Here is a 140,392-nt window from a genome sequence, read left to right as displayed (position 1 = left end):
TGACAATAACACATAAGTGCTGCAAACAAAGGGCGACATGCAAGAAAGAAATCTCTTCAGTATAAACAATTCCTAAGTCACTGGTCTTGATGTGACTAATCTCTGCTGTAGAAGTGGCCGCGACAAGTTGGGCGTGGCGCTCATGTTCTCTTCCCCTGAAGGCCGCAGCTGTCGCGTTGTGGTCCTAGATAGAGGTCGGTCAGTGTGATATTGGGTGACGTCTTCTTCACAACCCTGTCTGCTCTATCGTTCCCGACTGGGTGCCGGCGCTCGACTTTACGCCATAACAGTCCTCCCCCCAAAACGACGGACCTTCGTCGTATAAGGAGCGCGACAACGGGAGGGAAGGCAGGAGTGTGGAGGCAGCGGTGGACTGGAAACTGTGGCTGCATTGGACGTCAGGCTTCCAGTTGTAGTCCGCCATCTGGTCTGCGCTCAGGTGCAAACGTCCCCCGGAAAACGCACAGAAGGGCAAGCATACAACTCCTGAGACCCATAACCAGATGGAGAAGCCGCAAGCTGCTGCGGCGTTGGCGGGTCCAGCTCCTTGGGTAGGACGAGAGGAGGAGGTGACGCCTCCGTCTCCACAGGGTCGTCCCGCGGTGTCGTGACGACACCCTTTGACAGCTGTTGTGGCCACAGCGTCCTCGGGATCTGTGAATCTGGGCGAAGAGATACACAAGTATCACTGTGCACATTACAGTGGCGAATTTGATCCTGATGTCGGCGCTGCAGTTCGTCTGGACCTGAAATGAGATACACGCAAGCACCAAGTCGACGAACGATCTCGCCTCGCGCCCACCATCTGCGTCCACACTTAGACGCCGGATATTGAGGATGGTGGAGCAGGTGGAGCAGTGTCCGCCAGCGATGGTCCATCTTGTGGATGCGAACGATAGGAGGTGAGAAACCGTTGCTATAAGCGTATACCACAAGCAACCAAAAAGATCCCACAAAATCTACGTGCACACGTTGCCATGGTGATTGCGACTTAGGCCAAGAAGAGAATTTTTATGGTGGAGCGGACCGAATTTCCCCACATGCGTGACCCTGTTCTATTTGGCTGTCCATACCCTCCCGAGTACAGTCTCGACGCGCTATTTCGTAATTATCCCCCAGTGTCAGTCCACTATCATTCTGAACAAGAATCACCCCTCGCTTATTAGCGAGGCTATGCCGACGTGTAAAGTATTGGCGCGCTACGGAGGTCTTAATGCTATACTATGAGCGAGGCAAAATTGTGCGAATGTAGTTTAGCAGAATCTCCAAATCTGAATCAGCTTCCGTGGCCTGTGCAATTTTCCTGCTGTTCAGAGGCAAAGGTTGAAGCAATTCAGAATCCTGACCATCGATGTGACAACAAAATGCTGCAGAAGCGTCAAAGTCTGTATCAGGGTCCATCATAAGACGTGAAAGTACGTCTGCATTACCATGTTGATCTGTCTTAAGATTTACAATCTCGTACTGATATTGAGACAACAACAAAGCCCATCATTGCAATTTTTGGCCAGTAGGTACAACGACTGCAAAGGCTTGTGATACGTTACTAAGTAGAATTTCATGCCATACATATAGTGGTGGAATTTGGTGACACCATGCACAATAGCCGGTGCCCCTCTCTCTATTCGTGAATAATTACACTGAGCTTTGGAAAACACTTTTGATGCGAATGCAACAGGCCTGTCTTTATCACCAAGTCTATGTGAAAGAACTGCACCGAGTCCATAAGAGGAAGCGTCAACTGGCAATACAGTTGATTTGTCAGGATCAAAGTCAACTAAGCATCGATCACTGAGCAACGCATCTTAAAGTTCTCGAAAAGCTACTTGGCACTTATCTGTTCAAACAAAGGGGACATTCTTGCGACGCAAGCGGTCGAATAGTGCTCCAATTTCAGCAGCATTCGGTATTAACCGAGAATAATAGTTCATTTTCCCTAAAACTGACTTCAATTCTGTGACATAGCGAGGAACTGGCAGGTCTCGCATGACTAACAAATGCTACTGAAGAGGATGTAAACCTTGACTGTTTATGACATGACCAACATACTGTAACTCATGTTTAAAAAAGAATCACACTTGTCCAGTCTACACTTTAGTCCTGCATCAGGTAACACACAAAGCACGCAAACTTGCAGTGTGTTCTTCAGGTGTACGACCTGCTACAACAATATCGTCTAAATAGTTTGAACAGTTTGGCACTTGAGCAGTCAGCTGTTCCTAATAACATTGGAAAACATCATGTGTGGAAGCACTGCCACTAGGCAAACGCAAATATTTAAACAAGCACAAATGAGTATTCACTATACACACTTTTCGAGTTCTTCATCGAGCGTTATTTGAAGACGCGCATCACACAAATCAATTTTTGAAGAGTAGCGACCAGCGCCTAATCTATCAAAGAGGTCCTCTGAGCGAGGTAAGGAGTAAGTATGAATCACAGTTTGTGGGTTGACCATGCACTTGAAGTCGAAGCAGAGGCGAATGCGACCTGAAAGTTTGGAAGAAAAACCAATGGGAACAATAGCTCCGGTAGGTTGCAATTCTTTATTTCCAGCGGCTATTTCGTCCAGTAATGCAATAGAAACAATTCTATCCTGGTAAAATTTCGGTTGACCATAGAAATTCATAGTAGACCAATATGTGGAACAAAACTGTTAGCCTTGCCTTAACGTTCAGAAAAGAGTTAAGGGAATTCTTTTAGCAAAATAGCTACACTGTCTTTAGCATTGAATGCATTGAATGCCAGCACATTTTACTGAATTTGAAAGCCAAACAAATCAAATGAGTCAAGGCCAAATAAGTTCTCACAATCGCATGATTGTAGCACACTGAAAGTTAAAGTTCGCGAATGTGAGCGATACATGACAGGCAAAGTACATTTACTGAGAACAGGAATGTCTTGTCTGTTGTAAGCCATCAGGTACATGCTAGGTGTATACAGTATGAAACGTCCCCTTTTGAACAATTATACAAGACTGTACTTATCCTGACACACAATATTTTTAGCGCAACGCAATCTGACTTTCAATAATCCCTACAAAAGAATGGCCCTGACATACAATATGCTATACCTTTCACAAATCACTTACCTCACAAAAATCTTCGTTACTCGAACTACTGCAATACAGTGAGCGCCACTACTGCCAGCTAAATAAAAAATTCAAACTACTGAAGGCACTAACTACAGATAGACATAGTTAGCAAATGAAAGATTTTGTTAGAGAACAAACAATGTATTTACCTTAATAGTGTTCAAAGGTCATAATATATATAGCAGTTCATGACATCCAGTCTTACAAATGTATTGTCTCTGTCCAGATCATCCGCTCTCAAAAATCTGCCATCTCACTTCCCCACATCCACCACTGCTGGCGGCTCACCTCCAACTGCGCAACGCTACGCGCTGTTAACATCCAGCTGCCCAACACTACAATGGCGAGTATTCCAACAATTCCAACCAGCCACAGACTTCACACAGCACAGCCAGTGATTTTCATACAGAGCGCTACGTGGCGTTACCAATAAGAAAACCTAAACAACCTACTTACAACAGGCGTGGGGAACCTAAAGGTTACGATTCAGCGATGTTACTGAGACACTTGTGTACAACTGAAATTTCACATGTTTTCTACTAATGTGCAAATGAACAATAAGTTTTCCCACAAACTTTTTGTGCCCACTGAAGAAACTGCACTGAAGAAACTGTTCGCTTGCTAGTTATGCTGATGCCTCCAGCAGGCTTTGACTAGACTGCATTGATTACATGGGCCTTGTGACTACAATTTCGTTTGTGTTTGTTCTGTTGCATACATACGGATTGTACACGACCTTTCTTTCCCAAGCATAACACTGTGCTTGTCTAGACAGGCAGTCTTGGCGTGTGTGAGTAGCACCAAGGGCATGACTTAACTCTGTTTACAGCATTTCTTCATTATAAATGGACATGTTACATCGCCAGGATTCAAAAAATCGGCAGGCAAGGTAGAGTTCGCGTTATTGTGGCTATCAATTGTCTGATAACTCGCCAGACGTCCTTCGGTGAAGCGCACACAATCGTGTCTTCCTCTATGTCTATCAGGTCGCAATTCTTGCGTGTTGGCGAATTTCTCAGATGGATTTCATGTTTTGCTGTGGTTGCTACTTTCCTGTTTACCGCCCTGTGCTAGTAGTTTGCACAGTTGTTGGTACGGGAGGGCTGCTGATATTTATCCAAAAGACCTTCTGGCTGTAGTGCAGCTCTTTTGAACAGTCACATTTCTGCTTTTGCTTCCCAATAAATTCCACATATATGTTCCTAACTTCTACCATATTCGATGGGTGAACTCTGTTTCGAGTATACCTGAGTTCAAATGAAAATTGTGCACAATGATAAAAGCCATTGGGGATGTGCTCTACATCTAGGGTTGGATTCAAGACAGTTGGAGTAATTTCGTCTGGTAAGTGGGACGTGAGGATCGTGGGTGTCTTCTTCCATAGCATCGGTGAGATTTTATCCCCCAGGTTTCCAGCGGAAATAGTCAACATGTCAAACTTTACCTTGAAAATGTTACCAAGAGTTACAAAATGACCCAAAGCTGTGACAAATATTGCTGCTGTTTCACGTTTTACTGGTAAAACCTGTGCCACACAGTTGACTTCAGAGACCATGTACATATCTGCAGAGTCTGGCTTTTGGATGTCGTCGAGTCTTCTCGTGCTATGTTCTCCGATGCTAGCTGGAACGCTGTGAAGGATTTTCCTAGAGTTTGCTGCAGTAGCACGATTGATATCAAACCTGTAGTCAATATCCTAAATTTTCGTATGGGCAACCACATTGAGGTCTCGTCTGTTTTGCAAAAATATTCCACACCCCACTTTCATGATGCATGATTTTATGTTGATTAGCTTCGCACTTGGTGCAAGTTCAAATTTGCTGATGACCTCCAATACCTTCTCCCAGTCGCTTTCGCCAGTGATCACAAGACCCACATCACCTGCTATGTAAAGGGTACAGAAAATGATGTGGCAGATGCATTGTCTCAATGCTATTGATGAGGTAGCCAAGGAATGCAATGAAGATGGAACTTTACAAAATAATTACGTGAAGGAAGTTTCAGGCAAAAAAGAAAACTGAACAAATTTACAAAAACATGAGATACCACCAAAATGAGAATTGGACTTCTGTGGAAGTAAATTTTGATAACATTCAGTATTCCCAGATTAAGAAACATTCTAAAATTCTTAAAAATATCCTTTATATAAGGAATGAGTTCATTACTGACGAATGGAGGGTGTGTTGGTCTAGCCAATTTGATACAGATGCCCGATTATTTTCGCTTAGTGTTGGACCACAGTGAGCCAATGTACCGTCTAGATAACCTGGCTAATGTTATAGTGATTGCCAATAGTGCGAGTAGAAAGGTCACTGAATGTATTAGGTCTTGTGACATCTGCCAGAGAGCTAAGCTGAGCAGTGCTGCAGTTAACATCTCGCTAACAGCAGCTCATCATTATGGCTAATATTCTTCGAGTTTTGCGGCCAGGGGAGGTTAAGAGGGTTATTTATGGGCCTTGGGTGCTGTATTTGGTGATACTAACATCATGGCTTGCTTTTTGGACCTGTAAAAATAAAATTCCGACGCCAAGGTCTGCAGCAGAGTGAGGCCAACAGTACTGCTATGACTACACCGCCGCCATGTTAACAGCCGCTGCAAATTATGCCACCAGTGCCACCTGCCTACGACCAAATTGTTATATTTGGCAGTCTGTAAATGGGCCAAGTATTTGTGAAATTTGGTTGATTCTAACAATAATCATGGTGCGGCTAAAAGCTCCACCTCACATCCATGATTATCCCAAATTAAAAACCAATTGGGTGTGTCCTAACTTATTACAGAGACTTATTTGGCAGCTGTAATAATAGTTGTGATTGCTTTCTAATTTGTGGAGTTATAGTGTTGATAGTTCAGTTTTTTTTATTTTGAGAAATATTCCATTTCCAGTGCATTTTTAAATCTATCTGCTGTCATTTCCTTAAATAATTCCCCTTTCTGACCATCTGCCCGAAAATATTAAAGTTGTTAGTTAAAAGATAAATAATATGGCTTTGAAGTCAAAAAAGATTATTAATTGTTGCATTTATGCACTTTGATCAGAATTACGAAGTTTTATCACTGTTCATTTCACGAGACAGTGTCTGAGCTTGGTTTTAATGTTGTGTTGGCATTTACACAGCCAAATATATTTTGAGTATGTTAAAAGACTGCTTATCAAAGCACATTTGTTATTTAGAGAGCTACGTTTTTGTTGTGCTTCACTTAATAAATATTGATGAGAATACTTACCATTTCCCATACATACATGTGAAGTTTTGTTAATAAGCATGGTCCTTCAAACCACAAAAGTTTAAGGGCCCTCATGTTGTAGGCTAATTAGTTAATGAAGCAAAGTAAAGGCTCCTTCAGAGCCAATGCAGTTTGATTTGCATTCTGTTCAATTGCTTCAGGCTGAGCTTAAGAAATAAATACTTCCTGTGTTAACTGTTCTAATCAAGTTGGTTAATGCACAGGCATATAGAGCCTGTACTAAGCAATGATATTATAGATTATGACTTTAAGACCCCTTCATCTAAATCAGAATCATTTAGTACTGCTATTAGTTTCATGTGTGTTGGTGATTGATTCTATGAACTGCTGCATCTAGTTCATTTAAGGTACATGTTGTTGAGAGGCATGTGTTACTGTTTGCTATCTTATTAGCCATTTGTTTGTCTGACTTCCAAGTTATTACTACATTTATCTGCAAGGTTTTGGTTACTGTGTTGCACTGTGAACAGATATAAAGAAAGAATTTGTGTGTGTGTGTGTGTGTGTGTGTGTGTGTGTGTGTGTGTGTGTGTGTGTGTGTGTCAAGGAAGGTTGGGTTAGCCTTAGTAACAGCCTTCTGCTTTATTATATTGTTTGATAGAAGAATGCCTAATTAGGCTGGTGACCAATATTAATACATAATGTTACTGCTTGCTTTTGTGCTGGGAGGACGTCTGTTCCTGACCCCACCTGTTTACTGTTGGTTATACTCTACTGGTGTGTTTCTGAAAAGAATCCCAGCCTGATTGTTCTGTTCTCACTAGGTTACCTCACAGCCACAACTTTCTCAAAAATTCCTCACAGATGTTTAACGTTAGCATCGCTCGCCATTTAAGGTCGTCGGTGTTACTGTTACAAGCGCTCCCTGTGGAGGAGCCCTCCTGCATCATTCCACCACATGTTCTCGATGGTGGACTTGCTGTAAGGCTATACCTTGTATTCTGTGACATTAGCATGACTGCTTCTGTGTCTCAGCGTTTTCGGCTCTTAGGGAGGGAGGCGGAGGTATAGCTGGTAAAGACGTTTCTAGCTGGAGTACATCACAACCAGACACACCTTCCGAAATCAGGTATTGAATTGTAAAGTGTACCAAGGAACCGATTTGCAGTCAGATCAAAATTTAGTTATGATGAGGAGTGAAGTGAATTTTAAGAGAATTGTCATGAGGAATCAATGTGTAAATAAATGGATACTGAAGTGCTGAGTAATGGAATGGAAATTTGAATTTCTATGAAGTTCTAGATAATGCGATAATGAATGCCATAGCTGGTAGTTCAGGCATACAGTGGTTGACGTCTCCGAAAATGTCAATAACGAAAGTTTGAGAAATAAATGTAGGTACAAGGAGAGGAACTCTGAAGAAATATTTGTAACAATATAATGAGAAGGAAAGTTGGCAGTCACCATATGGTGGAGATGCTGAGTTGTTGATAGGCACAACAAAAAGACTCTCACAATTGAAGCTTTCGTCCATAGGCCTTCATCAACAATAGATACGCGCATGCGCGCACACACACACACACACACACACACACACACACACACACACACACACTCACACACGGGCACACATGACTGCAGTCTCAGGCAACTGAAATCGTTTGAACTGTTTGACGAAAAGGAAAAGGACAAGGCAGGAATACAGCATTATGGGTTACTAAGAAATGAAGAAGCCGACCTCGGGGAAGATCAGTTTGGATTCCGTAGAAATACTGGAACACGTGAGGCAATACTGACCTTACGACTTATCTTAGAAGAAAGATTAAGGAAAGGCAAACCTACGTTTCTAGCATTTGTAGACTTAGAGAAAGCTTTTGACAATGTTGACTGGAATACTCTCTTTCAAATTCTAAAGGTGGCAGGGGTAAAATACAGGGAGCGAAAGGCTATTTACAATTTGTACAGAAACCAGATGGCAGTTATAAGAGTCGAGGGGCATGAGAGGGAAGCAGTGGTTGGGAAGGGAGTGAGACAGGGTTGCAGCCTCTCCCCAATGTTATTCAATCTGTATATTGAGCAAGCAGTAAAGGAAACAAAAGAAAAATTTGGAGCAGGTATTAAAATCCATGGAGAAGAAATAAAAACTTTGAGGTTCGCCGATGACATTGTAATTCTGTCAGAGACAGCAAAGGACTTGGAAGAGCAGTTGAACGGAATGGATAGTGTCTTGAAGGGAGGACATAAGATGAACATCAACAAAAGCCAAACGAGGATAATGGAATGTGGTCATATTAAGTCGGGGAATGCTGAGGGAATTATAGTAGGAAATGAGACACTTAAAGTAGTAAAGAAGTTTTGCTATTTCGGGAGCAAAATACCTGATGATGGTCGAAGTAGAGAGGATGTAAAATGTAGACTGGCAATGGCAAGGAAAGCGTTTCTGAAGAAGAGAAATTTGTTAACATCGAGTATAGATTTAAGTGTCAGGAAGTCATTTCTGAAAGTATTTGTATGGAGTGTAGCCATGTATGGAAGTGTAACATGGACGGTAAGTAGTTTGGACAAGAAGAGAATAGAAGCTTTTGAAATGTGGTGCTACAGAAGAATGCTGAAGATTAGATGGGTAGATCACATAACTAATGAGGAAGTATTGAATAGGATTGGGGAGAAGAGAAGTTTGTGGCATAACTTGACCAGAAGAAGGGATCGGTTGGTAGGACATGTTCTGAGGCATCAAGGGATCTCAAATTTAGTATTGTAAGGCAGCGTGGAGGGTAAAAATCGTAGGGGGAGACCAAGAGATGAATGCACTAAGCAGATTCAGAAGGATGTAGGTTGCAGTAGGTACTGGGAGATGAAGAAGCTTGCACAGGATAGAGTAGCATGGAGAGCTGCATCAAACCAGTCTCAGGACTGAAGACAACAACATCAACAACAAGAAATGAAATCAGTAGAAATTTGAGGGACGTAAAAGCAGAATGACTGCACGAAGAATTAGAAGAGATGAACGTAGGAAGCACACTTTCGGCACATGAGAAAGTCGGAACAACCTTCAGTGAAACTAAATGCACAAGTGTCAACAAGTGTTCGAAAGGAATTCCTCTGTTAAACGTGCAGGGGAAAACAGATGGCAGAAAACGAAAACTGATGGCAGAAAACGGTACGTTAGAGACCTCTATGAGTGGGAGGAGCTATCTGAAGACATAAGAAAAAATGAAAGCTTCATTGGAAAACGTGGGGGACTGACCGTTAAGTTACATTTTAACACCGCTACAGAAAAGTCGCATACAAACAAGCCAAAATGGCCAGTTAATGTTCCTTCAGAACACATGACCATTGGGGAACATGGCAATCAGATGAGTATTCACAATGGTCTTTATAATCCATGAGACAGAAGTTACAACAACGGACTTGCGGAAAAGGATAATCCAAACATTCTGGAAGCGCGCAAGGCCAAATTACTGACAAGAATGGTAACAACATACAGGAGAATGGAAGACAAAGCTGAGGACCTGTTTGAGTACGCTAAATTTGGAGCAAAGGATCCAGGGCGGCCGAGCTGACCTTCGACTTGATAGAGGAAGAAATGAATAAGAAAAATCAAGAGATCTTTATTGGATTTGTAAATCTTTAAATGACGACCGACAATGTGAAACAGTGAAAATGTACGAATTTTTTCTTTAAAAATAGATATGAGACAAAGGGAGAAGCAGGTAACATAGTATGCACAATAATCAATAAGGACTGGTACTCTGATGAAAGATGGTGAAAGACAGGGATGCAGGTAGTCTCCACAGATGTTCAGACTGAACACTGAAGGATGGATGGTGGAATTGAAGAATCTTCCAGGAATTTAATTTAAATTGAAAGTGAATAGGACTATGTTGGTAAAATTCACTGGTGATGTTTCTTTGTTCACTGGAAGTGAGAATGAGTTTGTGAATGTAATGAACAGTGCAATGAGCACCGAATTAGGATTAATGAACTGAAGAAAGAGGAAAGTATTGGGAAGTGGCATAAATAACATTGGTGGCAAAGTTTACTTCAGAATTAAGAACCACAAAGTAGACGAATTATATTTATTTTAATTCTTCTACCCATGAAGCCATTTCACGCTAAGGGACAAAGCATGGTTGTTGTATGGAGTAAAGTAGCATAGAAAAACAGGAATTTCCTCACAAAACAAAGTTACTAATACCAAAGATGCCTTAATTTGTGGAAGACAAATCTGAATGTACGATTGCAGCACAGTAGTGCATGAAAATGACTCGTGGATTACGGGGAAAACAGGACGGGAATTGGGGAATTCTAAATGCGATGCTATAGGAGGATGTTGAAATTAGGTGAAACTATAAAAGAGGAACTCTGGAACGTCTGTACTGAATAGGTGAGGACGGTGATATGCGGGAAACTGTGACAAGTACAAGCATCTGGGTAATAGGTTACATGTAAAGGCATCAGGGAATAACTGCCATGGTGCTAGAGGTAGCTGGAGAGTGTAGGAGTGTAGGAGACTGTTGGGCAAGACAGAGACAGGAATGTGTACCACAAATGATTGTGGACTTTGACGTAACAGCCAGTCCCAGTAACCACACATATGCAAAGCAAAAGCTCTGCCCGCTGTAGATGATGTTTCTGTCAGTTTGAGCAACAGGTTTAGAGGGCCATGAGCACCAAAATTACAGAGGGGCGATCAAGGTGGTCCACACACTGACAAGTTGAGGCGCTGCTGACGTTTGCTTCTGTTTGGTGCTTGGCGAGTATATTTCTTTTTACTAGCAGAAATGTCATGGCAAATTATTGGGTTATTTCTCCTCTCTCAATCCTGCCAAGCACCCGAAATGGTCTCCTAAATGTATGTTTGCCTGACCCCTACTAGACCATTCCAATACATCTCTTGTGATGCAGCGTGTTTCACATTCAGTGCACTCATACTCTCTCCCTGCGACTAGATTTTCTGTGTACGGCATTGTCTGAATTATTGTTGGCATCGGTTTGCTGATTTTAATCAGATTAATCACTGAACTGTTGACAATAAATCACTATTTCCCCTACCAACCTGTTCTTAATTAACCCCTCTCTCATGATACTACGACCTGATCCTGTGGATACCACCCAATTATTCATCTGACTGTATGTTCTGATTTTATTTCCACTTCACTTTGATGAACCTAACTAAATTTAGACTGAGAATTTACACTTTAATGAGGGAACTCACCCCATGTGAGAGACAGCAATAAGAGACTGGCGGGATGCACCGGCATTAGTGGTGGCGGTGGGCCTACACACACAAACACAAACCCAGAACACACGCTGACAACAAGAGTAGCTGTCCAGATAGTGCAAACGAGTTGCCAGTGACAATCACATCAAGTTGTACCATGCGAGTGAGATGTGCCTATTTGTATGTAACCCACAGAACGTAACTGTCTTGCAGTTCGTCTGCTCCCTTTTCTATATTGTCTTTTACTATACATAATAAACGTCCTAGGATTGGGTGGATACCAATCCATGATGTGTGGCACCTGAAACCAAACAGTATGGAGCAAACAATGTGCTTCAGGTACAGGCATTTGTATGAGATGAGTGTCTATCTTTATAACTGTTATAATAGTAACAGATAGTAAAATGGTAAGGACAAGTGACATTTCGAAACTTCGAAAAGTATCATATTAACACAGCGAGCGACTAAGAAAATTTCTTATTGAACAACAAGTTTTGAAATGTATATGATCTCTGGGACATCAATCCAGGAAAAATTTCAAGACATTTGGCCTAACATGTGCTGTCATTACTGAATTGTCCTCTGTGGGATATGCTCATCAGTACAATGAAAATGGTACGCAGAGCAGCACCTCCATCAGGGAAACGAACTACTGGATGACGCCATAGGAGGAGAAATGAAAGTCGATTTTGCAAACATTAGTCGCTAGGCCCAGAGAATAACAGAGGAATAACAAAGCTGTGGAAGACTAGCATAAAAACCAAGCAGAATGGTTAAATAACATTCCTTTGGAACTTATATGATGCTTGCAGAAGGTTGCAATGAAACGACTGTTCAACTTCATCTGTACCATCTGTGACATTAGAGATAAACCAGCAGCCTTCCCAAAAAATATCATCTGCACACTTGAGATGCGAGGAAAGACCGGTAAATGCAAAAGCTTTTGCACAATGAGCTAGACAGCTAATGAATTCGAATTTCTGGCAAGATTAATATGTAGAAGAACGGAAGGAAAAACTGAGGATCAGTTATAGAACGAAAAGATTGTATTTAACAAAGGTAAAGGCTTCAGAAAGGTAGATCTGATCTTGCATTTGATAAGGGAAGCAAGGCGTAAGGAATATAAATGGACCTTCATTGGATTAGCTCACCTTCAAAAAGATTTACAATGTAAAATAATGTGGCACGTGAAATGCTCAAAAATACAAATTTTATAGAAGACAGGAAGATTATATACGTAACTGAATGTACAATAATCAACAAGGAACAGTAAAAAATTTAAAAAAGTAATATGACTAAAAAGTGGCAATACAGGGATTCAGTTAGTCTCCCCAGTTATTCAAACTTAACATCAAGGAATCGTTTGTGGAACTGAATAAACTTCACAGGAATTAAATTAAAACTTAGGGAGAAGGTATTGCATTAATATAATTCACTGGTGGTATTACCATGTTCACCAAAAGTGAAGAAGAATTACCAGAGCTGTTGAAAGCAGTGAACAATTGGATGAGCACAGAATTGTGATTTAAACAAAGAAAGATGAAAGTATTGCAGTGCAGCGGAACAGCTCAGTGACAAACTTATTAAAATTAGAGACCACAACGTAAAGGAATTTAAGTGATTCTGCTACCTGGGAAGCAAATTTACACAAAAAGGCAAAGCCAGGTTGTTACATGAAGTAAAGTAACACAGGAAAACATCTTTTTAGGAAAAATTGGAGCTTCTGGTACCAAAGATTGGCCTCGATCTAGTGACGAAATATGTAAGAATGTACATTCGGAGCACAGTATTGTATGAAAGTTAATCATGGGTTATGGGAGATACAGGAAGTGAAGAGAACTGGAGCATTCAAAATGGGGATGTTGAGAAGAAGGTGAACTGAATAAAGGAACTGCAGAAGTTCTCTGCAGGATCTATGATACTGGCAGTACATGGAAACCTGTAAAAAGAAGTGACTGCATAATAGGATACATGTGTAGACATCAGGAAATGAATGCCATGAAAGCAGTAGAGAGTAAAACCTGTAGAGGGAGACAAATAACTGAAAACTTTGGATGCAAATACTGCTCTGGGGTAAAGAGGCTGCCCCTGCACCCCTCTTCCCAGCAATAAATGATGTAATCTCAGCACTCTAAATGTGTTGACAGAGAGATATGTGATCTACTGTAGGCTGAGTTTCTGTTTATCATGCCTGTTGTTACTTTTTTTACTATAGTTTTAGGGCACGAAATAGCTAACGTCACAATCGCCCATTCTGTGGCTCAGTGAAGGGTAAAAACAGGAATATAAATCAACAGCAATGGGAGCAAAACTGGAGGAGGGGCATTAAAACGGAAAGAAATCTTAGAAAATTGCTACTGAAGTGGGATTGTTTTCCCCGAAACGAGCTTCAAAAGACGAATCTCATTTCATTAACACTTATAAAGGCAAGGACGCCATCAGCTGAGCGTGCATCATCTTCTAAAAGGGGAGAATATCAGGCGACAGCTGAAAACAGGCATATAGCTGATTAAAATAGGGGCACTCAAGTAAATGGTGTCCCTTAAGAGCAGTGGGGACAGAGCAGGGGAGAGTCGCCACTTAGAAACATGTCGATGGCTAAAAAGACAGTGCTGGAGTCTAATTTTAAAATATTCTCCTCCCGACAACGAGGCCGGGATGATGATGTCCAAGCACAGGGAAGAAGGTTTGTGTCCCGATATTTATCCAGATGTACAGAACAATGTGTGTGTGTGTGTGTGTGTGTGTGTGTGTGTGTGTGTGTGTGTGTGTGTGTGTGCCATAAAAGAGCAACACGATGACATAACACGTTCTGTATATCGGCAAAGGGAACCATGCGAACAGCGGGCCGAGGAAGAGAGACAGCAGCCTTTGCTTCTGTATCGGCTCCCTCGTTTCCACACATACCAACATGCCCTGGGATCCAGAAGAATGCCACAGAGATGCCACCTAAGTGGTGTATGTGTAGGCAGTCCTGAATTCAGTGGACCAGAGGGTGGATGGGATAGAGAGATGGTCGGGAAGCCAAAATCTAATAGGGGTGTTGTCAATAATATAGTCATTCCCAACACCAAAGGTGGTCTTGGAGTCGTCAGTGTAAATAAATGTGGCATCCTCCATTTGTGCAAACAGAGCAGCAAATGCCCAGCAATAAACAGTTGGGGGGTGCTAACCTTGGGAAGGTGAGAAAGGTCACAGAGAAGGCAGGTCCGAGGGAGAAGCCAAGGTGGTGAGTGTAGCAGTTGACAGAAGCAGATTCCCGGTGGTAGTAGAGAGGAAGGGCTGTCAGCATACCCTAAATCCAAGGAGGGGTCGAAAGAAAGGGGATGGGTCATATGAGCAGGCACGGAAGATAGACGACTAGCATAACGACTCAGAAGGACAGCTCACCAACTGAACAGTGGAGTGTCAGCAGTCTAAGCGTAAAGGCTCTCCATGGGGCTAGTGTAAAAAACTCGAGATGTTAAACGTTGTCCACAGTGGTGGACAGAATGTAGACGCTGAAGAAAAGACAGTCATGTAGAGACGTAAACTACGCTTTTATAATCCAATTTCGAGCGCACTAAGGCGCGATCTGGGCAGAGGAGGAACACTGTCTACTCCCCAGTAGATACCACTCAGAACATGGAGCGTGTTGAGGGATCGGAGATAGTGAGCCAAAAGATATGAAACGTCGGAAGAACAGCTCACTCTCAAACATGTCCCAAGAATTTGGCGACGTCAGTGAACGAAAGGTCTACAGAGCCTATGTGTAGGGAACGTACATAAAACTTCGTACGACGCCAAAAATTTACACAGACGATCTTACTGGAAGCCAGTGTAGATGCTTTATGAGTGGAGGTGATCGATATATCCTTGAAGATGAGGTCCGAAAAGGCTGGTCCATTGAGAGCTGTAGTAGACTGCAAAATCATCGACCAAAAGGGAGCCTGAGACATCGGGAAGGAGGCAATCCATAACTGGGTCTATGGCGATGGCAAAAAGTACAACACTTAGCATGGAGCCCTGGGGCACCCTGTGTTCTTGGGAGAAATTACGGAGTAGTGTTCACACGCACCTTAAATGTACGCTCTGTCATAAATTAACGAATGAAAAGGGGTTGCCAACCACGAAAGCCCAAGAGAACGGTGTGCGGATTACGTCTGCCCCCTCCAGATCAAAAAATACAGCTACAATTTGGCGTTTCCTGAGGAAATTGTACATGATATAAGTGGGGAGAGCAACAAGATGATCAACGGCAGAACGATGCTGTCGGAAACCGCATTGGTCAGTTGTTAAAAGGCTTCGGGATTCCAGCCACCACCCTAAATGGCAATTTACCATAGGCTCCAAAACATTACAAACCATACGTGTGAGAGAGATTGGGCGATAGCTGGAGGGGAGATGTTTGTCCTCTCCCGGTTTTGCAACAGGAATGATGATTGCTTCCCGCCATCTTATGGGAAAGTTACTGTTGACCTAAAGTCAGTTACAAAGGCGAAGGAGGTAGCATAACTAGGATATGATAGGTGCATCCAATCCCAGTGGATATCATCCAATCCCAGTGCAGAAGAGCGAGAGGGGAAGAGTGAATATCTGAGTTCCAGCATAGGAAAAACGGCGTTATAGCTTTCACGACTTTGAGAGGAAAAAGCAAGAGGTCGCTCTTCAGCTAATCGTTTCTTCGGCAGAAATGCTGGTGGGTAATTAGAAGAGCTCAAAATCTCAGCAAAGTGTCACCCAATGAGTTATACATTGCGAGTGGGTCCACTAAGGAATCCTGCATTACAGTTAGCCCAGAGGTCAGGGAAAGCTTGATGTGCTGGTTATCAGTCGGATTCGACTCCAAACAAATGATGTGGGAGTGTAGGTATTAAAGGAGCTACTAAAGAAGTCCCAGCTTGCCTTCTTGGTATTGCATATGATGTGGCAACATTGCGCACGTAACTGCTTATGGCAGATACAGTTGGCCAACATAAGGTGATGCAGGAAAACGCGAAGAGCATGTCACTGCTGACGTACTGCGTCACAGCACGCTTCGTTCCACCAAGGAACCGGGGGCTCATGGGCAAAGGGGAGGTATAAGGTACTGAACGTTCCATGGCTGTAAGAATAACTTTCGTAACATGAGTGACCTGATCGTCAATGCTAGGAAATTTATAGTCATCAAATGTTGCTTGAGAGGAGAAAAGTGTCCAATGGGCTTGGGAAAACTTCAAGCGCCTTAGGCACATAGATGGCACTTGTGGCTGTCATCGAAGGACACATGGAAAATGGTCACTCAAGCATGTATCAGCAGCGAACCATTCAAGGTCAAAATGAGAGTAGGTTGACGTGGAGGCAGACAAAAATGTGGGTTCCCCAGTGCGTCAAAATGAGAGTAGGTTGACGTGGAGGCAGACAAAAATGTGGGTTCCCCAGTGCTGAGGCAAACAAGAATCGCTTGGTGGAAGAGGTCAATCAATAGGGAGCATCTCGGATAAGGACACAGAGATCCCCAAGGTGGCTGGTCAGCTCTGAAGTCCCTTACCAGCAAGTAGGGGGGTGGGGGCTGACCAAGGAGATGAAGCAAATCACGTATTGTCACTGCTGTGGACGATGAGATGTATATGGTACAAACAGAGAAGGGAAAGACGTACAGCGCCAGCGCCAGCTTGGAAAGAAGTGTAAGTGAATTGGGTGATCCTGGATAGTATCATAAGTCCCCTGTGTGCAAGAGCAGCAGCAGAGAGGAGATCAAACCACACTGATTGGAAATGAGGGAAGACATATTGCAAAGGATAATTGACATATGGTGGACGAAAAATGGAAAAATCTCACTATGGTAGCTGTAAGCTCAGCGACCACTGAGAGCTGGTGGCCAATGAGATGGAATGGCATTTAGAGGCAGGTCCTGACCCATATATTGTTTGGCAGTAGCTCTTTCCGCCACTAATCAGGTTGTTGATCGGCCGCCAGCTTCGCATCTCTGAGAGCACAGAAGATGGCAGAAGGCGGATACCGCTGGGTGGCGCTGTAGAAGAGACATGCCATGGCAGAGGAACTGTGTTACTTATGAGCCTACTTTGAAGCAGGATTTTGAGATGAAGGAGTATTAGATGATTGTGAGGTCTGGCTACATAAAAAGTCTTCGAGTAGGCTCTTTTTGGAAGTCCAGGCGTCCGATTTTGGGGTCCATGATTTAGCAGGAGCCGATGAAGGTTAAGCTCTGACGACCGTGGCGCTAAAGGTGAGATCGCAAGTCTGCATGGCTACCTCCTTAGTTAGTAGAGGAGAGGTGAGGACAGTGCTATATTTACCCTCGGAGAGCGCAATGGGCTTACTACTGGCGAATAACACCTTTTCCTTCACTCAGGTTTCCCAAATAATTCGTTCATTTTTAAAAATAGGACGGTCTCTAGAAGAAGCAGCGTGGTGGCCCATACAGATGATGCAATGAGGGGATAGTGGTGGACAATCACCCTCATTGGCATCTCTAGCACAGGTAACGCATTTGGCCATATTGGAACATGACTGGCTGGAACGATTAAACCTCTGATACTGACAGAAACGCGCAGGATTGGGGGTGTAAGGGCGAACTGAAATTATCTCATATCCTGCTTCAATGTTCAATGAAAGATGAACTCTGTCAAACGTCAAGAAGAGAGTGTGGGTTGGTACCAATTACTTTTCAATCCATTTCATTACTCAATGTACGGCCGTTACTCCCTGATCATTTGATAATCCATCGAGTGATCTTGTATAAACCACACTGCGGGTTGAGTTTAAAGCATGGTGAGCTTCCACCCAGACAGGGAAGGCCTGCAACAGTGTAGTTCGAAGCAATTTTTTGCCTGTTTCTAAGAACAAGGCGCCATTTCGTAACTGGAACCAAGACTTTACAGGATCTGCAGTTGTGTCGACACCTTTCTGAATAATTAAATTGTTTACTGTTGAGTAGTCTTGACCGTCATACCGAGAAACAACTAGGAACTTCGGCACTGATTGAAGAATTTTCTGTGGCTGAGAGACATCTAGCTTTCTCTTGTGGACAGAAATTGTAGAAGTAGAAGGAACAATTGCGGAAATATCCCCCACGATTACTGGCGTCTCCGATGACGTGCTCCTTCCTAGTGGGGGCCCTCTCTGAGGGCACTTCCGCCGTAATGATTGTCCACACCTCAGTTCACACCTCCCAAGAAACGGACGGAGGGAACAATCGGCAAGTTTGGAAGGTACCAGCTCAAGTAATCACCCGTCCCTGTGTCTGGCCTTTACCAGGTGGTACGTATGTGTCTTACTTGTCTACCTGAGGTGGGGAATTACGCGTTACCCCGCCACTGGCTACGTATGAGAACGTGTGGGTTTGTCTTCAGATGCACAGGGAGGAAAGAAAGAAAAAGGGATGAACAAACATAAGGAAAGAAAGTAAAATTTCTCAAACGCCGCAGCGGAGAAGGTAAAGGGAATCAGCGAAAGAGAAAGATAAAGTAAGGATAGATACTTTACATTATAGAGATGAGAAAAGAGAAACCACTTCATTCTTTCAAAAGTGTCAGTCTCCGGATGTAGGCGCAAAACGTACAACAAGGAGAAGGAGAAGGTGCAGGGAAGAGGCGAGGGGGGGGGGGGGGGGGGGAGGAATGGGGACTGGAAGGGACATGAAAAGGGAAGGTACGCAGACTGGAAAGGAAAGAGAGGTGCACGAGCTCGGGGTCCACTGCTTGCCACGAACGTATCAATAAAAGAGTTGTGGACCCCTGGAGGCGCTGTGGTTGCTTGGACTATCTGTTATACAGTGGTGCAATCAACGTGGTCCAGATCCTGAAGAGGTTAGGCAGTACAGACCTTCTCCTCTGACTATTGATTTTGTTTTGATTCTTGAATAGTTTTTGTTACTAGCACAAATTTAATCAAGAACTCTAGGATTATTTCTCCTTTCAAATTTCTACCAACGACCCTAAATTGTCTCAAACCTACATTTACTCTTCTGCCTGCTACAGCATTCCTACACCCCATAATTTTTAAATGTTTACATCCTTTTAAATACAGAGTTACAGCTCTCATACTCCCTTTGACTCAATTTTCGGTGTTTGACGTTGGCTTACACGTCTGAGTTAATGTTGGTTGCTTTGCTGATGGTGATTGGAGTTAATCACTGAAATGTTCACAACAGATCACTCTTTTTCCCTACGAACGTATTACAATGTTATTTCTCTTATGATACAAGTCCCTGATTCTGTGGATACCATACCATTATTCATCTTCCCTTACGTTTCACCTTACTGATCCTCTTTTTATCTAGAATGAGCCCTTACATTTCATTTTTTTATTTTTGCACCTTTTCCACAATGTAGAGCTAATATGTAAGGGGGGGGGGGGGTTGCTCACCACAGGATGGCAGGGACTGTGGCTTCTTCAGGTGGAGGAGACGTGGGCAGTGCGGCCGCAGCAGGTGTCTGGCGGGGTGCGCCGCCAGTGGTGGCAGTGGTGGTGGTGGTGGTGGTGGCGGCGGTGGCGGTGGGCCTCAGCTGCGTAGCGGCTGGTGCGCTGCAGTACAGAAAGAGGCAGAGTGTGAACTGGCTGGCGTGTCCTCGTGGGGACCTGGGGGTAGCTCACTGTAGCCAGCACTGCTGAGGGACCGTCCACACACTGGCAGACGAGACGCGCCGAACACGGGGATAGCGCTCTACTTAATAAAAATGAATTACCAGTTAGCTAATAACAATCAGTCGCACCATCTGAGCTCCCCACATCAGTCACTCACAGCACCATCCAACAGGTAGTTCAAACCCAGGTGCCGCCAGAAGGTACATACAACAGCCAACACTTGCACAAAACGTAATTACAGAGTTACTGGACAGGTCACTTCAGGTACCATCACCCTCAAAACTGTCCAACCGGACTGAATTCCACTGCATCTAATTTGTAGGCACCTTCATAGTGTTACTGTCTTGCAGTCCCTCTGATCTCTCTTTGGTACAGCCATTTCACTCTACAAAATGGTTACTATAGGCACCACTTGAAAAAACGGATCTGCAACACTGTGAGTCCACAATGAGACTATCACGATAATGTAAATATTACGGGACGTTTTATAATTAGAAGAGTCTTCAGCGCTTATAAACTCTATTTAAATAAATGACATTTTAGAAACTAAGTTTCAACTTTAAATAACATGACGAAAACTTTTGTACTAGTCTAGCATCCACAACTCCAATCTAGAAACTGTTCTCTCTTAACTAAGTACGAAAGCTCTTAAATATTGTATCAGCCACAAGTAAGCCTGTGTGTGCATGTTGAAATGACGTAGCATAAAGTTGTGTGTTCGTTGAGGATTCAACCCAGCGCCTAATAGGACTGTTAACTAAGCACAATAATACGTAATATACCAAATATTTCGCTGGTAGCGAGATGACAATCTGAAATGTTGAGACAAAGAATTTTGTTCCTCTCCTGGGATTTGAATCCAACTCCTATCATTGTTTTCTAGCACTGAATACACGATAAACATCTGCTTAGTTCACCAGTAGCGAGATGTGCACATGTCTGAAGTGGAAATAACGTACGAAAAGTTCTGTGTGGGGTGGGAATCTAAGCCTGCAAGCAGCACCGTTCTTGACTGCACACAAGGAGACGTTGATTAACGAATTATTTTGCCAGTTGCTAGGAGTGACATGTTTTAACCTGAAATGATGGCTTCAAAAGTTTTCTGTGTGACGGAGTATAAAACAACACCAATGGTCGGCCCCGACAAGAGACGCAGAGGCGATAAAAATCACAATTACTTTTCTCCTTTAGTTTGATGTCCACATATTACAATTTGAAATGACACAATGAAAATCTTCGCAGCCAACTACGATTACAACAGATGGTAATTACTATGTACATACCCCAGGGAAGCATTTCTTAGCTCAAAAGACCTTCATTACACCAGATGCGTACTGTTACATTCTCAGGGCTCACATTAGCCTTTAATTTACATTTTTTCTCAGGACCAACATTTTCTTTTTATAAAGCCAAGGCCCAATGGTTCAAATGTCCACCCGGCCATCCTGATTTACGTTTTCCTTTATTTCCTTAAATCGATAAACAGAAATGCTGAGACTTTTCCTTTGAAAGGGCACTATCGATTTCCTTCCCCACTTTTGGGATCTGTAGATTCTGCTTAGTCTCTCAAGGTCTTGCAATCGATGGACGTTTAACCCTAAATTACTTTTTTCTTTCTTCCTCAACATTTCCCATTTAATTCAACTGTCACACGAAAGTTGATCGGTGGCTTGCCAATAATCGATTGGGCTATACTGATAAACCATCACATGAAAACAATCCTATCGAAATGGGAAACCTATTTTCCGATGTGATTTCTTCGACACACTTACCACATACATGCACAAAATAATTCGTGTACCGTTTTCGAATGTGTAAACAACAATCCTTATTACCTTCAAAAATAATTCATCACTTCCAGAATAATGTACAGCTTCAAATAAAAAATTACAATTGATAAATATACTTTTATTCCAACCTGTATGAGAACACATCAAGCAAAATCTCTACGACCTCATGCATGGATCTCCTTGTTTCAGTTAATTATACCTCTTTAGGCTACATGTATCAATGTAGTATACTAAATGAGAAAAAAAATTGTGCACTTTCCTACGCAATTGCATGATACTTTTTTCTAGGCCTCCTTCCACACCCCTACAGCCTTTGGTACATTTTTCCACGTGGAATCTATCCGGAGTGATCATCTGTGATATGTAAACTACATTTACTGAAGACCAGCCTCGTCTTTGCCAAGATCGATGGTGTTAATAATAACAGAAGAAATTATAGTATCGAATGACAGCTTCAAAAAACTATTAGTTTGGATAAACGAAGCTGCTTAGTAGCTTAATACCACCTCACACTGAAAAATAGATTCCTTCTGAAAAGATAAAAAAGGAAAGAGACTACCAGAATAACAATGGACCCATTCTCAGAACACAATAGTGACTGTCTATGATTAACTTCCTTATAAACCAAATTCGTCTCTTCTCTTAGTAAAATTATAAGCCGCTACCAAAAAAATAAAACACTAGAAAATAATTAACTGCCCTAGACACAATTACACACTACTGCAGTTATAAATATGACAACATTATCTGGAGAACGTTCTGAAATTTAATTGACACTTGTTGCCGAGTTTACTTTGTACGATCCAGTACTGGTGTAACCATAAACTCTTATAAAGTCACAGCTGCTCAGATGGGAGACGACACTTCCGCATCTTACGATAATGCCAGTAGTGCAGCTGACCGTTATGTTGTTTTATTTCTGCGATTACAAAATCAAGTCGAAAGCACACACTGAGTAGCTCAGGCAATTAGTGAACATCGATATGGATTAACAAGGAAAAGAATGAACCTCCAGGGAAACAGAATGCTCATCCAATGAGGAGCATCATTTGTTAACTACAGAGCAATGGTACAGCACTGAGAGTAGTTCAGTGGTCTGTTGAAATGACTAGCTTCATACGCACAAGGTCTGCGTTCGAGTCACCGATCAGCCAAACACTTAACACGTACGAACAGGCCCGCCTCAGCTCTGCTAACTTCTCTCATATGACTTAAGGTTGCACTTGTCTTCCTAACCTACAATAAACACGACGTGCCTTCACTACCTACTGGAGGAGAGTCAGTGTAGGTTGGGCCATGACAGAGGCAGAAGTCCAGCAAGTGGAAGCTCACCATTAACCTTCCCTACACCAGAAATTTTATTTCATTACTGAACCATGTAAAGTGACAAGGGACGTATTCCTGAGATGTTGAAAACGTTGGTACTGACCTGGGAGTCCAACTCAGACATCCCTTTGCCATGTCTTACACTTATCGGACGAAACAGTTCCATCGTTCTGTGTTGTTCCCAACATACCAAAGGCATCCAGGTTTCAATTAAAAGCGCAGGTAAGGTTTTAAACAGTGGTCGCGTACAGAAATTTCTATTGGGTGATTTCAGGTTGTAGCATTTGCACTGAAAATCATAGGTGAAAAGCAATTATGTTTTTTAATATTTCTGCATGCAATGTCAACAACAGCGATTGATGCGGGTTTCGACTCTCAATCAGGCGCAGAACTTTTTATCATATCATTTCAGATTTATAAATTACACTCCTAGTTACAGGTGAAAAACTGTTTCACAGTGAACACCTCTTCGTGTGACGTCAGTTCGTTCAAAATGCTTCAAATGGCTCTGAGCACTATGGGACTTAACATCTATGGTCATCAGTCCCCTAGAACTTAGAACTACTTAAACCTAACTAACCTAAGGACATCACACACATCCATGCCTGAGGCAGGATTCGAACCTGCGACCGTAGCCGTCGCGCGGTTCCAGACTGTAGCGCCTAGAACCGCTCAGCCACATCGGCCGGCACGTTAGTTCATGATAGCATGTACAGTGTTAAGTGTCCCAGTCGTCGCAGAATTTTTCCTCGCCTAATTTCTAGGTCAGACAGGAGCATATCTCGCTAGTGGTGAAGTAAACCGACATTGGACGTCTATACGTAGCTAGGAAACAACGATGATATGTGCTGGGTTCGAAATGCAGTAAGGCAACACTTTGTTGTGTAATCATTTCAGTTTCATCATCTGTCTAGTGGCGAAAAATTTCGATTCGTACCATTTTATTGTGCTCCATTCAGAATCCCCGCCCAAAACAAAACTTCATGCAACAAAATGTTTGAACATTCACACACGCTGGTACATGTAGTTAAAATGATTGTCAAGATCTGTCGTGGTTATTTAACAGAGACAATAGTGCCTGGACTGGAGGCCTGGATCCCAGTCCAGTACAAATGCATGTCGTTTGAAGCTGAATCTTGCCTTTTTCTAATGTCATCTATTGTGATCAACTTGAGTTTACAAGCATTGAGGACTGTCACCTCTAGTTACGGATTTCCTGTTATTTACCGTATTGTGGTATTGGTTTTCATATGGATAACAGCCGTGAAGGGCAGTTTTCTCCAGTGGTCTCTTGTAGTACAAATTTTGTATAGTGAAATGACTGTATCGGAAAGAGAGCAGACAAACTGCAAGACAGTTATGTTATGTGGTTGTGTACAAACCAAGTGGAACGCAGTTCAGGTCATTCGGCTGCTCTGAGAATGATAAAACGTCCATATCAATTGGACAGGCACGACACTCTTCTGGTTGTGAAAGAAATTTTAATGTAATTAACGTGACACTTCGATCATCAGACAGCGTTGAAAGCATGTTTTAAAGACTGGAAGATAGTGGAATAGTCGAAAAGATGTTTCACGCTGAGTGTGAGAAGGAATTCAGTACATCAGGCGGTGCAGGAGGGTGAAAATCATGATTTAACGACAGAAAGAGGCTGTGGCAGTGTGAAATTGACCTGTTATAACAGTATTATCACATAAATCTAAATTTCATCCAAGAATTACAGTTGACAGAAAAGTGTTTTTCAAGCGAGCTTCCTCTCTTAGTAGCACACATGAAAACATGAGGCAGTTAAAGGAAGCTGTGTCATTCTCCAGTCACGGAAAAACAAACACCGTAACACCGTATGTGTGTGTGTGTGTGTGTGTGTGTGTGTGTGTGTGTGTGTGTGTGTGTGTGTGTCTGTGTGTGATGATATTGTTGACTGTAAGTGGTGCTGTGGACTTGTTACGGAAATAAAATGAAGTTTGTCCTCAACATACAGTAGACGTCAATGATAAATTCCATTGGTAAACTGACGTCTAGAAGGCCTGCATGGAAACAAGGGGAGGAGGATGAATATGGGATCATGAGACATCCCCCCACGAAAAATAGAAAAGCACTGTATCAATTCACTGGGTGAAGTAAAAATAAGTCTGCTTGTATGCGGTTGGATGCATCTTATTTTAATTGCTATTAAAATCCTAGACCCCTGTGGTGTATACAATTTGAGCGTTTTGGTAAGTATAATTTTTTAGGGAGAGCGGGAGGGGGGGGGAGGGGGGGAGAGGCGAGGAAGGGAATCAGACAGTAAAAGACGGTTGCAGCCCGAAAACTGAACATTGTATGTGTGTCAAACTGACACCCAGTAGTGTGGGAAATATGAGGCAGTGACCTGGATGAAGATCACGAATCACGCCAAGGACCTATATACATCAAGATAATTTGTAAAATCTTCAGAAAGATTACTGTTAGTAAAAAGATTACCATTAATAAAAATTTTCTCAAACTTAAAAGCTCGTGTCATTTCCCACAGCGTGCAGGACAAGTTTGGAGTAATGTAGAGAAGTTCATTCACGTGTGCTGTTTCAAATTTTTTTCAAGAACGTAAACAGCAGTTGTAATATGTTCGTTGTTTCAAACATGATCATATTGATCTTTATTGAGTAAAGGAGAAACACACTAAATGATTTACAATACAGGCTATAAGTTCGTTTAAATTGGTTCGGAGAACGCAGGTTGTGTCACCTCAAACAACCATTCCAGTATGTCAAATAGCGCATAAAATATCACGTAAGTATTAAAATCTCGTTGAAAAATAAATTATGATTTATCAGTGTTGTTGGCTATTAGACTTGTACAGACATATGTAACTGTAAGATGGTGCAGGAAAAAAAGGAGAAATTTTGGTCTCGAAGACTTTTAATGTTCTGACTATCAAAGGTGGAATAGCAACAGCAATAGGTAGGATAGATAATGCCATAGGACGTGCCACAGTAGGACGAAAGTGTATGGTACTCATTGGGTGGCTATAGTGAAACCACAGAGCAATAGAGACAGGCAGACAAGGGTGGGATACCTGTTAATCGAAGACGCAGTAAACCATCTTATTCTGTGTGTCACAGAGGGGAATATATCCAAGTACTGCACGAGCTTTATATAACGGGTGAGCAGAGAGGAGAACGAAATGAGGTGGGAAGACTCAGTTTTACGGGACCAGCCGGAGCCGCCGCGAGTCCTGGTAGTGCAGTCAGGTGGTCTGAGGCTGCGAGAGGTGTGAGCAGCCATACTCTGGAGCACCGATGATTCCTCCACCTGGTTTTCATCTTCCATACAAGCCCAGACAGCGACCCATTACTCTTTCATATAACGTGCCTTTAGAGCAATTCAAAATCTTCCGTGTACTGTTTCGATTTAGTGAGAACAAAGAACTATGTTGAGAAAGTTACTGACATTAGGCTTGCACGTAGAAAAAGAAGTGACACACAAGTATGCAACAGACTGAGGTATGAATAGCGATTACTCTGTCTGCTTTACTACACAAAGAAAATTCTACAGATCAACATGAGCAACTGAAAACTGTGAAGACGTTGCCGCCCTCCTCGAACGGTTCTGCAGTACGCTACCTTGCTCGTGGTGTCCGTCGTAAGTAACTTACTTGGTCGTCGTCTTTATGCAGCGTGACACTATTCAAAGGTGTCTCACTGTCGTTAGCCGCAGAAGCAACTAAACAACTTTAAACGTTACTGTATGTGAACAGGCTCACAGCAACCCGTACAGGCTGCCAGCTGCAGACTACACACACCACTGTGTCTGAGCCTTTGCTGGGCAGTGCAGCTTTGCGTCCACAGCAGACTGGCTCGTGCCGTACTCCTTGTTCTGACACTTAACACCAAAACCTAAAGAACCACTTTTCATATACATGTAGTTTAACAGAGTAATGTCTACAAACTGACCGTCACCACCGAGCAGCCCTTACAGCTAACTATCGATACTTCTACGAGTGAAAGGCAGACCTGTCTCGAGCGACAGTCGATAAATGTGGTCCATCACCTGTCAGTTCCAGCACCGTCATATCCTGGCTGTGTCAGACTGATGACACTGGTGAACAGCTGCGTACCTTAAATAATACCATCTTCAAGAGTTACCTTTTCTTTCAGCACATTTTATTTGCACGGCTAGCTCCAGAAATGGTAGATATCTCATTTCCATAACTTTTTCTACAGCGGGACCTTACTTGGTCTGGAAAGCGCTTGAAATGGACGTATATCAAAATACTAAAAAGGTAGTAAAGAAGAATAGTAGTACTTTATTCGACGAGATATTCTACCTTTTACCCGTTATTCAAGAAAACAACATTGTTTTATGACTGGAATGTGTATCATTCGTCACTTAACAAGCAGTCGCGCATGTAGCCTTGCAGGAGTTGTTTCACACAGGGGATCAACGACCTACTGAAACCCTGAGAGTGTTTCTGGGAAACACTGCATACGGGAAGCAGGCCTACTCAGCCTGTAACTCATTCTCGGCACTTCTCAAATAGTTGAACAGGACAGCACCCAAAAACCAAGCACAGCACAACATGTCAGAGCCAGCCGTTGAGAATATCCTCTCCCTTCAACTAACATGTATACTATCATTTTGTACATGAAGTCACGGTACCTCGGCATTGCAAATGGTACTGATACCAGTAGATAAAGTTCATTGATATAGTTTCACAACTACAAGGTCTAATTTTGGCTGAAGAAGTTCTCAAAATATGATTCAAATGGCTCTAAGCTCTATGGGACAATATCTGAGATCATCAGTCCCCTAGACTTAGAACTGAGTAAACCTAACTAACCTAAGGACATCACACACATCAATGCCCGAGGCAGGATTCGAACCTGCGACCGTAGCAGCCGCGTGGTTCCGGACTGAAGAGCCTAGAACCGCTCGGCCACCGCGGCCGGCTAAGATATTCTCAGTTACTGCTTATTTTGACTGTGTAGACTGTGTGCGTTAGATCCCCTGACTCGTTCTCTGAATCACACGAGAAATCACTATCTGTTTATTGGATTTACTTCGCTTCACTAATAACAGTCGCTGAATAATCCATTTTAAAAACAACAATTCGAAACAGTTCCGTATAAGTCAAGAATTAACATGGGCTAGGTGTGAGCAACGAATGTGAAAGGTTGGCTGTATACTCTTATGTGATATATAAGTGTGTGAGAAAAACTGTCTCTGGATCTTGAAAGAAACATGTTAATTTCCATCCATAGAAAGAATATTGACTTACAAAAGGAAAAGTTACTGAACATTTTAGATAGTTGTCCATCCAGCCTAAATAGTAAATTTATTTCCATAAAAAGGTGAAGCCACATGTTCAGGAACACACTTTGGCGAAAAAAAAAGCGTTCGGGACTGCTGGTGATCACACACACACCACGCTGTCGTCGCACTGCTCCAGCGACAGCCGAGTCCCTCCAGACTGGAGGACAGCTGGCGCCACACATGCAGACAGACGTCGCTACTAGTGGCCACGCCCACAACACAGCCTAAAGTGTCCACACGTGACTGTTCAGACGTCGACGGACGCGTAGAACTGGGGGGGACGAGGTACGACCAAGCCTGGAACACTGCCAGACAAGCGTCACAGACACAGCGAGGCCACACCTGCACCACATCATTAGCTATGAAGCAGATTTGTTGAGTCAGATAAGCAACTGTCAGTTTGAGACGGAATAATAAGTAGCTTATGTTGGTAGTTCTCCAAACTTCAGTAGAGGAACGTTGTAAACGAACATGTGTTAATTTCACCCATGCAATCACACGTCGATCTTGTAACCGCCTCCTACAGCTGCAGACAAAACGGAATCTGAGGAGCAAATGTTAATTAACCTACATCTAAATCTATATCTACATATACATCTACATGGATACTCTGCAAATCACATTTAAGTGCCTGGCAGAGGGTTCATCGAACCACCTTCACCATTCTCAATTATTCCAATCTCGTATAGCGCGCGGAAAGAATGAACACCTATCTTTCCGTGCGAGCTCTGATTTAGCTTATTTTTTCGTGGTGATCGTTCCTCCCTAGGTAGGTCGGTCTCAACAAAATATTTTCGCATTCTGAGGAGTAAGTTGGTGATTCGAATTTCATGAGAAGATTCCGTCGCAACAAAGAAAGCCTTTCTTTTAATGACTTCCAGCACAAGTCCTGTATCATTTCTGTGACACTCTATCCCATAAAAAATGATTCAAATGGCTCTGAGCACTATGGGACTTAACTGCTGAGGTCATCAGTGCCCCAGACTAACCTAAGGACATCACACACATCCATGCCCGAGACAGGATTCGAACCTGCGATCGTAGCTGTCGCGCGGTTCCAGACTGAAGCGTCTAAAACCACTCGGCCACACCGGCCGGCTCTCTCCCATATTTCGCGATAATACAAAACGTGCTGCCTTTCTTTGAACTTTTTCGATGTACTCCGTCAGTCCTATCTGGTAAGTATCCCACACCACGCAGCAGTATTCTAAAAGAGGACGGACAAGCGTAGTGTAGGCAGTCTCCTTAGTAGGTCTGTTACATTTTCTAAGCGTCCTGCCAACAAAACGCAGTCTTTGGTTAGCCTTCCCCACAACATTTTCTTTGTGTTCCTTCCAATTTAAGTTGTTCGTAATTGTAATACCTAGGTATTTAGTTGAATTTGCGGCACTTAGACTGATTTATCGCTTAACCAACGACTTCCTTTTAGCGCTCATGTGGATGACCTCACACTTTTCGTTATTTAGGGTCAACTGCCACTTTTCGCACCATTCAGGTATACTTTCTAAATCGTTTTGCAGTTTGTTTTGACCTTCTGATGACTTTATCAGTCGATAAACGACAGCGTCATTTGCAAACAACCGAAGACGGCTGCTCAGATTGCCTTCAAGATCGTAATCGTTTATATAGATATGGAACAGCAAAGGGCCTATAACTCCACCTTGGTGAACGCCAGAAATCAGTTCTGTTGTACTCGATGACTTTTTGTCAGTTACAACGAACTGTGACCTCTCTGACAGGAAATCACAAATCGAGTCAAATAACTGAGACGATATTCCATAAGCACGCAATTTCACTACGAGCCGCTTGTCTGGTACAATGTCAAAAGCATTCCTGAAATTGAAAGATACTTAGTCGATCTGAAATCCCTTGTTAATAGCACTCAACACTTCATGTCAATAAAGAGCTAGTTGTCTTTCACACGAACCATTTTTTCTAAACCCATGTTGACTGTGTGTCAATAGACAGTTTTCTTCAAGGTAATTCATAATGTTCGAACACAATATATTTTCTAAAATCTAGCTGCATATCGACGGTAACGATATGGGCCTGTAATTTAGTGGATAACTCCTACTACCTACCTTGAATATTGGTGTGGCCTGTGCAACTTTCCATTCTTTGGGTACGGATCTTTCGTGGAGTAAACGGTTGTATATGGTTGTTAAGTATGGAGCTAAGCATACTCTGAAAGGAAACTAATTGGTATAGACTCTGGAGCAGAAGACTTGCTTCTATTAAGTGATTTAAAGTTGCTTCACTACTCCGAGGATGTTTACTTCTACGTTACTCATGTTGGCAGCTGTTCTCGATTCGAATTCTGGAATATTTACTTCGTCTTCTTTTGTGGAGGCATTTCGGAGGTCCGTGTTTAGCAACTCTGTTTTGGAAGCACTGTCTTCGATAGTATCTCCATTGCTATCGCGCAGAGAAGGCATTGATTGTTTCTTGCCGCTAGCATATTTCACATACGACCGGAATCTCTTTGGCAGTTCTGCCAGGTTTCGAGACAATGTTCCGTTGTGGAAATTGCTATAGGCATCTCGCATTGAAGTCCGCGGTAAATTTCGAGCTTCTGTAAATGACCACCAATCTTGGGGACTTTGCGTCTGTTTAAATTTGGCATGTTTGTTTCGTTGTTTCTGCAACTGCGTTCTAACCCGTTTTGGGTACCAAGGAGGAACAGCTCCGTCGTTTGTTAATTTATTTGGTATAAATCTCGAAATTGCTCCTAAGACGTAACAGTCTCCTGAAAACAATAACAGACGAAAATACGAATGGGAAAAGAAGCAGAGGAACATGGCAGCTGAAATACCTCATTGAAGTTATGAAAGATGTCAGCTGCAACTGTACAGCAGAAATGAAGGGACAAGAGACTTGGGGACTGGAGATGCACTACCAAACATGATTGGACTGCACACTAACACACACACACACACACACACACACACACACACACTGTTAGCGTTAAATCAATGTTGCTTTCGTCCTAACAAATTTCACTCCTTGTTTCCCCAATGTGGAGTTCAGGTAACAACAAAAAAATTACACATATACCAAATTTTATCTATCTCAGTGTTAGATCACTCGTTCTGCAACACACTCATACAGAACTTGCAAAGCTGCGACTGATGACAGTTTTCTGACTCAGTTTCTCACAGTTTCCAGTGACGTGTTATGCCTGCTCAGGAACACTACTGCTGTAACGCAGGACTGAGTTCATCGACTGGATGTCAAAATGTTTTGATTCGTACACTGAAGGTAAATTAGCGCGGGACCTTGCCTTATAATGTCTTCTTGCACATATTTATAGTTCCGAATGATTTCTGTCACACAGACAACACATACAAACGAAAGTACTCCTGACAGATGACTAGCAGGTGTTATAGCAGTTTATAACTTTGTAGTCCACGTCGTGTGACTTCCTTCATAGAGCCAAAGTCATGCTGTCTGAGGAGTTTGTTTGTCTTCGACCCTCTCTTTTTTTCTCCACTTGTACAATTAACGCTTCGATTTAGGATAGCGGTTACACCGAGACAAGCTGGTATTTGAAACACTGGAAGGTTTGCAACGGAGTAAACTGACGGACTGTGAGTACTCTTGTCGTTTAGGTCTTACGTTTGTACTGTTCTGCAGTGTGACTCATTCTGCAGTCCAGACCTATTTGGACAACGTGTGTGTAAGGCACAGTACGTAACGCGACACCCACCATCTGGTCTCTGTGCACCTGAGACACGATCCCATACCAACACTCCTGCGCTAACTTTTCCCAACGACAAGAGCGTAATTCGATCCTCTGCTCAAGTGAACCGAAAACCTTATAGCGATAGATTCAACAGATCACATCACAAATAAGGAAGCTATACATCTCCCTAGGTGTTACCTCATGTGTAGCCTACACTTACGACAGATTGTCACACTGACCTCTTTCAGCTGAAGGAAACAGTTTTCCACTTTTGGAAGGTGAGACAGGTGGTCGAACACAGAGCAGACAGAAAGGAATCGCACAGAGGGTACAGGGCAGGGGCCAGCGAGACCGCTGCAGAGCCGTCGCAGGCAGCTAGCTGGCGGGGGCGGTCGCCCCTGCTGTCTGCAGAGCTCAGCTGGCAGGCAGACACACACACACACACACATACACACACACACACACACACACACACACACACACAGAACTCACTGACAGGGGGAGGGACCGCGGCTACCCTTCAACGCCAGCATCTGTGGTATGTGCAGGCGTCCGCCGCAAATGAAAATGAGCGACATAGCAGCTCCATACAGCCAAGCGAACTGCGGCATGCTTCGGTCGCTGCGTGAGCCACTCATGGCAACCTGGTTCCCAGGTGGCGGTTGGGGCAGGGGGAACAGTTTAGAACAATAATCTCAGGATCGTGAGTACGAGTCCCTCTACGGAAACTTATCGATTTTTTTAAATTTATTTCCATTTAACTTTTAAAGTGGAATTGATCTTCCTTAGTATTCTGAAACATTAACACGGAAAGCAGTGATATTCTCGGCATGTTACACATGCTGCAAACGCTGAATTTTTACAGTTACATGCTTGTTTTTAGGATTTCCGAGGAAAACAAACTTGATTTAGACACATAAAAAGTCCTCCCTCAGTGCGTAGCTTGGCAGCAAACCACACGTAACACATCATTTCGCCAAATATTGCCGAAGATAGCTGGTGATGTAGAATGGAATATATTTTGACGCAGTCTTCTTTGGATGTCATTTCCTTTTCTCTCACGATGAGACAAGAATGGTTGTGAAGCTTTTTGATCAAATTCTGTGCCCGACGACGGCGGACTGCATTTCGTGAAGAATCACTTTCAACAGTGCACGACGGCGATCGTTTAGCTTGAAAAATCTCGTCGTATATTTGTGGATTTGTTTGCCTTTCCGTTTTATCAAAATATTAACATTTACCATGTGCTGAGCCTTACTTTGGGTTTTTTGAAATGTAAGTAGCGCAGAGAGTGACAGGAAAGTTATTTATCGAATATTCCGTCGGTTCTTGCACGAACATAAGCATTTATGTACGCATCTGGCACCTCTTGGAATAAAAGAGAGATCATTTTCTGCATTGAAGAGCAACCCAGCAGGCAGATGCAGGAGCTAAGTGACGAACATTTGGATCATCATTTATTTGTCATATTGCTTTTAGTGGCGGCAGTCTCTGAAGAGATGCCTGGCACACGTTTGATGCAGCTCTTTCCATCTGAGCAGAGGGGTGCGTCTTCAAGGGAACTGGATACTGTCAGGAAAGAAAGGCGTCCGGGAGCGACTGGCTGTGTCCTACAGTAAGGGACCAACTTCGGCGTTTGCCTAAACTGAAAATGAGAATCCACTGATAATCATTTTCAGCGTTGGCGGCGGATGGATTCAGACCATCTCGCCTCCCGAATCCAAGGATTGCTAGCTCAGCGATTCAACTCGCAGACCTACCGGAAGTCTGTGGACAATGTAGGAAAACCGGTTGTTGTACACTGCTTTACAATAAAATGAAATGCATCCTGTGCGGCTACTCCCAGAGGAGGTTCGATTCCTCCCTCGGGCATAGGTGTAAGTGTTTGTCCTTAGGATGATTTAGGTTAAGTAGTGTGTAAGCTTAGGTACTGATCACCTTAGCAGTTAAGTCCCATAAGATTTCACACACATTTGAACTTTTTTTTTAAATGCATCGCAACAAACGATGGAATTTATTTTCCTTTACATTGCGTGTTTAGTCATTTGACAGTGCATAAATGAGTGCTTATTTTAACATTTAATTGTGCATGGAATTGCTGGCTTGAGGGGAGAGATGAAGGGCGCTGCCGGCTTGGAGGAATTCAAGCAGCCCGCTTTTGGAAACGAACGAACTACAGAATGTGTTGTCATCCTTCCGCTCTCCAATCCCCCCCCCCCCCCCCAAAAAAAAAAAAAGTTCCACATTGGAACTGATTTTCATAACTGATACTACCCAAGTGACCAGATTCGGTGATAATTTGCCATTTCCTCTACTAATGACAGAATACTCAGCAATTTCTTTTTGAAGTAATACAGCCATCACCATTTAGGCGATATTTTTCTTTATCAGCGCGATTTTTGAGCAACATAGCAGAATCCAAGTGTATTTTTATGCACTGATTTTAATTTAATGTTATTTTCCATAATATTTAGCGCTCCTTAGCCTTGTGAAATACTGAAATATTGCAACCCCAAAGATGTACTTGCCTCCAAATAGCGACTCCATGTTAAACTTGAACTGCTATAGGCAGGTAATTAGGCTATTACGGTAGTGCGTACATACTCTCAACTTACCATAACGCTGGCGGACGAATCAAAATTTGCTTGTCTCTTCTTTCTTGTCAGTAACTTCAGCTGAAATTACCGATTGAATTGGTTAACAAAACTGAACTCAAGCAAGGCCAACAATTGGTTTTGGCTAAGAGATCGATGGGCGGTAGCGGTAGCTACAAATGTGTCGACAACTGAAATCTATCTTTGATCTTACTGACTACTGATAGTGCGAATTCCCCTTTCCGTCATGAGATTTGAAAATCAAAATATATTTCAATATCACTACATGGCAACTACGTGGTTTAGATGATAGCGGAGGGTGGGGGGGGGGGGGGGGGGGGGGTTGCACCATTTCGTGCAGTTAGTTTTGCTGCTGCAGGATGCGTTCCTTCTTTATTTGCTCTTAGTGCTACTGGGAGCGGCTGCCATCTCTCTCTCTCTCTCTCTCTCTCTCTCTCTCTCTCTCTCTCTCTCTCCCTCCCCCCTCTCTCTCTCTCTGTGCGTGCGTGTGTGTGTGTGTGTGTGTGTCTATAAATTACTGTACGCATGGTCTAGGCGTAACGTATTTGACTGATAACCACGACGTCCTTCGTCTTCGGTACCAATCTCGCCACTGATTAAATTTTGAATAAAAACCATCAGCATAGGCGGCCGTAGACTTCCTGCATAGAAAGTCACCCTCGTTCGGCCAGCGGCCTTGTCAGAGAGGGCAGAGGAGGGGGCAGAGGTCCAGGGCGCCCTCTCGCTTCTGAAAGGCCGAAGAATCTGCCACGATCGACGGTATGAGGATGCAGAAGGCAATGGAAACCACTGTGTTGGTACTTAGTAGGTGATAAAACATTTTGTCACTGCAAAAATTTGTAAGAGCAAGTACGGATTTGTCGGAAAAACTTAACTACAATTCTATATCATAAGCATTCTAATCATTGAGAATGACAGAAAAACATTACAAGAAAAGGAAAAGAAAATCGTAACCATCTTTTTTGTTACTCTTTTTTTGCGAAATGGCCTTCTGGCTTGTTCTAGCGAATGTCTGAACTGAGCGGAACTCTTGATTTGTGTGTTAATGTACTCCACACTGCATCAGAGACATCGTACAGTCGAAACCGGTTGTAACGACGTAGAAGGAACCGAGGGTTTACGGTAGTTACATCCGACAGTTGCGCAAACCGGTTTTTGCTTTGGTTTTTAACAAAATTTTCGTGTCTGTAAGTTTTAGGCTGTCATGGAGTTGACTGTTGAAAAAGTAGCACAGATACAGAACACATACAGTACCTAAAAAGCACTATTTGTGGAGAGGGACTGAAGAATATTGTGCAGTATGTTCAGCAATAAAATGCCATCAAAACTCGAAAACCTTCAATAAGTGAAGAAAGAAGGAGCAACAATGTAAACTGTTCACTCACGTCGGACATGGTCTTGGACGGTGAAAGAGATAAAGTGTTGGGCACTTTTAGAACTTGAACTGAGTGCTGTGTGGTAGAGCAGTCAGGAAGGACACCCCTGAGCTTCAGTCACTGTTTCATGAAATTTAACCAAGGGTACCAAGGTGAAGACAGACCACTCTGTACATACGTTACAGGCAGGCCTACACTTCCTCCTAAGTTTCTCTTTAAAATGTTCTACAGGTGTGATGAAGACTACTGAAACACTGGAAATACTTAACACATGTGGCCACAAGACATCAATAACGAATACACTCTTACTCCATCTCTATTCTATGAAAAAATAACACACATTGGTGTTTAATTTTCTAGTTTTCTATGACCACAGCATTGTCAATGTTGTTACTTTTTTCATCAGTTGCCTTAACTTTAAATGCTGTACACTAACGAGTACTACAATATACTTTCCTACTGAAAGTAATCTGTTATAATAGTTTGCTTTTCGCATCTAAGATGTGCGTCCGCATTTTGCATTTGACGATGTATTCGTTGCGACAGCTGATTTGAAGAGAACAGTCTGCAGAAATCGAATGTTGGAAAGAAAGTGCTACGTCCCGAAATACCCAACAAACAAAAACTAAGATTTGACCTTACAGCCGAAGCATTTCTTCGAAAATGGAACAAAAATCTTAATTTTATACCATAAGTCGCAAAAAGAGCTGCCGCACTAAGCGACTTTTTAAATATAGCGTTCACACACGGTTTAGATTTTAGATTTTAGTGTTATAGCGAACAAGTCGTTAAAAGTGACGTCGTTACAAACGGTCTCGACTGAATGTATCCACAGGGACGTGTGGCATGTAACTGAGAAAGAGGCGTGATGATTTCTCCATTGGCAAAAGATTCCGGATTAGTCCGCCATTTCCATCCACGGGAGACGACTATCAGGAGGAGGTGCCTGCAAGAAAAGGTGAAATAACGAACGAAAGGGTTGCGTTGTATGACCTGTGGCAAGAAATGTCGGAAGTTTGATCGTGGTGGGGAAGGTGAAAACTCTGAAATGGCAAATGCTAAGGCTCAGTCTGATAAAATGGGGGTCAGTGAATCGAATCATCGCAAACTGTCGTAGTGCAAACATTGTGAAAGAACGTCAGTACTGACTGTACGTTACACTCCAGTGCGGGACCCACAGTGGCAGAGCGCTTCAAGAGAAGACCTGCAGTGACGTCTCAACCAAGTGTCCTGACCGAGCTAAACTGTAATGGATGGCGGGACTTCAGTATGCCGTGTGCAGAGCGGAAAGTCTCGAGGTTAAAACAGTTGTCCGACAGCCAAACATTAGTTTGAGATTATCCCGAAGTTCTTAACCAAAATGTGCCTCGAGCAGATAGATAGGCTGCTGACGCGTGAGAGCATCAGCGTTCTTAAGTCTGTTATAGCGTCAATTAGTAAAGGTGTTAGGAAAGATAGGATACACTTCGTTTAGCAAGAGTTACAGGAAACAAATTACGAAGGATGGCAGTACTCAACATCAAATATTCAGCTGTGGGAACCGAGATGTGAAGCAGGAATGGAAAACGTCAGAAGTATTGCACAATACGCCACAGTCGAGTATATGCTGAGTAATGTCGTGACGGATGGGGAGAAATCCACTGTGATCCCATAACCATGTCGTCACATTTTCTACGACATCAAAGAGAGCTTCACCTCCGATTTAAGCGAATTCAAAGTGTAGTTGATAAACAACAGCTCAACAAAACCAAAATAAGTGTTAAGATGGCACTGTAGGAAGCGTTCGGTTAGTTCGCATACGAAATATTGCCAACCGATCTGACTACAAACCATAAGAATTGTGGCTCTTACGTTGTCTATGACGGTTTAGACGTCATCTGTTCAGCCACCCAGTGACCAGACTAAGACTGAAACGTGAGATAAAGAAAAACGAAAAACGGAACTCGATCTTCGGAGGTTCTTTCACAGCTCTATATCTTAATACAGTTCCTCCTTTCAGTCATCGCAATAACGCCGAAATGCCCTTGATGGGATAAGTGATAGAATATAAGAATGAACTGAAAGTGCTCGACAGACGAAAGGCATCTGGACCAGGCGACATACTTGTGAGACGCTACAGCGATCGTACAATAGAACGTATTCCACAAACACGAGTGGTTTCTCGTAGGTCACTGGATCACCAATGTGTCCCAAGCTGTTGCGAAATGAAACCGCAACTCATCCACGTTTTCAAGAACGCTCGCTGGACAGCTGTTAATTTCAGCTTTTGGGAGGATTGAGGAAATTCAATCTTCCTTTCAGAAGAAACCGTTCTCATACTGGGAAATCAAAACATTGGTGGAAACTTTGTCTGTAAGTGTATCTTCAAAAAGGAATACATTTTCTGAGTTGTGGAATGAAACGATTTGGAAAGGAGTCGAATGTAACATTCATAAACCAGTTGTGCACAGAAGAAGGAAGATGCCAAAATTGCTACAATGAAGATATTGATTCTCATACTTGTCAAACGCAACAGGAAATGTACAGACGAACATTTTTTTAAATAATTGACGTGGATGTGGATTCGCTAAATCGTAGATTTGACTTAAATGTTTTGGAACTTATAATTTGAAGCTTTTGCCATCGCTCAAATTGGCGCCGATCGAATCGTGCAGTTCTATGGAGCAGACTTTCGATGAAGATAAGCTAACACTGCGTAGGGGGCATGTTTCTAGATTTGTGCAGAATGAAGGAAGACGAAGTGGCCAACTTTCAAACATTAAAAATATCTTAAGTGGGGAAAAGAGTTGTCCCATGCGTGAAATGCTCACAGAATTTGTGATATTTGTTCAGATAATTTTAACTATACCTGTTACTTCTTGTACCTCTGAGCAGTCGTTTTCAGCACTTACACGACTGAAAACGTTTTTTCTGTCAACAATGATAAATAAAGATTGAATTATTGGGCAATTTTCGCACGTTGATAAAGAAATGACTAAAATATTGATAGTACCAATATTGCGAACAAATTCATATATGAAAATGACCTGAGAAGGAAAATGTTGTATACTGAAAGTTAACATGTCATGATTATTATTTGGTATGTAAAAGGAGTTGTTTTGTAGTTCTTTTCACAAATAAATCTTTGCATTTTTTTTTTGTCTGCAATAAATTCAAACTATCTGATTTATAAGGATTTTTTTCATTTTGATTTGTATGAATGTGTTATATTCTTTTAGTAATGTGTTGATAATATTGTTGCCTCTTACAGCCACTGTGTATGTGAGTTCTTTAAAGTTAGCAATGCCTGATACAGATATAAGCGGTATCTCGTCAGTGAAATAAAAGTTGAAAAAAGACAAAAAATTTAACAGAGGAAGAATCGATTAATGTCACAATGACATATTTCGAAAATATTCGTTACAGTAACGTATCCTTATAAGCTAAACCCACTACCACGATAGTCCTCGCAGGCCAGGGTCTGTCACAGAGGCCTTTGTGTGGGCAGACACGTGGTCGGTGGGTCGCTGTTGTCCCAGAGTTGCCCCCCCACGTACTCATTTTAGACTGAGTAGAGTTCGGAAACGCACTGCCTGTGCAGGGCTGTAACATTAGGACCAGCAGTGCGGGCAGGCCTGGTAATTTGGCAGCTCCCAGAAAGTAAAATATTATTGTTATTTCACTAAGAATTAAAAATCAAAATAAAATATTGAAATATATACAGATATCAACACAGAAATGTGTATATGATAAACAGTAAAGTCAACCCCATAGAAATGGTCAGATCAACACTGTTTCATAGAATCAGTCAACGCAAAAGTTTTAGCAGAGAGTACAAAAAAATCCTTGTCTTTGCCGTCTCTCGTAACACTCTGATTGCACCATGTTCCTTGCACCTCACAAAAGTGTGGCACAGATTAGTTATAACAAAACAATGACAACAATCAATATGCATACTAAAATATCTCATTTAGATAAATAATCAGCCATTTTAGATGTTTTGTATACCGGAGACTGTGTAATGCACATGTGTCTGAACATTTAACTTTTGCCATATCTTTATTCGACAACACCATCAATTATCCGGGAAGAAGTAATGATGTAATAACGGCAAGTCCACTCAGTTTAGAACAACGGTTACAGAAATTTGCAGTGTTACAAGTCAGTGGTATTATGAAGACAGAAGTTGTAACAGGAAGTATTAAGGCGAAGAAGAAGACAGTAGCAAAATCGCTATTAATGTAATTAGGCCTGTTAATATGGTGGACTATACAAATGACCGCCCAGATTATGTTATAACTAAAAAGTTATTTGCCTGACAAAATCCTTCAGCTTGGAGGGAAGTGGTTCGAGGTGGGAGGTTGCCCGTCTGGTGGTGTAAGAAGATCACATTTGAGGCCGGTATGTATTCATAACTAACGAAAAGTCAGAACGGGTGAATAGGGGCTTGAGCTCATTGTGAATATGAACGGAATCGAATAACATAGCTTTTCGGGGACAGGGAGAAAACAGGAAAATCCAACAGAGTAAACTGTTTAGGAACCAGCAAATTTCTCGCAAAGTAGAATCCGGTATTACTCGATCTAACATGTAAACGAAAATAGGCCTATACGCAAAAATACCTTAGCCCTTCAATTCAGAATATCCTATCCTGTGCCGTTGAAAAAATTATTTGTGATAATGATGATGCCTTATAATTTTATATTATTACACGAGCAACATATTACACTAAAAAAAGGAGTTAACTCAGATATTTAGATATGTTACAGTGCAAAGCCCTGTGACATGAAGATAAATGAAAGCTTTTTAAGTTTTCGTGAAGATGAAGGTGCATTAGGACCAGAAAAGGATATGCTTAGTCCAATAGATGAAAGGGGACTTTTTAACTAAATGCTGCAGTTAGGGTGCCAAGATGTCAGCCATACGCAAAGTGATCAGAACGAGAATTCAAGAAAGACAAAAGACTGCAAAATATGTGCATTGTGAAGTGCTCACTTTATGTCTAGCAACTTATAACGATGCTACATGTGGAATTCAAGAAGTAAGGTCCTTTTACGACGTAGTAGAAACGTTGAATCTTTCCGTCAATCATACAATTAAAAGATGGAAACTTCTGGTATCTTCTTGTACCTTAAAAAAGCTTCGTCCGACACGTTGGTCCTTGTGAGACCAGTCTGTAAAAGCCATCCGTTATGCTTACGTCTATTAGGCTACTTAAGGCCCAGTAAATAATAATATTGACATCTAAGTAAAGGGAAGCCAACGGTCCTCCCGCAGTGGTAACACCGGTTCCCGTCAGATGACTGAAGTTCAGCTCTGTCGGGCTGTGCTATCACTTGGATGGGTGACCACCCAGTCTGCCGAGTGCAGTTGGCCAGCGGTGTACACTCAGCCCTTGTGAGGCAAACTGAGGAGCTGCTTGGCTGAGAAGTAGCGGCTCCGGTCTCGTAAACTGTCATACGGCCGGGAGAGCGGTGTGCTGAGCACATGCCCCTCCATAACCGCATACAGTGACCCCTTTGAGTGAGGATGACATGGCAGCCGGTCGGTAACCGTTGGGCCTTCCAAGCCCTGTTCGAGTGCAGTTTAGTGCAGCTTTAAGTAAAGAGAAGGAAGAGAACAAGCGGTTGTTTCGGAAAACCAATTAGAGAGATGTAAATTCATTTTTGAGATAGCGCTGCGATAAAATCTCTGCAATTTAGCATCTCAGATATTGCAGTGGGAATATGTAGAGCTTGATAAAGCGTGTTCTCTTGTTCAGATGCAGCTGATAATTTATCTTGCTATCAATAAAATTTTTAAGAAGGAGTGTCATACGCTACAACTTTGAAGAAGAAGTGGGACATTTTAATGGCAAATAAAAGAGCAAATTTCAGGGTATGCATAAAGTTAACTATTTCTTCGAAATTGTTTTCACAAAATTTAGAAATTCTGTTTCCGACGAAGAGACTGCAGTAGTAATTCTTGGAAATGAATGTGAGGAGGATTTATCCAGTAAATTCCCAGACCAAAAAAGCTCAGAAGTAAGAAATAGCCTCATTAACCTGGACAGTTAATTGACAGAACTGTCAGTAACAGAGAATTCAATCTTAGCTATAGCGTTCCAGATTAGTGTATAAAATGTTGCCTGTTTTAACTATTCCTTTTGCTGTTTCTTCAGCTGAATGCTTATTTTTGATACTCGTAAAGAACAGTCTGTGGAGTTTTATGACCCAAGACAGAGTTAGTGAACTCAGCCTCCACAGTATTCAAAATGATCTGTTGATGCCAGTGAAATAATCAATACCTTCCATCACAGAAAGTTCACCCCATGGTCCAGTTTCTCTAGAGGTCAATTTGATTACAATCGGGTTTTATACGTACAAAGCAATCAAACAATAGATAGATACTTTGAATATAATAAACGAATGACCTCTTTGTTTATATTACATGGGATTTTACAACACACTCCAATTTCTATTTTTAACCGCTGTAATAAAAGTTACATTAATTAATGATAAGTTGTACATTTTATGTTAGGGGGTCAAGATTTTTATTTTTGTAGGCGGATCCATATTGTATACATTGCGCCTTTGAGTCTGTAGGTTCGTCCAAATACATTTGAACGCGAGTTTGATGTCATTTCTGTTGCATTTAAGTCAGCTGCCTTACCGATTGAGCTAGCGCAGTCTCAACACACTCTAATAGTACTGGTACACTTTACTTTATCACAATACAGATCTTTGACACAGGCAGTGTTCATAGAAGATTATAAAGGAAAGAGAAGCATTTTAAAATCTATCAAGACTCCCCAGAAAACATATACTACATTCCGCCATTGATAGACACCCACCTATGTTTTCGAAAGTCGACGCCCTTGAATAGATATGCTAGAATGATTAGTGTTCGCTTCATGTTTGTCATGGGCAATGCTATACAGTTCGCTTGCTACTTCTGCAACCAGTTGTATGAAGGAAGCATTTATCCTTGGGTTGAGACAGTAAATAACCTCAGATCGAGCTTGACCTGAAAACAGGATCCCGCTTGACGCGGAAATCGGCGCTCCAAACTCAGGTTCACTTGTAGAGAGGTCCCATGCCTTCTTTTGCATTTCGCCTCTCATTTTCACGCATTTGATTAATGTTTTGTATCATTTCACGGTGGGAGCCGGCCGAATAAGATCATTCTGATGAGAGTATTTGTACTGATATCTCAAATTACTTTTCACTTGACTGCTATGCATGTTGGGAACTGTGTGTGGTCTTGCTTTTAGTTTTCTCTGCTATTTCTCTGGGTGATTTGTGGCAAGGCGAGCACCGGAGGACGCGACACACTGCATTTTTGTTGGGGGGGGGGGGGGGGGCTGTACTTCGGCAAATACGGAGAGGGTCGTACACCAATGGGCTTGAGCATCTGGCGGGGCAACTGACCTCGATCGAGTTTCGCCTGTTGTATGAGCGGCGAAACGACCTACGAGCTGTCTGAGTGTCGCCCCAGTTTGTGTGTTTACCGTCCCGGTGCGTCTGGAACGAAGGTTGTTGGCGCTGACTGACTGTACTGTCTTCATGATTCTGAGAATTCTTGTGGTCGGTGCACTGGTGGGAGAGACTGTCTGGCGCCAGATGGCCGGTGGTCTTGCCAGGTTGTTTTCTGTAGGCGGTAAAACGGCAAGTTCATTGCCCCCAGCTAAATAGCAGAGGCATGGTTGTTCAACTTAAACTGAGGCCAGTTGACGTCACAAAGACCTGCTCAAAATTGGAGGGAACGGACGCTAACGGCGCGAATGATGTTCTGACATAGTGTGGAGGAATTCTGGAATCAATATTGAATGCAGATTCGCGGCTTTTCGAGGGTAGTGGTGAGCTGAGTCACGTTGGATTCGCTCTTGCGTTGCACGGGCGCATGGCATTCGGGATCTGATGTTCATGAGAATCGGACGGTCTTGCGACTTAGTCTCACTCTTTCGGAATCGTTGTGGAGCATGACTTCGGTCATACTCCAGTTTCGTTCTGCGACCTAAGACGCAGATTCTTTCTCCGCGTTTTCGCACCTGTACCGACAGGGCGGGTTTAGGCGGATTTGCTGTGCCTCTTCCTGGAGATACATCCTTGTGCATCCACGAGTTTCCCTGCTTCGCGAACAGAACAGAATTCTCGGACAGCATTCGAGGCCACGGGTTGAAACAGAGTTGCTGCACGGCAGTAGTCGGCGCCTACATCATCAGAGCGCTGCCTTCCGACCACGTGCTGCGGGTTTCAGGTCTGGTACAGTATTCTGCGGCTCCAGCACTGCAGGACCTGTCGTTTCTGCACAGAAGTCCTCGGCAGCACGAGGGCTCGCTTTGCTACAAGTCCACCTTGTTTGTTTCCCCATGTGTTCCCATTTCAGCTCTCGCTACTAATCGCGATACTGCATTATAATCGGTGGTGGTGGTGGTGGTTAGTGTTTAACGTCCTGTCGACAACGAGGTCATTAGAGACGGAGCGCAAGCTCGGATTAGGGAAGGATTGGGAAGGAAATCGGCCGCGCCCTTTCAAAGGAACCATCCCGGCATTTGCCTGAAACGATTTAGGGAAATCATGGAAAACCTAAATCAGAAAGGCCGGAGACGGGATTGAACCGTCGTCCTTCCGAATGCGAGTCCAGTGTGCTAACCACTGCGCCACCTCGCTCGGTGCATTATAGTCGGGGGAGTAATATTTGATTAATTAGAACCTACAGTCATTATCGTCAGTCTATTGCCTCACAGACAGTAGGAGCCCCTTGTTCTCGAGCCAACTCTTATTCTCACAATAGTTCAGTATACCCTATCTTTTAGCCAACTGTTTGTATCGACAGCAAAGTACCTTTCTGTTCTGATTCATAATAAATCTCACTGTAATGTTTAATCAGCAAAGCGTTTCGCAGATAAACGCAGAATCCCATTTCCTGTCTTTAATCTGTAGATTACTATTTTTATTGTGAGCATGCACTCATTTTACCAACTAGCAGGGTCCACCATCAACTCCCTTCCTTACCGTTGTGCACATAATTAATTAGGTGGTAGGTAAGGAGAGGGTCGAGTGCATTTCTGGTTTTCATGCAAAATTCGCTAGAATTAAATAGTTACAAACTCTTCTCCACCCTGTCACCTCCCACTGTAGCTGCCAGTTTATAGTGTAATGGCATTGCTAAACATCGCTTTTGCTTTTAACAAAAAGAAATAGAAATAATGAAAAATTATTATTAAAACCAAAGATGGTAAGTAATTACATGACTACACCATTCCCACCTCACTTATGCCCGAAATACGTTCCTCCTCGACCTGGAAGGTTAGTTAAAGAAATTACCGGTGACCATTTGTATGTAATGATTAATCTCATAATAGTTGCCAATTTAGGTGATTAATTCAAAGACATTTTTTAGGCCCTTAACTATTCACTGCAAATAATACGAATTTTCCTTTCTTACTCTGCCGCTGAGTATGGGAATTCTGACAGCAACCAATAACTATTCACCATCTCTTATGTATGGTATCTCTTGGCTCCATTAGCAGCAACTATGGAGTTCGTGTCAAATTCTTAACTATCGAGTACGTCCTCAGACTGCTATGGCAATACTACGTGTGTTGATAATTAGAACGTGTATATAGCGATATGCCACTAATGACGTCCAATATCTCAGCTTTGTCGCTGGATCAGAGGTTGCGTCATGCACTGCAGTGCAAGGGATCTCATGTTAGGACCCACGTCAATTCTCGGAAGGTTTTTTCCATTTGTTACTAGTTCTACCACTGCACTGGTCGTAACGATAATTACAGCAATACTACCATGTGATTCCATTACATACTATTGAAACCAAACCATACTCTCCGTTTTCCGAGCTTTCTGGACCAATGTTGGGCAAAATTATGTGTGCAACAACCCTACACGATATGAATTCCATCGTTTCATTTCCTTCATTTTACAGATATCTCAGCATTCGGGTGTGTCCACTGAAAACTACGGCGACGAGACCCAGTGAGGTCCCCACACGTTCCACGAAGGGGCAAATCCACTGTTGGAGGTAACTAACAAATGGATTATGCTGAGGTTTCGCTTGGACAAAAACGCTGCAGAGCGGTTGCAACTAAGCCTCGGAGACTATCAGATGAAACCAACCAAAAGAGACCAGCCACTGACTGCAACGTGCATGTTGCTGTTAACTTGAAGATTTCACGCCACAGGAACCTTTCAAATGGATGTTGGATAACATTGTAAATGAAACGTAGCAACAGCTTGCAGAGCTGAAATGATAATTCAAGACCCTAAGTTGTCGACAGATGTTGATACATCAACGTGGGCAGTTGAAACTGTGTACCCCGACAGGGACTCGAACCCGAGATCTCCTGCCTACATGGCCGCCGAGGGCACAGAGGATAGTGGGACTGCAGGGATTTATCCCTCGCACTCTCCCCGTGAGACCCACATTTCCAACTTAATGCCCACACACTACATTCGTAGTGTCTCTGCCAACTGCACTCATTACTCGCCGCAGACCATCTTACCGAGTCCCGTAAGAGTTGGGGCAATGCGTGTGCATCCAGCACAGACGAAGAAGGTCAATGGCCGGTTAGCCTTACCTATATGAAGATGGTATCTGTTCTTTCGGACATACCGTCGGTGACCATGCAGCTCACTTAGAATGAAATGATAATTAAATGAATACCCTAAGCTGTCGACATGCAGAGTTGTCCACAAGGTATTAATCAAACTGCTTATGGGTAAAAAATGGCGCTACGAACACCCAACATCGATTTGTTGCAGACTCGTAGAACATATTCTGAGATCAAACTTAATATGGTATCTTGAACAGAATGACCCTCTCAAAGCCAACAAGCATATATTTCGAAAACATCAATCATGTGAAACCTGACTCACAATTTTCTCACATGATATATTGAAAGCTTTCGATCAAGGCAAGCAGGAAAATGCAGTATTTGTTGATTTCCGAAAAGCATTTGACTCAGTACCACACCTACACTTATTGTCAAAAGTACATTCGTATGGGGTAACAAGTGAAATTTATGACGGGACTGAGGACTTTTTGGTAGGGACGACACACCATGTTAGGCCGGCCGAAGTGGCCGTGCGGTTAAAGGCGCTGCAGTCTGGAACCGCAAGACCGCTACGGTCGCAGGTTCGAATCCTGCCTCGGGCATGGATGTTTGTGATGTCCTTAGGTTAGTTAGGTTTAACTAGTTCTAAGTTCTAGGGGACTAATGACCTCAGCAGTTGAGTCCCATAGTGCTCAGAGCCATTCAGCCACACACCATGTTATCTTCGATGCAGAGTTATTGTCAGATGTTGAAGTAACTTCAAGTGCGCCACAGGGAAGTGTGCTGGAACACTCGCTGTTGATGCTGTATATTAATGACCTTACAGACAATACTAATAGCAAAATCAGGCTTTGTGCTGATAATGCAGTTATCTATAATGAAGTTCTATTTCAAAGAAGCTGCACTGATAAGATTTCAACATCGGGCAAGGATTGGCAAATTGCTCTAAATGTTCAGAAATGTAAAATTTCAGACCACAAAATGAAGAACCGTACTGTCATATTACTCTAATATAATGAGTCACTGTTGAAGTCGGCCGACTCATGCAAAAACCTGGGTGTAACATTTCGTAGGGATATGAAATCGAATGATCAGATAGGTTCAGTCGTGGGTAAAGCAGGTGGTAGACTTCGGTTTACTGGTAGAATGCTGGGGAAGTGCAGTCAGTCTACAAAGGAGATTGCTTACGAATCATCTGTGTGACCAGTTCTAGAATACTGCTCAAGTGTGTGCGTGAACCGTACTGAGGGCAGCATGAATCGCCACAGGTTTGTTTAATCCGTAGGAGATTGTAACAGGGGTACTGAACGTTCTGAATTGCAAGGCTCTTGATGACTATCCCGAGAAAGTCTATCAACAAAGTTTCAAGAACCGGCTTTAAATGATTACTCTGGGAATATACTACAACCCCCTACTTATTGTTCATATGGGGATCGTGTGGATAAGATTAGAATAATTACAGCATGCCCACAGGCGTTCAAACAATCATTCCTCCCGTGTTCCATACGTGAATGGAGCGGGAAGAAACCCTAATAACTGGTAGAATGGGACGTAACCTCTGCCATGCACCTCGCGGTGGTTTGCAGAGTATATATGTAGATGTAGAAGGAGATATTTGACATTTTTCTGGCGTTTTAGGTGCTCTTGACCGCACTCAAATCTCCATCAATCGCTTGGCGGTGACAGTGGCCGCACGCGATCGCCGCGCGGTCTCTGGCGCCTTGTCACGGTTCGCGCGGCTCCCCCTCGTCGGAGGTTCGAATCCTCCCTCGGGCGTGGGTGTGAGTGATGTCCTTAGCGTAAATTAGTTTAAGATGAGAGGCACCCACTTGCCTTGCTCATACTGTGGCATCAAGCAGTCAGGCCTGCAAGATGAGTGGTTTGCCAAGCGAGTGGATTCTTCCTTAATTAATCGAGTAACATGAATTCTCGTATCTTACTATTTAGTTACAAATTACTCTCCTGTATGAATAATACGCAACGGAAACACGCATCTGACTATCAGTGATTTATAGAACTCTGACTGTACACTACGCACTGGCAATACCACATTTACTCTTTGTCTTTTATTTAACGGCTTTTATTAACACGTGGCCATCCCACTGAATACGAATGGCGCACACATTATAAATTCGGGACATTATGACAACATACAATTCAATGAAAAAGGCCACCAATCTCTTTCTTTTCACTATCTGATTCATTCCTAAACACACAAATTCTACAACCTACAACAATATCACATGAGAAATTCCGCCCAGTGGGCATGGCTTTACATTAATGAATCTCTATATTATGGTCTCGTAATTTATTTAAGGCTACAGTGCACTTTCTGGATAGGATGGTGAATCTTTTATTATACCTCACACTTCGACTCTCACAATCATCATCACGAAACTTTCGTCCAGATCGAGCGATACAGAAGGAACAAGCATAACCCACAAATCTTTTGAAACTACCTTGCTACTCCCCCATGCAAATCACACATACCCAAATTACATGACATACCCCACACAACAATATGAAATACTACACAAAGAATGGTTACAACATTATCACTTTCAGCTTTCCCACTTCAATCAATATTTATCCCAGTTTCACACGACACTGCCCCACTTTGTAATTCTACTTTCCTACCGTGAACTCTGGAGATAATTGCACGTCTTCCTGTGCAATGCAAGCCAAGTGGCGTTGCTGGATAGACGGCCGACTCACCTTGATTCTCTCTCAGAGTTTAAATCTAGCGTCACACGGAATCATATCATGCAGTTTAATATTAAGCACACACGCGAGTCCTCAACTGATACCATGGACGAGTACTTCTCTCTATCTTTTGTCTCATACACAGTTTGAGACTCACACAGTACTGACCACGTGGAACTACTCGTCTCTAATTTCGAGTCCTGCACACGCCATTTCTTAAATATTTCAACTTATGGTACACACGCTATTTCTTAAATATTTCAACTTATTGTACACACGCTAGTAATTCAGCTTAACTTAAGCACACGGAAGTATTTCAACTTATTGCTACACGTGGTTTCATTGTGACCGTTGGTCACTTCTGAAGATTCCTACAATCCCATTAATATTACCAGCCTGACATTTAATTCTCCCACAAAAGTTCCTCAAATAGAGAAATTATTATTTCAAACTACTCTTAAATATTCCACATGCATACCATGTCTCCACTCTTTCATCATTACGAAGCACAACTAAAAGAATCTTAACAGCACAAGATCCAGCGGCAGAGTGCTGAAACATGGCCGTTCTCTAGGTCCTCTCGCACCTGTGTCGAGGTGGGGGAAGCACCTTGCTATCGTATTGGTCAGCCACATTTCAGACGCTCAGAGCTCTGGTAAATTTCATCTCTTTGGTCCCACCAAAGGTGGCCAAAGGATCGACTCAAAGATGATCATATATTCACATTCACTATCTGCGGTTAGCAGACGACCATACATTCATTCATTTCACAGATCTCACCAAACTGGATGTAGGGATTTACTTTGTGGGAGTGCACATGTGATCAATTAAATAAATAAATTGTCATTCTTTCCCACACTGGTATCCGGCTTCACTGTATTAATTGAAATTGAGTTATTTTACAAAAAAAATGTGTTGTTCTGACAAAAATAATGAAGTATGTTGTACCTATTTTCAATGTCGGGCGGTACTGTACCCTTTCAAAGTTAGATTAAGTAGTGTGTAAGCCTAGGGACCGATGACCTCAGCAGTTTGGTCCCATAGGAACTTACCAAAAATTTGCAAAAAAGTTTTGGCGACAGTGCTGAGATATTTAGAAATCGTCACGGGTGATTTTATGTACAATCGATGTCAAACGCTCAGCGGCGATATTTAAATATCGTGGCTAGATGACCAGGATCTGCCCATGACAGCAACATGTACGGAAACTCACATGTACATGTTCAGTTAAGAACAAGAGAAATTCTGGAAGGCGTACTTCTGGGAGACAGTGACTGTCAGTGAAGGAGGTATTTGCTGACGCCGGTACTTCGCGAAGAAACGGCGGCTGAGCGAATCTGTAATCGTGCCCACGAGAAGACCAGACCAGAAGTTGAAAGAATGTTTGGAGTGGCGAAAAGGCGGTTTCCCTGTTTGAGTTTAGGACTCAGAATGAAAGTAAATCGTGCAGCAGTTGTAATAGTTGCTGTTGTGGATTGGCAAGAGAGCCAACCCGGTTTTGAGAGGAAGCCGAAAGGCACGCGTTTTAGCTCACGCAGGCTGGCGTGAGGTCTGGAACAGGACAAGGAAATTAGACTAGCAAAAAAAAACGTAGCTGTGGAATACTTAACTTCAATCCATAAATGGTGAACATCGCTCTTGACGATACATTATTCATAATCTCAATAGTAACTGGTAATGGCGCCTTGCTAGGTCGTAGCAAATGCTGTAGCTGAAGGCTATGCTAACTATCGTCTCACCAAATGAGAGCGTATTTTGTCAGTGAACCATCGCTAGCAAAGTCGGTTGTACCACTGGGGCGAGTGCTAGTAAGTCTCTCTAGACCTGCCGTGTGGCGGTGATCGGTCTGCAATCACTGATAGTGGCGACACGCGGGTCCGACGTATACTAACGGACCGCGGCCGATTTAAAGGCTACCACCAAGCAAGTGTGGTGTCTGGCGGTGACACCACAGTTGCAACATTTGTCTTCCACAATATGGCTGTCAATGCATCAGAGCGGCTACCTGAAATGATGACTACGTATTTGCTGGGAGAAGAGTGTGCACAGAAATTCCAGCATCTGCAGAACATGAAGACAACAGAGATAATTATGGCGTGAGGGCGGCGTTTATTAACAATAAATTTATGTAAAAAGTTTTTGAAAAAACTGAATAAATGTGAAAAGTTTCAATTTGAAAGGCAGATTTTTCTTCCCTTTCTCCTGGTTATTTAATTCCCCATCAGAAGAAGAACACCACGAATAATATAAAAAACTGCCTTCTATATAACAAATTGGTCTCAGAAAATTGATTAGATTGTATTAATATATATACAAAACCCCACATATAATTCCAGGATAAGAATCAGTCTACAAAGAAATTAAAACAGACTACATACCCCAAGGAAATGAAGGTAACAGCGGTCACAATGCAATGCATGCGAAATTTATTGACAAGGTAAGTATCAAACATTACAAGACTGGAAGAAATTTACAGTGTGTCAGTTTAAAAGTCTGATAGTCTTTTAATTTCTTCAAGTTCTAATTCTTTAATTTCTTTATGTATTTCAAGGGTTTCCATTCTTATATCATGTTCTGCATGAGAGCACAATACTTTGATTTTATGTTCACGCTCGAGGCATGCAAATCTTTGATTCCCAAACTGGAATTTCTTATCGAGAATATTTTATGTTCTTTCGCACTTGCTACGAGAGTCTGACACCGCAAGAGTGGTTTGAAAAGTTCTCGGAGTCACCACGAGAGGTCAGCCCTAGCGCAACGAGTTGTTCACGCGATATTCGTTGGGCTGTTGACGTCGTGGTGAATTTCTATGTTTTAAGCGTCGAAGTATCAGGTATTTGGTAACGTTCAATACTAAGGTTTAATTAATGTTCCTTACGGTAAATAAAGTTCTAGTTCCAACAGAACTGACAATATGGTAGTCAAACCTACTAACGATGCTGGCATACATTGCCTTTCCTTTCTACCCACAGGCATTAAGGCTTATGCCCACCTTTACTTCAAGCTGGCCAATACTGTTTGCCATAAATCCTTCATCCGCCCTATCCTTTTTTATGCCCATCCAGCTTGGATCTCTGCCCCCCCTACCTCTTACAAATCCCTCCAAATCCTTGCCGTCATGCTCTCCGCCTCGCCTATCGCATCCGTCTCTCCTCCCCCACGTGGATCCGGTACGATCTCATCCCCTTCCCCCTTCTCCTCCATTTCCTTGAAAGGATACGGATCCTCTACACCTCCCGTAAACTCGATCCTCCTCACCCGCTCGTCTCCCCGATCCTCTCCCACCCCCGGCCGCTGCCACGCCTGTATTCCCACGTCCCACCCGGTCTCCATCTCTCCACCCTCCTTACCCTCTCCCAAGGTGGCTTCCGCCAGCTCCCCCTCCCTGATGATGTCCTCCTCCCCTCCATCTACCCCTCCTACCAACTTTGATCCTCCCCCACTTCCTGTGTCCTTTCCCTTCGCACCCTCCCTCCTTTCTCTTCCCTTCCCTTCTCTTTCATTTTCCCCCATCCCCTCCCTCCACCCCTCCTCCCCCAGGCTCCCCCTCCCCCTTCCTCCCTCCCCCTATCTCCCCTGCCCATGGCATCTCTGCTCTCCCCTCTCGCGCTCCCATTCCCCTTCCTCCTCCTCCTCTCTTGGCAGGTCCCCGGACTCGTACGCGCACAGTGAACATTCGCACGCCGGAGGTCATCGCCATCAGTGTATCATGTGTGTGCCTTCGTTTGTGTTTAGTGTTTGTTCGCCGTTACGACGCCACTGTTCACGTGAACCGTCGCCTTCATCCATGTTCTATGCGCCGTGTCCACTAGTGTCAGTGATGTTTTCTCGTCCAGCGTGAACAACTCCATGTTTTTTTTTGTTTTGTTTTTTAGTGTCTACATTGCTTTGCCAGCCGTTTTGTTAGTATTCTCTGTGCCCCCTCTATGTCTTATTTATTGTAAAACTCAAGGCTGAAGACCAGCGTACTCTGCTGCTGACAGCCCGCCTTGTGTAAGGTGCTAAAAATAACAATAAAGAAAATAAAAAGCTGTTTGACAGGCGATCATTGTAGGCAAAACCACCCCTTCCTTCCGCCTCCTTGATTTCTATCTCACCATCTATGGCCGTCCTATCGCCCTCACTCCCACCCTCAAGTACCTTGGCGTCACCCTCGACCGTCGCCTCTCCTGGACTCCCCACCTCCGAACAATCCAAGCCAAGGCATGCTCCTGACTCATTCTCCTCAAGCTCCTCTCCGGCCGTATGTGGGGTCTGGACCCCTCCACCATCCTCCACACCTAGAAATCCCTCATCTGCCCTGTCCTTTGTTATGCCCATCCAGCTTGGATCTCCACCCCCCCTACCTTTTACAACTCCCTCCAAATCCTTGAACGCCATGCTCTCCACCTCGCCTATCGCATCCATCTCCCCTCCCCCACGCGGATCCTGTACAATCTCATCCCCTTCCCCCACCTCCTCCTTTTCCTTGAAAGGATACGGATCCTGTACACCTCCCGTAAACTCGATCCTCCTCACCTGCTAGTCTCCCCGATCCTCTCCCACCCCCGCCCACTGCCGCACCTGTATTCCCACGTCCCACCCGGTCTCCATCTCTCCACCCTCCTTACCCTCTCCCAAGGTGGCTTCTGCCAGCTCCCCCTCCCTGATAATGTCCTCCTCTATCTACCCCTCCTATCAACTTTGATACTCCCCCCCAATTCCTATGTCCTTTCCTTTAGGCACCCTCCCTTCCCTTCCCTTCTCTTGCCTTTCCCCCCTCCCTTCTCCCCTCTTCCCCCAGGCTTCCCCTCCCCCTCTCTCCTCTGTCTTTGGCATCTCTGCTCTCCCCTCTCCCATTCCCTTCCTCCTCCTCCTCCTCCTCTCTTGGCAGGTCCCCGGACTCGTACACGCTCACTGAACATTCGCGCGCCGGAGATCGTCGCCGTCAATGTTTCGTGTGTGTGCCTTCGTTTGTGTGTAGTGTTGTTCGCCGTCACGCCACCACCGTTCATATGCCGTCGCCATCATCCATGTTATGTGCACCATGTCGCCTAGTGTTAGTGCTGTTTCTCGTCCAGCGTGAACGGCTCCATGTTATTTCGATTTTTAGTGTCTACATTTTTTGCCCACCGTTTTGACTGTCTTCTCTGTGCCACCTTTATGTACTACTTGTTCTCAATTCAAGGCTGAAGAGCGGCGTATTGTGCTGCTGACAGCCCGCCTTTGTATAAGGTGTTTAAAATCACAATAAAGAAAAAAAAACTGTTTGATGAGAGGAGGAGGACAGCTTTCGACATGGGTGGAGATGGAGTGCCGGTACACATCCCAGTTGGCACGGCAATAGTCATGGACGACCTTGGGAGGGGGTGGAGGGTGCGGAGCCGGAGGGGGGCGGTGAGCAGACGTTATGGTGAGAAGGACAGGGAGGTCATCGCTAACTGTGGGGTCAAGGACTGCCACAGCAATAAGCCCAAGGAGGTTGGCGGAGGCAATGACAACATTGGGGGTGGTGTCACTTTCGGGTTGGGTGTGCTGGGGAAGGGGAACAAGGTCACCCTGGATTGTGGAGAGCAACTGATGCCACCGCCGAAGGGCAGCAGGAGTGCGGCTATGGATGTTGAGGTCGGCGGCCATCACATAGGTGGAGAAGGTGCGGTCAATGTCCGAGATGAAGTCATAAGGAAGAGGAGCAGTGGAGCGGACATGGACGGTGGCACAAGTAATGGTGAGGGAGGGGAAGAAGACGCTAAGGATAAGGTGTTCAGTGGGGTCATTGAGGAGAGGTTGTGGCCGGACGGGGATATGCTTAAGGTGGCCAATCGCGACTCCACCCTATGCACGAGGACCAGGAGCATCAGTGCGGTGGAGGATATAGGGTGCGGATAGAATGGTGGGGCTGGAGAAAGGTTTCGTTCAAGAGGAAGATGTCGACCTGGTGGTGGGAGAGGGTGTGCATGAGGAGGTATTTGTTGGAGGGGAAGGAGCGAATGTTCTGGAAGAGGATGTGATTCTCGTGCCACGCCATGGCGGGAAGGAGGGGGGGAAGAGAGGGAAGGGCAGAAACTTAAACTAGGGTGTTGAGGTGTGTGAAGGTGAAGTGGGCTTGGTTGTGGTAGTAGGTGGCGAAGGTGTTCAGGTGGAAAACGGAGCGAGTGGCAAGGGAGATTTGTTGGAAGGTGTGGGGGTGCTGAAAAGGGTGAATGTTTTGGAGCACAACGGTAAGGAACTGGATGATGTCCTCGGCCGTGGGGGGTGGACGGAGGGAATTGTTGGGATGGACAGGGGGATCGACGGGACAAACAGGGACTGTAAGCTCAGGGGTGGCTGGAGGGGGTTTAGCTTTACATTTGTGGGAGTAGGTGGGATGGGGGCCATTGCAGGTATTACAGGAAGGAGGAGCAGCGAGGTTGGGGCAGTTCTTAAGAAAGTGGGAGGCCTTGCAATGGGGACAGGTGGGGGGGTTTTTGCAGTTGGGAGTCAGGTGGTCATTGCGCATCAGGCACCGCTGGCAACGGTAGGATTGGGGAGGAGATTTGGAGGATTCGACAGGGTGGCGACGGTGGTATATCAGGGCACCCTGGGTGAGGAGATGGTCAATGGATGGGGCGGACTCAGAGAACACCCGCATGAGGTAGGTGGGACCAGAGGCATTGTGGATACAGCGGGCAGAGCGGATTTCCAGGTCCAGGTGGGAGTTCAGTTCTGCTAATATCTGATACACTAGAGTGTGTATATCAACGATTACACTGGCATAATCTGTTTAAATGCATAGGGGTCTTGAACCCACTACTAACTAATAATTAACCATTTCCCTTAAGAGTTTTGTTCCACGTCACCCTTGTGACTAGATACAGGGTGGTCCATTGATAGTGACTGGGCCAAATAACTCACGATATAAGCATCAAACGAAAAAACTACAAAGAACGAAACTCGTCTAGCTTGAAGGGGGAAACCAGATGGCGCTATGATTCGCCCGCTAGATGGCTCTGCCATAGGTCAAACGGATATCGACTGCGTTTTTTTAAATAGAAACCCCGATTTTTTATTACATATTCGTGTAGTACATAAAGAAATATGAATGTTTTAGTTGGATCACTTTTTTCGCTTTGTGATAGTTGGCGCTTTAATAGCCACAAAGGTATAAGTACCTGGTATCATGTAACAGTCCGCCAGTGCGGACGGTATTTGCTTCGTGATACATTACCCGTGTTAAAATGGACCGTTTACCAATTGCCGGGAAGGTCGATATCGTGTTGATGTATGGCTATTGTGATCAAAATGCCTAACGGGCGTGTGCTATCTATGCTCCTCTGTCTCCTGGACGACATCACCCAAGTGTCCAGACAGTTCGCCGGATGGTTACGTTATTTAAGGAAACAGGAAGTGTTCAGCCACATGTGTAACGTCAACCTAGACCTGCAACAAATGATGATGCCCAAGAAGGTGTTTTTAGCTGCTGTCGCGCCTAATCCTCACATCAGTAGCAGACAAATTGCGCGAGAATCGGGAATCTCAAAAACCTTGGTGTTGAGAATGCAACATCACTTGCACCTGTACCACATTTCTATGCACCAGGAATTGCATGGTGGCGACTGAACGTCGTGTGTAGTTGTTCTGCCACTGGACACAGGATAAATTACAGGGACGATGACAGATTTTTTGCACGCGTTCAATTTAGCGACGAAGTGTCATTCACCAACAGCGGTAACGTAAACTGACATAATATGCACTATTGGGCAACGGAATATCCACGATGGTTGCGACAAGTGGAACATCAGCGACCTCGGCGGGTTAATGTATGGTGCGGCATTCTGGGAGGAAGGATAATTGGCCTCCATTTTATCGATGGCAATCTAAATGGTGCAATGTATGCTGATCTCCTACGTAATGTTCTACCGATGTTACTACAAGATGTTTGACTGCATGACAGAATGGCGATGTACTTCCAACATGAAGGATGTCTGGCACATAGCTCGCGTGCGGCTGAAGCGGTGTTGAATAGCATATTTCATGACAGGTGGATTGGTCGTCGAACCACCATACCGTGGCACGCTCGTTCACCGGATCTGACGTCCCGGATTTCTTTCTGTGGGGAAAGTTGAAGGATATATGCCATCGTGATCCACCGACAGCGCCTGACAACATGCGTCAGCGCATCGTCAATGCATGTGCTAACATTACGGAAGGTGAACTACTCGCTGTAGAGACGAATGTCGTTACACGTGTTGCCAAATGCATTGAGGTTGAGGGACATCATTTTGAGCATTTATTGCATTAAGGTGGTATTTACAGTAATCACGCTGTAACAGCATGCGTTCACAGAAATGATAAGTTCACAAAGGTACATGTATGACATTGGAACAAGCGAAATAAAATGTTGAAATGTACGTATGTACTGTATTTTAATTTAAAACAACCTACCTGTTACTAACTGTTCGTCTAAAATTTTGAGCCATATGTTTGTGACTACTACAGCGCCATCTATCAAAAATGTTTAAATGTGTGTGAAATATTATGGGACTTAACTGCTAAGGTCATCAGTCCCTAAGCTTACACACTACTTAACCTAAATTATCCTAAGGGCAAACACACATACCCATGCCCGAGGGAGGACTCGAACCTCCTCCGGAACCGCCCCATCTATCACAAAGCGAAAAATGTGGTGCAACTAAAACATTAATATTTCTTTACGTACTACACGAATATGTAATTAAAATGGGGGTTCCTATTTTAAAAAAGAACGCAGTTGATATCCGTTTGACCTATGGCAGCGCCATCTAGCGGGCCAACCATAGCGCCATCTCATTTCCCACTTGAAGATAAACAAGTATCGTTCTTTGTAATTTTTTCGTTTGACGCTTATTTCGTGAGATATTTGGCCCGGTCATGATCAATGGACCACCCTGTATCACGAACGGTCGTACATATTATATTTATAGTTAGTGTATGTTTGGTTAAGTTACTACAGGTTTCCTAGACACAACGTTGACCATCTGTGCATAAAGTTATAAATGATGCCCTAACCTTTACACACACAGTCAGTTATAATTCCGTAGTAATGTAATGCCGTAGCATAACAACGTTAGTCAAATTTCGCGTTATCAAATTTATGTATTGCTCTCTGTATAATGGAAATTATTTCATTTCCACCTTGTCCTAACCCTGAGAAGTTCTCGCATTACGGACATATAACCTTGCTCATCCCCCACATGAAATCGTGCGGAAACATACAACATAGCGGTGATAATATGTGGTTTTTAAAGTAACAATCTGAACTTAACGTCTAAGTAAATTTCTTATCAGTTAATATGGTGTTGGGTTACAGTTAACGCTCATCGGGATCCTATCTACTTAGTGCCTTGTTCTCTCACAAATTTACAGTTTAACATTATAGGTAATTTCCTAGTAAATAAGGAAAAGACAGCCAATGGCAGGCACCTCTGACTTTCCGTGCGCGCATGCGCGTGGTCCGCCGTCTCTGTACATACCCGCGTGCCGCAGTCAGTTGCGACGTAGCGTCCGCGATTAACCGACCGCTCTCCACGAAGTGGGGCATAGGGCAGTTCCTCAGCAGAGTGGCGTAGCCTCACCTGGCCCCACGGTACTGTAGCTTTCTATATTTGACCGTGCCTTGTTCTGGAGTGTGTTAGTTTATTTTACGCTTCTGAAGAGGGCTAGATTAGTCTAGCTAAGACCTGGGTAAAGACCAGTAACATTTCGCAACTGAGGTGGATTTTTGATATATTAATTTATCACAGTTGCTGACAGGGCTGCAACGCGTTAAAAATTCTTAGACTGGACTGTTTGTCGCCTGTAAACACGGGCCACGTCAGCGCTCTCTGAAGAGAGCTGTGGCGGTGACGTGGCTCTGTTGTTGTTCCGGCGCAATGATTTGCGAAGATGGAAAAAATTGAGATTCGAGCAGTGATTAAAGAAAGGTGTGAAAGCAAAGGTCATTCGTGCCTACTTCCAGAATACACTGAGGGACTTGGTCGGGAGAGATTAGGTAATGATCCGTGCAGTGGTCGGCCAAGATGTGTCACTACTCCAGAAATCATTGCTAAAGTGCACAAAGGAGGATCGCCGATTGAAAGGGTGTGAAATTTCTCACATTTGCCAGATATCATCTGAAAGGGTATATCACATCTTAACTGAAGAATTAGATATGAAAAAAAATATATCTGCAAGATGGGTGCGGCGACTCTCGACGCTGGGTCAAAAACGCACGAGCCGGCTTGAGTGGTCTTGCGGTTCTAGGCGCTACAGTCTGGAGCCGAGTGACCGCTACGGTCGCAGGTTCGAATCCTGCCTCGGGCATGGATGTGTGTGATGTCCTTAGGTTAGTTAGGTTTAATTAGTTCTAAGTTCTAGGCGACTGCTGACCTCAGAAGTTATGTCGCATAGTGCTCAGAGCCATTTGAACCATTTGAACCAAAATACACGAGAATGGGCATATCGGAACAGTGTTTCGCCCGTTTTAGGAGAAACGAACAAGATTTTTTGCGACGGTTTGTGATCACAGATCAAACCTGGGTGCACTACTATACCCCAGAGACAAAACAACCGTCAAAGCAGTGGAAACGTGCTGATTCTCTGCCATCAAAGAAAGCAAAGACAATTCCGTTGGCAGGAAAGGTCATTGCATCTGTGTGCTGGGATGCGAAGGGGATTCTGTTTGTAGATTATCTCCCCACTGGGCAAACAATTACTGGAGAATACTATGCTAACCTCCTGCTGAAATTGCAACAAAAGCTACGCTAAAAAAGTCCATGTGCAAGGAAGGAAATCATCTTCCATCAAGACAATGCTCGCCCACTCACATGTGCCGTCGCCGTGGCTAAATTACGCGAACTAATTCACCTGATATGGCTCCGTCAGACTTCCATCTCTTCTGAAAACTGAAAATTTGTCTCAGAGGATGAAGATTCGCCTCAAACGAAGAACTGATAGCCAGAGTTGACAACTAGTTTGCAGGCCTGGAGGAAACTCATTTTCGAGATGTGATGAAGGCACTGGAACATCGTTGGACCAAGGAGACTACACACCCTCGTATGACAGAATACTGGCTTGCATGTTGCTCATATACATTTAACTAGAGGTTATTTTCAGTGCAAAATGCGTTGCGTTGTGCTGTTACAGTAACGTTTGTACATTATTTTAGTATCGTTGTTACCAGCTCGACTAAACATCCTTTCCTTTGTTTTCGTTTTCATTGTCATCCACGAGAGCAATAATTTCGCGTGAAGATACAGCTGTCTCCTCGTTTACTGATGATGTGAATGAACGGCAGCCTGTGTTATCTAAATCTGTATCAGAACAAGAACATAACGAATGGGGTTATAAAATATCTTCTAAACAGCAAAATTGGTTGCAAAAAACTTGCAGATCAGTGCACAAAAAAATTGTGGCTTCAGGAGCTCCACTTTCCATTACAGCCTTAGGAAATTACTGTCTCCTGCTCTACACATTTCAGCCTTGAAGAGTTAAGCCATCATTTTTGCTCCAGTTTAAGTATCACATACATAATTAGACCTCGTCATGCGCGAATGCTTTGTTGATCCTTTTCTTAGCTTTTTGGTATCACATTTTTAGGCTCTTCGAGTCACCATTTGCCGTGGTGTTACGAGAATTAAAGTCAACAGCAACTTCTCTCCATGCCTTTACCTTGTTGGCCGCAATGGGTTTAATCTGAGTTTTCGTTTCTTTCCGGTTGTATCTCTGTACTGATCTAACACAATTTACAGCAGCAAATCTTGCTTGTATTTAGGAAAAGTTTGATGATCTTTTTCCGTTTGCTTGTCTCCACGGTTATAGCTCGACATCTTCAATAATAAATACAGTGTATGTAAGATGTACGATGAATACAGGGTGTTTCAAAAAGAATATACATATTACAAAGTATTATTTTGTGCAAACTATCGATCGCTGCGCCTCGGCTTGGCTATTGGAGCAAGGAATACAGAGTCTAGTTTATGTTAATAGCCGCTAGGTGTCAGTTGTCTTCTGTTTTGCTTGGTAACCGACATATGTTTAAAATGGCTACTCCGCAGCAGAAATCATTTTGTGTTCTCGGGTGCAGTTCCGTGATTACAGTGAAAAGACGTTTCAGCCTGAGGTACCAAATTGATCCATCCGAATGGGTGGTACATTCGCAGATGGCATCGACAGTTTCTAGATACAGGATTTGTATGTAAAGGAAAGAGTCCTGCCCGCTGTCATGTTCATGAAGAAAATGTTGCACGAATTCATACTACTTTGCAATGTAGTCGTTCAAAATGAACTCATTGTGCCAGTCGGGAGTTACAACTGCCTACAACAACAACTTGGCGTGTTTTGAGACGTCGATTTGGTGTGTCGCCATACAAGTTACAGCCGTTACAAGCTCTGCGTCGCGACGACAAACGCAAAAGTGTGGCATTTAGTAAACAAGATTCTTTATGCTATTGACAATTATAACACTTTCGCATAACACATTGTGTTAAGTGAAGAAGCGACTTTTCATGTTAGTGGTCAGGTAAACAAACACAACGTTCGAATTTGGGGCCTAAAGAACCTATAAGCAGCCATTGAACATGTACGAGGTTCGCCCAAAGTCAATGTGTTTCGTGCGATATCCCGATCATCTGTTTATGGCCCATTCTTCATTGATGGAAAGGCAGTTAACAGTCAGCAGTATCTCGCTATGTTACAAAACTGCTTGTTTTTGAGGCTGCACGAAGACAACTTAATTTTTCAACAAGACGGGGCACTCCCTCATTGGAGTCACCAAGTGCGCGAGTATCTGAATGAAACTCTACCGAACCGTTGGATTGGTCGCCAAGGAGCTGGCGACTTAGCATGTGTCACCTGGGCTCCACAGTCACTGAGTTTGACACCCTCTGACTTCTTCCTGTGGGGTTTCGTTAGAGACAACGTTTATGTTCCAACATTCCCACAGAACCTCGAGGAGTTGAAGAACTGGATGCATACCGCCATAACAACAGTGATAAATGACAAGCCAGAGTATGGAAGCAATTTGAGTATCGATGTGATAATGTTCGTGTCACTGATGGAGGACATATGAAACATCTGTAATCTGAACTTGAGAGGTTCGTAAATATGTGTGTAATGATTCATATTCGTATGTCTTAAAGTTTAATAAATATATGCAATCAATATACGAATATTCTTTTTGAAACTCCCTGTATATGCGGTCGCAGCGCAGTAATCAAATGTTCAAACGTGCCGAAGTGCAGCCGCGCCGCGCCGCGCCGCGCCGCACCCGGCCTCTGTGCCGCGCAGTGCGGTCCCGGCCGTCGGCCTGCTGCTGGGGGGCGAGCTGGCAACGCCACCCCGTGACGTCAGCGCCGGCTGCCGCTGCGGCTCTCAGCTGGGTGCGCCGCTCGCCCGGCTCAGTTCTGACAGAGAAGGCAGGCGGGCGGCAGCCAGGGGCGGTGCAGTGGCGTCCGCTGGAGCACCCGAGAGAGAGACAGGTAAGGCGGCCAGCTGGACTCTGCTGGAATGTCTTAAGACGAGCGCCGTTCGGAGCGATCCGGTTTCCTCATTCGCTAACTGCTAGTGTCTATGTGGCTGTTGTTCCATTAAGGCTAGTGTACACTACGGCATTTGTGAAACGAGTCGCACGCAGATGGTTTTATAATACATGACAGAAGACACGGTGACACCAGTGTTAACGTCCGTAGCTCGTGTTCTAGTGGCTACCATTGCTACAACTGCATCACGGGGTCCCGGGTTCGATTCCCCGCTGGGTTGGGGATTATTCTTCCCTTGGGGACTGGGAGTTTGTGTCGTCTTCATCATCATATTTTATCAAAATGGCGAGATCGGACTGACTAAAGATTGGGAATTTGTACGGGCGCCGATAACCGCTCAGGTGAGCGACCCACAAACGAAACATCATCACGTAAGTTTCATAGTTTTGTGAGTGCCGTAGTCGTGTCTAAACTGAAAGTTTCGGCAGCTGTACGAGTTGTGGCGTAGTTAATTAATGCCTCTTTGCGTGAAATCACTGCATGAGAAAAGAAATAAGAAACCTGTTTGGGTCCATGAGTGAAAAAAGATAAGACGTCAGCTCCGTTGCTCAGCGATCTTGCAGAAGCAAATTGTAATGCAAAACCCTTAAAGTTATCTTATCATAGAATGCTACCAGAATAGGTTATGTTTCCCCTAAATAGTCAGTACTGCAGTGACGAAGGGAAAATATTCTTGTGTGTGAAGTAAAGACGCCGGAAGTGAAATTACAAATCACATTGTATAGTGTCCAGAACTCTCATCGTGCTAGAAGGTTCAGATGTAATAACTAGTGACGCTTTTGCATTAACACAACATTCAACTTAGCCTTTCTGGCCACATGCTTCACTAATTTTCGAACAAAGCATGTAGCTCACCGTCTTGTGAAAAATGCATTTGGAATTCGGGTTCCCACTTTCGCTTATATGAAGAACCAATACCACCGCTGCTAGAAACAGTTGACAAAATTGTCAGTGCTGCAGACGGTAGTTTGTCAGAGAAAAGCAGCTCCTCAACAGTCTGTACAACCACAGCTAACAGACCAGGAGCGTCTCGATAACTGAGTTAGGAACAAGGAGGGACATGAATGAAAAGCTACAACAATCATGGCAACATTGCGAAGTTCAATTACGTTTCTCAATGAACACTGCTGTCGCCTTCAAATAAATTCATAACGATTTGTGTAACTTTTCCTCCTGTTAACAGTTTCCGTTAAAAAAGAATCTGCCAACTCAAACCAAGGGGGTTTAGTTTTGTAAAAGTGAACTGTTCCACAGCTAGATGTTTCCCATGCCTGTATTTTTCTTAATTCTTTTGTGTATCCACTCCTAATCGAATGAACTCTCCTTTACAGCTCAGACGCTGTCAACCCATTCATGCTCTAATCGCATATGATGGTCTCACGCACAATGCGGCTGCTTTTTAGTACACACCATTTAAATCCCACAAACACCTATGCCTAGCATAGGTATCCAATAAACGAACCATTTCCTTCTTTCTTCACTTCATACGCCAGTTTTACACCCTATCGCCACACCAAACTTCCAGACTCTCGCCACTAATCTCCAAACCTGGCAGAAGCCGAAAATGTTTAGTTTCACCAATGACATGCGCAAACGCGCGCCGCGCATGCCCAGTGGGCAGTAGCGTATTTGCACGCAACCCGGTGTCGACGTGTAAATTAGGCTTTACCCAAGAGAAAGTAGCACCGCTTCGACCAAAAGAAAGGGGACTTTACTGTGGTAAATTTACATCTCTAGCCTTTGATAACTTATTGATCGACATTTGTCGCCCATTATCGCATATTTAATCTCTGAAAAACGTGAGAACAACGTTGTGAACGGAAAACGGCGTCTGATTCAGGTGGCTAGTGTTCCGATGTGTCAGGTTTCTCATCCTGCGAAACTGCAGTGCCAGCCATGCCTCGATGCGACCCCGTGCGCATAGGACGCTGGTTCGTTGTCAGGACACCACTGTTACTCGTAGACAGTTAATAACAGTAATGGAACATCACTTAAGCTACGTTTGTTATTTCAGCTGTAAAAGTGCATAGCTGAGCTCGACTTTGTAAGTATCTTATAATAATGAGTGATGGGCTGCATGTAATGTATTTGCACATTCTAGTTACATATTAGAATTGTACACACTTACCTGATTTTCTTGTTTCGGTACTGGGTACCCGAAGACGATCAGATGGTGGACCGAAATCGTTTGGTCCCAATAAAAATGGGAATACAACTATTTGACAATGCAATGCTTAAAATTCGTTACATACCTTGTCTTCGACAATTTTTAATCCAAATTCGTTGTCTTTGATGGTTGTCAACCAATCGCTACGTATAACATTGCCTCCGGCGGCAAAACGACACTTTGTCTTTATTTCAACACTTCTAAAATCTTGTGGTGTTTAGGTTGTGAAGGAATGATCTGTGGCATTACTCAATATGTTGGTTAGGTTGAGAGGCGAAAATTACGTTGGGAGTTCGTGATTTCACAATAAGTTTGTGTAATGTTTGTGCATTATGAAAGAGTACTCTATATGCTGTTACTTAAGTGTTCAATTGATCATTTTCCATGATATGTCTTAATGATGGGGAACGAGTCGTTGTACTTTTACATCGCAAATTGATCTGTATATAGGTTCAATTCTGAAGATTTGATAGCCTTTTTACTTTTTAAAAAAATTAAATATACCGACACGAGTTGGTAATTCCTACCTACCTCCTTTTACGCATTACGGTAATAGAAATTCTTCTACGGAATAGGACTTGTATGGACAAACTTTATCACTTTGTTATCAAATTTTACTTCGCTATCTGACGTTTCATATGACTGTGTAAGTCATCAAAAGTTTTTGTCACAACATTTTGCACCAACCTTAATGTGGGGTAGTAAGGTTATTTTTGATTTTCGTATAGTAATTATGTACATCATTGTTCCTTTTGAATTATAGTGGATTATTAACAAGAAAGATGAGTTACCAAGACCATTATTCTGCAGGAAATTATTGAATGAAAATATGCAAAACATGCCAAATTACTGGTGTGTCTGCTGCCAAAATTTGCAATGATTCTAAGTGCAAATGTAGCTGAACTAAGTTTTGGGAGTTGCGAAGTGTTTTTTCCCAATTTAAGTTCTCATCAGTATGGACCCATAAGAATTTTGAAATTTCCTCCCTATATATTTTCTCACCATGTTACTCATCCTTGCTGTACTACCGGTAGATGTGTGAAGCTGAATGTCTTCTGTCACTAGCAGAAAACCAGCCGTTAATAATTTTGAGGAGTTCGTTTACCATTTCTTTTGTTTCCGTATGTGGGCTTGGATTAATTACGATACTAGTGTCATCTGCAAAAAGAACCAATTCTAGATGTTGTATACTCGATGGACGATCATTTACCTGTATTAGGAATAGTAGTGGTATAAGACTGAACTCATAAGTGATTTCTTCCCAGTCAGAATTATGTCCCTGAACTATATTGCTTGAGTTACTAAGTACAGCTTTCTACATTCTTTGCTTAGGTATATTATCCATTGGTTGCCTATTCCATCAGTCCCATATGACCTAAAATTATCTAGGAGAATACTGTGATCCACGCAGTCAAATTCCATAGAGGGATCACAGAAAATACTAATTGGCGCTGTTTTATTATGTAATGCTTGTAAAATCTGGTGAGTGAACGTGTAATTGGCATTCTCAGTAAAGGAGCTCTGTTGAAACCCAAACTGTAATTTGATAAGGATACTATTGTCACTAAGGTGAGATAATGTCATAGAATACGTCATCTTCTCAAAAATTTTTGAGGATGTCAGCCATGAAACAGGTCGGTACTGACCGACATCCGTCTCATTAGCTTCCTCCAACAGAGGTTTAACAACTGCACATTTCAGTCGCACGGAAAAATGACCTGGAGTTGGTGATGCATTACACATTTCATATAAGACTGCGCTTATTGAATGGGAAAAATTTTTAGTACTCTGTTGGAAATGCCATCAAAATCAGAAGAGTTTTATTTTCGAGGCGATGTGTAATTTTATTAATTTCAGAAGGCGAAGTTGGAATATATTCATATGATTGAATTTTATGGAAGTTATATTTTCAAGATACTGCTCTGATTTTGCTCTTTAACTGTCTGTCTCTACCGATTTCTATTATATATGAAAAATGATTATTAAGTGCTACCTGTGACTCGTGGTGTGGGTTCCTGTAGTCATGTCCTAGTTCATGAACCGCGGGCAACATATGAGTGGCCAAGTAAGTGGTCCCGACAGTCAGGATACCAGTTACTTTGGAATAAGGCTGGGCATGTCGGACATATTCTGAGTCGTGGTCACCTTTGTGCTCATACGGCAAAGACTACTAAATCCACCGGTTAGTCCCTCAGCCATTAGGGGTAAAACCCAATGGGACTCGGGGCAAGTAAGGCTAGCAACCTGCTTCCCTGGTACTTTAAATATGATGCTGGCAACAATCAGAGCAAAATGCCTCGGACCTTTGGAGGTGACGGAGTCCCACCTCTAACTGACAAACCAGGGACTCCTAACATACGACTTGGCAAACAAATGGTAATGAGATGGGGAGCTATTAATATCAATGGGGGCTACTCTGGGAAGAAGGTAGAGCTGGCAGAGGCTGCAAGTAAGATGGGGCTGGACGTTTTAGCTGTTAGTGACATTCGGGTAAGGGGTGAGAAAGAAGAAGAAGTGGGAGAATACAAGGTCTACCTGTCAGGAGTCAAAGCAGGAATAGCACAATGGGGTGTAGGGCTTTACATCAGGAAAGAAATGGAACCCCGCGTAGTTGCAATAAGGTATGTAAACGAGCGACTGATGTGGATAGATTTGACAGTGTCTAGCAAGAAAATTAGGATTGTGTCAGTATATTCGCATTGTGAAGGGACAGATCAAGATAAGATGGATAATTTTTATGAGGCACTCAGTGATGTAGTTGTTAGAGTAAAGGACAAGGACAGTGTTCTGCTCATGGGTGATTTTAACGCCAGGATTGGAAATCGAACAGAAGGGTATGAAAAGGTTATGGGTAAATTTGGAGAGGATATGGAGGCCAACAGGAACGGGAAACAACTCTTGGATTTCTGTGCCAATATGGGCTTAGTAATCACAAACTCCTTTTTTAAACATAAGAACATTCACCGGTATACTTGGGAAGGCAGGGGAACCAGATCTCTCATTGACTATATAATAACAGATCAGGAATTCAGGAAGGCTGTGAGGGACACACGTGTATTCAGGGGATTCTTTGATGACACTGATCATTATTTAATCTGCAGTGAAATTGGGATTGTGAGGCCGAAAGTGCAGGAGGTCAGGTCCATATGTAGGAGGATAAGAGCGGAGAAACTTCAGGATAAGGAAATCAGGCACAAGTACATAACAGCGATCTCAGAAAGGTACCAGTTAGTTGAATGCAGTCAATTACAGTCATTGGAAAAGGAATGGACAAGGTACAGGGACACAGTACTAGAAGTGGCTAAAGAATGTCTTGGAACAGTAGTGTGTAAAAGTAGGATGAAGCAAACAGCTTGGTGGAATGATACAGTCAAGGCAGCCTGTAAAAGGAAAAAGAAGGCGTATCAAAAATGGCTACATACCAGAACCCAGGTAGACAGAGAAAGTTATGTTGAAGAAAGAAACAAAGCCAAACAGATAATTGCAGCATCCAAGAAGAAATCGTGGGAAGACTTTGGAAACAGGTTGGAGACTATGGGTCAAGCTGCTGGAAAACCATTCTGGAGTGTAATTAGCAGTCTTCGAAAGGGAGGTAAGAAGGAAATGTCAAGTATTTTGGACAGGTCAGGAAAACTGCTGGTGAATCCTGTGGATGCCTTGGGCAGATGGAGGGAATATTTTGAAGAGTTGCTCAATGTAGGTGAAAATGCGATCAGTAATGTTTCAGATTTCGAGGTAGAATGGGATAGGAATGATGATGGAAACAGGTTGGAGACTATGGGTCAAGCTGCTGGAAAACCATTCTGGAGTGTAATTAGCAGTCTTCGAAAGGGAGGTAAGAAGGAAATGTCAAGTATTTTGGACAGGTCAGGAAAACTGCTGGTGAATCCTGTGGATGCCTTGGGCAGATGGAGGGAATATTTTGAAGAGTTGCTCAATGTAGGTGAAAATGCGATCAGTAATGTTTCAGATTTCGAGGTAGAATGGGATAGGAATGATGATGGAAATCGGATCACATTTGAGGAAGTGGAAAAAAATGGTCAATAGATTGCAGTGCAATAAAGCGGCTGGGGTGGATGAAATTAAGTCGGAACTCATCAAATACAGTGGAATGTCAGGTCTTAAATGGCTACACAGGATAATTGAAATGGCCTGGGAGTTAGGACAGGTTCCATCAGACTGGACAAAAGCAGTAATCACACCAATCTTTAAACATGGAAACAGAAAAGATTGTAACAACTACAGAGGTATCTCTTTAATCAGCGTTGTGGGTAAAATCTTCTCAGGTATTGTTGAAAGGAAAGTGCGAGTATTAGTTGAGGACCAATTGGATGAAAATCAGTGTGGGTTTAGGCCTCTTAGAGGTTTTCAGGACCAGATCTTTAGCTTACGGCAAATAATGGAGAAGTGTTATGAGTGGAACAGGGAATTGTATCTATGCTTTATAGATCTAGAAAAGCCATATGACCGGGTTCCTAGGAGGAAGTTATTGTCTGTTCTACAAGATTATGGAATAGAAGGCAAACTTTTGCAAGCAATTAAAGGTCTTTACATGGATAGTCAGGCAGCAGTTAGAGTTGACGGTAAATTGAGTTCATGGTTCAGAGTAGTTTCAGGGGTAAGACAAGGCTGCAACCTGTCTCCACTGTTGTTCATATTATTTATGGATCATATGTTGAAAACAATAGACTGGCTGGGTGAGATTAAGATATGTGAACACAAAATAAGCAGTCTTGCATATGCGGATGACTTAGTTGTGATGGCAGATTCGATTGAAAGTTTGCAAAGTAATATTTCAGAGCTAGATCAGAAATGTAAGGACTATGGTATGAAGATTAGCATCTCCAAAACGAAAGTAATGTCAGTGGGAAAGAAATATAAACGGATTGAGTGCCAAATAGGAGGAACAAAGTTAGAACAGGTGGACGGTTTCAAGTACTTAGGATGCATATTCTCACAGGATGGCAACATAGTGAAAGAACTGGAAGCGAGGTGTAGCAAAGCTAATGCAGTGAGCGCTCAGCTACGATCTACTCTCTTCTGCAAGAAGGAAGTCAGTACCAAGACTAAGTTATCTGTGCACCGTTCAATCTTTCGACCAACTTTGTTGTATGGGAGCGAAAGCTGGGTGGATTCAGGTTACCTTATCAACAAGGTTGAGGTTACGGATATGAAAGTAGCTAGGATGATTGCAGGTACTAGTAGATGGGAACAATGGCAGGAGGGTGTCCACAATGAGGAAATCAAAGAAAAACTGGGAATGAACTCTATAGATGTAGCAGTCAGGGCGAACAGGCTTAGATGGTGGGGTCATGTTACACGCATGGGAGAAGCAAGGTTACCCAAGAGACTCATGGACTCAGCAGTAGAGGGTAGGAGGAGTCGGGGCAGACCGAGGAGAAGGTACCTGGATTCGGTTAAGAATGACTTTGAAGTAATAGGTTTAACATCAGAAGAGGCACCAATGTTAGCACTGAATAGGGGATCATGGAGGAACTGTATAAGGGGGGCTTTGCTCCAGACTGAACGCTGAAAGGCATAATCAGTCTTAAATGATGATGATGATGATGACCTGTGACTCGTTATTTATGCCCCTTCTGTTCGGTTAAATGGTAATGTTTTTTTATGGCTGGTTATGCTGTCTCTCACTTCACTAAATTTCATATAGTCTTCTTTCTAACATTATGCACATGTTCTTTCATTTTTAATAATGTCACTTAGTAATTTTAAGTATCTTCTTAGCGTGCAACCACTCAGGATTCCTACTTCTTCTTGCAAAAAGATAAATTTCCTTTTCCTTTCAAAAGATACTTCAATCGTTGTAGTGATCCTTGGTTTTTTACGTGGCTGTTTAGTATCCTTTCTGATTAACTTGTGTAGAGAGCTGTTTTCAAATAATATGAATTTATCATGGAATACATTAAATTATTTGTTAGCATTTGGTTTGATATAAATTACATCCTGTGCCATCTTCTGTACGCTATTTCTGAAACAATTTGCCCTCTAGTGACTAATTATTCTAAGTGATTTCCACTGAGAAGTATCCATCCACACTTGTCACGCCTGGCAACACAGATTACACGCTTAAAAATAGAATTAAATCACTTACCACACGTTTCCCTACACGAATTTTTGTTACTTATGGGCAGCAAGAATTAGGCCTACAGGTTAGCGCGTCAGCTGTGTGATATAACGTGAAACGTTATTACCGCTTGCAACAGTAATTAAGCACTCACTCAACTGCAGAATTCGCTAAATTGTCTTTATGACAATAAAATGTAACTTCATTGTATGCAAACTGCACGTAAACAACCAACTAGTGCGAAAGATTCTATATCAAACAAATTAAGATCTACGCCGCTTTTGGGAAATACGAACATAACAGTGAACGGACTTGCTCATATTAAATTTTTGTAAAGAGATATACAACAAATAAGCTGGATTGTCGGATTTAATTCTGCCATAACGTAAACAAATACATAGTTACAACCCGATCTTACGATCTTTTTGCCTTTTGTAGACTGTGTTTCATAGTTCTGTGACGTAAAATGTTATGTTGTGTGATTTGCTGATGTGAGTAAACGGACGAGGCGGCATTACGACTTTATAAACCTTGCAGCGCTTACCAGGCTCTTGCTGTACTCAAATCTGCGTGACAGGAAAGCGTGACGTCTCGTCACGCAGCGCGTGAATGGTCCACCTGAACGGCGTCGGTTTCCGTGTGGCGTGTTGTGCAGGCAAGATGTTGCAGTCGTGACTGTGCGTTTGTCGTATATTTCATTGCAAAACAGCGAATGTTAGTGGACACGACGCCCTCGACCTTAAAATGTCACGATGAAAGTGCAGCATAAATTTCTGTGCCCCTCTTTACAGACGATAGAAACATCTTGAACCCAAAACGACCCATTCATTTCCATTGCGAGAACTGTATGAATTGACTTGGCTCTTGCTATTAGTTTCCATCAGAGGACTGAAATATGTCGGAATTATAAAACTGATGCAGGCATTTGTTAAATACGTTTAAGTAGATTTTACTTAGCCAAATGCTAATCTTACGAGAAGTCAGCAGTACTAGTGATGTTAAGTCATGGTCTTTGAAACATGGGCAGCCTATGAGGTCCCGTTTCCCGACAGTAGCATAAGGAAACGTAGAACACTGACTTATCTTGAAGGTATCCTTAACGTGGTGTATCAGTTAAACTGCACATTGTCGTAATATGTAAGTGCGAATGAAAAAGTATGAAATACGGCATAGTAGCTTCGCAAGCACACAGACCAGCGTACAGTGAGTACAAGACGTAATCTAGCTGTATATTTTTTAAAAAGTAAGGTTATGGAACGTGAAATGAAGCGAATGCAAAATCTGAAGAGCCAATGCTGTGGAAACAACAGTACCTCAATAAATGTAAATGTAAATGCCGTGTGGCTAGGGTCTCCCGTCGGGTAGACGGTTCGCCTGGTGCAAGTCTTCAGAGCTGACGCCACGTCGGCGACTTGCGTGTCGGCGGGGATGAAATGATGATTAGGACAAGACAACACCCAGTCCCTGAGCGGAGAAAATCTCCGACCCAGCCGGGAATCGAACCAAGGCCGTTACGTATGAGATTCCGTCACGCTATCCACTCAGCTACCAGGGGCGGACAATTCGATAAGTGATTTTACTGAAAAACAAGTAACAGAATACGTTCGTAGCGATAATCAAGTTAATAAAATAGAAAATTTCATGCAAAAGCTACTTCATAAAGTATTAGTCCACTCAATTAATATATATATATATATATATATATATATCTATACAGCCTGGGAATGGGTCAACGGAAGCTTCTTTAGTTAGGTATGGATGTGACTTCTAAGTCTGATAGTGCACGTATGCGGGCTGAAATGGGGTGCAACATATTTCCGTCATTAAGTTTCTGCAACTTTTTGGGCTTGTGGCTGAGATAGTGAAATCCGGCGTATGCAAGCAGAATATGCGAGTTGGGGGTTTGTTTCTTTGTGTATGTCTGTGTGCGTGTGTGTGATTGGGGTGGCTGACCTAGTGTATAGCGCTGGAACCTTTTTGTGGTAGGTAATATTTTTTTGGGTCTATTGTGTGCGTGTTATGATGTTTGGTGGGGTTTTTATGTGTTGTTGGGTCAGTGTTATTTGCTGCATGTGTTCGTGGTTGATGATTTGGTATCGGCACTTGTGGTTGATTTATGTATCCTAGGGGAAGTACTCAATTTCAGTTTTTTGGTATCGTCAGTTGTATTTGAGCTATAGAGGTCAAGGGAAGTGTCAGATTCCAATGTGTCGTAGTTATGTATGTCTTTTGCTATCGTGAGCTGCTGTTCACCTATATAGGTCAAGGGAAGTGTCCGATTCCAACTTCTGTTGTTTTAGGTGTTGGTTTTGTGGTATGGAGAGTTGTGGTGTGATTATAATCTTTGGAATAATTGGTTTTTATTTTATGGTTTCGACAATTGCGGTTGAGCTATGTAGGTGAAGGGAAGCGACCGATTCCTGTCGATATTGTGAGTGTAGCGGAATTTGGGAATTTTGTGGTGTTTTTATGTCGTCATTTTGTGTGGTGTGGGATCGTAGTGTGTGTATGTATTTATAATTGGTTTGTCGCCACCCAAAAACCCCCAGTTTCCCGCGCTGGTCCCGTTAGTTTCATTATATTTTTGGAGGGAGATGTGTTTGTTGGTTTATATGTATTTTCGTGTCTGTTGTCGTGTTTATGCAATGACATCGTAGGCGCCGTATTGAAGACGTTGAGAATCGTCGTTACCGCCATACTGGTGACGTCATGGGTCAAAGCAGACGAGTGGAATCGGACGCTTCTGTATTCCCCTGGAAAGAATCTACAATGGAATTTTGTCCTGTTCTTCTTGAAGAGCTTGTTTTACGTCTTTCTTGTTAGACATTTGCCTTTTGCTGATGTTCTCTTCAAGCAGTTTCCATAAGTATTCAGTGGTATTGTCTGTGTCCTGAGAAGGGATGTGTAGTTTCAGTATATTCTCTGAAGATGTATACAAGCATGTTTTGATCCATTGTACCTTCTATAAAATACAAATTTTCACAGCCTGCAGCAACCACACCGTCAGCAAACCCTCACCATGTTTCGCAGTGTGTACAAGCTTCCTTGGCAATATCTGTGTTTTCATACGCCACACTATTTGCCTGCCATCCAATCTGTTCGTGCTATATTTACTTCGTCACAAAATATAAATATTTCAGAAGTTCGCCTTCTTGGATTCTTGTTCCCAAGCAAAACAGACATTTCTTCGCATTCTGTTGAAACCCAAAATGTGTTTCGAGCTATCTGGCCATTATACCTGTACTTCTGTGTTGGCAAATACTGTTTCGTCCCTCTGCTTCTAACTCCTCGGATAAATTAGCAGTTCGACTTCAGGCCACGAGTGGCCTACCGGGACCATCCGACCGCCGTGTCATCCTCGGTGGAGGATGTGGATAGGAGGGGCGTGAGGTCAGCACACCGCTCTCCCAGTCGTTATGATGGTTTTCTGTGTACGTAGCCGCTACTATTCGGTCGAGTAGCTCCTCAGTTGGCGTCACGAGGCTGAGTGCACCCCGAAAAATGGCAACAGCGCATGGCGGCCCGGATGATCACCCATCAAAGTGCCGACCACGCCCGAAAGCGCTTAACTTCGGTGATCTCACGGGAACTGGTGTATCGAATAAACTAGGCACGCTGATTCTAAAATTTTGATTTCCCTTGCGGTAAACCTGACACCTTCATCGGTCAGTGAGCAAGAGTGTCCGGTCACTGGCTGGTTTCTCAATGTTTTTGTATGCAGAAGCGATCTGTTACCATCTTATCCGTCGATGTAGGTCTGCCGATTACCTTAGCATTGCTTATGCAAGTGTGAAACGTTCTCTCTGAGTCATGGTCTTGTCACTTCCCTCGGGGTTACGACAGCTGCGCGGAGCGACACACTGGCTGGCTCTTCACAGCAACAGGCGCACTGGCTGACACGTCCAGCGGTTCTGCACAGATGTGGCCCTGTGACGGATTTGTTTTTACGTGCGTGCGTGCGATGCACCAATTGCGACGGATTATATGTTGCTGCGGCAATGCAATTTCTTTTTTAATTTTTGTTCACCTATCTCATTACAGCGGTAGATCTTCGCACGTAAACTCCTGACTGCAGCTACTTACCAGATCACAGAAAAGCAGTGTTGAGGAAACTGTAACTTCATAGCTACACGCCGGAGGCCGCTATAAAATTTTCTGAAAATTTTCTATGTACTTTAAAGAAATGATTCGGAAAGGGGATGTCACTCGTACTTTAAACATGAAGTTCAAATTTAAACCGTCAGTAGATCTTTATTGCCGTTAAGCAAGATCATCAGTCCACATTTACGAAAATTACTAAAGTTTCTGCTCACAGTTATCACCATACCTAAAACAGCTAGAACTTCTACCTTCCCGAATTCCGAAACCTATTACTTGTAGCACAGTCAATGATCGGCCAATTACATCTGCACACGATATTCAGTGGTTGTCTTTAGTAGAAGTTTATGCTCGCTATAAAATAGTCAGTAAGAATATACTCAGTACCGCCACGCTATATAATTCAAAGTTCACTCGCGATTTTCGTCGAAACGAATTATCACAACACTCTAAAGTTTTCATAAACAGTTTCTGGTCACTACCAGATACCATTAACACTGGACTATAACGCCAAAGTGATCCCAAGACTTCATCTTACACAAAATGCGAAAAGTCACATACAGCATAACCGCCTCCAATCAAAGGTAGCTCGTGACTCCCCTTTCTAGTGGTGGGCAGGAAATCGCGTATGTTAGAAATCACAGTGACTGAGAAGTCACAGATATCACAGTAGCAACTTTACAGAATCTAACTGCGATTTCAGTCACAGTTAGCAGTCGCAAGTAGTATTTCATATTCAAAGATGTGAGCCATCTATTGGTCGAATTTAGCACTGCTTTCTGCGATTTCAGTGACAAGTCGCAACTAAGAGTCGCAAGCAGCAACTAAAAAACGCGGTTAACAGTGGCATCTGTTGGCCAAAGTTCGTACTAAGTCCATGTCTGCGGTACGCTATGGAGTCCAACTGCGATTTCCGTGACAAGTCGCAACTAAGAGTCGCAAGTAGCAACTAAAAAGCGCAGTTAACAGTGCCATCTGTTGGCCAAAGTTCGTACTACGTCCATCTCTGCGATACGGTATCGAGTCTAACTGCGAATTCAGTGACAAGTCGCAACTAAGAGTCGCAAGTAGTAACTAGAAAGCGCGGTTAACAGTGCCATCAGTGGGTCAAAGTTCGTACTACGCCCATCTCTGCGATACACTATTGAGTCCAGCTGCGATTTCCGTGACAAGTCGCAACTAAGAGTCGCAAGTAGCAACTAAAAAGCGGAGTTAGCGCTGCCATCTGTTGAGCACAGTTCATACTACGCTACTCGCTACCGAGTCAAACTGCGATTTCTGTGACAAATCGCAACTGAGAGTCGCAAGTAGCAACTAAAAAGCGCAGTTAACATACTTTTCCTAGTGTCATCTGTTGACCGACGTACGTACTTCGTTATGAGAGCCTTGTGCCTCACGAGATCGATGTGCTGTGTGTGCGTATGAAGGGCTTATTTCAATAGTGGTACAAGTCCATTTTTGTTCATTTTGAGATACAGAGTCGTAAAGTTAAATGAGCGCTGACAAATCTGCATTTGAGACACCAGAAATATTCAAGCATATGGCTTCTTGCTAGAGATGAACCTCTATTTATGTTTGTTTGGATCACTAATTTCAGAAGCATTATAGACAGAAAAGTGGAGGTAATGGACTCGTCCTTCATATTATATGAAGACATGCACATTCAGCATCAGTTATGGTTGGTCAAATACTGCTGTGACTCTGAATGTATTATACAGTATTAATAAGAAGCAACATTGCCTTTTTCTCCTGAAAATATCAAGTTACGTAACAAATGTGTTTGATTCTGCTTCCAATATGACAGTTTTGGTTAATACTCCACATGCCTACAGGACTTTGCAATGTTAACACAGCAGAACTCAGAGACATCTGTATAAGTGTAGAGAAATGAAAACAGTCATATGAATGCCTCACTTTTGTTCCGACACAGTTCAAGACTCAGGAGAAAAGTTTTACACCTGGTGTTCTACATGGCGACTTCACACACAAGAAATTTTTGCCGACACTACTACCACCTACATAAGTAAGCTTTTCCTGTGTTACTTTTAAGGGATTCAGTTAAGCTATTCCTGATTTGACTGTAAGATCTGTACTTCCCACTTTCGTATCAACAGCCTCAAAATGCATATTGTAGACTTCGGGATATGTTACAGGTCAGTGTCACAACAAGATTGTGGAGAAAGAGGGGGGGGGGGGGCATGTCACTCTCCAACATGTGTTTACCAATAAATATGTGGCGGAAAATTACGGGTATAGGACGGCTTAACATGTGGAAAATGAGATTTTCATTATTCGCTCACTGTATTTAACATTTATTATTCCTTTAAAATCGCACAACAACTTGAATAAAACACAGTTTAATCACTCATCTGCACACTTATTTCGCAATAATGTCACTTTTAAACTGCAAATCCTCTAAGAGCTCTCTTGAATCTTCACGAGTCTCTCCCTACAGCCTTGATGTGGATAGATACGTACAGCAACCAGAACTGTGTCTGCAAAATCACAAGGATTATTAAACAATTTTTGCTGTCACTAATTACAAGCAATATAATTGGCAGAGTAGATTGCTAATATTTGCTGTAATGAAAGCCACTCAATGGAGTATATTTCACATTTGCAAGAACGATCTCACTTAAGTAATTAAGTCCATCGAAACACTTAGAAACTAACCTCTCGTCTGACGAAAACGGTCTAAAGACGCAGTGGCAATTTCTTCAGATCTGTTGACAATGATATTTTGAGTTATCACTTTACTGAGTGACTGAAATGTAGTTCGGGTACCTGAGAACATAACAATACGTTAGAGTTCATTTTCTAAACACGAACTATTACAGTACTTTATGGCTATTTACATATTAATTACACTATTAATATTTTCACAGTTGTTTCTTTAATACAAGATTAAAGCCAACGGAAGAACAAACGTAAAACATACTTACCAATGACAGGTTTGTTGAGATGCAATTTTCTGTGTGCACAGATGTAGCTTTTTCATGCGGTGGTAAGTCGCAAAAATCGCAGGAGTCACAGAAATCGCAGAAGTAGCAGAAGTCACAGAAATCGCAGAAGTAGCAAAAGTCACAGAAATCGCAGAAGTCACAGAAGTAGCAGAAGTCGCTGAAATCGCGGAAGTAGCAGAAATCGCAGAAATAGCAGTGGCGGAGGGATACGCGACTTAGGTTCCTTAACTGCGACTCTTAACTGCGACTCTTAACTGCGACAAATCACAGTTAAGAATAACAGATACTGAAAAGTAGCATTCACAGAAATCACTGATATCGGAAAATCGCAGTTTAGCCCATCACTACCCCTTTCTCACTCTCCCACAGTCAAAACTATATCTCCTCGCTAGACGGCCAGCCGTCTCGCTTCTCGTTGGCTGTCATCACTTACGACAAATGAGAACTCACTTCTAGTGCGCGGCTCGCGCCAAAATCTAGCAAGCACCAACCACTTCTCTAGGCTCATTGACGTCATCAAATTAAGCAACACGAAACTTGTCTAATTAAATAAACAGAACAAAATGAAATATGAGCTTTACTCTATATCTGGAAATTTATTATGTAGTCGCGAATGTTCTGGCTGTCTTAACATAAGCATACATACTTGGACATGCGACATTCACTAGTAGGGGAACCACTAGTGGATTCGTTCCCACGTTACAGAGTTGGAACACTTGCCAGTTCCTGTAGAGAATTACATGAATGATTTTTTAATAATGCCGAACGTCCCACATACTCTCACGCACGCATTCTCATTCACACGCACCCTAACACACAATACACATATTTACTTAGAATTCTTGAAGTTATTATTATAGAAAAGTCCCAGAGGTTTTCTGAAACTAAAAACTTTCCAAATTTGTCACATCTGAAGGTGAACTATTACAGCACTGTATTTAAATTCTTGACTGTCGGAAAATTACGTTTTTTTATGGAATTTTACTAACTTCCAATATACAACTATTTTTGATCTCAGACTTTGACATATTGTTTGTTTTCACAACAGATGTTGTACATCAAATATGACGTTCCTCGGGTTATTCCTTTATTAGTTATTAATATTTTTAGTTTCGTATAATAAGTGGCCAGCCAGCGTTACTCCACTGCTTTCACACGCGCAGCTGCAACAGGTGGTCGTGACGTCAGTCTGCAGGACACAGCTCGTCCGTTACTGACCGTGTAATACTCTAGCGGCTTACATTGCAGCCCACATACATTGTGAAGTAAAGCTTTTAATAGACAAATGGGCGATCGCGCACTAGTTACGACGCCACAGCCCGAGGTCACAAGAGCAGCGGCCAACCGCGTGTCGCTTCAGGGCGGCCCGTCATCACGTCCCGTGGTGAATTTTAGTTTTAGGTCTGTTGTATTAATGAGAACTGACAGTAAGATTCAGCGTAATGAGAACTGACAATGAAATTCAATGTCCCTTATGGATACTAATGCTGCAAACTATCTGCAATGAGGTACGTCTTTTAATATTTTTCACGACAGGTCTGTTTCAGCTTATTGCCGCTATCAAGTGACCTGTGAAATAACATCAGTAAGAGTAACTGTACATAAACTGTGGCTGATTCGCATTTTCATTAGCACTGGTAATTACATCTAGTCGGAAGTGACGACTATATTGCATATATAGTAGTCTTTGTCATGTCTCACAAAGTGTAATAGATCTTGTACTTACGAAACGTAAAAATAAGTTTGTCAGATATGTTGACAATTCAGTTTTGACAGTTCTTTACTATGTGTTTGCAAAATAAATAACAGCTTACCGGAGATTATTACCTATCGGTGAACTTATTTTCCTTTAAAGTTTATCTATGGTCCATGTACATTTTGTTTAACATTTGACTGTCTTTTCGTGTTCTGTTTTGTCAGTTTTCTAGATAGTATTTCTGTTTAAAATCTGTGTTCAGTTAGAATTTCGTGTGGATATTTCCTGGTAAGAATATAAATTTTCAGTTCTTCCAGAATGTTCATAGTATTTTGTGTAATATTTCTAACACAGTTTCAATTAGCTCTACTTCGTGGTGTTGAGTTTTCAGGTGGAAACTGAAGCGTGATTGATCAGTTACCGCTTCTAGTGTGTTCTCAAAATCTGGTATTAAGTTCGTGCGGTTTAGTCGATATAGAAATTGTTGCAATCGTCAGTTTTGTGTATTCCAGAAGTGGCATGTTCTGAGATTTTGGTTGCACTTGAACGAAATTTCGATGTAACATTGTTGTTTGTATGCAAAGCCAGTTCTATGTTTGGGGTTTTAAATAGTGCGTTTGTCTTTATTTGACATTCGTCCTGAGTAAATTGTAAGTATGTGGGTTCTATGTTTTGTTGAGGTTCCTTTGGTAAGATTTATGTTATGTATCGTGGTGAGTTTCGGTTGTGTTTTTTTGGTTGGTGTATCTGGATCAAAATCATTTTTGTAGGGTATGTAACAGTGTTTTCAGTTCCTTTTATATAGCTGGTTGTTCTAGAAGTAAATTATATTAATCGTGCAGTGGAGGAAGGCATGCTGTACTGTTTTGGGATGCTTAGAGTTAGCATTTATTACATTATCTCTGGTGGTCGGTTTTCTGTATATGTCAAATGTGTGGCGATTGTTGCCTTTGCTAATTTTTATGTCAAGATAGTTTACTAAATTGTCCATATCCAATTCCACAGTAAATTTGGTATTGTGATGGAGGATGTTCAGTAACTTCAGCATAATATTGTCTGTATTGTCTCCATAAATCAACATTAGCGTGTCATAAACATATCTATAATAGTAAACGATCTTATTAAGTACAGGGCACTATTAGCGTAAAACGTTTTCTTCTGATGTGTTGAGAAAAATTTTCACAATTGTGCCAGCTACAGAATTTCCCATAGCTACTCCAATGCTTGAATATAGATCTTTCCATTTCATTCAGAATAATTTTTTGACAAATTCGTTTTAAGGAGACCTCTGATTTAATAAGTTTCTACAGTCGTTTTCCTCTGCTGTAATAGATTTTGCTACATAATTCATATTCTTTCCTGTACTGGTATCTTTGTATATAGGTTTGCAACGTGAAAAGGGAGAAATTTCGCATTACGTGAAATCCGGATGTCTTTTATTGCTTTTGCAAAAGTACCTGAATTTTTTGTGGTACATTTCTTGTTATATGTATACAGCTCTGTTAGTAGTTTGTTCAGTTTTTGCTGATCAAATATATTGCGCTATTTATCAGATTGACAGTTGAGCTGGTATGAGTTGAATTTATGTATCTTTAGTTAAGCACATAACGTCAGTGTGCGTGGGTTAATTAAAATACGTGATTTCTTTTGGTATTCCGTTAGTATTGCATTACAACTTTTAGTACTTTTCTTTAGTTATGCTGTATATTTGTTGGTTTATTTGATAGTTCTGTTATGTTGTTAGCTTCGAAAAATGTCAAAACCTTGTAGTCATTGAGGTCGATTATAACTGTAAAATTTCCTTTATCAGATTTTATTGCAGTTGCACCGTTTACTTACAATAACACAAAAATGCCTTAAAACACATACTTGTAATAGCCACTACAAAAGTAGCAATCGATATGGCAAGCATGTCAATTAGAAAGCAAAATGAACTGACAAAAATGGCTCTAAGCAGTATGGGACTTAACATCCAAGGTCATCAGTCCCCTAGACTTAGAACTACGGTACTTAAACCTAACTGACCTAAGGACATCACACACATCCATGCCCGTGGCAGGATTCGAACCTGCGGCCGTAGCAGCAGCGCGGTTCCTGGCTGAAGGGAATGAACTAACAGTTAATGTAGCAAAAATTGTGGAAAAGGAGTTAAAGTGAAAATACATAAGCAAAAAGAAAAACACGTACCCTCAACGCCATAAGTCAAAAATTACAAGCAAAAGATGCGCTACGTAACATCGTCTGGTCGTCCCATTTTGCGGCGAGGGAGCGCCTAACCACATCCTGAACAGGCCTTCTGTAGTCGACGACATGTGTTACTGGAAATTAGCTTCAGCAAGTGTGGAAAGGCTGCAAAACTGCGACCTGTCGCTTTTTTATGATTATTTCGTCCTCACCAGTTTCATGCAGGTTTGCTCGCCTTCTAACGGAGGGATGAGGTATGGATTTAATTCCATGTTTATTGCCGAAGTTTGCACTCTAAAGAATTTTTATTCGGTGTCTGCCCGTACAGATTTTGATTCAAAAGACCCTCTCAAGACAAGTGCTGCGATTATTGCGTAGAAAAGGCTTGGTCCTTGAGATGGTTTAAGTTTACACAAGTCTGAAGTTTCTTTGGCCTTCGTAACCGACTCGCCATTCTTCATTGCTGACGCCCTTCTGTCTTCTTTTCCCATCGAAATTTAGGTGGCCGTGGTATTGTGCATCTTCTCGAAGATTTTTCACTAATGAGTAAACATCAGGATGAGCTTCAGATGCTAATGTATTTATTCCTCTTTTCCACGCTTTTGAGACGCTGTTAATGCGATGGCGCCTTCCACTGCAGCTCTACATCTCTCTTGTCAAATGTTCGTTATCGAGTCACTGGTCCACAGAATAGTTATAACACTCCTGAAGCTTCCAGTTTTCCAGCATTCTGTCCTAAATACACAACCAACCATCATTCAACATTTTCAGAGGATTTCCTAGGTATTTAAATATTGAAGCCGCTGATGGTATTACAGTGAGTCGCCTGGTAATCCAACTCCTTCCTTATCGGAGACAGAGGAATAAATTTCAGTGCTGCTACGTTCATAAGGACGCCATCAGAATCCAAAGCCAGCAAAAGGTCCACATTTCGCCCTCTTTTATGAGGTACTGTTCGGCATTTCTTCATCGTTCAGCAGTGACGTGTCACAAAGCTTTTAGTACGTTTGCAAGCTTAAATGTCCTGCCAGTTCTCGCGATAAATCCATTACCTCTGCTCCAGATCAGTTCGGTTGGGTTCAGATTGCAGCGTTAAGGTAACAACTGCAAAACTGCAGCATTGTTGTAGTGAGCTCGACGCCGTGAAAACTGTTGTTCGCCATTGTTCTACCACGCTCACCGCTCTGGCTCGCGAGACATCACATCTGTCCTACAAAACAATGGGCACATTCAGAGTATTTGACTTTTCATATTCCTCGAAAAATTTTAATTGTGTAATGTATTCTTAACTTCAACAATATTTAAGAATCTTTTTTAAAATATCGACAACTAAGAATGTGTGTTTCCAAAGAAAACTAGAATTTTTCATGCGATATGTAATTGGAAACTAGATGTGCACTTTCTTGAAAAAGTTATTACGTATGAATTAATTACCACACATTTGATGAATTTCATGTTAAAGTGATTTAGTTTTTCAAACCGAACAAAGAAAAACACACTAAATTACGATTTTCGATTCGCCGCCCGCAAGTACACGTACCCATCAATCTATACATTACATCACGCATATAAATGAGCCACCTTCTTATTTTTATTACATAGTGTTTCTCGAGAAACGTCAGAGCTGGTTTTCCCCTGTAAGCTCGTGAAAAACATTAAGAACAACTTGTTTCTTGACACTGCGTGCGTGTTTCACTAAGCAGGAAACAGTTATCCATTTACACGATTCGTATCAACAGCGCGACAATCAGAGCGCAAGTGGCGTTTATGGAAACTGTGAGAGAACACGGTTTTTGAAATAAAACGTAGTTAAAGTGTGGTTAAGAAAAAACTTTGATGGCTGTTAGTAGATAAGAATGTCTTAGTTTCATTCACAGTGACGTAGTAATAAGATACGTAATTCGTGCGTTGGATCCACTTCAAAGAACGGGACACCGCCAGTGTGGGAGAGCAGAGCTGCGGCTGCTGACTGATCGTCCAGCTTGTGTTTGTTTACACCGGGTTTACTCTTATGCTGAACAAAGTATACCTGGCACAAAATAGAGATCCTGGTCGAATGTAAAGTATGCTGGCGTCAAGACACAATCAGTGCCTTCTCTGGCCGATAGCGATGGAAATACTATCGAAGACAGAGCTGCCAAAGCAGAGTTACTAAACAGAGCCTTCCGAAATTCCTTAACCAAAGCAGACGAGGTAAATATACCATAATTCGAACTAAGAACAGTTGCCAACGTGAGCAACGTAGAAGTAAATATACTCGAAGTAATGAAACAACTTAAATCAATTAACAAAAACAAGTCTTCTGGTCCAGACTGTATACCAATCAGGTTCCTTTCACAGTATGCTGATGCATTAGCTCCATACCTAATTATATACAACCCTTCACTAGACGAAAGATCCGTACCCAAAGACTGGAAAGTTGCACAGCTAACACCAATATTCAACAAAGGCAGTAGGAGCAATCCACTAAATTACAGGCACATATTGTTAACGTCGATATGCAGCAGGATTTTTGAACATATATTGTGTTCCAACATCATGAATTACCTCGAAGAAAACGATCTATTGACACACAGTCAACATGTGTTTACAAAACATCGTTCCTGTGAAACACACGCTTTATTCACATGAAGTGTTGAGTCCTGTTGACAAGGGATTTCTAATTGATTCCGTATTTCGGGATTTACGGAAGGCTTTTGACATTGTACCACACAAGTGGCTTGTAGTGAAATTGCGTGCTTATGGAATATCGTCTCAGTTATGTGACTGGATTCGTGATTTCCTGTCAGAGGGGTCACAGTTCGTAGTAATTGAAGGAAAGTCATAGAATAAAACTGAAGTGATTTCTGGCTTTCCCCAAGGTAGTCTTATATGTCCTTATGTATATAAACGATTTAGGAGACAATCTGAGCAATTTTGTTAGGTTGTTAGCAGATGATGCTGTCGTTTATCGACTAATAAATCCGTCAGAAGATCAAAACAAATTGCAAAACGATTTAGAAAAGATATCTGTATGGTGCGGAAATTGACCCTAATTAACGAAAAGTCTGAAGTCATCGACATAAGTGCTATAAGGAATCCGTCAAATTTCGGTTACACGATAAGAAATAACGGAGTACACCGAGAAAGTTAAAAGGACGACAGCGCGTTTTGTATTAGCGCGAAAAAGGGGAGAGAGTGTCACTAAAATGATACATGATTTGAGGTGGACATCACTAAAAGAAAGTTTTTCGTTGCGGCGGAATATTGTCGCGAAATTTCAGTCACCAACTTTCTCCTCCGAATGCGGAAATATTTTATTGACGCCGGCATACATAAGAGAAACGATCATCACAATAAAATAAGGGAACGGAAAGATGTAGGTGTTCGTTTTTCAGCGCGCTGTACGAAATTGGAATAATAAATAATTGTTGTGAAGGTGGGTCGATGAACCCTCTGCCAGGCACTTAAATGTGATTTGCAAAGTATCCATGTAGATGTATATGGGGCGGGTGCCATTGGTGGATACAGAAAAACCTCAAGGAGGAGCCCAAAAGATATCTTGAGCTACCTTTACTTTTACCGTAATAAGAAAGTCATATGCAAAGTTTGTTTTATTTAAACTGATTATACATATATACAAGACATTGCCCTTTATGATATAAAAAAAGGTAAAATTATGGTCCTCTTTCTTAAATGATGAATACTATGCACCTATTCATCCTGGAAAATTGGTTAATTACATCGTCCGTACTTACAACGCTACGTATCGAAGGTTCTCTGTACAAGAAAACAGTAGAATATTCCCAACTTTTCTCGACAAATGCCAGACAGAATAACGTATCAAGATTACCAGAATGGCCGCTACTTTTCTCGTAGGTATGTGTTAGCTACCTATGTGCTAGAGAGAAACGTATAAAATACGATGACGTGGACGCGCGTGCTACATAGGAAAGTAATCGATAACTCGATTGTCGAGTTGACTGTCGAAAGAAAAGAACGAACAGCGTACGGGCTGACTGGCGGGTGCAGCGCGGGTGGCAATACGGTCTGGCGAGGAGGGGGGGGAGGTGAGGGGGGAGGGGGGATGTCGGCGCATAGCGCGCGCCCCGTACATATATCCGCTGTCCAACATGAAAGCCAAAAAGAAGATTCTCAAAACCACCATGGAACCAGCCATCACCTATGGTTCCGAAATCTCGTCAATGGCCGCAGACACCAATATCGCAAAAGTACAGAGACTTCAAAACAAATACTTCAGAATTGCTGCTGATGCTAGCCGGTATCAATCAGACACATATCTACACAGCTCACAGTATACAAAAAAATCCAGAAATCATCCAAAAGAAGTCCATTAAATTCTTCCACCAATCCTCAGACTCCAAACACCTACTCATCAGGAATCTGGGAAAAAATCCACCTGACCCCAGAACCAAATTCCCCATCATGACAAGTACCAGGAACTATAACGTACGCATTTAATCAAATCATACAAGCTAAAGACACCGAAATACACACACTCAGACACTAAACACAAACACACAATCACGACGTTTTCATCCCATCATTTCGCTACCATCATCATCAGACAAAAGGCAGGGATCACATCAGATCGGATCCTTTGAACACAGGGGTTCATTACCCGTCAGACCACCTCGTCGTCCTGTTGGCGTAACTTCCGCGTTACATCGTTTGTGATATGGGGACGTGCTTTTCCATGAAGCGGCAACGCCCTCCTGCCCCTCCCCCCCCCCCTTGTCAACAGCCGTGCCGCCCCATACACAATCCTCATTCTCCGGTGGATGTGTTCTGTTGTTTGGCCTTCGGCAGCCAAGAACAGAATAACAACGCGTTGGTCCCGTTTCGTTTGGCAACATCGACATAGTCCACGTTTTCGCATTTACCGAACGCACGCCGGAGAGACAGGAATGCCACACTGATGATGCCTTGCCTACGTATTGGTGCTTATTTATTACACACGTGCATCGCAGCCGCGCTCCGTTGCATACACGTAGCAGCAACGCGAATGGTAGGTTTTTGGTCACCCACTGTTTACGTGGAACTGCTGGAAATCGAGGTATTGCACAGTGAGTCTGGGCCGCTTACTCACGATGATTGGTATTGTGTGTTTAACTAGGCCCTAAACTGAATTTGTGTTACCTGTTTTTACCGACACAAGAATAAAACCTTCTCTACTGGGACTGCTGCGAACATGAGGTAAACATAGTGCTCAGAGCCATTTTTTTGAACATGAGGCAAAAATGACATTCTCCTACGACTGTACTAATTAGCTGCCAGTTGTTTTGACTCCTGTTCATTACATTGATTCACAAAGGGTTCGTTTCGGCAGAATTGCCATTTTCAAGTGTTCCTCTTCAGATAATTGTTGTACTATACGTACGTCTTTGTACTTCCCACCTAGTATTACATTAGATTGTGCTTACATCTATGTGGGATGTTATTGTTGTACTGTATAAGGGTCTATGCATTTTCTATGTTATATTACGTCTCTATTGCATGTTAGAGCGAGTTTTCTGTGTTGTAACGTGTCGTTATTACGAACCACATATTTTCTTTCGTTATTGGACTTCAAATAATTTTACATGTTGTTTATTGACAGTTGTGATGGTTAACGTTTGCAGAGTAGATTACGTCGCGTAAATCCAGAGGTGGTGTTTCAGTTTCAGTGATTGTGAATCTGTCATTATGCATGGAGGTAAAAATAAAGGGAGTTGTCATGGCGTTCAAAACGTCAAGACGACGTCAGCATCGAGTGAGGTAGCGCAGTGGTTACCACACTGGACTCGCCGTCGGGAGGACGCTGGTTCAAACTCACGTCCTGCCATCCCGATTTAGGTTTTCCGTGATTTCCCTAAATCGCTTAAGGCAAATGCCGATACGGTTCCTTCGGAAGGGCACGACCATTTTCCCCTCTCCATCGTTTCCTCACCTCAGCTTTTGTTCCGTCTCTAATGGTCGCGTTGTCGACGTGACGTTACACAATCATGTCCTCTTCCTCCGAAGTCCGCCATCTTAATTGCTAGAAAAAAACTGCGAAAGTTGTCTGATGAAAAATGCCAGATGGCGTCGTTTATGGGTGTACTACTCATTCTGATCACGTGAAGAAATGTGTAAAACTGATTGCCCAGAAGAAAGCAAATGGATATTGAACGAATAAAATGATAGCTGTCTGCTGTAATATGCTTTGTTGGTTCAAATTTTACGAAACGGAAGAGTCTTCTAGTAGTCCGCATACATTGCTTTAGTAATCAGATTTTTTTTTTAGATTTCAAACGTCCGTAACTTTTTGCTCTCACAAAAGTTCCCTGCTTTCCACTTACGTAGTTCATTTCAAGTTGCTATTCCTGCTTGTTCAGACTTTGAATCTGAGTTGTGTATTTTTCGTTATTTATCTGTAAATCACTCTTAGAACAGTCGCTCTAAATCTGTCACACTCAACATGACAGTTCTGGCGTACACAAAACTTACACTGTGGTTTGTCACAAAAATCCATCTGTTTCTTTCGTACGACACAGGGTTTCGAGGATTTTTATACGCAATAATAGGCATAACTCTTGAATATTAAGTTCTTCAGGGAAATATCAGGTGAGTTGTCCGTAACATAGGAGGCCATTTGATTGAATTCGTCCGTTAATGGTTCAAATGGCTCTGAGCACTATGGGACTTAACATCTATGGTCATCAGTCCCCTAGAACTTAGAACTACTTAAACCTAACTAACCTAAGGACATCACACACATCCATGCCCGAGGCAGGATTCGAACCTGCGACCGTAGCAGCCGCGCGGCTCCTGACTGAGCGCCTAGAACCGCTAGACCACCGCGGCCGGCGTCCGTTAATCTATACCTTTCCATCAGTGGAACATTCTAAAAGGCTATCAGTCGTAAATAATTACAGTCGTAGCTGTAACGTGACTCGAGGTCCATGATCATTTTGAAGAACCAGAAATACGCCTCAGCACTTGGTTTCCCTGCATTCCGCACAGGACCGGAACGTTCTTCATCCTCCTGCGTTTCTGTCGCTTTCATTTAACTTCACTTGTCTGTGCTTTGTTACTAAACAACGTAACAATTCGAACTCGGTTCTCACTGTGTGAGTGACGGTCAAGTATTGTTACGCCAGTAGCACGGAGCTGCAGCACACAATACGAACCACAGAGGGCGGAGGTCGTTCTTCTCCGGCATCGAATGGACCAACATCGTTCTTCTCAAGTACATCAAAGCTTCGACGCGGATTTTCAGTTGACTTGATCGATTTCACGAAAAACTTTGGCATATTGCAGTACTTCCATTCCTTTCTGAGACGACATCACGAATAAAGTTTAAGATTTTGATGGACCTCGATCGTTATCTCCGTGCGTCCTTCGTATATACGTAGCATCCCTTATCATGCATACTTACGTTCATGACTGTATCTGTATGTTGCACGAAATTCGATCTCCTGTGTGATTAGGATTGCTCTATCTAGTTGGGACTCGTCGGGACACTCTTCATACAGGGCACTAGAAATGAAGCAAGTAATTCATTTATTAAAATTATTTTTATTTAGAACACATTTACAAGTAATTTGTTGCGGAGAAATAATTGGTACACCACATATTTCTGAAGATTTCACCTCTTTCAGCAAATCTTTTTTTCCCTTTACGTATTTATATAACTCTATGCAAGTCAGCTTGTAGTTAAACTGGCACTGTAAGATTGATTCCACAGTCCCTGTCAGCAGTCGACTTCTTTCGTCAGTGCACTGGGTCGACGTCAGCCAAAATGCTCTTTCCACAGTGGCATTGTGTGCGGGAATAGAACAAAAATACTCGCAAGATTCTAGTAGTCGGCATTTGTGTTCAGGATTTTGGGTTTCCTTAAGAAAGGAAATCCACCTTTCTTCCACGGAGTGTTAACAGTTCATTCCCCTGAGTTTCGAAAAGCTCTTCAGACCTCTCTCTCATATGTTATTACCGAAAACAATTGTCGCCTGAAATATTCGCATAATTTTTATTCAGGTACATAGCAGCGTTTTCAATCGTCGAGCAATCTGTGGTTTCAGATGGCGTCATCCAATCAAATACCTGATCTTTATGAAGATAACTACCCCATTTCTGTACCATGTTATGGTACAGAAAGCCATTGTGTCTAGTTCAAATTCTGAAATCAAATTATTTCTTGGTTAGGGTTCTCATTGTTTAATTTCTTCAAATACATGTTTGTTTGCATGCCCGTAAAATTGGCTGTGTTCCTTTCATTTAGACACCTTTAAGTGTAAATTAATATATTTCTTACTTCAATAATCGAGACTTTACTCTTCTCGTTTTTTATACATTTTTCAAACAGAGCCAAGTTTGACTGTAGTAACGTGAAATAAATTTCGCGCATGGGATTACTGAAAAAATCCAATTATTTTAAGTGGCCTCTTTGGCGTCAAAAAATTGTCCAAAGGTTAAGAATTCTCTCAACTGCGGGCATTAAGAAGAGCCATCTTGCTTTTCAATGAGATAGAAGAGTTTGATGATTTACATCAACGTATAAGCAGAACTTACTCAACTTGTCCTCCCAGAGTGTATTGAAACACAATTACGTATTTTCACGACGGTTGTTTCAATGTCTAGAGTTAAGGCTGCAGCAGCGCTTGATACTAGTACTGTGGAGATTACGGGCAGGCCATCCAGTTCCCTCTACATTGTTTCCTAGTCGCTCCTTAATTTGGTGAAACACATTCCGCTGAGCGCGTCGTTGAAGCCCTCCGAAGTTATTGGTATTGCCTCCACTAAAGCGATTAATTTATCTGATGGAATTTGCAGTTGTCTTAAAGGGTCTAAAGAAAACTTTGCAATTGTCTCCGATGTTTCCTTATTACGTGACTCAAACTTGAACAGCTTCTTTTGGATTCTGTCAGTTTCAGCTAAGTAGTGGTCAACTAAAGGAAACACCTTTTCGGCCTCCTGGTTCGATGCGTCGGTGCCAGTGTTCTAAAATGAAACTCTCTGCAAATGTTTTGTGCGTTCATACACGGAGTGTGGTGCGATAATATTTTTAACAATCGCTATAGCTTTGGTTCTGGCTGTAAGACTGCTTTGCTGCGACTTTGTAGTCGGGATACATTGAGGCATTCACTTTTACGTCACAGTCGAGAGAACTGAAGGACTGACGATGCGTGACAACTTCGTAAGCCGCTGTTAGTTCCGCAGCAGCAACGAGTAATTCTTCCTCGGTATCTTCTTTCATCATGAATGTAGCCATGGGCTTTGATGTCGATGCTACCGCGAATCTATTGGTAAGATTCTTCGTAGGAAGGTGGATACCTCACGTCTGGCTTACCTCCGTGAGTTACTGAGATGAAACAGCAACGAACCTCTATATATATATATATATATATATATAGTGTAAATGAACGCTTTAATTGTAATTAATTATGACACTTCCTGAAACTTTACTGTGCCTAAGTAACGTAATTCAATAAACATAATGAAATTAAGCATGGTAATTATGATTAATAAAATTTATGTAACTGTAACATCCCACTTACAATTGTCCACAGCTCGTGGTCTAGTGGTTAGTATTGGAACCTGACTATCACAGGGTCTCACGTTCGATTACCGGCTAGATCGCCGGATTTTTTTCTGCCCAGAGACTGGGTGTTCCTGTTCTCCTCACCATCATCATTCAGAAAAATGGGGAGACTGGAATGTGAAAAAGATGGATGTTGAGGGCCCTAGAAACAAACCACCACCACCACTCACAATTGTCTATGGTTGTGAATCATGTTTACTAGTGGAAATCATCAGCAGGACTTCAAATGCTGCTCATCACTTAATTTACATCTGTAAATATTTTTGTCTGTTTCATTTAGCAGCATTTTTCAAAAAATGGTTCAAATGGCTCTGAGCACTATGGGACTCAACATCTTAGGTCATAAGTCCCCTAGAACTTAGAACTACTTAAACCTAACTAACCTAAGGACATCACACACACCCATGCCCGAGGCAGGATTCGAACCTGCGACCGTAGCAGTCCCGCGGTTCCGGACTGCAGCGCCAGAACCGCTAGACCACCGCGGCCGGCAGCAGCATTTTTCTTCACAGGTCAACGAAGCGGAAGGGAAGGACATGAGCAAACTTCTGCAGCTGGTCAAACTGTTTGAGTGGAAGAATTAAATTCCAGCAACCATCTTCATAAAAATCGCTACATTGCGAATCAACAGTTTGCGGAGCTGATGTAAAAATTGGGTTCTGAGTAAGCAATTGCATTGAATTTAGCGTTAAGGCAATTTAAATTAAATTACTCAGTGCTAAACTGACTGTATCTTCACTAAGAAACAGCAGTCGCAAAACACAATAGTCCATTACATTTTGCTTTTCGGGTGGCACATGTTGAATACAACATGGTGCTATACTACTGCACCTTTGTACTCCTCGGAAGACGTCAGCACCATACATTTAACACTGTCAGAAGTAGTTGTAACAATGTGTAAAGCGCAGCACGTGCATCGGCTATCAACGTGGCAATGAAATGACCTGGATGCTTCCCATAGGTGAACAGAAATTGTGTGTCCGGTGCCTTCTCTCTGAACTCGTCTTCTCCTCTACCACCTCTCTTCCAGGCCCACTCACGTACACCTCCAAGGTCTGTACCTCGACTGCAGCTTCCTCTAGACCTCTCACTAGTCCCAAAAGTCTCGGTTCACCCCGCGGCTCTCTGTCGCCTGTTTCTCTTGAAGTGTACCCATTTCAGTGGTAGTATTGAAACGTCCCCTTAGAACAATTTAAACATATGAAACGTCCACTTAGAACAATTGTACAAGACTGTGCTTAACCTGGCACACAATAATTTTAGCGCAACGCAATCTGACTATCAAAAATCCCTGCAAAAGAATGGCCCTGACAAACATTAAACTATACCTTTCACAAATAACTTACCTCACAAAAATCTTCGTTACTGGAACTACTGCAATACAGCGAGCACCACTACTGCCAGCTAAATAAAAGATTCAAACTACTGAAGGCACTAACTACTGATAGGGATAGTTAGCAAATGAAAGATATTAATAGAGAACAGACAATGTATTTACCTTAATATTCATAATTGACATCCAGTATTACAAATTATCAAAACTCCGCCATCTCTCTCCCCACATCCACCACTGCTGGCGGCTCACCTCCAACTGCCCAGCGCTACGCGCTGTTCGCATCCAGCTATAGCAGTTCATGACAACAATGGCAGACAACAATGCAAACTAGCCACATACTGCACACAGCACAGCCAGTGATTTTCATACAGAGTGCTATGTAACGTTGCCAATAAAAAAACATAAACAGCAAACTTACATAAAGAAAACATAAACAGCCTACTTACATAGCCCCCATGCTCCCCACAAAAAAATTTTACAAATATTTTTGGCCAGTGGCCAATACAGATTTGAAAAATTTTTTCATAATTACAGTAAGAAAGATATCAAATGCACACACTTATTAATACAATGTTGGTCAACAGCTAAAATTTCTCACAGTCAATAAAGACAGTCCTGATCATTCACCATAGTAAAACTGCCGTTTCTTTTATCAAAGTCTGAGCAATAAAAGGCAATGCACACGGAAGTAGTGGATGTCCATGCAGTCTTGAAGAAGTAGTATTGTCCTTCCAACGGTAAGACAGTGCGGATTCTTGAAATGCTGACAGGTAATGGGCCACAACAGAGCAAACCCACAGCAGAGTCATTCGACATTTTGAAGAAGATTGGTAGGTAGGTCATCAGAGAGTAGACCTACTGTAGTCCTGGTAGAGATTGTGGTAATGGTGGGCCACCAGAGGTGCAGACCCACTGCAGTCCTTGTAGAAAGTGTGGTATTGGTGGGTCTTCAAAGATGCAGACCCACTGCAGTCCTTGTAGAGATGGCCAGCAGCCATCTGTTGCGACTGTGCAGGTGCACAATCACCATTGAAGAGTCTTGCGTATAATAGAGCAAGTCCATAACCACCACTTGTGCACTCACAAAGTTTTTGGAATTGTCTTTAAAACCAGCAATGCTGTTATCCAGTCCCTTGCTGAATTAGTGACACACGTGCAAATACTAACAGTCCCTACTTCTCACATATTGTCCATATACTATGACCAACAGAAATGTGTGCAGTGAAATGAATGCTTTCAAGTTAATAATATGATGAACTGGTGTCAATTACAATTATATAACATAAGAATACAATTACAAAGATACAAAATACATCATTAAAAACATAACAATACAGATAATATTTGTAGTAATAGGGGCTTTACAAAAGAATAGAAATAAACATATACATCAGTGTTACAGGAATGATGACATGTGTACAAAAATAAAAGATCAGAATCACTTTTGAAATGTCAACTTCACACATGAGCATTAAAACAAAACAGAATAAATAAGGTCTAACATCTTTACAAAGAAAATAACAGAGTATTAGAAAAATTCTACAACATAGCTCTCATCAGCTAAACACATAAAGACAGGAAAAACACAAATACACAAGGGTACACAAACATATAGCGGAATAACACAAAAGGAAAGGACAGGGTCTGTTTTCAGTGTAACATTTGGTACTGCAGTCCACCCCAAAACTTCATTCCCTATATCTTTCCTCGTATTTCATCCTTTGTTTCCACCAAAAAAATTCTATCTAAGCATGCTTTCTCCTCGTATATCATCCTTTGTTTCCACCAAAAAAATTCTATCTAAGCATGCTTTCTGTATTTATATGTTCACACATTGCTTGCCTCATCATTTATTTCCAAGAAAATCCTACCTATACCTCCTTCCTGTATTCTATTCATATTTCTTTCAAAATAATTATTTCTGATGGTACAATACTCATTGGGGCCCAAATCCTTTTTTCGCAATGCATTCTTTACCTATTCTCCATAGTCAGTTTCTTATATAGTCTACCCCCTCTTAAGCTAACTTAAATCTACTGAGCTCAGATATATATACCAAGGGACGAGGCAATGCAGCAGAACATAACAAATCAACACAAACAGAAATGACAAAAAAATGCAAATTGGCAAAGCTAGCAGCATAAATTAGCAAAGCAAGTGCAATATTACAACTAATATAAGGCACTGTGCAGGAAACAAGAAAAACTAGCTTAGAAGAGTAACACAAAGTCCAATTCAGTAACACTATGGCTGGCAAACAGCAGCAACTTATACCTAAACACGACATAGCTCAAGCAGAAAAAAATTACAGTAAAAACAACAATGCAGACAAGGGAAATGCATATTCACATCTTAATGTCTATGTAATTAAAGTGGTGCACCATAACAACTTATTGTAAAAAAAATATTACCATGTACTAGAAAAGAAAATTATGTTTTACTGTTACTAGTTCCTTCGTATTGTTCTTTCCTTTCCAAGTGCTCCTTTTTTAAAGAATGTGGATCATAAAATAATTATTTAATAGATCTGTTGACAGAAAGAGTTCACATTAGCAAATGCATTTTATTTTATAAAAGCAATGCTGCAACACAGCTGGAAACCAGATATTAAATGAAATAAGCTACTATGAAAAGCAAAGCATAAAAATATCATTCAGTAGTCATGTGACATTTCATTTCATAAATTAATGGCTCTCAACTCTCGTAGAAAGACACTTGTCATAATCAGGTGTGCAGATGTACGAATATTTCCCATCAATTCATAAGCATTTCAGTAATTAGCACAAAGTGCGAGTAATCATATGTTTTCAAGTAACGAGTGTGTCGCATTAGCGATGAAAGGCACACCCTAATGGCTTGTTCTCCAGGTGTTTGACACAGCTGTGTGCCCACAACGCATTACAAAAATCATATGTTTTCAAGTAATGACGTGTCACATTAGCGATGAAAGGCACACCCTAATGGCTTGTTCTCCAGGTGTCTGACACAGCTGTGTGCCGACGACGCACGTGCAGGTGGTCACTTAACTTTCTTATGGAAATATTTACGACATTTTTCCGCTACAGTGACAGACTCATATAAAAGTTTCACAGGTCGAGAATTTACGTTGCAAATGTGTAGAAACAAAATCCTATGAATATAACAGCGTCCAAAAAAGTTTCGCCGGCATTGTGATACATTCACGCATCTACACACACATTTCATAATTCTTAAAGTATGATTCTCGGTTTCCAACATCCTTTTTCACAAGTCAAGAGTCCCTAACTTCTATTCATTATTCATATACATATAAACACGTAATCACATTCCTCATATATGGTAGCATCATCTTATTGACATAAACATACCTCAACAGCATAATACACATCGTCGTTGTAAAAATAACATCATAACACCTCAGTCAAATCTCAAAAACGTCGTAGCTTCCTCCAATAATTTCAAAACCTAAAGAAAGTTCTCTGCTCATTTCAGTAGTGTCATCTACCTCAAACGTACTTTAAAAATCATGATCTCATACCAAATACATCATTCAAAGCTCTCATAGTATCACAATGGTTCTGAAAAAATATGAACATTTCACAAAGTACAGACAAAATACAATTTCATAAGTGTGAAGTTACCCAACTGTGTAATTGCGTAAACATCTGTCACTGACGTAGTAAAAAGGTTTGTCTCTCTCAGTTAAATGATCAGATAGCTGTGTAATTTATGTGTTAGAGAAATATGGTACCGATGTGTTAAATTGTATAAGCAAATACCATATTAGCTAGGGCTCCTTGTGCTTGCCAAACACATGGTACACAAAGTAGGCGTGTACCCCCCTGAGGTTTATTGTAATTATACCCTCAGGTGTTACAGATTACAGCTATGGAATGAAATGTATTACAGAAAACCTTTGTATCATTGTACTTCAAATATCTTTGAAAATAAATGTTTTTAGTACAAAATTAATCACTCAAATACATGTCCTGTAGCGCTAAATGTGCGTCTTGCTGTAAGATAATCTCTGGGAAGTGTCGTAGTTATTGTCCTCCGAAAGCTAAGTTCTGCAGAAGTCAATGTACTTACCTCATGATAAACAAAGTGAAATGATTTGCGTATAGATATCATACTTATTACGCTTATTGCCGTGGTGAAGAAAGTACTGTGCTGTAACGTATTGTTGTGCTACAGAAAAGGCTGTTTCCTTGTAGCAATAGCACAAAAGTCACCACTAAAACATGTCTCACTTTATAGAAGAATTCAGAAAAAACTGTGCAGATATAAAACAGATACACCGCAAAAGCAATATTGTAAATTGTCACGCATTAGCAGCGTCGTGACAAAATCGTGTAGCTGTCACATAAACTAACCACTGTGTCATCTGGCATTTCACAGAAAGCACCTCAAATCCCGAATCCACTCTCAAGCAAACCAAAATGTTGCATGAAAATTTCATTAGCAGTACTGGTAAATGTTCTAATCGTGCAACTAACAAGCAAGAATGTACACACACAATTACACTGTGTCGTCTGTTCGCAATAACAATGCATTAGCAATTACTTGTCTAAGTTACCTATGTTCTTGGCTGGATGGTTAGTTAGCTTTTAAACATAGTTGCATGTTAACAGTTTCTCAGTGTGACAAATTGTACAAGTAGCGTGAAGTGACAATTGCAAAGACTAAGTTAAAAAGCAGATTATCTGTCAATAAATGGTTTTACATGTGAAATATGGTGTAAACCTTTACTCTTCCTAGTACGCAGGATTTCAACTTGAATGCAATTATCATGCGGTATTCGTCCGTAAAGAATACGGGAATTTTTCTCAAGGTTAGCGTCAATGTTATTTTTCCCTGAGCCAGCGGTCGCACGCGGCTGCCTGCGGTGTGAGTCATTGTCTGTTTCTTTGTTGGCGCGCGCCGTTACTGGGATTAGAAGGCCTAACTTCCACAAATTCGGCTTGCCGAGAGGGCCCAGCTATGTTTAAAGCTCGCCAGTTCTGATGAAATTCACGTCTGTCGTTTTGTCGGTAGTTTACATAGTTTCTTTCTTGTCTGTCACGCGGTGGAGAATTTCTCTCTGGGTCGTAACTGCGTGCTGGACCGTTGCGTCTAAAGTTATTCTGTCTCCCGTGATAAAAATTGTTCTGGTTGCTAAATTGTCTGTTTCTATGAGGGTCTCTGTCATATTCATTACTATGGAAGTGCGATCTTTCTCTGTAACTATTATTACTCTGCCAGTGGTTGTCATATGGGTGGTGTCTGTTTTGGTCACGATTTACGTTGTAAGAATAGGTTTGTCGTGGCCATTTATTGTTTCTGTCGTCACGGAATTGTGACGGATGTGACCTGTAGTGATTGTTTTCCTGTTTTCGCATCCCGCGACTGTCTATGTCAATTTCCAGTTCTTGTAACAGTCCCTGAAAAGCTTCAATGTCGTCTTTGCAACGTCCTGCTAAAATAATATGCCGTAAGTGTTCAGGTAATTTGATTAAGCAAATGCGGATGAGTTCTGAGGGGCTGTATGGGTTTGACAGGTACTGATTCTTGTGCAACATGTCTTCAAAATATTTGACAAGACTGGAAAATTCAGATTGTTCAAAGTGTTTCATCATCATAATGCTATGTTTTACGCGGTCTTGTGTAGCTTGAGACCAATATGCTGAGAGGAAGGCATGGTAAAATTCTCCTTCACTGTGGCAATCGTGAATGACCGATCGCATTCTTACAGCTGGTTCATTCTCTAAGTAGCCACACATAAATTCTAACCTGTGCTCCAATGACCAGTTGGGAGGAAAACAATGAGAGAATTGATGGAGCCACGCTTGTGGATGAATGTCGTTGGCAGAATTCTTAAATGTTTTGAATTTACGTGTAATAATGAACAGCGTATAATCAAAATCATCGTGTCGGCGAGTAGCATGTCGGTCATTGTTACGACGTGTCGGCGGCTCGATCTCAAAATTCGGTGCCCATTGCCAATTTCTTTCATAATTACCGAAATGCCCTGTGTTATTATTTTGTGGCTGTTCCGCATTTCTGTGTCCCTCTTCCCGTATTGGGGCGCGAGTGTCCTCTGAAATACGTAATTCTTGTATTACCTGTGTCAGCTGATCTTGTACTTCCCGCATTTCTCTTTGGTGTTGCGTATTAATTTGATTCAGATTTTGTTTCAGTTTCCTAATTTGTTCGCACTCTTCTGTGTCATTAAAGACTACCGGTTTTGCGTCATTCAGATTATCATCTACCTTCGTAGATAAGTTAGTGACCTGATCCGAAAGTTCGGCTACTTTCTCTGATAATGAACTAATTTCCTCCATGTGTCTTTCTGAACCAATTTTCAGAGTATCTACTGTGTCCTTTAAGTTTTCCTGAGTTTTTGCAAGTTGCGTAACCGAATCGGTAGATGCAACTGAGTCCATTTTAGCTTGCAAGGTCTCATGATTTTCATGAACAATAGTTTGCAGTTCTTTTATGGCTACTTCGTGATTCTGTAATGCATTTTCATGCCGCGAAAAAATAGGTTGAAAATGCTCACAAATTTGTGTTTTTACGTCATTACACACTTTCTGACACTTCGATACAATGTTATGTAACTCAGCAGTTAAATCTTCACGTGTTTGTTCGAGTGTGGTGTCTAACTTTTGAAGCTTTTGCTGTGTTTGTCTCTGATTTTGTTCCATTGTGTCTAACTTTTTAAGATTTTGTTCCACTGTGTCTAACTGTTGCTGTGTTTGTCTCTGGTGTTGTTCCATTGTGTCTAACTTCTGAAGCTTTTCTCCCATTTGTTGCATTAATTGTAATAACAATGCATTGGTGTCTGAAACACTTTCCTCAGTGCTTTTCGGCAGTGAATTTGCACCGGCAACATTCACATTTTGACAAGCTGACAATGTGTCTTGACTTATTTGAGAAAACGGTGAGGACGCAAAACGTGAATCTACAGTATTTGCAAAATTGTGTCCTATCATTTCGGATTGCTGAGGCGAGCTGTTGCCGACCGATCGATCGATAATGCTTCCCTGTTCACTACCTGTTTGACTGTCTACGCCATTGTTTGACGCCCGCTCCATTTCCCTATGCACAGTTACCAAATTACTACTTTGAACATTAGTTAACTCATTACATGGTGGGGCCAACACACTGCTTTCGTCTTCACTGTCATTTCTTAGTTTACTTTGGAGCCGAGTGTTACGTTTTTCACACGCCATTATTGTCACAATATTTCATACGATAACACAGAAAAGCACAATTTGAATAGCAAAAATAAGAGAACACATTAACATAGCACTGAAAATAATATCTAGTTAATTGCAGCAGCGAAATACTTGGCGCAAAGCTACATGCATGCCACAACTGTTTTACTGTACAACAATGAAAGACTGCAACTACAAAGGAGATTCTCTCTACAATTACGCACTAGCAATAAACAAAAGCTACACTAAATACACAAACTACAAGAAAAAATCAGAAGATTCCAGTGAGGTATCCTAGGCTAAGGGTCGACATATGAAACGTCCCCTTAGAACAATTTAAACATATGAAACGTCCACTTAGAACAATTGTACAAGACTGTGCTTAACCTGGCACACAATAATTTTAGCGCAACGCAATCTGACTATCAAAAATCCCTTCAAAAGAATGGCCCTGAGTAACATTAAACTATACCTTTCACAAATAACTTACCTCACAAAAATCTTCGTTACTGGAACTACTGCAATACAGCGAGCACCACTACTGCCAGCTAAATAAAAGATTCAAACTACTGAAGGCACTAACTACTGATAGGGATAGTTAGCAAATGAAAGATATTAATAGAGAACAGACAATGTATTTACCTTAATATTCATAATTGACATCCAGTATTACAAATTATCAAAACTCCGCCATCTCTCTCCCCACATCCACCACTGCTGGCGGCTCACCTCCAACTGCCCAGCGCTACGCGCTGTTCGCATCCAGCTATAGCAGTTCATGACAACAATGGCAGACAACAATGCAAACTAGCCACATACTGCACACAGCACAGCCAGTGATTTTCATACAGAGTGCTACGTAACGTTGCCAATAAAAAAACATAAACAGCAAACTTACATAAAGAAAACATAAACAGCCTACTTACAGTATACACGGATGGCTCGAAGGTCGATGGTCATGTTGGGTTCGTTTACGGTCATGCACGACATACTGAACAGCGCTCCTTGCAAGATGGCCGCAGTGTTTCCACTGCAGTGCTGGTAGCATTCTCTCGCGCCCTTGAGCATATCTGTCCCTGCATCAGAAGTCCTTCTTCATTTGTAGCGGCTCCTTGAGCACCTTGAGCACCTCGCAAGCTCTCCACCAGTGCTGTCATCGCCATCCTTTGCTAACGGTCATCCAAGAGTCTGTTTACATCCTCAAACAAAGTGGACGATCAGTCTTTCTGTGGACCCCAGGTCACGTCGGAATCCTGGGAAATGAATTTGCTGAAAGTCTAGCTAGATAGACTACTTGTAAAGTCTGGAGATCGGCCTACCGGAATCTGTTGTTCGGTTCAGTATTATGCCGCAAAGTTTTCGGGCTCTTGTATACAGAATGCTGCTCCCTGACTTTGCTGAATAAGCTACGAATGGTAAAGGAGATGACGAATGTGTGGTAGTCCTCCATGCGAGCTTTTCACAAGGACTACATCGTCCTTTACTGGCCCCTCATCGGACATACTTCGCTGGCTCACGGTCACCTACGTTGCGAGGACCCACCAAAGTGTCGCTGTGGTTCACTCTTGAGTGTCTGACATCTTATTGGACTGTCCAGATTTAGCCGCCCTGAGACGGACCTTTAACCTTCCTGGCGCACTGCCTGCAGTGTTACGTGACAGTGCCTGAACAGCCGATCTAGCTTCAAGTTTTATTCGAGAGGAGGATTTTAACATTCAGTCTAAGGGTTGGCATGTGGCCTTGTCTTCCATCCCTTCACCCTACCTGCATTTTAACTCATCCCTGCCCCCTCTGGTGCTGTCTATTCGACTTGGTATTCATCTTTTCAGCTTTTGTGTTTCTCTTGCCATTTGCTCTTAGGCTGGGGATTTTAGTGTGTGGCAGTGTCTGGCTCATCCAATTTTATTACTGCAGTCAGCCATCCAAGGCCACCTGCTATATTGTTTTTAACACTTTTAACAGCTTTTCTACCTTTCCGTTAATGTTTCCAATTTTTGCTTGATATTTCGTTTCCGACTTCAGAGTCTTACACATTTTGTTCCCTCCCAGATTACAAGTAATAATAGCTGTTCATTGCGTAATGGCAACTGCAGTGCCACTGTCAGCTCGTAAAGAATGACGACAGTGATGAGCGTCACAAAAACTGAATTGCACCGAGGAGAGCAGAGCAATACTTGTATCAGGCCTCAGGGAAACTTAGAGGCTGTAGCCAGGTCTTGCTCTTGGGATTTAGCAGGACAGCCAGTGTGACCCTTAGGCTAAAATGTTTGGCGACACCCGATATACGGCATAGGCCCCTAATTTAGCTTTCATTTGTCGTGAATCTCTTGTGTAGCACAAAACTCCAAGCGACTGGAAAAAAGTGCATCCATATAACCAGAATAAAAAAACGAATCTGCAAAATTACAGATAAATGTTGTCAACATTCGTCTGCTGTAGAATCCTTGAACATGTTATCTCTTGAAAGAAAATAAATTTCCTTTATTTAAGAGCCTCTGTGTGCAAATCAGCACAAATTCACAAATAATTGCATGTGTGAATCTCGCCTTGTCATTTGACATGATTATACTGCGGACTCTGGTTGAACGGCAAAAGGTAGTCCATACTCCTAGATTTCCGGAAAGCGTCTGCAACTGTCGCACTACAGCCTGTTAATGGAGATAGCAACAGAAAAGGTTCCTAGACATGTGAGTGGCTGAAAGACTTCTTCAATAATAGAATCTAATATGCTGTCCTTGATGAAGAGCGTTCATCAGTGACAAGGGTACCGGCAGGGTGTTGTGAGAGGACCCCTGTGGTCCTCCACACACATAAATGAGCTGGCAGACAGGGTGGGTAGCACTCTGCAGCTATTTGCTGATGCTGCTGAGGTGCAGAAAGGTGGTGTTTTTGAGTGACTTAGCAATGTACAAGGTGACTTAGACGAAATTTCTTGTTTGTATAATGAATGAAAGCTACCTTTAAACGTAGAAATATGTAAGCTATGGCAGATGATTAGGAAAAACTACCCAGTAGTGCTCCACTACAGCATTAGAAGTGTGCTGCTTTACAGTCACGTCGATTAAATATCCTGGAGTAACGCTGCAAAGCGATATGAAATAGAACGAGCACGTAAGTAGGGTAGAAGGGAAGGCAAGTACTCAGTACATTTTAGGAATGTGTAACTAACCTGTAAAGTAGATGTCTATGGAACAGTAGTGCGACTTATTCTTGGGTACTGCGTGAGTGTTGATCGTCACCGGGTCGGATTGAAGGAAGGGCATCAAAGAAATTGAGGCAGGCTTCTGACATTTGGTAGCAATAGGTTTGAAGAAAATGTTACAGAGCTGCTGTGGAAACTCAAATGTCAATCCCTGGGGGGAAGCTGATGTTCTTTCAAGGAACACCATTGAGAATACGTAGAGAATTGGCTTTGGCAGCTGACAGCAGAACGATTCTGCTGCTACCAACGTACATTTAGCGTAAGAACCCAAAGATAAGATGCTAGGAATTAGGACTTATAAGGAGGCATATAGACACTTGTTTCACTGTTCATTATAATTATCCGGGCTGTTATGCCGTGGTCGATTGATGAATTCTGTGTCGATTCCCAACGTTTCGTCTCCGACTGCGGGAGATATCTTCAAGGGAGTCTGTAGCTCGATGGAAGGTCCAACACACCCACTGGCTCGCTACTGACTGTACTGGGTGTGTTGGACCTTCCATCGAGCTACTGACCCCCTTGAAGATGTCTCCCGCAGTCGGAGACGAAACGTTGGGAATTGACACAGAATTCATCAACCGACCGCGGCATAACAGCCCGGATAATTATAATGGACATGATATTTCCGTCCGTGAAAGTCTACATTTTAGTACTTGTTTCACTGTCGCTCTACTTGGGAGTAGAACAGGAAAGGTAATTACTAGCAGTTTCCTATATACCTGGAGTGATTATGAGCTATAGATTCGCCAGGCCTTGTTTGTATTGCTCCTGATCTCCATATTTAAAACCTTCATTGTTTTGTAACACTGTACTGCGACTAGAAATTACAGAAATAGTGTCATCACCCCTTTCTGTCGACTTCTTGTAAGAAATACAGGTGTTTGATAATATTGTATTGTTGAAGACACGTGGCTATCATCTGTGGCTAGGGAAGGATGTCATGCAGTTGTGATTGACATGTAATGGGCGATATTTACCCGCTGCTGCTGAGCACAGATCACCTATGCCTAATACATGAATTTACGGTGCTGCGTAAGGGCAAATGGCTGTTCAGTGATGCCTTGTTTCAGAAACATTCACAATGGCAGCCGCCAAGGAGGTGCAAGAGGCTGCTGCTACGGGTGCTGGGGAAGGGGCCACGGTGACTCTGGTGGCCGGGGACACGCGGCTAGAGGCGCACAGGGCCGTCCTGGCAGGCAGGAGCCCCGTGTTGGCCGCCATGCTCTGCCAGGACACGCCGGAGGCCAGCAGCAGTGTGGTCGCAGTCCCCGACGTGGAGGGCCCGGTGCTGCACCAGCTGCTGGCCTACATGTACTCCCTCCGTGCTTCCGAGGTGCCCCGCATGGCCCCACAACTCCTGGCAGCTGCCGACAGGTACGGCGTGTGGGGGCTGAAGGTCCAGTGTGAGGAGCAGCTGGCCAGTCAGCTGTCAGCAGAGAACGCGGCGCGCACAGCGGTGCTGGCAGTGAGGCACTCCTGTCCCAGCCTCGCAGAGGTCGCTGTCGCCTTCATAAAAGCCAACTCGCTGGTGTTTGCCACAGCGGGTTGGGCCGATGCGGTCCTCAGCCACCCTGATGAGGTGGTCAAAGTGAGTCAGTTGCTCGGTGGGCCACTAACAGAAACCAGGTAAGTGCGACACAAGATGATCACCTGCATTTCCCATTGTTAAGTGTGAAACTCTGTCCCCATACCTGTGTGTGTGTGTGTGTGTGTGTTCAAGGCTATAATGTTTGCCACTGAGTTTGTATAGATGTCTCTGTCCTGTAAAATGCAGCTTCATTGATGCCTACAACAGCCATTTGCTGGTACCTCAGAATACTTTTGTTGCCTGGCAGATTAAAAGGGAATTGTTAAGGCTTTCGTCGGCACTTGTTGGCAAACTGCCTACTGGCTTATATCTCGGGTTCTTTGGCCGATGTTCGTCTGATGATTTTACTGACGTTTCGCCAGCACGAGTGGCTGACATTGTCAAAGCTTCACCACTGCCAGTGGTGAAATGGAGCCCACCTCACTGCCACAGACGGGATGACTGGACGATCAATCATTACCAGGATGAAAGAACATAAGAGACATTGCAGGTTGGGCCAGCTTGAGAAATCAGCCGCTTATTAGAGAAGCTGTAGAAATATAAAAACACGTGAATGGCTTCAACAAGAAAGCGGAAAGCCTTAAGGTAAACGGATCCTGGATTCCTGTAATGCAGCGAACGACCGTCGCAGGTAGCAAGAGTACAACTGCACCGGAAATGACCGCGGAAAAGCCCTCAGACATTGATGCAACAGGTACATATGGTCTGTGGCTGTGAGCTCGGCTCCAGTTCATCACCGGCAATGGAGGGTGAAGCTTTGACAATGCCAGCCACTCATGCTGCCGTAACATCAGTAAAATCATCAGACAAACATCGGCCAAAGAAGCAGCGACAGAAGCCAATAGGCAGTTTTGTCACATTCAGACATATCTCTAAATTTAACAGTGTTTACCAGCACATGTCATGAAATAGCCCAAATTTTCGTAGCTTCAAAAATTTTGACCTTTAAACAGTCCCTCATTATTTGTTGTCACTGTTAAATTGCATGTGTACAAAACGTTGCCCTATAGCTTTCTGCATCAGGTATCTCAACAAAGGTACAAACCCTTTGTATACAGCATCAGTCATTTTGCTGTGGGCACAAAGATGCGTTGCTCAGCACATAAGCCGAAGCAGTGATGTGTCTAGTTTGGGGCCAAGACGAGCTGTGCCTCAGACCTCATTCTGTGCACTGTGCAGGTCACTAAAATCCTGTTTGCATAAAGTAGAGTTTAAAGCGGTTCAGTGTGTCTTCTGCAACTGCTACTCACAGTAAAATACCTAGCAATAGTGTCACACTGCGTAAACACAAGAAAAGATGAGGACTAAGTGTGTCACTCATAACCAACACCTGGTACAAAGTAGCCTACTGCAGCACAGATCATGTTGAGCAACAATATATTTACAGTTTTCGATTGATGATGTAGCTAATATAGACCTGAGGAAATCAGTTCGTGTAAAGTAGATACTCAGAGCAATTGCTATTCCCAACTCGGAGTTAACAATCTGAAAATAATTTTCTCAGCACAATCCTTTACTGTCTTTAGACGGTACAAGAAAACTTTTTAAATACATTTAAGGCACAGCAGATGAAACTGTTTCTCATTAATGGCTTGTATAGAAGATTCACAGAAAAGGTGAAGTGAGCGTCTATGCACCCATGTGAGGTTGATCATTATGCATGCAACCTGCGACCAGCTCAAAGGATAAGAACCCAGGCCTAACGGCAGCTCTGGGTGCTCCCATACAGTGTGGAGTGCCCCCATATTGTTTCTCTCTGTTTAGCCATCATGCAGAGCACATGCAACACTCACTCCCACAGAAGGGGTTTAGTGGTCAACATGCTTTGCTTGCATCCTTGATGAAAAGGCGTCATATTTGTCTGCCTGTCTTTCAAGTTTTCCGTATCTTCACAAAACTCTCCAGTTACTACCACAGGATTTCCTTCAGTTAGGGTGCTGCTGACGGCCTTCTCTACCCTACCCATTGCTGCTGCTGTACCTTCTCCGATAACCAGAACATTGAAGAGTCACTGATATTTAACTTCCATTTGTTCCACACCACTTAGTTATATATTCCCCTGAATTTCTGATAGCTAATAAAATTTTTGGCTAGACTTAAATATTTATGCAATACTTTGTGCTGTTTACTTACTAGAAATTTTCTCTTTTGGTTAAATTGGCTGCACTCCCTAGATCATTGATAATTAACTTCTAGCCCCTATTGTTAATTATTCAGCCTGATTCTCTCTTGTTTGGTTAGCATGACATGAAAATTCATGTTTGAAACACGAAATACACTCCTGGAAATGGAAAACAGAACACATTGACACCGGTGTGTCAGACCCACCATACTTGCTCCGGACACTGCGAGAGGGCTGTACAAGCAATGATCACACGCACGGCACAGCGGACACACCAGGAACCGCGGTGTTGGCCGTCGAATGGCGCTAGCTGCGCAGCATTTGTGCACCGCCGCCGTCAGTGTCAGCCAGTTTGCCGTGGCATACGGAGCTCCATCGCAGTCTTTAACACTGGTAGCATGCCGCGACAGCGTGGACGTGAACCGTATGTGCAGTTGACGGACTTTGAGCGAGAGCGTATAGTGGGCATGCGGGAGGCCGGGTGGACGTACCGCCGAATTGCTCAACACGTGGGGCGTGAGGTCTCCACAGTACATCGATGTTGTCGCCAGTGGTCGGCGGAAGGTGCACGTGCCCGTCGACCTGGGACCGGACCGCAGCGACGCACGGATGCACGCCAAGACCGTAGGATCCTACGCAGTGCCGTAGGGGACCGCACCGCCACTTCCCAGCAAATTAGGGACACTGTTGCTCCTGGGGTATCGGCGAGGACCATTCGCAACCGTCTCCATGAAGCTGGGCTACGGTCCCGCACACCGTTAGGCCGTCTTCCGCTCACGCCCCAACATCGTGCAGCCCGCCTCCAGTGGTGTCGCGACAGGCGTGAATGGAGGGACGAATGGAGACGTGTCGTCTTCAGCGATGAGAGTCCCTTCTGCCTTGGTGCCAATGATGGTCGTATGCGTGTTTGGCGCCGTGCAGGTGAGCGCCACAATCAGGACTGCATACGACCGAGGCACACAGGGCCAACACCCGGCATCATGGTGTGGGGAGCGATCTCCTACACTGGCCGTACACCACTGGTGATCGTCGAGGGGACACTGAATAGTGCACGGTACATCCAAACCGTCATCGAACCCATCGTTCTACCATTCCTAGACCGGCAAGGGAACTTGCTGTTCCACAGGACAATGCACGTTCGCATGTATCCCGTGCCACCCAACGTGCTCTAGAAGGTGTAAGTCAACTACCCTGGCCAGCAATATCTCCGGATCTGTCCCCCATTGAGCATGTTTGGGACCGGATGAAGCGTCGTCTCACGCGGTCTGCACGTCCAGCACGAACGCTGGTCCAACTGAGGCGCCAGGTGGAAATGGCATGGCAAGCCGTTCCACAGGACTACATCCAGCATCTCTACGATCGTCTCCATGGGAGAATAGCAGCCTGCATTGCTGCGAAAGGTGGATATACACTGTACTAGTGCCGACATTGTGCATGCTCTGTTGCCTGTGTCTATGTGCCTGTGGTTCTGTCAGTGTGATCATGTGATGTATCTGACCCCAGGAATGTGTCAATAAAGTTTCCCCTTCCTGGGACAATGAATTCATGGTGTTCTTATTTCAATTTCCAGGAGTGTATATTAAAACTGCTCTACATTTTTTTTTTAAAGAAGCTGTTTTCGAAACACATCACTATCTAATCGCATTAATGTGACAACCTGTCAAAGGTCTGAATAAGCTCCTTTGGCAGCACAACGTATGTGGGAAGAGAGTCAATGAGTTTCTGGAAGGTACAGACAGGCCAGCTGCACTAGGCTTCTCGGTTTAGAATCCATGGCATGAACAGCACACTCGAGGTAGTCCCATAGATCCTCGATTGGAGTCGTGAGGGGGAATGGGGGGAGTTGTAGGAAGGCTGGGAAATGTGAAAAAGAAAATATTATGCCTGAATCTAGATTTAACGTGACCAGCGAACTGAAATGGAAAGAAGGATGGCATGTTAGAGGAATGTGATGATATCAACAGGATGAGGAAGTTGAGGAAAAGGTCAGCACTGAATAGCAACCCAGGAGTAATTTTGAAGAGTTCAGTGATTTATTTGTGTCATAATTAGCAAAACAATAGCAACAATAATTCGGGTTAGGAAGCCATTATCACTCCCAGAAAATCAACTGACAGTAAGAGAGTATACAACAATAATGAATAGGTATCTCTGTATGTAAAAAGAGAGAAACATCTAATAATCATTGGGTTGCTGTAATAGGGCTAAGGTAAAAAGACATAGTTAAGGGACAATATAAAATTATTGGAAAGAATGAGAGAGGAGAAAGTTTCCTAGAATTCTGAATTAAATACCTACTGGTAACAATAAACACGATCTTAAAGAATCAAATCAGAAGAAAGTGGAAAAGGCCTCTTCTGCCTCAGCTCCTCAAGATATGGAGCACCTTGGTCGCGCCGCTGCAGTTTTGCATAACAGCCTGTCCCAGCATTGACACACATACAGAGCAGAAACTGTAACCGTTATAGATTACTTTTCTGGCTGCTCCAAGAAATTTAGTGTTGATAGCACCACCTACATTTATGTGAGATATGGGGGTGGGGGGAGGAACTGAGTTTCTTCACATGAGAGTAGCAATACTGCTCCCTGTAGTACCATGGCTGTATTCCCTGATGTCTTCACATACTATTACCCTGTCCCTTCTTCTTGTCAGTTTCCCACATATGAGTATCCTCACCTATTTTGTAGAGAACTTCCACAGTTCCTTTCTTATCAGTTCACATCTTCCTATAGCCTCCCATTCTGAATGTGGTATTCTCTTTTCTCGCTTTTCTCGCAGCGCACGATTCATTTTCATTCACTACTCAGCTCCAGTTGTACATTCTCAGATACTTCTTCTACAGATTAAGGCCTGTGTTTGGTATTTGTAGTCTTGTTTTCTGAGGAATGTCGTATTACCCTGCTGGAGCAACTTTCATTGTCCCTCATGTCTATGTTTGTTGCTAGTAGTGTGGTCCCTAATTTTCATAACTTTGTTATCAATGTTATTTCTACTACTACCCAATACATTCATCTTTCTTTTGATTGTAAATCCTAATGCTGTATTCATTAGACTGTTCATTCCATTCAACCGCTCTGGTAATTCTTTCTCACTTTTGCTAATGATAACAATACCATTAGCGAATCCTATCATGAAATCCTTTCATTCTGAATTTCAATTCTATTCCTGAATCTCTTCAGTTGCAGCAGTGATACCTCGATTTTCGTTTTAAGCGATTAGCGTGAACCATTTCTAGCATATTTTGAATTAGTTCCTCTTTCTTCCATTCCTATTTTTCCCTGTCGATTATTGTATATAACTATATGTTACCTGCATTTCCCCTATTTATTAAACTATTTTTAAGGATTTTATATGAGTTGCACCATTTTACACTGCCAAAGCTTCCTAAAGGTAGACTAACCCAATGAACATTCCTTTATTTTTGGTAAATATTGCTTCCATTACCAAGTGCAAGTGCCTCTCTGAGACCTTTATCTTTCCTAAATCCAAACTTATCAGACTATAATAGATCTTAAACTTTCCCTGCCATTCTACTGTATGTTGTTCTCGTCATAAATTTGGATGCATGAGTTGTCAAGCTGATTGTGTGGAACTCTTCACTTATTGGCCTTTGCCTGCTTCTATAGTATTTGCATGACATTTTTTTCTGAAGGTCTGCTTGTATGTCCCTTGTCATAGGTTGTGCAACCAACTTGAACAGTCATATGGGTGTCACTTTCACCAAACGTTATAGAAATTCCTAAGTAATATTATCCAACCAGATTGTCTTGTATGTGTGCAAGTATTCCAAAGCTTTTCTTAAGTTCTAATACTGAGTCCCCTATGTTTTGTTATTTGATAACCATTTCTTTTGTGTCATGTCATCTGATAGTTCCTTTCACTCATAGAGGTCTTCACTATACTGTTTCCAACCTTGCCCTGCTCTGCTTTTAACAACAGAATTCCTTTCTTACTCCTGATCTTGAATGCTCACACTTTTCCAGCAACCATTTTGCTTTGTTTTTCCAGAACTTCCTTTTTCATTGGTTCCTTAGTGACCTGTAATGCTGTAGGAAACAGTTCCAGAAATGACACACTATTTTAATGTTTTGTTTTTATTCAAAAATTTAATCATTTTTTATTATGTAAACACTTCAAAATCCAGGACGTCCACAAAAATTATTACAAATCATTAAACATGAAACTACAATACTAAGAAAAAATTAAGACAAGAAACTATGCGCATGTGTCATTTTATACTTACAATAGGGACAAAATGATAGTGCACAATTTTCAGAAAAAGTAAACACCCTAAGCCAAAACCTCTTGAGGGTTTAATACATATCCATCCATATGTTTCTAAGGTCTGAAAAGATTTCTCACAAAATTCATAACTGTACCTGGGATATCAGCATACTGTGAGCCCATACCTTACATCTAGTATATTTAATGCACGATTCCCCTGGTCTTGAATGGAAGATGATATTGCAGAACATACAAACACAGTCATCATCTGCACTGAGATCTGAGTTATAGGCTTCCACCCTGCTTAACTATATTCTTTTGTAAGCTTGTCGAAATATCTGTCAATCCTCAGTTAATTTTCACTGGTGCACTTTCTCTTCTAGAAGCTTGTTGTTGGTACAGCTACTCAGAAAGCCAGAAGAAACCAGAGTTATTTTACGTTTCTTTAATGAGCATTGTACTGCAGCACAAACTGGAAATACTTCATCAAATGGTGCCTTGAGTCATCTAGAGCTATCTTTTACAAGTCTCAAAGCTGTTTGTGGAAGTATTCCTCTTCAGATGGTGAAATATTCTGTAAAACATGTGAACATGCAGGAAAATTGGGATATATGTTGTCACGCTTAGGTGGATGTGAATTTTGGTCACCATGTACAGGCGAAGATTGTTTTCGTCCAAGCTGCCGGCCGAGCCCATTGCATACAGGGAGCATGCAGCACTGTGTGTCCCACGAGCCAGAGAGGCGGCCGCCGTTTATGCCTTCTTCTCACTCTCCTTTGGCAACAGGATTGCTTGGATGTTGGGCAGGACAAAAGCCTCTGTGGTGATGTCAGAGGGCAGCTTGTTGCGCATCTTATTGTTGCAGATTGCAGGTCCAAGTGGTGCAGGGTTACGTATGTCTTATTGTTGCAGGCTACAATTCCATCCAGCTCAAGCACTCAGCTGCGAGGTACTCAGTGACGGCGGCGAGGTAGAATGGTGCCGAGGCACCCACAGGCTCTGCATACTTAGCATTGCGCAAAAGAGGGTGGATTCTGCTGACTAGGAACTGAAGCCCAGCCCTGCTTGAGTGGTACTTTCACTTTCCCTTGACTTAGCCTCCCTTTTTGCGTGTGGACATTTCAGCTAGCTAAGTGATGCAGGCGAACGAGAGGGCAGCAACAGTGTGACCTGGAGTGAGTCAAGCAACGTTAGGAAATCCACTCTTAGTATTAACCACACATGCTTCTATACCTTATGCAGTGGCAATGAGCTAACGCATTTGGCACTGGGTGACGTTGGGTGTGTTTCTAGGAGGTTTGAAACTTTCATTATAATGGGTCTTCCTGGGCCCAAAAATGCAAACGTGTATTGGCTGAAGTTGGCAATTACAGTGGGATAGTAGGCAAAATAGAGAAACTCCGTTTTCATAGGCACATTTCAGCACTTGAACATGTTTGAGATTCCAGCAATCGTCATCAGTGATAAACACTTTATTCTCTTTGCTTACCTTAATGAAACTAGAAAAATTTCTCCAGCCATTCATCCACTTTCTGGCCCTATTTCTAGAGTTCTTCTAGGTATTCCATCAGTTAATTGCTCTTTCGGTTTTTTCTGGGGTAGAGTAAAGCTGGAGGTATAAAGTTAGCAGCAGAATTCATGCACGCTAATGTTGTAATGTGCAACCTCCTTTCAACAATTGTAAGTACCCCCACTTGTTTCTCCAGTCATTGCAAAAATTTTTTGCCTCATGTCCACACATGAAAGTACAGATAAATTCATGCTGGTGAAATTCCTTCTTTATTGAGGACATTCATATAGCGTGTAAAATCTGTTAACCTGAACTCTATTAAATACCATTGCATGAGCCAAAGTAGCAGCTTCCAGCTCCCTTAAAGATAAATCAGGATTGTGTGGCATAAATCCATTCAGTCAGTCAGTCAGTCAGTCCTTATTAAATTTTTGAGAGATACTATTTTGTTCTGCGGCTTAGTAAGCTAGTTCCTTTGGGACAGTATATCCTGCATAAACCCCTCGTCAAATGTAGTCTGAAACCTCTGACCCTTCGTTTGTGGCATGCCTTCAGAAAGTCACCTGTGATACACCAAACAGTCTGGCTGCTCTCAATCAGCCGATTTCATTCTTGTTTACTATACTGATGGCCCTTTCCATGGCTTATTTATCCCATGACGGGCATGTAGTCTTTCGGACAAACATTTTAACAAACTGCAAAAATTTGGTGGGAATTGGGATCCAAGCTCTTTTATGGTATTAGTAGTGCTATTGCAATGTATTTGTAAATATTTTAAATGGTTTTATTACGTCAGTTGATCAGGCAAAAATGAGTCGTTTTGCCATTACTCATGACATGTCATTTTATGGTATACATGTAGACATAGATGAAGCGACTTAGTTGCTCTTTACCATAGCCTCGGATTCCAAACAACAGGGTCTATTCATACACAGTCCCATGATGCTTTAACTTGATTTTGGTATCTCTGTGCACTCTGTGTTCTAAAATGAAGTAGCAACATTGCTACTATGTAGTAAATGTCACTGTTGTTCCCTGTAAACCAGTGGACACAACAGAGGTAGGCAGTGGAGCACCACCACCACCACCACCACCACCACAACCACCACAACCATTGGTGGACCTAGTAAAGCACTATAGGGGTCAACACGATTTGCAGGCTGTTAAATATTGTAGACTTTTTCACGATTCACATTCTATACCTCATTATTCAATAGGACAGGTTATGGAATGTTACATAAATTTTCAAAAAACTTATTCATCCAGAGTACATGATGTATGTAAGAGTTCATTAATTTTTCATTCCATTTCATGGATTTATTTTAACTGGAACAGTCGTATTACCATTTTAGTGCGCATCTGATATTTTAACAGAATGGATCTGGGCATATGGAAGATGAATATTATGTTGATAAGTTGTAATAAATCTCTTGGCAGAATAAGAAAAGTACATATCATTTATTTGCTTTGTTTGTCCAGAAGTTGCCACATTTTAGTTACCAGCACATGCCACACGTATTTTACAATATGTATTCTTTTTTAGGATGGCTGTAGTGAACTTGTCAGATACAAGTGACACTTTGTGTGTGTGTGTGTGTGTCAGTGTTTCCCTGTTTTTTCAAATATGTTCATCTAGAAGACTGTACACTGTTACAGGCTTCAGTTGTACACACACACACACACACACACACACACACACACACACACACACACACACACGATGGAGAAGTAGTAGATTACGTGCCATTGTTACATGTAAAATGTTTTGATGAATTTCTTTTATGTGAAACAGAAGCTGGCAAAATTTGCTGATAAAGGTCACCAAATATACCAATAAGAGGTTTGAAGGATTATTTTGCTTTAACGTCAGGAAAGTCTTTAACATGTAAATGTAAATTGTTTTGTGTGTAATCTTTGATAGTTTCACTGAGAACTAGTATAAGCTTCCTGAAGCATCTATCGTAGCGGATATAATGACTGCTAAGAAACAGCACCCCTAGTTGAAAGAAAGTGAGTTACAGCAATCAGCGTGTCGGAATTTGACAGATGAAAATCTTGAGAGGTTGCATAAACAAACTTTTAATGGATAGTGGTTGAAGACAGAACCACTATACCTTAATATACGAGTTTCGTATCATAGAAGGGGAATATAGTAGGGTCGTTGTTGGACATATGTATACATTTTTGGTTGTATGTTTTCTTTATTAAGTGTGTGTTTTAAGGAAGGTGTGAGAATTTTTATGTTTTGTGCAGGAGCCTTCCTGGAAAGAAGATTAGCCGAGGACTGATCCAGGCAGCTAAGGAGGGGGCGGTGGAGGAGCTCAGGGTGCTTCTCGCGACAGGGGCGAAAGTGGGGGCGAGGGACGAGGACATGTGGACTGCTCTGCACTGGGCAGCTGAGAGGGGACACCTGGATGCAGTAACATGTCTGTTGGAAGGTGGAGCAGAGGTGGATGTCGGGGACAGCAGGCAGAACACGCCGCTGCACTGGGCTGCATACCGCGGTCACGTGGCTGTGACACGGCGATTGCTGGACTCCTCTGCTGACCCCGATGCCAGGGATAAGTATGGGTGGACGCCGCTGCACTGTGCAGCAAGATGCGGCCACACAAAGGTGGCGGCTGTGCTGCTCGATGCAGGAGCTGACACTGAGGCCAGGGACGCACACGGGCACGAACCCTGGGTCATCGCCAGGCAGAACGGCAAGCAGCAGCTCGTGGAGATGCTATCGTGAAGGATTCAGTTCAACAAACATCTCTGCAATAATGCTGAAATGACTCTCTGCATCTGTCTGTGATATTGTTCTAAATAAAGAATGCAAAAGTGAATACTGCAGTCCATCATTTCTACTCACCTTTAAGTAGGACTCAAATACAGTGGTCTCATTATCATAGACTTCGTATTCTGTGCTGTGCGAGGCAATTGGGGTTAAGCAGCCATTCATGCAAGGTGCCTGCCACACAGACTTGACACACAAATGATTAGACAAGCAATTCTACACATTGATAGAATACAGTACAATCATACAACTGTTATAATGATAATTGTTCATGGTCCTATGTCATAATGCAGCTGAAGCATCATCGTCAATAGTATAAAAATCAGTTAAATTCTTATAAAGGAAAAGGACACAGCCAACTTTCCAGATTAAAAGATAAGAATATGTTTCTATGATATAAGACGGTATCTATTTCTGCGTTTGCTGCAATAATGGAATAGTTCATATATTTTATTATTGTGTCATACTGGTAGTATAATTCGCATTACCTTATGTGCTGGTCATTTGTAATTGTAAAAGCAGTTCTTGTTTAACTACAGAGAAGCAAAGCACAATCTCAAATCTCATGATCTTCATCTGGCTGTAATGCTGCTGACATGAAACATGTTACGATCTGACAGACAGTGTTGAATACCCCCACGTATGGGATGCCTTGGCAAATCTCACTACTTTACACATTTCCGTTCTTTCAACCTTCTGTGCATTCTCCTATCCAGGTATCATCAGATGAGCGCTTGTAGCAACTCTGGACAGACAGGCGCCATTGCTGACAGCACCCTCACTACCCCAGTTGGCAGTCTTTGTAACTACAGATTGCAGGAATTCTACAGCCGATACCAGAACGTGACGTACTTCTGTAGACAACTAGGTCACGAAAAGGAGCACTTCACGATAGATACATATGCCACCCCAATCCAAAAAAAGGAAGAAAACTGTACTTGTTACATTTTATGGAATAGCTATGCAGATAGATAGAACTTGGCAGTTTGCAGAAAACAAAAGGAGTTCTGGAAACTGGGGTGATGCAAAACATTTTTTGATGTGTGTATTATGCTGTCATGATATCAGTATCTAGGCGCTGAATTAATGAATCAGTTTGCAGAAAACGAGACTGCCGACCATATTGTTTCCTCATTTCTGCAAACTGATGTCCTTCATGTAGTTGGTCATTGGACATTGAGTCAAATATTGAAGAGTCGGAATATTTCGTAGTCGGAGCAACAACAGCTTTAGCTATACTCGTACATTGTTAGTGTAAAGAAATTTACAGAAATTCTCCAAAATTTTAAATATCGATTAAAATTTTGTTCTGAGAAGGGATGAAAATGCCTCAGGGTCACATTAGCTGTATAGAGGTTCTTTTATTAGACAACACAACCACCATTATAGGTCTAATGTACAGTGATAATTACACTGCATAAGGCTAGGAACGATGTAGGATATACCAACATTGAAGTTGTAAACTGATCAATTGTATAACCAATGGAAATGTTATCAGATTAGCTTAACTCTGAATTCTAGAGGCTAAAGTGAACGTCTAAAGTGTCAAAACTCATTACTCATTAAGAGAGCAAAGCTTTGTTACAACCATCCCAGGGTGTTATATGGTGACTCCTTATTAAATGTGGTCTTAAAATGAATTTTCGATTGAAGAGGATAGTAGTTAACATCTGCAATTTCTCCATCATGTGGATAAAAGCATTGTTCACTTAGATTGCTCATAAAACTGTGTTAAGTGACGAAGGAGCTACAACAGTGTATCCAGTGATAGATTCTTGGACCCTGCTAGTGAGAGTTCATCTTGTATGGGGTCTGTTAGGGTGGGCAGTTGTGACACTCGCCTAATAGAATTCACTTTGAGGAACTAATATGAACCAAAATAATGGGCGGGGTAGGAAATGAATGTCAAATGAATGATGGAAGCACTAGGTGGTTTAGTCATCACTTGGCACAGTTTTATTGGCAGTCTACATGAACAATGGTTTTATCACCATGATGGAGGCATTTCATGTGCAACAAGAACGCTATGGGCATGTAAGGCATGTCAGAGCTAACATCTGACTAGGTGGGATGGTTTAATTTTTCTCTATTTGTACACGCTCAGCTCTACATTTCACAAATTTGCATTCTGGTCTACGGCGATGTGCAGTGTCACTCCGTCAAATACTGTAAAATAACTGACTGAGATATTTGTGTCCCTAAATTGGATTATGTTGACTGTTGCTGTAAGCGTGTCCTACACATGAAATCTTCCTTTACTAGATAACTGAAGCAAGCTGTTGGAAAAATTTCCACATAGTAAGTCACAAATGTTGATTTGCTTCACTCAAACTGCACACCCTTACTGAGTGGTACCCATATCAAACCTATGACCTACTAGGTAGAAACTGCAACCTACTGGATTAGTCAGGTCTGCCTTTCTCTACAGTTTTTACTCTCTGCAGCTCCCTCCAGTATCATGAAAATTACTGTCAGATATCTTGACAGATGTCCTATCATCCTCTCCCTTCATCTTGTCAGTGTTTTTCATACATTCCTTTGCTTGTATTTTCTGGGGATGACCACCTCATTCCTTATCAGTCCACCTGATTTTCAACATTCTTCTGTAGCACCACATCTCAAATGCTTTGATCCTGTCCTGTTCTAGTTTTCCAACGGTCCATGTCTCACTATCATATAACGCCGCGCTCGAAATGTACGTTCTCATAAATCTTCCTCAAACTAAGATCTATGTTTGATACTAGCAGACTTCTCTTGTCCAGGAATGTCTTTTTTTCTCTGTGCCGGTCTGTTTATTATGTCCTCCTTGCTATGTCCATCATTGGTTATTTTTCTGCCTAGATGGTAGATTCCTAGACTTCATGTACTTTGTGATAACCAATTCTTGCTATTGTCATCTGTGCTTCTTCTCATTGTATTCGCGTTTCTTCGATTTAGTCTCAATTCATATCTTGTAGTCCAGTAGATTGTTTATTCCATTCAGCAGATCCTGTCATTCTTCAGTTTCACTGAGGATAGCGCTGCTATTAGCAAATATTATCAATATCCTTACACTTTGAATTCTAGTCCCACTCTTTAACCTTTCTTTTATTTCATCACTACTTCTTCAATTTATGAATTGAACGGCATCGATGAAATACTAGACCCTGTCTTACATCCTTTTTAATGTGTGTACTTCGTCATTCTAGGTATTCCAGACTTAGCCTTCATCTTGGTTCTTGTACGTATTGTATATTACCTGTTATTCTATGTAGTTTGTCCATATTTTTGGCAGAATTGAGAGTATGTTGCACCATTTTACATTGTCGAATACCTGTTCTAGGCCAACAGATCCTATGAAAATGTCTCGATTTTTCTTCGGTATCACTTCCCTTACCAACTGCAACACCAGAACTGCCTCCCTTGTGCCTTTATCCTTCCTAAAAATAAACCATCTAACAGATCCTGAATTTTCTTTTCCATTCTTCTGTATACTAATCCTGTTGAGAACTTGGACACATGAGCTGTTAAGGTGAATTCTCGGAGTTACTGACTCTTGCGAAATTCGAAATGGTGTGGATACCGGTTTCTGAATGTCAGACAGTATATCGTGAGTATCATACATTCTACACACCAGTGTGAACAGTCGATTTGTTGCCACTTCCCCCAGTGATTTTAGAGATATCTTCCAAAGCTCTTTTAAATTCTGATTCTAATATTGTATCACCCCTCTCTTCTACATCAACTCCTGTTTCTTCTTCTTCTATCATCTAATCTGCCAACAACTCCTACCCCTCATAGAGGCCTTCAATGTGTTCTTTTCATCTGCGTACTGGGAAATGAGAGTAAAGTATGAATAATTTCACTGTCAGGCCATTGGAACGATGAAGTTTTCTCACACTGTCAAACATTGAGGCTAGCATCGGGTCTAGGGACTGTTCAGGGAAAGAGAAATACTTAGGAGATGATGGCACAGCCTATCTTGTAAAGGGGTGTCTACAATAGATTGACAGGCAGAAACTCCTGTAATACAAGCAGGTGCAGTGCAGTGGCACTATGCATTGTGTAGTACTGAAGAAAAGGTAGTGATGGGAGAGTCTGCATATGGGAGAGTCAGCATAGGCTGACTTAGGGTGGCTACTGACCCCACACTCTCTTTTGATCCATTCAAGAATGGTGTATGGAAAGAATGAGTGAAGGAGAGCTAGCCTCACAATCGAAAATCATGGTTTATAGCTGCTTGAAAGTCGTTGCTAAAGTGTATTAACATATTCAAATTCTTCTGGAATATTCATATGGAACACTGGTGGACAGTATAACGTATGAAATAAAATGTAAAACTAACTTGAAATCAATCTCTTTGAGGTTAATGCGGTTTCTGTCAGAAGGACAAGTAATTGGGTTAAGAGCATGGCATGCACCTAGAGTTAGTGTGTGGTGCACACTTCATCACAATAGGTGTACTAATGTGGGCACTGTGAGTCACCTAGATGATATATTGTTTTGCGACTTGACATGTGACCCACTTGAGCGCTGAAGATTCTCTCTTTGGCTGCAGCTCTGTAGTGTGCAGCCATAATCGTCAATTCTGGTAGTGTGGCACTATACTCAGCCTGTCCCCAAACAGGTGTTTACCCACATTGCAGCCTGCCGAGATGCTCCTGTTAGCACAGGACTCCTTCCTGCCTGTTGGCCAGTAGACTATGAGAAGCCATGCAGAGCTTGCTGGAGGTTCTGTGTGGCAGCAGCAGCTCTGAGTTGCACAGAGGCAGCTGGCCTGAGTGGTGCCTCTCACAGGTGGGGGTGCAGCATGTGCTGCCTTTGACAGTCAGGGAGGTTCCAACAGTGGAGTGGCACGACTCAGTGGGCACACAGCGCACAGCGTGGCTTCTGATGCATCCTGAGACTGCGACCTGGAGGCCCTTCCTGCTGTCTAAATAAAGGCGTGAGTGCCTACCTCTCCTATCCCCATCCCAAACATAGTGTCTCATGTGCCAACTGTACTAGCTGCACCAGCGAGCTATACTGTATGGTATAAGCGATCTAGTTCTGAGAACCAGAGGGCTCTCTGTCATATTACACTTAGGATAAGTGAATTTCTCACCATTATAATTTTAGAACAAGTGAAATTTGAATCATCTCACCATTTAAAACTTTGGAGTAATGAGCTCTTGGGTTCTGAACTTAAGGTAATTGCAGTGGGTTAAATTGTTTCAATTGTAATGTCAAAGGCTTAACTGTTTCAACTACTGTCAGCTGGGCTGGGAATCTTTTAAATTTAGGGAAAGAGAAGCTGTATATTTCTGAACTGAGCTGAGATGGATCGGAACTGAGCTGAGATGAATCTGAACTGAGCTGAGATGAATCTGAACTGAGCTGAGATGGATCTGAACTGAGCTGAGATGGATCTGAACTGAGCTGAGATGGATCTGAACTGAGCTGAGATGGATCTGAACTGAGCTGAGATGGATCTGAACTGAGCTGAGATGAAACTGAACTGAGCTGAGATAGATCTGAACTGAGCTGAGATGGATCTGAACTGAGCTGATATGGATCTGAACTGAGCTGAGATGGATCTGAACTGAGCTGAGATGGTTCTGAACTGAGCTGAGATGGATCTGAACTGAGCTGAGATGGATCTGAACTGAGCTGAGATGGATCTAAACTGAGCTGAGATGGATCTGAACTGAGCTGAGGTGGATCTGAACTGAGCTGAGGTGGATCTGAACTGAGCTGAGATGGATCTGAACTGAGCAGAGATGAATCTGAACTGAACTCGGCTGAGTCGAATCTAATCTGAAGTGAGCTGAGTCGAATCTGAACTGAGCAGTAGACAATGCCTCATGTACAGTTTCCTGCCCATTTATACTTAGGACAAGAGTTCTGGTTTCACAGTGACATCATAGGAGGAGGGATGGGCAAACCCACTTGCAGAACAGCACTACTTTTGAATTTCTCGCCATCTTTTAGCTTAGCTCCCTTTTTTGAATTTGTCGCCATTTAATACATGGAGCAATTTGCCTATGTTATAGGATGAGGAGGAGGAGGGGGGAACAGGGAAGGTGGAAATCTGGCAACGATGCATGGTATGAGAGATAAAGATGTAATTCTGGCAACACTACATATGGTGCCTGACTAGCTGACTATACCTACTGTTTCAATTTCAGACCATTCTATACTTATGACGATTGAGGATAAGTCCGCTGTGATGCCTTAGGGTGTGGAGGCTGTAGGACATTAATATTAAGGTATCTTGACTACTGTGTGGTTTCCCCTACGGAACAGCTACCTTTCCTTGTGTTTGGGTTGTCTACTTGTATTGTCCCTCTTTTCAAACACACGTAGGTTAATTGCCGAAGAATTCTTAACAAAGTGGCCGAGTTCGATGCGCCTTTAAAAAGCGGTAAAACACGTGTAATATTAGGTCCAGATAACTGGTTACTGCCGAACCGCAGAGCAGTGAGATTTGTGGAAAAAATTCAAGCGTATATCGAAAGGATAGGCTAATGAGAGATGGATGTGGTGTAAATGTTGACGTAGACAAGAAGCATAAAACCATCAATACAGATTGAATAACATTGGGGAGAGGCTACAACCCAGTCTCACTCCTTTCCCAACCACTGCTTCCCTTTCATGCCCCTCGACTCTTATACCTGCCATCTGGTTTCTGTACAAATTGTAAATAGCCTTTCGCTCCCTGTATTTTTCCTCTGCCACCTTCAGAATTTGAAAAAGAGTATTCCATTTAACCTTGTCAAAAGCTTTCTCTAAGTCTACAAATGTTAGAAACGTAGGTTTGCCTTTTCTTAATCCTCCTTCTAAGATAAGTCGTAAGGTTAGTATTGCCTCACGTGTTCCAACATTTCTACGGAATCCAAACTGATCTTCCCCTGCTTTCTATGGGATTCGAATTATTATATACTTCCTGAAGTCTGAGGGTGCTTCGCCTGTCCCCTACATCTTGCTCACCAGATGGTAGAGTTTTGTCAGGACTGGCTCGCCGAAGGCTGTCAGTAGTTCTAATGGAATGTTGTCTACTCCCAGGGCCTTGTTTCGGCTCAAGTCTTTCAGTGCTCTGTAAAACTCTTCACGCAGTATCGTATCTCCCATTTCATCATCATCTGCATTCTCTTCCATTCCTATAATATTGTCCTCAAGTACATCACCCTTGTATAGACCTTCTATATACTCCTTCCAACATTCTGCTTTCCCTTTGCGACCGAACCGCCGAATCTTTCCATCAGTAAATGGGGTATGTTCTCAACTGACTCGGTTGTTTTAACCCCTCCACTGACGGAATGACCCGCTTCCTACTTCCGTATGTATAAAGCCAATACGGACTTGTAGCTGTCACGCCTTTGCGCTTACTGCTACGTATTTTAACCGTAAATAGCTCAGCCCTAATGGTAAGAGGTAGTAGTGAATTCACGTTATTAATCTTTGAAGACAGCACAGCTGCCACAAGCTCAGCTCACTTTTACTCCACTCCTACCCTCGCCATTGCTCCACATTAACTAGGTGCTACATGGACCTTGCTAAATTCACTTGCAAATACATTTTTGACCGTTACTCGCCAGTATTTACCTATTGGATTAGTACACTCCTAACCGGACTATTTCCCAAAGAGCTGTGATGATTGAACGGGTTCGATCCACGGCCTACAGTGCCCTACAGTTCACACGGTAACACTGCCTACCTGACCCACTTAACTTGGTAGTGAGCTTATGTATCCAATCACCACTGCTAGCAGCAGTGGGTAATCCGATCAGCACGACGAGAGCAGCAGACTTACCGTCGAATCCTCCTGAAAATACTTATAACTACGGTCGCCAGCTCTGAAGGAGCAAAAGAATAAATCAATTTTTTGGCTCGTTTCAAAGTGAAACAGCTTGAGTTGAATTTAAACTTAATTCTGAATATTACTATTTCTGATCATTCTAGGTGATTCTGCCAAGCAAATACTCTCTCAATTTCTGTGAGTATTCTTGGTAACTACCACCAAGACAATTTAAGCAACTTAGGTTAACAAAATTCTATCCTTCAACTTATTTAATGATTTTGGATATTACTCTTTGGACAATTGATATAGAATTAGTTAAGTGACTTTACTTGAAAGGTTACTCAGAAAAATTTAAGTAACTATAAATAGGCGACTCATTCTGGTGTGACCATTGCTCTTTTCAACATTCTTATATGCTAAAGTATTCTACACCCAAAAGAATTGTAAATGAAAGATGCGATGGTGGCCTCAGTCTGATTTCACTACACTATGTTTCAGGTTACTACACTTTACAATGAACAACATGCGTCGTAATTTTACTCATTACTATATTCTGTCTTCTGCACTTGCACAAAAGAAAACTGGTATTCTCCTTTTACATGTATACAAAGTTCGACTTAACAATTGCAAGCAGTCTGGCCTTGGGTAGACGTGTCGGTGCTGGTGGTGAGATGCATGTGGCTAACGCAGCTCTTCACGCCTCATGCCCTTAATGGCGGCTGGAACTACGAGCTGTAGCACTCATATAAGCTACTGCACGTCCGCCATAAAATCTGGGCGCAGGAACTCTTGCAATTAGCCCCAGTGGCATAGAGACGGCTTCGACAACCATTCGTCGCGTTCTACTCCACAAACGGCGACGATATTCGCCTCTTCGCTGTTGCGCAATCACTTTTGCGTGAGCAAAGTTACGCACGTCCGATCATGTCAACACTCCCCAGGCCATTCCATTGTTCCGTCCCTGTGTCTCCAGCTACCTCTAGCTACGTTCGTATCACCAAGAGTGGGGGCGTTCCCCTACCACCTTTTCACCGAAATCATTTAGTATTTAAGAATATTTATATTTATTACCCTGGAGTTCATACCAGTCATAATAATTTACTACTAGCGCTTTATAACATTAAATCATACAGTAATAACTTATAATTACCAAGAAAAAGAATACATTTGACTCCGAGAGCTTAGTGCATTGTCTGAGAGGCAGCGCTAATTCCCAGTTTCGCTAATAGATGGCATCAGGGTGCACTCCCTGGCAGTCTCACACCAGCGCGCCTGTTTCCGATGCGCGGGCTCCAAATTACTGTCAGCCCGCCATCATTTCAGTTCCGTTACACATGCCCCACTTCTTATTGAAGTATCTAACAGTGATAATTCAATAAGAAGTCTCTCCTATAATGAATCTGAAATTTTCGTTAAGCTTTTTACCAAGGGTTTTCCCTTTCTTACTGATACACCTCGGTACTTATATTACATATTTAAAATTAAACACCAATTCTTTCTATCTTTCCTGCTAAACATTACATAAATGATTTACATATATTCTTTCCAGTTTTCTTACTTCTGAACACAGTACACTTTAAACATCTTTTTTACAAAAATTTTAAATACACTTCTTTTGTCTCAGGCAAGTAAAACACACGTTATGCGCCTATTATTTTATAGCCCGTCCTTTTCACTTTACCTCCTCACTTTTCTACCTCTTCCACAACACTTATTTGCACATCTATTAAGGCTTTCTTAGAAGCTCAGTCTTTCCCAGTCTGTTTAGTCTCTACTTAAACTAGAAGTTTCATTAGAATACTGCAACATATTTTAGTGAACATTTACCTTTCACATAGAACAAAAGAAACAAAACTATTTACATATTGGTTTACTTTAATATTTATTTATATATTTATTTTCAATCTGGTAGAATTCGTAGTTCATACCTTTTGAGATCCACTATGTTTCTTACTCCCAGGCGTTTGCCTGTTAATGGGTACTCTAAATAAAAAGCATTCACATTGGGTATGGACACTATTTTAAATGGTCCATTATATATATATTTAAATTTGCTGATCTCGTTATTAATTTCACTTGACTTTTCATGTGTTTTTACAAGAACGAGATCACCTATTTTGAATTTAGGATTCCTTACTTTTTCGTCATGACGACGAATTCTCGCATCTGCTTGTTTTCTCATCTTGTCTTTTACTAAGTTCTTTTTACTATCATAATCTAATTCAACTCTATCTGGAAATTCTAGTAGGTCTTCTACTAGACTTTTACTTCTCGTCTTTTTCAGGATTTCTTCTGGAGTAAATCCAGTGCTCTCGTTTGTTAATGAATTCATGATTTCTTCGAATTCACTCACATACATGCCCCACTTCTTGTGGTTGCTATGGCAGTACGTCCTAAATAACCGACCTATCTCACGCATATATCTTTCTGCTGGATTGCTTGATGGGTGATAAGCTGAGATATGTACCACTTCTACCTGTTTCTCAGTTATCCCATCCTTCCACATTTTTGAGCAAAACTGAACACCATTACCTGATAGTATTCTCTTTGGCTTCCCTACTTTCACAAAATAATCACACACCATTTTATCATACACAGCTCTGGCAGTAGCTTTTCTCAAGGGATATAGCTTTATATACTTTGAGAAAAGTTCAACTGCTACAAATATGTACACAAAACCCCCCATAGTTTTCGGTAATGGTCCAAAGATATCTACTGCTACTATTTCTAATACTTCATCAGGTTTTATTGATTGCATGGGCCCTTGATTAGTTGCATTTGTTACTTTCGCCTTTTGGCATAGATCACAAGATCTTATCCTCTGTGCTACCCTTCGTGCCATGTTGTTAAAGGTAATGCATTCATCTAACTTATCGGTACACTTCCGTGCACCACAATGGCCATATGCCAAGTGAACATAATCTATCAGCACTTCAGTGTGTTGTTCCGGCCAACATACTCTCCACTTCCCTGGATTATTTAATCTTTGAAGATACAGTACACCTTTATGTATTTTATATGAAGCCCTTATGTTAGTTGCGTCCAGATTGTCAAACTTGACTTTTACCGACTTGAGTGCATCATCATCACTTTGATATCTTCGCATATTCCGACATATTTCCCTAATTTTTTCTCTTCCTTCCGCTTTTTTGAAGTAATTCACCTCAAAAACATCTTCCCTATTCTTTAGACTTTCTAGTGTCTCACATCCTTCCGGTAATCTCGACAAATCATCCGGTACTGCATGTTCTTTCCCTTTAACATACTTGATCTCTATATCAAATTGTTGTAAAAACAGCGCCCATCTGGTCAACCTGTTATGTAACAATCTGCAGTCCTTCAAAAATATTAAAGCTTTGTGGTCCGTATGGACCACAGTCTTATGTCCCCATAAGAAAAGTTGAAATTTCCTAAAACCCCATACTATAGCTAAAGCCTCCTTCTCTGAAACCATATAGTTTCTTTCGTACTTAGACATGGTTCTACTCGCAAATGCTATTTGTCTATGAGTTTTTTCCCCATCTATCATTACCTCCTGAAATATGGATACTCCCAATCCATAATCTGAACTATCTGTTGCCATGTGGAATGGTTCACACAGGTCAGGGTGCCATAACTTTATGTTTTTAGCCAAATTGTCTTTTAGCCGGTTGAATGCTGTTTCACATTCCTCAGTCCATATATACACACTGTTCTTCTTAAGTAGGTTGTTCAGATGTGGGCTATTGAACACCTGATCATCCACATACTTACGATAAAAGGAACAAAGTCCTATAAACGACTTTAGTTGTTTTTTATTCTTGGGAGCCGGACAATTTCTTATTGCTTTGACTTTATCGGGATCCTTTCCAATTCCCTCTGGTGTTACTATGTGACCTAAAAACTTTATTTCTTTCTTCACAAACTCGCATTTTTTCAGGTTCAGGGTCATTCCTCCTTTAATTGAAGCTTTGAACACCCTGTCGCATAACTCCATGTGCTCTTCCCATGTCCTTGTAGCAATTAACAGATCATCTACATAAACCGTGATTAGCGAACTAAGTTCACTCCGTAAAATTTTGTCTAAAGCCCGAATGAACACTGAAACGGAAGTATTTAGGCCAAATGGTACCACTGTGAAATGGTAGCATTTGCCATTGAATAAAAATGCCGTGTACTTCCTAGACTCCTCACTTAATGGGATTTGCCAGTATCCTGCAGTTAGGTCTAAACTAGTCATGTACTTTACACCATTAAACTTCTGAAATAAATTATCTATGTTCTCTGGACGATCTAACTCCCTCTTCACTACTTTATTCAGAGTACGAGCATCTATCACTATTCGTACACTTCCATCCTTCTTACCTACTATCACCAGTGGGTTATAATATGGGCTAGAACTCCGTTCATTGACCCCACATGAAACCATTTTATCTATTTCTTTTTGAACTGCTTCTTTCTTAGACAAGGGTACATTATATGGTGGTTTAAAGAAAGGTTCATGCTCCTCTACCTCCATGCAGTACTCATAATTTATCACTCGTCCCGGTTTGTCCGAAAATACCTCCTGATTTTCTTTCAGAATTTGCCATAGATCCTCCCTTTGGGCATCAGATAATCCTTCCGTTTTATCCACTACATTTCGAAGGAGTGTCTCCTTATTTCCATCTTCAACTATCTGCCTCACCAGAAACCAATCGAATTTTTGACCTATTCTTGAATCATGATCATCTCCTAATTCTACCCATCTCAGCTGGTTCTCTTCCATTACTCTAGATGATTCAAATGGTATTTCTAATACCGCACTATCAACTTTACAAACTATTATCCCTTTGTCACAATCTATAATTACTTTCTGTTTTATTAACCAGTCAATGCCTAAAATGATCTCGGCACTGAGCTCTGGAACTACTAAAAATGCATTCGAAAATAGCTTGTTTTTTATCTTAAATTCCATCATCACTTGATGTTTAACAGGTTTACTACATTTCCCTGTCGCCCCTATCACTTTAACACCTGTTACTGGCATCATGACTACTCCTCGTTGCTCTTTGATCATCTCAAAAAATGCGTGCGAAATAGCACTTATTTGAGCACCCGTATCCAACAATACATATAAATCGTACCCACATACATTAATGGGTAGGATTGTTTGCATCCTATTGTCCTCTTTCATACTTTCTTTATCTTCCCATAATAAATCCTTTTCCACAGCCAAGTCTTGCCATATTATTTTTCCGGTTTTTATACTGACCATTCCATCTGGAGGTTTCTTTCTCCTTTTCATCCTAAATTCTTTCACCACTTTTCCAGTAGTCCTTCGTCTAGGCTCTTTAATGCCATCTCGTTCTCATTCGAATCTGTCATGCCTGAACTCTCGGTTGCGGGATCGGAAACTTCCTCTACTTCTTTTTCTCCCTGGATGCTTTCTGATGATTCTGACGATAATTCCTCCTCCTTAGAAATATGACCTTCTTCGGATTCAAATAATTCTTGCAAATTATAATCCATCTCTCTACTTTCCCTTTGTTGGATAGTGCATTCGCCACTCTTACTTTCATTATTTTCCCCTACTAATGGAATTCCAGTCTCACTCAACTCATTTGCTTCAGTACTACAGGGATCACAACACTCTTTCTCTTGGTTAGATACACTTTCTCTAATTTCTCTAAAAGAATCTTCATCACAGTCATGTACTCTTGCTGTCACTAGGTACACATCATAATCGGTATGGCTCTCTAACACTGTCATATTCGGGTCCAAATTAATCACTTGAGTGGAAGGTCTTTCTAATTGTGCTGGCTGGCTTTTGAACTGATGTACATATTTTGCATACGAGGTAATTTCTGAATCGGCATGCGTCTCTGCACTATGCCCCTTTTTCTTATCCACCCTTTCCTCTTTAATTACTTCTCGATGCGATTCGTCGACTATTCGTACGAACCTTTTACCATAAGTCACATCACTCCTACCTTGCCCCTGCCTCTCTGCACAGTTGCCATCCCTACCGACAAACAACGCCTTCTCTGACTCTTCCTTCATCAATTCGTCACTCTGACCTCGAATTGTACTTATTTCATTCACGTGAGCATTCACATCCGACCGATATTCTTTTCCTACTTCATTTCCCTTAATAATTCCTCTCTGCTCTCTCTCCTCTGTTTGTATCCCTGCATTATACTTCGCAAAGTTTCGTTTATGTAACTGCTCTTCAGGCGAACGACGCACTATCCTACTATAGTACTGACTACTCCGATCTTCCCTATATTTGGGCCATTTCTTTCTTTCCGCGCGCGTTAGGCCCTTGACCTGCGCGGTATTTAGTTTTCCTGATTTTGATAATGCATCCCGTTTCCCTGATAGTGTCCTCTCCCTCGCTGAGAGTTACCTCCTCGACCTCTTCCTCTCATCATGTTAATTTGCGGTTCATTCTTACCACCTTTTACTATTCCATTCTGATTTCTGAAACCTCGAAACTCTCTAGTTTCACGCCACCTATCTTCATTCTCGATTTTTTCTAAAAATTCATCGAATGTTCGATGAGTGCCTCCTACATACCGCTTTGAATCGTCAGGTAGCTTTTTCCACAACTCCCACACTATCTCCGATTCTGATCTACGATCTTTAAGATACTCCAAACACTTGAACCATCCTTCACAGTATTCTTTCATGAGCCCACGCCCATGTTCTGGCATTCTGGCGACAACGAATTCTCTCCACAACCTATCTCTCTGTGGTGTGCTCCAGAATTCCTAAAGGAACTTTTCTATGAAGTCTGTAAACTTCAAATTGTCGATATCCAAATTCAATCCCCAACGTTTAGCATGACCTGCTAAAGCGTCTATTACTAAATTAATTTTTTCTTTATCCGACATGTCTGTTGGTAAGACACGTTCACAATTTTTTATAAAATCCATTGGATGCCATCCACCTTGTTTCTTTTGAGGATCGTATTTTTCCTCCCTACTCAGTATTTCCGATTTTTGCATTACCAATGGGATACCACTACAGTTAAGAAACGTCTGATTCTGAACTTGCTGACTTAACAATTTTATCTCATTACGCAGTGTATTTTCCTGTTCCTGCACACATGCATCAAAACTCAACATGGTATTGCGCAGTGTTTCAATATCAGCTGCCGTTTCTTTAACAATCTCTTTCTTTACAACTGGTACTATGACCTGTAATTTACTTTCAATTATCGGTTCTAATTTTTCACTAACCAAAGGTTCCACTGATTTCTCTATTCTCTGAATTTCGGTATCAAATCTTTTCTCTATTTCTGTGACTTTTCTCCGAACATTTGTTATTTCAGCCCTAATGCTATTTACTGATTTGTTTACCTCTGTGATACGCTGGCTTTGCGTATTCAAAATATCTAAATTGACTTTTATTTTACCAGATAGGTTTTCATCCAATTGGGATATATGGCTAGCCATTTCTGCTTTCTAACTAGCATTCCCTTCTCGAATTTGCGCCATCATCCTATTTAACAAACTTGTTAATTCCATATCCTCTCCCTTGTGACTTGCATCCACAGATACATTGGGTTCACTTTTCACTACCTTTGGTTTCACTTCCCGTTCCTCCTGTCTTGTGGGTGTGGATTCATCTATAAGATTTTCCAACCCTACAACAGTATCTATGGTCCCTAATTCTGGATCTGACCTTGTAATGTTTTCGTCTTGCTTGTTACTATTCGACTCCATCTTATGCTGCTGAATTTCGTGCCTAATAGAAATATTTATTAAACCAAGTATTACTTGTTTAACTCCTACTATTCGACTTTCTTTTGCTGCTTTGCAGGTTGTCGTCTTGAACTTACCAATTGTGGTATATCTGTCTACAACAAAATTTTAAATTTAAAATTTTCTTGAAACTACAAGTTTATCTAAAACACTTTTATTGTAGCCATTATTCTACAAACTTGGTAAGTCCTGTCACGGTCGCCACATGCGACCGAACCGCCGAATCTTTCCATCAGTAAATGGGGTATGTTCTCAACTGACTCGGTTGTTTTAACCCCTCCACTGATGGAATGACCCGCTTCCTACTTCCGTATGTATAAAGCCAATACGGACTTGTAGCTGTCACGCCTTTGCGCTTACTGCTACGTATTTTAACCGTAAATAGCTCAGCCCTAATGGTAAGAGGTAGTAGTGAATTCACGTTATTAATCTTTGAAGACAGCACAGCTGCCACAAGCTCAGCTCACTTTTACTCCACTCCTACCCTCGCCATTGCACCACATTAACTAGGTGCTACATGGACCTTGCTAAATTCACTTGCGTATACATTTTTGACCGTTACTCGCCAGTATTTACCTATTGGATTAGTACACTCCTAACCGGACTATTTCCCAAAGAGCTGCGATGATTGAACGGGTTCGATCCACGGGCTACAGTGCCCTACAGTTCACACGGTAACACTGCCTACCTGACCCACTTAACTTGGTAGTGAGCTTATGTATCCAATCACCACTGCTAGCAGCAGTGGATAATCCTATCAGCACGACGAGAGCAGCAGACTTACCGTCGAATCCTCCTGAAAATAATTATAACTACGGTCGCCAGCTCTGAAGGAGCAAAAGAACAAATCAATTTTTTGGCTCGTTTCAAAGTGAAACAGCTTGAGTTGAATTTAAACTTAATTCTGAATATTACTATTTCTGATCATTCTAGGTGATTCTACCAAGCAAATACTCTCTCAATTTCTGTGAGTTTTCTTGGTAATTACCACCAAGACAATTTAAGCAACTTAGGTTAACAAAATTCTATCCTTCAACTTATTTAATGATTTTGTATATTACTCTTTGGACAATTGATATAGAATTAGTTAAGTGACTTTACTTGAAAGGTTACTCAGAAAAATTTTAGTAACTATAAATAGGCGACTCATTCTGGTGTGACCATTGCTCTTTTCAACATTCTTATACGCTAAAGTATTCTACACCTAAAAGAACTGTAAATGAAAGAGGCGATGGTGGCCTCAGTCTGATTTCACTACACTATGTTTCAGGTTACTACACTTTACAATGAACAACATGCATCGTAATTTTACTCATTACTATATTCTGTCTTCTGCACTTGCACAAAAGAAAACTGGTATTCTCCTTTTACATGTATACAAAGTTCGACTTAACAATTGCAAGCAGTCTTGACTTGGGTAGACGTGTCGGTGCTGGTGGTGAGATGCATGTGGCTAACGCAGCTCTTCACGCCTCATGCCCTTAATGGCGGCTGGAACTACGAGCTGTAGCACTCGTATAAGCTACTGCACGTCCGCCATAAAATCTGGGCGCAGGAACTCTTACAATTAGCCCCAGTGGCATAGAGACGGCTTCGACAACCATTCGTCGCATTCTACTCCACAAACGGCGACGATATTCGCCTCTTCGCTGTTGCCGAATCACTTTTGCGTGAGCACAGTTACGCACGTCCGATCACGTCAACACTCCCCAGGCCATTCCATTGTTCCGTCCCTGTGTCTCCAGCTACCTCTAGCTACGTTCGTATCACCAAGAGTGGGGGCGTTCCCCTACCACCTTTTCACCGAAATCATTTAGTATTTAAGAATATTTATATTTATTACCCTGGAGTTCATACCAGTCATAATAATTTACTACTAGCGCTTTATAACATTAAATCATACAGTAATAACTTATAATTACCAAGAAAAAGAATACATTTGACTCCGAGAGCTTAGTGCATTGTCTGAGAGGCAGCGCTAATTCCCAGTTTCGCCAATAGATGGCATCAGGGTGCACTCCCTGGCAGTCTCACACCAGCGGGCCCTTTTCCGACGCGCGGGCTCCAAATTACTGTCAGCCCACCATCATTTCAGTTCCGTTACACCTTCTTTGGTTAGGACTGGATTTCCATCCGAGCTCTTGATATTCATACAAGTGGTTCTCTTTTCTCCAAAGGTCTCTTTAATTATCCTGTAGGCAGTATCTATCTTACCCCTAGTGAGACAAGCCTCTACATCCTTACACTTGTCCTCTAACCATCCCTGCTTAGCAGTTTTGTCGATCTCTTTTTTGAGACGTTTGCATTCCTTTTTGCCTGCTTCATTTACTGCATTTTTATATTTTCTCCTTTCATCAATTAAATTCAATAATTCTTCTGTTACCCAAGGATTTCTAATAGCCCTCGTCTTTTTACCTACTTGATCCTCTGCTGCCTTCACTACTTCATCCCTCAGAGCTACCCATTCTTCTTCTACTGTATATCTTTCCCTCATTCCTGTCAATTGTTCCCTTATGCTCTCCCTGAAACTCTCAGCAACGTCTGGTTTAGTCGGTTTATGCAGGTGCCATCTCCTTAAATTCCCACCTTTCTGCAGTTTCATCAGTTTTAATCTACAATTCATAACCAATAGATTGTTTTCAGAGTCCACATCTGCCCCTGGAAATGTCTTACAATTTAAAACCTGGTTCCTAAATCTCTGTCTTACCAGCATGTAATCTATCTGATACCTTTTATTATCTCCAGGGTTCTTCCATGTATACAACCTTCTTTCATGATTCTTGAACCAAGTGTTAGCTATGATTAATTTATGCTCTGTGCAAAATTCAACTAGATGGCTTCCTCTTTCATTTCTTACCCCCAACCCGTATTCACCTACTATGTTTCCTTCTCTCCCTTTCCCTACTCTCGAATTCCAGTCACCCATGACTATTAAATTTTCGTCCCCTTTCACTATCTGAATAATTTCTTTTATCTCATCATACATTTCATCAATTTCTTCATCATCTGCAGAGCTACTTGGCATATAAACTTGTACTACTGCAGTAGGCGTGGGCTTTGTGTCTATCTTGGCTACAATAATGTGTTCACTATGCTGTTTGTAGTAGCTTACCCACACTCCTATTTTTTTATTCATTATTAAACCTACTCCTGCATTACCCATATTTGATTTTGTATTTATAACCCTGTATTCACCTGAGCAAAAGTCTTGTTCCTCCTGCCACCGAACTTCACTAATTCCCACTATATCTAACTTTAACCTATCCATTTCCCTTTCTAAATTTTCTAACCTACCTGCTCGATTAAGGAATCTGACATTCCACGCTCCGATCTGTAGAACGCCAGTTTTCTTCCTGCTGATAACAACGTCCTCCTGAGTAGTCCCCGCCCGTAGATCCGAATGGGGGACTATTTTACCTCTGGAATATTTTACCCAAAAGGACGCCATCGTCATCTAACCATACAGTAAAGCTGCATGCCCTCGGGAAAAGTTACGGCTGTAGATTCCCCTTGCTTTCAGCTGTTCGGTATACCAGCACAGCAAGGCCGTTTTGGTTACTGTTACAAGGCCATATCAGTCAATCATCCAGACTGTTGACCCTGCAACTACTGAAAAGGCTGCTGCCCCTCTTCAGGAACCACACGTTTGTCTGGCCTCTCAACAGATACCCCTATGTTGTGGTTGCACCTAAAGTACGGCCATCTGTATCACTGAGGCACGCAAGCCTCCCCACCAGCGGCAAGGTCCATGGTTCATGGAGGGGGACTGAATTGTATCGAATTTTATTTTATCCTGTAGGATTACAAGGTGTATACGTAATATAGCCTGTGTCACAAAAAAAACATTCATTATCATGTACTTCCTTACCTTTTTCCCTATGTTCTAACATCAATGAATACTAATAACAATATACACAAATTTAATGTGGGAAGTACTCTTCAACACTGTGACATTTCTTTTCCACCAGTTAGTGTTTGAGGTCCTCTGGAGAGTTAGAGTCATGAACACTGTTACACCACATTCAGGGGAGACTTCTTTGGAGTTTAACACCTGAGTACTGAGGTCCTTTTTAGATCTCTGGAAGTTGGTGGGATAGCAACATTGTATCTCAATTAGGAACTCTTAGCATGTTGAAGCACTCTGGCTCACGTTTATAAGATTAATTGACCATGTGTTCGATAGATATGTACCTAGTATAACGTTTCATCGTGGGAAACGCACTCCATAGCATACAACCCCAGCAAAAAACGTCTAAAGAAACAGACTACTGCATAATAAACGTTAAACAAAGATTCGGTCTAGAGATAGAGTTGCTAAATTAAACACATTTTTGCCGAGAGGGCAATGCATGAGGCTTTCAACGCCTACTGAAGAGGAACGTTGAAAGAGATCTCTCACAAAACCCAAAAAAATTTTGGTCATACATGTAAAGACTGTTAATGGTACCAAACTTACTGTCCAACCACTCATACACGATAAAGAGGCTGAAATTGAGAGTAGCGAAATAAAAGAAGAAATATTTCACTTTCAGATGTTAATTTGCAAATGAAAATCCAGTTTAATTCTGACCCCACTTGTAATCTACGCCCCTCTATCTTACTTGCAGCAATTGTCCACAATAAGCGAAGTCTTTTACGAAAAATCTGAAAGGGTCGAAGAATACTATAAACTTTCTGTTTTCTTAGCTTGTCATATAGAGTTGGCTCCTATTCGTCTTGTCTATGGGGTGGGGTCTGATTTCTGAAGCTGAAAATATCACATTTTGGGTCCTCACGGTTCGATTGATGTAAATAAATTTAAAGACTTTTGTTGCAGAATTTTTATTTTTACGTAAATCTATTTCCTCACATTTTGGTTTATCACACAGTCTTTTGGTCACATTGACAAAGCCGAAATTACATTGTTTGCACAAAATACAAAAATACGTCCGATCGTATCAGATGCATGCTTACGGCTCGCACACTCTGTGGAAAATAACTATAGTACAAAGGGTTTACAAGTTTTCATAATAAATGCATTTCTACTAATTTCTGTTACATCATTACTTTCGATAATCATTTCATAAATGAATCCAGAAATAAACATAATAGCCAGTACAGTATTACCTAGTTAATAATATAAATTTTAAGTATGCCAATACTTCGTGATTGCAAATGCTTCTAAAAAATAAATTAACCGTGCTCTCAGAACTAGTACTTATGGGTTATAACATAGAGTAAAACATTCTATAAAGTAATTCATTTTCATACATTTTAGCTTGAAATATAAAATACTCTGTATGAAATTATGTGAAAGTTTTCAGAAAAGCAACTCATATAAACCTGACACGTCCAAAATTCGAAAAATAGTACTCGTATCGACAACTGCTATGGAGGAAAAGTAAAGCTAGAGAAGGATGTCACGTTACACATTGCAAAGATGAATGATACAGATATTAGTGTTCGAGTTGTTCTAAGATGAGGAAGGCTCCAGAGCCCGTTGGAATCCCTACCCAATTCTATACCAAATTTCGGAGAGTTAGCCTCTGTTTTAACTATAATCTGTCGAAGATCCCTCCAATAGTTGACAGAAAACACAGACTATACCCAGTGGAGGTGATTCACAATGTAGTGTTCCCTTTTATCCTCGGGGCTCTGCAGTGAAAAATATAAAATAGAAAATCTGATTGATGTCTTGAATTTTGGTGGTTTCAGTTACGGGTAAGGCGGACTTATTATTGATTGAGATCGTGCTGGAATTTGACCGTGCATGACAGACCGGGTCGGCAACACTACAAAAAGCGACTGTACGGAAACAGCATCAGAAAACTAATTGAAATTTACCTTATAATCTTGTTAGATATGCAGTATTAATTACAATATAGTCTTCATGGCTGTCCTCCTAATTTCTCTTGTAGGACGACTCGTCTTTCACTTTTCTCCCTCTGTTGAAAAGCTTCTTCAAGTTGTCACTGTCATGATCAATTTGCAAATTTGGCGATAACCACCCCGAATCACTATTGAAACAACCTCACTTTGTAAAGTAATTTTAATTTCCACCCAAAAAGCACATTCAACACATCGCTGAAAAATACACGTCTTTCGTATGAAGACAAGAGAGAGAGTGTAATCAATTAGTAGTTAAAAACAAAAAACCTACGCAAAAGTAAAAAGACGAACAAAATTATTTATAAAAATCGGTCGCTGGCGCAGCGCTCTTCTGTGTGCGCGATCGTAAATTATATCTTGGTATTGGCGGAGGCGCGGAAGTCAAAGTACCATTACAACAAAACTACTGTCAAATGTCCTTGATACCCATTTGCTGCAAAATCTGCCCTCAAACTTAGTGAGTTATCTTGAACAAAATACTTTTTACCTTGTCAGCGAGCATGGATTCCGCAAACATCGAGCATGTGAAAGCCAACCCACACTTTTCTGACGTGACGTCCTGAAACTCATGGGTCAAGGGAGTCAGGTAGCCGCAGCAGTTCTGTTTTTTTTTGTTATCAAAAGTGGAAGCGTATTGGTTATCAAGCGAAATTTATGATTGGATTGAGCGGTTTTTTGGTAAGTTGGATGCAGCAAGTTGTCTTGGATGGAGAGTCTCCGACACGTGTAGACATAACTTCGGGTATGCTCCCGGAAAGTTCGTTGGAGCCTTTGCTGTTCATGATGTATGTTAACGACCTTACATACAATATCAATAGTAACCTCAGACTCGTCATAGATAATGCAGTTGTACATAATCTGGTAGTGTCTGAAGAAATATGCACAAATATTCAGTCAGGTGTTGATAAACTTTTGAAGTGGTACAATGATTGGAAACTTGCTTCAAATGTACAAACATATAATCCTCTGATAGTTACAATACGTCAACTAGTAGAAATACGTGGATGCAACAATTTATAGGAATATGAAAGGCAATGATTACATAGTCTCAATTGTGGAGCAGGTGGCAGACATCGTATCACTGGTAAAAAAACTGTGGAAATGCAATCGGTCTACAAAGGCCATGCTTACAAATCCCTTGCGTGACCCATTCTGGAATATTGTGAAAGTGTGTGGGACTTGTTCCAAATAGCACTAACAGTGGATACTGAATGCATGCAGAGAAGGGCCGCTTGAATGGTCACAGATTTGTTTGGCCCATTGCACAGCATCACAGAATTTCTTCAGAAACTGAACTGGCAGACACAAACTCTCTCGAGAAAGCCTACTAACGAAGTTATAGTTACGACTCTAGGAACATCTTTCAGTCGCCCACATATTGATCCCGTAGAGATCGTTAGGACTTGAGTGGATTAATTATGTCACAGATGGAGGTATCTGAATAACCATTCCTCCCATGTCCCATACATGAATGGAACGTGTAGAAGCTGAAGTAACTGGTACAATGGATGTACACTCTACCATGCACCTCACAATGATTTGCGGATTATGGGTGTAGATTTAGATGTGGAACGAATTATGGACGCATTATTTTGTAGTCCCGCTCGTGCAACCACACGCTACCAGTTTTTAAACAGAAATTCGTTCATGGAATAGGAGTGTCAGTACCAGATGGAAAGTGTTCCTAGAGCAACTCCAATATCGCCTCATCTTTCAGCTCTCTTGCTATTGTCGTGTAAAAACATGAACACTTACATGTGCAGATTTTTGTTACGAAAAGTTTCTAAAAATTTTCAATATTTTGTGCTTCTAATATATTATTGCTATAAATAGACTTTCGACAAAATGAGGAAAATGATTTGAAGACCGGATTACCAGAGGAAGCACTGAGATTCAAGTTCAGAACGACACCGTTACAGCTGGTATGCAAACAGCAGTTGCAGTGCTCTCGCTCATACTCAAACAGCTCTAGAGCGACAGATAACACACCCGTCAAAGTTCTGCGATATGTTAACAGCGTACCAAACATTTCGTTTCGATGTGAAGTGATTTTAATTTCTTATGAGGCCCATTACGTGTTCTAGTAGCGCCATAACTACTGTTTGGTCACAGATGCCTTGCTGCAGTAATGACGACTAAGAAGCGTTGTGTGTGTGGGTTCCAGAATGATTCATACCCCCCGCGAACTTTTTTTCGAAGTCATTGTCGATATGTCGATGTCCCTAATGTGATGGAAAAAACGATAGATGGTCATCTGTTAAATGTAAATAACAAAGAAGGAGAAGAAGTTGCGACTGCAATCCCTTGTGACAAGCAGGTTAACTACGTTTTGTAAAAGTGTACCCTCGCCTCCTCTCCACTTGCACTTTTTGTAGTTAATGTCCAAGACTCATACGTAATATGTATAAAAATACTCGTTGGAGGCTTGTTCATTGTATTATATAGATTTTCTGAATGCAGTCTGGACTTTTTATTTTTATAACGAAAAGTGTGTTAAACATAGCGCGAACGCATATATGAGGCTATGCAGCAGATCAAGATGTTACCACAATGATAGATTCGCATTTACAATCTTTGGCTTGGCCAGCTCACAACCAAACTGTTCGAATTTTGTTTATCAAAGTCTGTTCTCTTCCAGCTATTCTCGTAATCAATGCAATTAGCACGCGATGAAAACGAAGAATTTTAATTTCAACAGTTACCACAGTAATTATGTTGAGAAACTGCTTAGTGTCTGCACTTTATTGCTGTAGCGAAGCAGCAAAGCTGAACAGGACGCTTAAATTGAGACATTACAGGCCAGTGTAAATTTCAAATGTGGTATTTCTAAGCACATAATATTTGCTTCTTCCATCGATTTTCCTATTTTTTTTTTTTTTTTGCAAGATTCTATGACATTACTGTTAGTGCTCATTTAGTATCAGATCCTTTTTCTCGTTACTTATAGACAATTCACTTCACGGTAAATGATAACAGCCAGACAGTTACAGGATAAAGATTTATTGAAATCCTAGACCATGGTTTCAGTATATCTAAATATACTAAAATCGCATCCTGCAGTGGAGATACATAAAACAATCGTGCCAAACGCGTCGTCAGTAGTTAAAATTAAAATATCACCTGTATTTGTACAGCATAATTATGCAGAGAAAGTCGACGCCAACACGACATATCACTAGTACTTAGCCTGTAATTACTGGATCCAGGTAAATACGTGATATATCGAATAGCTTTCGTTGTGGAAATGAGTTGAGCTGGTGCACATAAACAGATATATCTAAATAGCGAATTGTATTTCTTATTAGAAGAATTTGAAAAGCATTGTTTCTCAGTTAAGACTGTTGTCCGGTAGTGATTTAGATACAGATGACAGTTTATTTAATGCATTCGTAATGTCAAGTTGTCGTCCATGAAGCTGTGCGGAACTTGGCGGGAAAGT

General features: G+C 42.1%; 1 protein-coding gene across 1 annotated transcript; it reads left to right on the top strand.

Moving 5' to 3' along the window:
- Positions 1-19,865: 19,865 nt before the first annotated feature.
- On the top strand, positions 19,866-115,648 carry LOC124553310 (ankyrin repeat domain-containing protein 65-like). Its single transcript, XM_047127189.1, has 4 exons — positions 19,866-20,088; positions 62,614-62,850; positions 104,446-105,001; positions 115,074-115,648. The coding sequence occupies exons 1-4, from the start codon at positions 19,866-19,868 to the stop codon at positions 115,552-115,554; spliced, it is 1,497 nt and encodes a 498-aa protein (XP_046983145.1). The 3' UTR covers positions 115,555-115,648.
- Positions 115,649-140,392: the final 24,744 nt, after the last annotated feature.

The sequence above is a fragment of the Schistocerca americana genome, chromosome 11 (assembly GCF_021461395.2).
Source record: "Schistocerca americana isolate TAMUIC-IGC-003095 chromosome 11, iqSchAmer2.1, whole genome shotgun sequence".
Classification (NCBI taxonomy): domain Eukaryota; kingdom Metazoa; phylum Arthropoda; class Insecta; order Orthoptera; family Acrididae; genus Schistocerca; species Schistocerca americana.
The sequence above is the reverse complement of the archived record's forward strand: the minus strand, read 5'-3'. Positions and strand labels throughout refer to the sequence as shown.

What these genes read in the sequence shown, in the direction of transcription:
- LOC124553310 (XM_047127189.1), top strand. Translation starts at nt 19,866, where the DNA reads ATGGCAGGGACTGTGGCTTCTTCAGGTGGAGGAGACGTGGGCAGTGCG. An exon ending in GGACCTGGGGGTAGCTCACT is followed by an intron (nt 20,089 to 62,613) that starts GTAGCCAGCACT and finishes GCCGAAGTGCAG; the next exon opens with CCGCGCCGCGCCGCGCCGCG. An exon ending in AGCACCCGAGAGAGAGACAG is followed by an intron (nt 62,851 to 104,445) that starts GTAAGGCGGCCA and finishes GCCTTGTTTCAG; the next exon opens with AAACATTCACAATGGCAGCC.